General features: G+C 41.4%; 3 protein-coding genes and 1 pseudogene across 4 annotated transcripts; 2 read left to right on the forward strand and 2 right to left on the reverse strand.

The window, feature by feature from the left end:
• Positions 1-13740: 13740 nt before the first annotated feature.
• On the forward strand, positions 13741-53612 carry LOC147428870 (putative LRR receptor-like serine/threonine-protein kinase At1g67720). 2 transcript variants are annotated; one of them, XM_086494937.1, is made up of 15 exons: positions 13741-13883; positions 14088-14670; positions 14753-15249; positions 15893-16016; positions 16117-16188; positions 16387-16455; positions 16603-16674; positions 49971-50051; positions 50198-50481; positions 51262-51455; positions 51653-51776; positions 51870-51938; positions 52106-52295; positions 52501-52633; positions 53108-53612. In XM_086494937.1, the coding sequence occupies exons 1-15, from the start codon at positions 13796-13798 to the stop codon at positions 53348-53350; spliced, it is 2823 nt and encodes a 940-aa protein (XP_086351063.1). In that variant the 5' UTR covers positions 13741-13795; the 3' UTR covers positions 53351-53612. The 2 variants fall into 2 exon arrangements, with proteins under 2 accessions (XP_086351063.1, XP_086351064.1); XM_086494938.1 differs by having other exon boundaries at positions 53183-53612.
• A 7908-nt stretch (positions 53613-61520) lies between these two features.
• Positions 61521-65886, reverse strand: LOC147428871 (uncharacterized). The gene is made up of 6 exons (XM_086495604.1): positions 65556-65886; positions 63695-63765; positions 63524-63615; positions 62088-62109; positions 61805-62001; positions 61521-61720 (listed from the first exon to the last, which is right to left on the reverse strand). The coding sequence occupies exons 1-6, from the start codon at positions 65884-65886 to the stop codon at positions 61534-61536; spliced, it is 900 nt and encodes a 299-aa protein (XP_086351730.1). The 3' UTR covers positions 61521-61533.
• On the reverse strand, positions 62620-63046 carry LOC147428872 (uncharacterized). Its single transcript, XM_086495605.1, has 2 exons — positions 62788-63046; positions 62620-62693 (listed from the first exon to the last, which is right to left on the reverse strand). The coding sequence occupies exons 1-2, from the start codon at positions 63044-63046 to the stop codon at positions 62620-62622; spliced, it is 333 nt and encodes a 110-aa protein (XP_086351731.1).
• A 204-nt stretch (positions 65887-66090) lies between the features above and the next one.
• Positions 66091-68198, forward strand: LOC147428873 (uncharacterized; annotated as a pseudogene).
• The last annotated feature ends 75981 nt before the right edge of the window (positions 68199-144179 follow it).

Here is a 144179-nt window from a genome sequence, read left to right on the forward strand (position 1 = left end):
TTCTTGGATTTGGCAGAAAAAATTGAGGCTCCTACTTTGTGCTTGCTTTTTTCATTATGGTTATATCTATACCCATTAGAAATAGTAAATGTCATGATGCAGATTTTAGGTGCATGGGCATAAGGATTGCAAGGCTAACATTGTCTTTTTACTCTGGGAATAGATACACTAAGTCATGGTGTCTTTCATTAATTTGACTATAGTTGCTTGAATAGAAAGTGATTTCTCTTGGAATGGACTATACATAAATTTTTTTAAAAGTTTATGATACCATTGGCTCACTCAAAGATCAATACATTCAAAAGTGCAAAATATCTTACAAAATGATTGGTATGAAGACACTGTTGAAATTAGGGTTGTAGGAAAACACACTCATCTTGGAGAAGATGAAGGAAGCTCAAGGCACACAACAGAGAGTATATTACATAGTGTACAATGGAAAGATTAGTTAGTCCTGATGTTGGAATTAGGGTTGCACACAGCTTGGAGAAGATGGAGGAAGCTATTGGCACACAACAGAGAGTATATTACGTAGTGTGAAATGGAAAGATTAGTCAGCCCTACAGTGATGGGCATATATACAATGAACGGGGGAGAAAAACTCCTAGTGAGGGATTAAATGCCCCGCCGGTCCAAAGTGTGTTCACACACATCACTACCACATGTATATGGTAACAAATCCCCCGTGGGAGTGATGCGGTGAACGAGAGCTGGCACCTACAATATAGGGAAGTGCCATGCCCTAAGGACATGATCAGTCCACCAAGGGGAGTAAGCCCAAATATTTGCAAGAAGCTTCAAACCTCTCAAGAGAATGCCTTTGTGAAAACATCTGCAAGGTTGTCTTGTGTTGGGACATCAGCCAAGCTGATCACTCCTCTTGAGAGCCTCTCCTTGCATAGTGGTAATGCACCTCAATGTGCTTTGTGCGAGCATGAAAAACTGGGTTTCTCACATCTACCAATGCACTCTAACTATCAATGTAGATAGTGTTGGCGATGCACTGTCCAATACCCAAATCATCCATAAGCCGTCTGAGCCATACACACTCAACCGTAGCTGTGAAGACTTCCATGTACTCAGCTTCACAACTAGAAGTGGCCAGAGTAGGTTGCTTCTTGCTCAACCATGATATGAATGAGTTGCCAAGCATGAAACAAAAACCACTTGTGGACACTCGTGTGTCAAAACAACCAGCCCAATCTGAGACCAAAGAAGCATGTAAATTTGGCAGCAATGATCCCCCCTTGAGATAAAACAAGCCAAGATGTAAAGTGCCAGTCAAGTAGTGGAAAATCTTTTTGACAGACTACCAATGCTTAGACCCTAGGCTATGCATAAATCTACTGACCTGTGAGACTGCGAACTAAATATCCAGCCTCGTGTTGCATACATAAATGAGGCAACCAACATCAGTTTGGTGAAGAGTGGCATCAGCAGGATCACCAGCATCATGGAGACTCAAATTCAAACCTTTTTCCATGGGAGTGGCAATAAGTTTGCAATCCTCAAGTCCAAAATTACATAGCAATGTCTCTATGTAACTTTTCTGACACAAGGCAGTACCACCATCACACTGCTTAAACTGTATACCCAAGTAATGATGCAACAACCCTAAATCCCTAAATCTTTCATCTTGAAAGTAGCATTTAAATGAGCCTTAAATTCAGCAATATGTCTCTCATTTGGTCAATGATCAGCAAATCATCCACATAAATAACCACAATGAGAAGTACATCACCCTCACCCTTTACATACAATGTGCTTTCTATTGGACTGTTACAAAAGCCTTGTTTGACCAAATGAGTGTCAGCTTTCTCATACCAAGCATGAGGAGACTGCTTCAATCCATACAAAGCTTTCTTACATCTGCACACTTTATCCTCTCCCTTCTTGACAAAACCGTGAGGATGCATTACATAAACTTCCTCAAATATGTCACCATTCAAGAAAGCAGTAACTGATGTAGATCCCAACCAAAAAGAAATGCCAATGTACATAGAAAACGCACAGTATTCATATGATAAGTGGCAGAAAAAGTCTTTTCATAATCTATGTCTTTTTGTTGTGCATAACAGTTTGCAAACAAGTCGAGTCTTATAGCGATCAATCTCACCATCTGGCTCGCGTTTCAACTTGTAAACCCACTTTGTACCAATGGCCTTTTTTCCAGGAGGCAAATTGCATAATGTCCATGTGTCATTTTCTAGAAGTGCATCATATTCAAATTGCATGGCCATACATCGTGCCATTTTTGTAAGTGACCTATTTTTCCTCTCAGCAACACCATTTTGTTGAGGCGTATAAGGAGCTGTAGATTGATGTTTTATCCCATGACTAGCTAGAAATGCATTAAATTCATGAGACATATACTCCCCCCCCCCCCCCCCCCCTTCTTGATCGGAATGGAGGATGCCCATAGTACATTTTGAGACATTTTTAGCCATAGCCAAAAAATTCTTGAAGCACAAAAACACTTCGGACTTAGCTTTAAGTGGATATACCGATGCATGCCTGGAGTAATCATCAATGAAAGTCACGAAGTACAGGTAATTGCCCAAGAACGAACTTTGCATGGGCCCACAAACATCACTATACACAAGTTGCAACCTGCATGTGGCCCTAACTAAACCATCCTTTCGAAACTTAGAGCGCTACATCTTACCCAAAATACAACCTTCACAAACATGTTTGATAGGTGCTTCAAGAGGCTGCAAAGAAGCAACCGTATTATATTTTTGCAAATGCAACAAGTTGGCAAAACTTAGATGGCCAAAATGTGCATGCCAAAGTTTTGCATATGTAATAGCCTTAGAATCTATAATTGCATTTGCAAAATTTTGCCCACACTTGTCATACAAAGTGAGATTATATAGCCCAAGGCATAAAATGCCAGATTCAACAATTTCATCACCAAAATTGAGATCATGTAGTGTACATCTGTCATCCACAAATTTGACTACAAGACCAAGTCTAGCAAGTGCAGATACAGACAAAATATTCTTCTTGATCCCAGGTATATACAATGCATCAACAAGTGTGAAAGAACAGCTGTTTGCAGCAATACGCACAATCTTTCCAACTCCCTTGATCGGATAAGAGGCATTTTTGGCACAAGTGATTGAATTCCCATGAGGGACATCCTTGAGAGAGGAAAACAAGTTACAATGAGAGGTAATGTGCTCTGTAGCACCACTATCAAAGTACCACACTTTAGCATCTGTAGCAATTGATAAACATGCATCATGGACATTAAGATCATAAGTGCACTCTAAGTGCACTCTGCACTAAAAGCCCATCTGCATCAACATCAGCATCACAGTCTTCTTTCACAAAAGACTCAACAATAGCTGCATTTGTAGTGTAACCAGCATAAGTAGTAGAACTAGCCTCTTTTTTCTTAGCCTCTTTGGCCTTCAATTTAGGACACTGCTCGATCAAATGATCATTAGCTTTACCATAATGGCAATGCATCTTATTTTTGCCCTTATCACCAAAATTCCTAGACAAATTACTGCCAGCAAAAGCATTAGGAACAAGTGATTTATCACTTGTAGAAGAACCATGAGAAGTGGCTACATTGCTGTTACCATCTTTTCTTTGAGCAGCACTAAAGGCATGTTCAACTGCACACTGTCGAGTCCTATTTTTTCTCGAAATTGACTCTTGCAATAGCAATATGCATAATGCATCAAACTTGACAACTTCAGGATTTCCTTGGGTCATAATAAGTCTCCAAGTACTAGCAAAAGTCTGGTAAGAATCTGGTAAGGCATCAAGAACATTCTGCACAAGGGAACTGTTTAAAATGACTTAACTTGCAGAAATAAGTTTCTCATTGATATTCTTAACACTAGCAAGGAAAGTTTCCTTGTCATATTTCTCATGCATAATCTTCGACTCCAGCTCTCTTTACGTAGCAATGCAATTTTTTCCTCATTTTGTGACTTGCATAAAGACCAACCAGAATATCCCAAGCTTGTTTTTCATTTCATTGAACGAATGTAGGGAGTAATAGTGCGCTTCATAGACATTCCAATCAATGCATGAGCTTATTCTGCCGTAGGGAAAACAACTCTAACGTCGGCATTCCTTGCAGCAAGACCTGCAACATCCTCAACATCACCTGTATCCTCAGAACGAGGACGTACATCAATGCCCTGCACAATGTTCCAAACGCCCTTTGACACAAGGACATGTTGCATCATGTAAGCCCACATAGGGTAATTGTCGCCATCTAATGTATCATCAGCAACAAACATCTTGAACACATCTGTGTTGTTGTCAGCCATGGCGAGTGTTGCACCTAATGTGAAAATTGACCAAAAAGAGGAGAAACAAAGTGGGAACAACACGTGTTATATAGCACAAACCATAGAAGACTGTACGAGACCTACTATGCAAAGAATGGCACTGACAAAATTTTGTACAAAATGACGAAATAGCCTGTGTAGTAATGTCTGCAGTGGAAACGAAGGCCGAAATGAGCCCGAATCAAAAATATGAGCAGACAAAGCTCTACAAGTGATCCCAGAATATTTGTCGACCTTCGAACGCTCACCAAAGCTCACGGAAATTGGAGAAAGTGAGCAGTCATGTGCTAGAGATACTGACGACTAAGCCCAGGAGGACGCAACCTACTCTAATACCCATTATTGGAATTAGGGTTGCAGGAAAACACACATAGCTTGGAGAAGACGAAGGAAGATCAAGGCACATAACAAAGAGTATATTACTTAGTATGCAATGGAAATATTAGTTAGCCCTAGAGTGATGGGCATATATACAATGCATGGGGGGGAAAACCTCCTAGTGAGGGAAAAAATGCCCCGATGGTCCTAAGTGTGTTCACACACATCACTACCACATGTATATGGTATCAGATACAAAATGATTTGTGGGAAAAGCTGGGAGTAAAATAGTTGGACTAAAATAGGTTGTGGCCTTCTGATCAAAATTCTAAGTATTGAAATAGCTATTTAAAAGTGTTTTTAAAAAAATTGGGGTAAACAATAACCTTATCTATAACCTACAAAAATTCACTTGTATCTTAAAGGAGTGATGACCTTTTTTATTACAAGTTTAAAATGCACACAAAGTTATACTTTGCAAAACAAGAATACAAGATTGGTTTGGACAATGGTTTTAAAGTTAAAAAGGTTGTAAGACTGACATGGATAACAATTGATAAAGTCCATTGACACCTGTAAAAGGCATTCAAGGCTAACATATCTATTGTCTTGTTTACATGGATGCAGGTGAGGACTCTATCCTTTCTTGGATTTTTTTTGGCTTAGTTGTTGTCTATCACTGATGTACCAGACTCTTTCCACTTTTAGAACAATCAGTACAAATTACCCCATGTATATAAATACTAAAATGAGACCTCATTCTTATATCTATGTACAAAAATAATTCAAAGACTGAGTTGTTTTTGTGCTACCCCTTGTCACTTGTCTAAAGCCAATTCTCTTTTGAACTTTTATGTTCTTTTGTGTATATATATTGATTTAAAATAGCAACACACATATCCTACACACAGGGCTTTTCAAATTTTTGGGAGAACCGGACGCTGGCTTTAGAGATTTTGTTGGAATATAGAGCTAAGTCGGACCCACTATCTATAATTCCTGTTTCGGTTGGCTGGTGTTAGGTAGTCCCTCTTAGACTATAGTTCACTATTCCTACGCACGGCTATCGTAGTCTTTTGACTTTGCCGGTTTTAGGGTTGCAAGTATATCCACCTATATTAACCTTCATTTTATATAATCTTTTAGAAACACACTCAGTATAAAATGAGTACTTGCATGAGAGGGATCCAGTACCCGGAGAAGTATGCAAGGATTTTAGAACAGATTAGACTTCACCTAAAGGACCATCCCTTGCTTTGCCCCTAGAACTAGGTCCTTTCTTGCCCGAAAGGCCAAAACCATTGTAATATCTTACCCTAAATAGTATTTTCCTAACTCATCAAAAAGTTTATTACAGGCCTTATCACTCTCCCATGGTTTGTTACTTCCAAACCTCTTTCTGTGGCAACCTCCCTTGTCCTGAGATGTATAAGCAGCTTGGAAGCATCACAACTTGTGTATGAATTTTCCCTTGCTTTTGACAAAACATCTTCTATTTTACACATGCTCTCTTTTAATGAATGGGTCAAAATCTTGGCTACCTTAAAAAAGGATAGTAAGGATGGTGTAGCTATGATCTCCCAATTCATTGCCCAATTGCATGGACTTACTTTGTAATACAACCAAGAATTGGCTTAGTCCTCTTCTTCTAGGGCAGAGCTGTCCAACTTTCTCAATAAATTATGCGGCCTCAATCCCACTTTTATTAGTACCCCTACTACTCCTTCTATCCCACAAACTAGCAGTATCTTCTGTAGAGACAGTGCTACTTTAGAAGCTGTCAAAGAATTTCAAAACAAACTTTGCTCCCTCAGTGACTCTAACTTGTTAGAGATGGTTCCCAAAGTTTCCAAAGTCTTCCCTTTTCTGCTAGTCAAAAAAATAGAAGTTGAATCCTTTGGAGTTAACCATCAGCTTTGGGTCCTTCCCAACAGGGGAATCCCAAACTCCGAGCAAGTTTTTTCGAGCTAATATAAATCCGAGCGACATCTGGCAAAGCACTAAACTGTCATTACCTTCTCATCTCTTATTGGGCCATGTGTATTGAAAGATGTCATTACCTTCTCATCCCTTATTGGGCCATATGTATTAAAAGATGATGGAAAAAATCCTCATTAAAGTAATAAAGAAGTTAGTAGTGCACCTATGTTGATTTTGACATAGTTGCAAAAATTTCTACATAGTTCTACCATGCGCATGGCTACACTGGTTTATGACCTTTTTTTTTTAATAATAACTGAAGAAACTATACATGGTGTGACTCTTACGGTAGTTTTCTAATAGAGTACCCTCATGATCAAGAGGGATGTTTCAATTGATTGAAGGAATAACTTCTCCCCCAAATTTAAGTAGCATGCCTTAATGCTATCATTTTACAAATAGTAAAAGCATTTGCATAATTGGTTGAGCTATTATCTATAAAAGTTGATTTTGTCCCCCAATAACATGGAGCCTTCAACGTAATGAGAGTGAAGGAATCTAGCAGCTTCCACATTATTTGGCTTCACAAATTACTTGCTACAACTCTTCGTGCCTCATCTTTGCACCATCATGTGCTTGAACATCTCCCAATAAAATTGTAGGTTTTTGATTTCATACTGCAATAGAATCTGATCCATGGAGGAAATTTTATGTTGTACTAGATTCATACATTTCCCTAATGAATGCTATTTGGTTTATCAATTTGTGTTGTATCATTGGCTGGTCCAATAAACTTACTTCATTTTGCAACTACCATATCGCGTTTCGCCGAAGCCAGAGTTCTCTCCCTCCCCGCTAATGCTTTGTATGAAAGTCAGAGACACAATGTATAGGTGCTCCATTTTTGTCACCCAAATGCACCACGAATTGAGGTGGGTGGCCCTCTGATCTGACTTCTCTCTCTCTCTCTCTCTCTCTCTCTCTCTCTCTCTCTCTCTCTCTCTCTCTCTCTCTCTCTCTCTCTCTCTCTCTCTCTCTCTCTCTCTCTCTCTCTCTCTCTCTCTCTCTCTCTCTCTCTCTCTCTCTCTCTCTCTCTCTCTCTCTCTCTCTCTCTCTCTCTCTCTCTCTCTCTCTCTCTCTACTGTGCATACGCACACGAAGCTCGAAAATCTTCCCCCTTTTTCACGCATAGGCCTTTGTCCGCCTTTGTTACAGATGCCCACAGACATTGCAACCAACAGTACGTAGCAAAGCTGCTTGATTTTTATATAAAGACCAATATTCGACATAGCTATCATGCATGCTTGACTGCCTTTTTGCACTATCGTTTAAACCAATGCATCAATCAGTGAGACCGATGCTAACAGGTGCTCGAAATTTAGAGCACTCTCAGGACGTCAATGCATTAACATTGTTGTAGGGGCAAGAGTGTGGATGGGGCAAATTACTAGTCAAAGGACATGGTGATCAGCAACGAGCTTTTGCAATATCTAAGCAAAACTTGGCTCTCAGTATACAAGAAACCCTACCTAGCAAGGGTAGCGACCTCATTAGATTCATGGTGGTCGAGAGGGTAGGATGGCATTGAGAAGCTCAACAAATTGGAGAGGGGGCCTTTTGCACAATAAGCTCACGGATCAGAGGTCTCCCATCAGAAACCTACCTGTAGCCTTCCACAGCGGCGCGTCAAATTGGAGAGAGTAAATCCTTGGACCTTTCAAGGTAGGATCGTTTAATCAACTCACAAATCAAAGCAAGCTTCCCACGAGGAACCAACCTCTAGCCATCCACGCCCGCGCGGATGGCTATAGGTAGGGAAAATTACACCCCTTGTCATGCGTACTGGACCTCAATACATGCACCAAAATTGGATTCCCTAGATATCACAAAAAGTAGGTGAGCTAGAGAATAGTGGAGATACTCAAGCCTTCTCACATCTAAACCAACCAACGAGTCTATCACACTTGCACATTGCTCTAGATGCCTTCACATGTTTCACAGTTCAAGGCCGCTAGGCATCGTTGTTGCCTTTTATACAAGGAATGTTTGATGTTTCCATCTACTAATTTTGAAGGAGAAGGTCACCTTGTGCGACAAATACCCGAAAATATAAGCATAGCACGTGATGTCAAAATACGAAGATTTTATTAGGCAATAAGTTCAAGAATTAACAAAAGTACATTTACAAAAGGGGCAATGTATGATCCAAAGAGACCTGTGACCACACTCTTATGGTAGTTTGTTAATAGAATATCCTAATGATCAAGAGCCCAGATATTTTAATTGATCGAAGGAATTATTTTTCCTCCAAATAGAAGGTATTTTGAAGCTAGGCACTAACACTAGAGGAAAACTGTATAGTCTAATAAAGGGTTAATACAAGAGTAGATTCAAGTCATTGCTAGGCTAAAGTGGCGTGGGATCCCTTGTAGTGTTTAAAAGGTTGAGTTCTCAGCTCCATGCTGATGAGCAAGACCCTTAACGTGTATTTTTTTATGGAGTTCCCTATGCAAAAGATACACCGGGGCTGTTTGTAGCTTTTTTTAAGATTGATGCAATTCAATCTCAATTGAGCATTTTAATTATTTATTTTTGAGCTCTCTAATATGTCCTCTCTCTCTCTCTCTCTCTCTCTCTCTCTCTCTCTCTCTCTCTCTCTCTCTCTCTCTCTCTCTCTCTCTCTCTCTCTCATGTTTGGCCATAAGACAATAGTATCTATAAGTGTGACAAAAAGAATGGTTTGAGAATTGTGAACTTCTTACATAGTGGCATGGACGCACCCCTCAACACTATCATTATAAATACTAAAAGAATTTTGATAATTGATTGGGCTAGTATATTTAAAAGTTGACTTCATCCACCAACAACATGGAGCCTTCAATCTCGCAAGAGTGAAGGCATCTAGCAGCTTCCACCATATTTGGCTTCACAAATTACTTGCTACAACTCTTCGTGCCTCATCTTTGCACCATCATGTGCTTGAATATCTCTCAATAGAATCATAGGTTTTTAATTTCTTACTGCAATAAAATTTGATCCATGAAGGTGATTTTGTGTTGTACTAGATGCTTACATTTCCCTAATGAATGCTAGTTGGTTTCTCAGTTGTATTTTTTGCTCCCCCCCCCCCCCCCTCCCTTCTCTCTCTCTCTCTCTCTCTCTCTCTCTCTCTCTCTCTCTCTCTCTCTCTCTCCAACCAATAGATTGCTCATTTTTTTCCTTGCTCGAAAAATATTCATACAAAAGGAAATATGGAGTCCGCTAAGAGCAATCCAGAATTCTACACTGAGTTTATTTGGAACGTTTTTTGACCACGCTGAAATTGTGCTTGCAAGTTTCTGGACCCTAAAGCCTCATGTGATTCCAACATTATGTGGTTTGACCATGCAATTTTGTTTATTCTCAATCACTTAGAACAACTCTTCCCTGACTTATTTGTTCACGGTTGGGCAGGCAAGACAAACCACTGGTTATTTCTCAAATTTCTTTTAACATCTTTCACGGCTTGATGCTTGATATTCTTAAAGAGCCAAAATTAGATGAACCCTCGATGAACTGAGCACTTATCTCAGCACCTATGCCAACTACAAAGGAGTTGAAATCATTACTAGATTGTTCAAGCCTTGCATTGAAGATGATGATTCCCCCTCACTAAAACGACCTAACTCTTTAAACACCCTTAATAACTCTTTTACATATTTTCTAACACCTAGTACTTCTTTGGAAAGTCTTGTAGCTTTACTAGAGGAAGAGGAAGAAACACACCCATGCGTCACCTCCTTGACTTGTAATCCTTTTTACCTTGCAGGTGATTTTTGGCCCTTGTGAGAGGAAGCATCTCTCAAAAAAGACTTCTACAAAAAATCTTATCTATATACACTGTTTGTACAAGAATGAACTCTTGGATTGGTTTTCGCCCAAAGTAATCTTTTGTGAGTTTTTTTAATCTACTTTTTACTAACCATAAATTGCTAGATAAAGTCTTAATTGGTTGGACATATCATCAGCCTTTTAAAAGTTTAGTCTAAAGCAATGACTTTCTATGTCATAATACTATCCCTGATTGTCCTTTTGATAAGTTTGTGCTTTTTGTAAAGATTTTGGTGATTCAGGCAGGCATGTCCGCACTTGTGATCTCAAGGTAATTGATGATCCTAGAGTCCAAAAAATCATGGCTTAAGGATTGAATCACATTCCAATTTTTCCAAAAAAAAACCTACATTGTCCTATCAACTTTACTTAGCTGCTTGACTGACATACCTAGTACTCTCGGACTAGAGAAGACAGTCCTATTGGACTTATCCGAATTGGTTCAACAATGTTTGTTTTCAAAAAGCACCTCTTTTACCACATAAATGTCTGCAAATAGCACTTGGATCACACCCGGCCTTAGCTTAAAATGTCAAAAAGTACCTCTTTTACCACATAAATGGTTGTCTGCAAATAGCACTTGGATCACACCCGACCTTAGCTTAAAATTTCAAAAACTTGCACAAAGTTGGTTTGTAGTTGGTCTTGATAAAGCCACCAATTTCCCTACTCTTATTTGAAAAAACCTCACATGGAAAGCTACTCACTTATGTCTATCCAGGGTAGTGTTTACTTTACTTAACTTATCTCCTATTGAGGTCACTGATATTAATGTAAATCATTATAATGATCTCGGATATTCTCTCAAGATAGTCAAATTACCTATATTATTTCCCACCTATAAACATCACAAACACAAGTTCCATTGGATATATGTGCCTTCAACGGATCTTTACCAACATTACTAAAGACATTACTTTATGCCTTGACCTTATACTAACTGAGTTTGAATCAGTGTGTGCGACGAAACAAAAAGCATGTTTGGATTTTCTCAAAATCCATTATAACCCCTTTTGGCTTGTTCAGAATTTCACTGAGGTCACTCTTAGCCTCCCCATTCAAACTTTTCAGCTCTTTTCTGCTGACATCACTCAATGTTACAAAAACATTCCCCTTAATGGTGATGCATGACTGAAGAATGTTCTGAAAAAATGGCTAAGATTTCATTTAGCCATGCTCGGCTAAGAGGTCTTTCCCACACCTTTGTCGTCAATAAACTAGATGGATTAAAAAATCTAACTAGTCACATACCACCCACTTCAACGAGAATAAGCTTAATGGCATCACTACATGGATTCTGGATAATTGTTTAGTTCAGTTTGGTGGCCATTGCTATAACCAAAGCCTTGGTATTCCAATGGGCTTTTCATGCTGACCCCTTATGTGAAACTTATACTTTGCCCTTTTTGAATATAAATGGTTTCTTGAGACCATGAAGAATACAAATACCATTCATAAACTCTCTATGTTTAATTATACCTATAGATACATGGACGATATCCTTAGCATCAATAAGAGAACCTTCCTTGATGAAAGTAGTCTAATTGACCCTGACTGCCTTAAGATTGAGCCAACTTTCATAATTGGGTTTAATACATCTTTGGGGTTTTTTTCCACCTCTATACAATTCCTTAACTTCTCAATTCTACTACACAATCCCTATAATGGTAACTTTGACTACCGCTTCATTTGGAAAAGAGACAATCTTAAAATCTCTTCCACAGAATTTATCAAGAAGATGAATAACTGACCACATAAAGCAGCACTAAACACATGTATAACTCTTCTTTACATAATCCTATATTCTTCTTTGAACTGCTTCGCGACATGGGAAGACATCAAGTATCTCATTCACAAATTCTGCCTCAATGGATACAAAAGAAACAACCTAATTAATACTATCACTAAGGCTATTTCAATCGCACTAATCTCATTTCTTTAATTAAGCAATAGGCCCATACACAATGGTTAGTTTGTATGGTTATCTCGGGCCCATACACAATGGTTATCTTGTATGGTCTCTCTGTCTCTCTCTCTCTCTCTCACACACACACACACACACACACACACACACAGACATACATACTTTTCTCATATAGATGCTCTCACAAAGAGTCTAGCCTCAGAGTGGTTTGCACATCACATTGAGATGATGGGTGTAGGGTGAAGCCAATGGAATGCTTCACGGTTGTACAAGTTCTACATACATAGGCCACCTGGGCCACATTGACCTTCAAGTGGGAGATTGTTTGGGTTCATATCAACTGGTCGGATGCCTGTTACTAACCCATTTCTACTCCTTCACTTATTCTTTACTTGATATAGAATAGGAGTGTGAAAGGTATCTCTCATATTGAGCTCTACCTATGTCGTGTGTATGTTTCTCTCCCCCCTCGCACTCTACACGCATAGCGTACTCTTCACTTTTTACATCTCTCTCTCTCTCTCTCTCTCTCTCTCTCTCATACACACACACACACACATATACATACATACATACATACTTTTCTCTCTATCTCTCTCTCTCTCACTCTCTCTCTCTCTCTCTCACACACACACACACAGAGGAAAAGATGGATACAATGATACGGGATGTAAGTGCAATAAGAAACGTATTCAAGCCATGGATTGATGTATGTCAAGGTAATGCACTTGTTGATTCATTTATAATGCAAGTTATTGTCAAAGCAAAGAACTTGTAGAATGAGGATGCAAAAGACTTGAAAGAAAGAGAAAAATGACCCAAGAACATTACTATCTACGGGATTGTTGAAGAAGAGTTGGAAACACCTCCATCTCTTGTAAGGAGAGCAAAGAACTCGTCGTTGAGGAGACAGGCCTATTGTAAGCACTATGATTAATGAAACAAAATGAAAGATTATCCTTGACGAAATTTAAAATTGGCCATTTTGAAACCATATGCATCCAAGGTGGCGGACATTATTGAGAAGATGTCCAAGAGGGTAGGTACCTACCATTTTGAAAAAAATCAAAATCCTACAATAATCATATCAAACCTTAGAAGACAAGAATCATTTGCCACCTTAGAGAGAAGAATGGTCTAATTGGTGAGAAGTCAACCGCTTTCTAATACAATAGTTTTGAGTTTTTTCTCTAAAATTTTCCTCAGAAAATTCATAAGGTAATAGACCTTAGGCTTATATATTAGTATCTACTAATTATTGAGCGTATCCGTTCAAAGAAGTCAAAATGAGAAAACGAGCTGGAACGCGTCAACCGTCTTGACTCTTGCCTGCTCTCAAAAGCGGCTTGCCATGTCGCAAGTTGCAGAGCCCCCCCCCCCCCCCCCCCCCCCCCTTCTCAGACAAGAAGATAACCCAAGGCTCTGCAGAACGTCACATAGCAGGGCGCGCATGGAGTCATCATCCTGCCGTCCTCTCTTTACCTGCATTGCTCTGCAGGCCATACTTCTCTGGTCCCTTGTACGATCGCAACAACCTGGTAATCTCTGCTGCGAGTACAGCCTAACAGAACCACCACCATTTCTTCGGCTTGGTTCATTTTTGCATGCATTTCTGATGCCCCCACAAGCCTGCTACACTCCAGATTTCTTATACCTGCATAGCTTACAAGAATGTGGCATCGGATTTGAGCTCCGCTCTTTTGATATGGCATTGACTTTTGGTTGATGCATGCTATATGCAGGCTTTCTGAGTATCGACTGTGGTTCTGATTCGGCATCCATCTACACCGATGGCAATGGGATAGAGTGGGTATCTGATTCAAATCTGATGAATGAGGGGACGTCAAGACCTGTGACTGGGGGGAGCGACCCTTTGTTGGCTAACATGCGCTTGTTTGATGGCAATCAAAGCAAATACTGCTACAGCTTGACCAACAGTCTTGTGGAAGCAGGAGCCTTCTTCCTCGTTCGAGTTGGAATTTGGGGCGGGGTAACCCCACCTTATACACCCAAAGACTCAGATGGAATCTTTCGATTCAAGATGATCGTTGATGCAACTGAGTGGCGGAATGTGAATGTCACCTATGGATCGACAGATTGGTGGACTTTTGATATGTATACACGTGCTCAACGCAACAGCATTGATTTTTGCTTGGCCCGCATCACCTCCGATGGGGATGCCCCTTTTCTTTCTACACTCGAGCTTCGGCCTCTGCCATCAACTCTTACCGCAACGATGGCCATGAATCTCACCAATGGCATCGCCGACTGTCTTGGGCATAATGATTATGGGGTACCGGCGGACTCAGATGTCTCCTTTACCAGGTACGTCTAGCTTTCTGCTCTTAAGCTTAGTACATTATAATAAGTCAGGAAGCAACAAAACAGGGAATTTTTTTGAATCTAGGTACAACTTTGATGCATTGGATCGGATATGGATTTCGAGAAAGGCATCGGCCACAGATGAGGTGAATACGACGACCTTGGCAATTGATGTGAGCCAAAGGGATGAGCTGCCCAGTAGGATTTTGCAAACCACCCTCATGGGTGGTCCGTATATCTCGAGGCGGTACTCAAACTTAGAACTGGAACCGGAACCCAATTCTGCGCACATTGCTGAATTCTACTTTGCAGAGATTGACCCAGCAATTACTACCTCCGGTGAGCGTACGTTCAACATATATGCAAATGAGGAACTAAAGAACACTGAAGGAGAGATAGATGTGTTTGCAAGCGTGGGAGCAAATACTGCTTATGGATATCCCGTGGTTTTTATTCCTAACACAGCGGGTGAAATTACCTTCAATTTCACTCCCACTGCCACTTCTGTCTACCCACCTTTCCTTGCGGCTATCGAGGTCTTCAAAATAAAAATAATGACAAATCTCACCTCTGCCAGTACTGGTCAGTCAATCAGCCTTCTAATATCACCCTACTTTCTATTTTGTGTTTGCCATTGTTAAATGTGTGGAATGGGCTGCACAACAATGAGGAGTTAGTCTGGGAGGTGTGTGTGTGTGTGCCCATTCATATTAAGTGCACAAGAGTTTCTCTTTCATCGGACATGATTGACGTTCCAGTCCATTCTAATAGCATCATGCATGCTTTAGTGAAATTATCTTAAGCGCTACAAAGAGTAATGCTTTGTTTTAGGTGATAGAAATGAAAGTGCCTTCAATATTGAGCAAGTATAAGGGCCTGAACAAGCATGGAAGGTGTTTATGACGCTCTTATATCGTCCATGAAATCGCTATGATAATTGTTGGTTTCATGAAGGCACTACATTTCTTCACTGTTGTTATTCAAGATACACTAGATTCTACAATCAATCTATGGTGCATGGTCATGTGCAAATGTTTGGCAGCATTGTAATGTAAACTTATTTTTTTGCTTAATAACGTAAACAAGGTCCATTTTCACAATGATACAAACATGAAAATACATGTTTGAAAATCATATACGTCAAAGTGACGTGAACACGTTTTGTTATTAATTTGAGATGGTATGTCCAAGCAAGGAGCTTTATTGCAATTTTTTTTGTGAGCAGTGAGTGCAATTGAGGACATAAAAGCTAGTCTCGGCCTATCTAGCTCCACTGGCGATCCATGCCTTCCAGTTGGCTATGGATACCCTTGGTTGAATTGTTCAGGGGATTCTGGAATCACAACATTGTAAGGGTACATGAGACTCATTTTGGTTTGGAACTCGCAATGGTGAGGCTATAACTTACTTAAATTACACCATGTATATCTTTTGGTTTGTGTCTTCAAGAATGTTATCAAAGTATGGTACGGGTGGTGAAATTCCTGCAGCTATCAACGCACTTCCTACACTCACTGAAATGTGAATACTCTAACACATACTTTTTTATTCTTGTTTTTGAAGAGTAATTAAGAGGCCTTGGAATGTGAATTATATTATACTACTAAATGAAAACAACCCGATTTTTCTTTGCAAACTTTTCTTTATTGTCCATATCTGCAGTTCTTCATGGTAATAACATCAATAGTCTTTGTTGTACTGTATATCTTTGTCTTGCAGATATCTGGACGGGAATAATTTACAAGGAGAAATTCCCGATCTGAGTTCTCTACTTTTCCTTGAAACTCTGTACGTTGGCTACTTTCTTGTGGAGAATTGGGTACTTGAAATAGAGTTTAGGATTGCTATGGACTCTTGGAAAGTTGCGTTGAACGTTAGTTTGTAGTCGTTTTTGAAATTTTGTGACTCTTACTATCTTCTTTTCCAAGCTTGCAGGGATCTGAGCAACAACAAACTCACTGGTGTTATTCCTGATTCCTTGGCATCACTAAAGAATCTAAAAGTCTTGTAAGTTTCAAAACTAAGCAAGCTTTTGACTCTCTTATTTTTGAACCTTAAGGATTTTCAATGTCCAAAAAAATAGACCTCTCTCTCTCTCTCTCTTTCTCTCTCTCTCTCTCTCTCTCTCTCTCTCTCTCTCACACACACACACACACACACACACACACACAAAAGGTCATTATAGGGGCCTTGGGAGCTACAAGAGTTGTGGCTGCAACACTTCCCACAATAATATCTTACATATGTGGCTTGTGGTCATTGTTGTGCTAGGTTTTCCCTTGAGTCATCTCAACAGGCAAGATTTCAGATATTGGGACATTTGTTGGTGATGCAAAATGTATTGAATAGTCAAACTCTTCGTCAAAGTGAGGAGGGTTACTCTCCTACTCACCCCCAATAGTGTTTGTTGTAAGAGGCACTTGCGAGACTGATTCGGTGTAATAGATAATGGGTGGAACACACACCCTAAACGTTCTCAAACAAAGTTTGGGATGGGTTCGGCTCTGGGAATGGATCACCATTCCGAAATGGGGTGTAATCGGAATGGTGGTCCGGAACGGGGTGTAATTAGAGCGGTGGGCCGGAACGGGGGGAAATGGAGCTGAATAGGAAAATATGGCTTTTTGGGGGTGGATTTGGGGCTGATATGGGGGCGAATTTGGGAGCTATTCAAGCATTTCTTAATGATGGTCGGAAAAGGGGGGGGAGGGGAGGGGGACCTGGGTGGAACGGGGTCCAGAACAGCGGAACGGGAAAATGGGGCTGTCTAGGGGCATATTCAAGTGCAAATTTGGGGTTGTTTGAGGGTAGGTAAGGGGGCATATTTGTAGGAAGTTTTGGGGTTGTAAACTATTCAATCATTTCTTTAGTTAGCCAATCCCTCCCCCCCCCGCCCCTCTCCTCTCCTCCCCCCATTCTCGTCCGGTCCAGATCCTCTCGTTCCCATTCCAGATAACTTTGACTGGATCTCCAAGGAATCCAAAGGCTGTTGAATTGTTCTGTCTTGGCACACCTCAGGCGTTGCCTCCGACTATCGATCCCCTTGATTTGTTTGTTTGTCTAGCTATATTGGATCCTCGTGCTCTGTTTGTTTATCTACATTGGAATATACTCTCGATTTTGATATAGTAATCTCTCCTCAGGAGGTCTGTCCAGGGATTGCTTTTCCTCATCCAACCTCTCTCTCACTACCTATCTTTAAACAAGGATAGGTTGTGCTTGGCCCCATCTACGTGCCTATCTCTGTCTTTGTCTTTGTGTCTGATCAACATGGTGTTGTTGTTGCACACTCTGTTGTTGACTTTGACTTCTCTAATCTCTATCATGTTGCCTCACAAGGTCTTGTTGCTGTGTAGATGTGTGTTGGGGTGGCCGTGGCTGTGAGAGTTGTCCCTCCCTACGACCAGTCTATCTCTGTTGTCATCTTTTAGGAATATTTTGGCAAAATTCCCCATCTCATGACATCTAAGGCACTAGTTCGGTTAAACCGTAACCACGATCCTCTTCAAGTGCAACACTCCTTTCCACTCAACGTGATGGAATCTAAAAACTCTGTGGAAGGGGTAGTAGAAGCCTTTATAAATGGCATAAATGTCTTGGTCTTTGTCCTGAGCACCTAAATGGTATGCCAAAAATACTCATTTGCCTCAATATGTCTAGCAACCAAATTCTCTCCCTCGGACCTCAAGGCTCCAAGCCTTCATTGAAGTTCAAGCCTCAAGGTGCAAGCTCCATCCCTCCCTCAAGACTCAATCTTGAGTCTTAAGCTCCATTTGGCATCCCTCCCTTGTGTAAGCCTTAAGCATTATGGAAAAGCATGTCTAAATAGGATTCTACTTGGACTAATGGGTGCATGTGTGTGGCTCTCTACTAACATATAGATTGAATCCAGCTTAATTTAACCATATTTTAGGTTTACCATTCTGGCCTCCATCCCCCTCCCCCCCAAGTTCCCGTTCCCATTCCATGTAACTTTGCCTAAGTATATGTTGTCTCTTTTAATGGTTCATTAAAAGTAGAAAGTGATTTCTATTCATTTCTAAATAAACATGCCGACCTTTTTATCGATGACATGCCAAGAGACTGACCTCCTTAAAGGGGGGACGATCATAGGATTGAGCTCATACCAGGAAGCTCTCCTCCTAACAAACCTCCTTATTGAGTCTCACCGGCTCAACAAGAGGAGATTATGTTACAAGTCAATGAACTTGTGAAAAAGGGAACAATAAGACCTAGCTCTTGCCAAAAAAAATTCTCCCGTCTTATTAGTACACAAAAAGGATGATACATACAGAATATTGTGGTGTGTGGGTCTTGTAGGTGTGTCCGACCACCTAGTGTGGGAGGACACTAGTAGGTTCTTGGCATATGTAACCAACCTCTCTTGCTATAAGAGAGATGACGGATTAATGAAAAGGAGGTCTAGTTTTGGTCTAGTCTTTCTCCTGTAACAGTACCTTACATTGGTGGAGGCGGCGGGCAATTAGGAGCTTCCTGATTTTCTTGCTTCATTTCTTGCTTTACTGAGCCATGGTGCTGTGTTTGGATCCCGGCTAGCAAGACTACCCAGTCAACTTGCTATCTCTGCTTTCATTAGCTCCATAGCAAGGCTCTCATATTGTCCAGCGTCGCTTATCTCCATCAATATCATTCGGGCGCCCCACGCGGGCCTTTCTCTTGCAGCCACACACGCTTTTGACTGTCTGTTTTCAGCCACCTACGGGCCTTGCATGCCTGCGCAAGAGGAGGCTGCTGTATGAGAGGGGATCCCAAACATTATGGCCATCAGCGGCAAAGTCTTTCCCGCAGGAGACGACGAGGTGAATCTAAATCTGCATCAGTGGAGGAGGGTCCACATGCTCAGATTTACAGCAAGCAGATTCTTTTAGAGGACGAGACTGCTCATTTCAAGGGACCTTGTTGCACGAGCCTTGGCTTGCAATATACCCTTTAAATTTTCTCTTGACGTTGTCCTTCATATGCTGCTTAATAGCTCTGTCTTCTTGCTCTTCTCACACCCAACTGGAGGACCTGCCAGAGATCCTGTCGTAACTGAAGCGTCATCCATTGCTACCGATTTTCCTTGCTACCCGCCACCCTATCTTCTACATGCTGTCGACGTGGCAGTTGATCTTCCTAAATCAGATTTTCCTAGTGAGCTAACGGTGCTAGTGAAGATACTATTGAGGGGCGCAGTTCAAGGTGCTACCCGAGCCTTAATGGCATGCGCGATCAGGCCATTGACAATCGCTCTCAAGTCTTGCTCTTGCTCTCAAATGTTAGTCATTGGCATTTGCTTCATCCTCAATGGTGTTTGCTCACACATGTCGAGTTCTAGAAGAAGTACAAAATTAAGAATCATATTCAGGGGTTGTTCACAGACGTAGGAGTTGCTGCATCATTGTTGCAGAGGTGCCTTTCTTGCCGATAGAAGCTGCCTCATGTGAATAATAAGTCATAGTGTTTCCACATTCTGTTATTTGCATCAAGATTTTTGTAGTCTTATCCCCAAGAAAAAAGTCTTTCTAGTTCAATAACTCACAATCACACCAAGCCCTTTTGGAATGGATGAATGTCGCAAAAATTTCGCACCCAATCTTTAGTTAATCCTTCCTCGTCTTGTCCATTTCATTGGGATAGCGACCAAATGTTTGCACAAGCGAGATGTATGAGTTCCATGCCTTGATGATGATTGGCATGATGTCGAGTCTAGTCCCCCAAGCTCAGTTTCTTAGCCCCTAAGCCGTTGTATGATCACTCCCCCCGGATGAGGCGTTGGAGTTGATCCCTTCCTGTCGAGTCCCTTCCCAGTCCAAACTTGTAAAAAGATGTCCATCTTTTTCTCCCTAAGGGGGGAGGTGTGGTGTGTGGGTCTTGTAGGTGTGTCCGACCACCTAGTGTGGGAGGACACTAGTAGGTTCTTGGCATATGTAACCAACCTCTCTTGCTATAAGAGAGATGACGGATTAATGAAAAGGAGGTCTAGTTTTGGTCTAGTCTTTCTCCTGTAACAGTACCTTACAATATGTGTAGAGTATCATGCACTAAACAATTTGACAGTAAAGAATGGATTTCTAGTCCCAAGGATTGAGGATTTGTTTGATAATCTGCAAAGATCTACCTACTTTAGTAGAATAGACCTTAAAAGAATCTATCATTAAATACAAATTGTACCGGAGGATAGTCACAAGACAGCCTTTAGAACAACCTTTGTCTTGTACAAATATCTTGTCATGCCTTTGGGATCGATGAATACTCCAACTACATTCAATCAAATGATGAAAAGAATATTCCATGTACATAGGACTTACACCGGAGTATTCTTTGATGATATCATAGTCTACTATAAGTCCTTAGAAGAACACAAAGAGCATCTCAAAGCAGTGTTTCAAGCATTGCAAGTGAATAAGGTATTCATTAATCACAAAACGATTGAAATCTTCTTAGAAAAGATTCAATATTCGGGTCATATTATCTCAAAACATGGTATTGGTATGGATCCACAAAAGCTTGAGGTGATAAATGAATGGCCTAAACCAAAAAATCTACATTAGCTATGAAGCTTTATTTGAATGTGCTCATACTATAGAAGATTCATTGCAAAATTCTCTGCAATGTATGGACTAAAAAGGAGAGAAAAGATTTTACCAAGCTTAAAGACTCACGTCTCAACGTGTCTTAGTGTTAGCAAACCTCTCAAAATAATTTGAGGTCCATTGTGATGCTAGTGGTGATTGCCTTGGAGGAGTACTACTTCAATAAGGGCATGCCATAGCATATGAGAGTCCTGGATTTCACTTTGATGAGATGATTCTTAGCATCTATGAAAAATAACTTCTAGTTGTCTTACATAACTTGGATACGTGGAAGCATTACTTTCTTGGGATGCCCTTCTCAAGTACTTCAAGACACGAACCAAGCGTTCTGACAAACAAATGAGGTGGAAAAATTTCCCTTCACAATTTCATTTTCACATTGCTTATATTCCTGGCAAGCACAATCAAGTAGCCGATGCACTCTCACATAGACCTTGATGCAATGTTGTGTCAATAGCCTTTCACAATGATCTAACTTCTATGGTAGATGAGTATGCTATTGAACCAGATTTTCAAGATTTTTTTGTGTTCCATGGTACTAGGGAAGACACAAGAATCATACGTGGTTCAAGACGGCTTTCGTCTCTATGGATCTCGCCTTTGTGTGATAAAGGTTTCAGGTCATGTATGGATCACATGCTCCATATTATGTTGGGCGACCATGGGCAGCAACTTGGTTTGCTCGAGCCACTCCCAATTCCTGATTCTCCTAGGGAGAGTATCGCCATGCTTATTGAAGTCTATCCATGGGAATAGAGGAATATGTACCATAGTAGATAGGTTTAGTAAGCAAGCTCATTTTATACTTGCAAAAAAGACTATTAAGACTCCATATATTGCACAACTATTTATCTCAAATATTATACTATCTTGGTTTGCCAGTGAATATTGTTTTTGATAGAGATCCCACAATGACCATCAATTTTTGGAGGGGACTCTTCGAGAATCTTGAAACAAAACTCAATTTTCTCTTCAGTCTATCATTGGAGGGAAAAATGAAACATTGTGCTTGATTTACAAAAAGCCTATGTAACAAGGTAGACCAAGGCAACCAATGGAAGAAGTATCTACCTCTAGTAGAATATGCATACAAAAATACTGTGCATTCTTCTACAAGTAAAGCACCTTTTGAGGTGATCGAAGGAGGGTCAAAAGTTCTCCCATTTTGAAAATGCATGGGAAGATCTTTTCCGCTGATGAGTATAGTTGTGACTTATGCCTTGCTTTTGCTAAGGTCAAAGAAGGTATCTCTATCACACAACAAAAGCACAAGGCTGCTACTGACAAACATAGAAGAACTCTCAATAAAGAGAATGACTGGGCCCTCTTAAAGTTTCCCAAACCTTGCTGAAGCCACACTATGAGCAAAAGTTGTCATGGAGAAGTCACGAGTCATTAAAAGTACCATGCAAAATTAACACGCAGGTATTATGGACCATTTTAGATTCTACGATCAATCAATGAAATGGCTTATCAACTTAAGCTACCCTCTTATTGGCCAATCCATAATGCATTCCATGTAAGTCTATTAAAGGATCCAGTAGCAGAAGATCTTGCAGAATTTGAAGGGATTGAAGAGATATTGCAACCTTAGCATATCTTCAGTGAAGGTGCTACGCTAGGGTAAGGTATTGCGTAAGTGTCTCATTAAATTTAAAAACTACCCTTATGAAGATGCTAAATGGATGCAAGAGCCACAATCGAAGGATAGTATGTTCATTGTAGACACCTACAATGAATTGCACACAAAGCAATAGTGTTTTTACATTGATGTATTCAATGAAAATGCAATGAAGAAGAATATGATTCCCTCGTTTGAACTCTGTTGTCTCAAGTTCTTCATTTATGCTTAAATGTAATTTGTATGCATACCAAATGTGGCACACTCATGACAGAGTTTCTCCCAAGTAGACCTGCAATCTACTGCAGAAAGGTGCTAGTGCTAAGTGGGTAGACATACTTGCAGTAGATTTTCTCCCAAGTACCAAGTAGATTGTTCATCAACTTTGGAATGATGTCCAATCTGCTAAAAGCGTATCTTGAGCAAAAGGTCAATGGACCAAAGATACCTCTCTTGAATAGAAGCATAGTCAATGATTTCAAGGGTGGGATAATGTCACCATTTTTTTTTTGGTTTATGTAAATGAATTTTCTCTCTCTAGAATTAGCCATTCTACTGAGAGAAAATATAGAATAGTAGAAGGGCCAATTAGATACAATGTATAGATGAATGTGTTCATGAACTAAAGAGTTCCAAAATTTGAATGCATTTTTCAGAAGTGTCATCAGAATTTAATAAGGATTGAACGGGGATTTTATGGGATGAAATGGAATATTCGCGTGTAATACTCAGATAAAAATTTGAAACTCGATAGAGATTGTAATTAGAGTTTTCACTTAAAACACCTCATTGAACTCGATTCCAAAGCCTTAAACACCTCGCAGGTGATAGGATCTATGGGATTAAGCAAGAATGAGGTTGGAAAAAAGATATGTAAGCATTAAGTAGTAACATGTATAATTAATTATGCATAAGCTTGAACAACCATAGCTATGGAGACTTGTATAGGAGAGAGAGAGAATTTGATGAGCTTTGGGAAGAGCATGGTGAACTTTCTTTTGGACTCTGAGCATTGCATGGAGCTTCAAGAGCCAAGAGGGCATAAGTACACCTTCTCTCTCCAATGCAGTCCCGTAGAAAAACGAAGAAATTTTTCTGAAATCAAAAAACTTTGAACATGAAAGTTGTTCATCTCGCTATTTCACAAGGTCCATGTTTTAAGAAATCCTTTTTTGAATTATTATAAAAATACTCACACTAATCCTTTAGAGGCAATTTTGCATTCTAAAACAACTCCTTTTACCTTCTTTGTTACATGAAAGGCTTGTGGCCCACATCGCATAACTTTAAAGTTGGCATATGTGTTTCTAGCGTAAGTGTGAAGCCTCTAGTGGCTTTGAAGAGTGCTTTGCTTTTGAAACTTTGGGTGAGTTCCGTCTGTCTCACAGTGAGAAGGGCCTCTTAAAGGAAATTACAAAGGAAATACTTTTTCAAAACAATTTAGTGAGTTTGGTTTCTACTAGAGAACTTGAGATGCTCGCAAGCCTCTTAGTGCTCACTTTACAGTCGAGACCAATTGGCTCTTAATGCATTACTTTGATAAGAAAACGTGAAAACGGTTCATGTAAGATACTATAATTATGCAAATGGTGAGACCTAAGCGAAGCACCTTTTGCTAAAATTAAACAAAAGATGAACATCTCCCTACAATTAATGAAATGGGTCTAACATACTCGAATTCTCAATTCTCGGCTATGCTCTTAAGATTTTAGTGAAATTAAAGTGGTAGTGTGTTTATATTAAAGTCCCACCACATTTTTGAAAATGTGGAAACAAAGTTTTTGTCTAAATACAAGTAAGGGAGACCGTGGGCTCTTTCACTTTTCTTCAAATAGAAAAGGGAGCACACCTAGAATGTGGGAGAGCTTTTAGTTCTTAATTCTCATTGGTTGATCATCTTGTAATTGCTTAATGCAAAGGAAATTGGAATTATTAGTATCACCACTATTTTCTAGGGTGTTGTCCCCTTCATTTTACTAATATTAAAATTTTATTGCATGACCATAATATTGCAAATATTATTAAAACCCACTAATGCCCTTGATTGTGAGATCAATTTTTGCAAAGATAAAAAAAATTTGTAGCGTTTCATAAGAAGACTGATTGTCTATCAATATAAGATGCTAAAACTAGAATTTGAGCTGGTTATGCACGATTTGGAGATGAGTTGCTTCATTATTTTTTGACATAATTGCCTCTTGTTCAATTCCCACTCCCAAACTTAACTTCTCTAATCAATAAAGGAAAAGTTTTTGTGTGTGTGCGGATGCGATGCGCGTGCGCAGAGCGTGCAAAGGGGAGAGAGGGAGAGAGAGAGCAGGACACGGGATGTGGGGTGGAGCTCCCAAATCTCACTATGTGAGCACCATGTGAGAGTGTGAGTGAGAGTATGTATAAATAATAAAGAGATAAACGTGGGCGGTTGGACACTGGCCGGTAGACACGGGCAAAGTACAGTGAGGCACATCGTCTTTACCTAACATTCTCGCACTAAAGGTTGTGTGCCGATAAGTGGCGAGAAGATTAGCCTACAACTAGTATATACAAGAGGTGAGAGAAGACGGCTCTCAACCTATGCCCACTGGCTCACTCCAAACATACTCTAGTGTAGATGCAACATGCATACCACTAGGATTAGAGCCACGATGACACTCCTCATGCAGCAGGTATCCAGTGATGACCTGCATGGCGTTGAAGGAGAGGAGCCGGGAGCACAGCCGAAGAGGAAGAGAAAATGCACGCACACACTCACACACTCAACACCATAGCCACGTCACACACAGGTTGAAAGGGGAGAGCCAACACGTACTGTGTGCCCCCTTTCTTTCTTCTCTTCCTTATTCAGTAAGGCACAATACACATTGTACTTAGTGTTGGTGGCTCACACAAGTGTATAGCTGTACACTTAGGGTTAGTAGCAGTTAGTGATGAGCGGTTGGCCACATGGCCATTAAACCTAACAGTTTTCGCCTATAGGGTGTTCTCGTGCGTCTCACCATGCTCATCTCCTTCGTTTGGCTTGCTTTGCCCACGCGAGAAGCATAGAAGCCAATGCATCCCCTTCACTTACAGAGTGCTTCCACCCCCCTCGTCATGCCTCTCCTTGAATAAACTCCCACTAGGCTGACTCGCGCGTGAGACTAATCTGGATCATCTGCAGTGGGAGATGTCCCCTACCTCACATGTCTCCTGGTGTTGCTCCATCTGCATCTGCGATGCGCCTTGCGACCTACCCATTTTCCACTCTGATTTTCAAGAAGACGCCTCCACCCGAGCCCTCCCATGGACACGAGCATCCCGACAAGCATAGCCTGTGCATGTGGTAGAGAGAGAGAGAGAGAGAGAGAGAGAGAGAGAGAGAGAGACTATCGAGACTCTACCTCCGCCCGAGCGATGCCCTACAGATGAGCACTAGACAAGCATGGGTTGCGCATCAACAAAGAGAGATTGCACGAAGTCATTGCCTAGCCCCTCCCCCCCTCGTCACCTTATCAGCTTTATAAGAAGACCTGTAGACCAATGCATGAGAGGGAGAGAGAGTGCCTCTGTGGATGACCAAGAAATAGGCCCTTCACTGACCGATCTCCCTCTCTTCGCCAAGCACTATAAAATGGATCTAAATTCTCAAAAAGGAGTTTAAAGATTACAAAATCTGGAACAGTCCAACCTAAATAGATACATAGGTATTTTGAGAAATTTTCAAAATTTTAAGGTTCCACAAATTAGAGGGGTATTTTGGACATCCCCCCCCCCCCACCCCCAAAAAAAAAAACCAGGGCTTTGGCTACCCACCTCTCCACGCGTCGACTTCATTGTCCAAGCCTTGTCCTACCCCTACCACGCGAAATTGCCTCCCTCTTGTTCCCCTTTTCTCTTTAAACAAATCAATAAAGGAAAAGTTTTTCTTTTTCTTTTCTCTTTCTCTTAGCCGAAGGATCTTTCAAGATTCCTATTAAAGAGACATGGGTGCAGACGTACTGCCACCAATGCATTGTGGGCATCGGCTTTTAGTTTTCAAGGGAACTCTTGAAAAAAAGGACTATTCATTTTAAGGGGCTAGGGCTAGATGCCCGTAATATATTGGAGTTTCTATGCGTGACCATAATATTACAGTATTTATTAAATATCATCAATCACTAATACCACTAATACATAGTGGGAGTGGGCTTGTAGTTTGCAGAGTGCAAGTGTGCCGAAAACTGAGAAATCATTGTTGGCCTTTTTTTTTTGAAAAGGTAGAACTTTTAAATTACTGAAGGGAATAAAGGAAAATACTCAGGGAGGGGGAGGGTCACCCCAGCTAGGAAAGCCACAAGAAGAAGTGGCTGATTTTACTGCAGACTATAGAGCGGACGGGATGTTGACAGTTGTGGGCCCTTGCTGAATATGGGGTTTGATGACACGTGAGACTGGCTGATTGGATACCCTTCTAATGCTTGAGGCTGGTTTGAAGATAGCGCCAAAAGACGGGCTGTGCTTTCGTGAGCAGATCATGCTTGATCGAGTTGTGCTGCTGAAAATGGCTCCTGTGGGTGTGCTGCAGGGATTGGTGAGAGGGCAAGCTTGGGGCAGGTGACGACCTCATGCAAGGCCGGTACGGCCAAGGTATTGGCGGTGCAGCAAATGCCATGTCCCGCGTGCCAGGCGGGTGGGGTCCGGTGTGGTTGACTACTCAACATTGCAAGTGTGTCCTCAGCTGACGACGGGGTTGGGGCTGACTGAGCACATAGGCAGCTGGGAGAGCGGTGAGCAGCAAACTATGACTTCAAGGCATCGCTCGCAGATTGTATGCACGCAGAACCTGTAGCTCAAATTTGGCAAAGGTTTTTTGATGACAAAGTGCGCTAGTGGCTTTTGAGGATTGCCTAAAACGGTGCGGTCAATTGATGTGCAGTAACCAGAAATTAGTAGAATATTTCCCTCCCGAGATTGACATGCCATATGTTGCTTCTACCTTTCTCTTCAAAAGATCATAGCTCAAGGCTTGAGTGCATGCAAAGAGTGTACAAGCAATGCTTGATTTGAGCAATGGATGACTCTATCAAAAGCTCTTGGAGAGAGTATTTTGCACACACTTTCATAATTAAGCAATGGCAAAGCAAGAGCTTTCAATTTGTTGATGCAAATAAAATAAATATATTCAATCAATTGCACACAAGAGTGAAGTCTAGTGCAATGATCTACACATGCATGCACACACACAAACACTAATCGTGCTTAATTTCTAAGTGAAGAAATCCTAACCACAATTGTAATGCATCTCAACTAGTCTTTACTTCATTTAATGAGGATAGTGGCTTGAATTAAGGAACTTATCCGCAATTAAATGAACCAAAAGTTCTAATTAAGATGTAGTCTGTACTAAGAACCCTACTAACCGAGCTTTGATACCAGTTGTAGGATCAAGTCGGATGCAAAAGTATAGCATTCATGGGTGTGTGTGTGTGTGTGTGTGTGTGTGTGTGTACTCTTACCCTTGTGCAACAACCCCAACCTTGGACTCTCATGATTTCCTCACTGTGTCAGCATGTTACCACTTCCGCCTTTGGTCACTAGCAGAGATGTCACTTTGGGAGACTGTGTTTGGCAAGATGATCGGTCATATTCCTGGTTTTTCGCTTACCTCTACTTTACTTGCTGCTTGGAAAGTTGTTACGGCTCATCTTTAATGGAATGGCAGACAACCACAAGATGGGAGTTTGTTGCACCTGGAAAGTATTCAGTGGAACCAAGCTTTTGCTCTTACTCTTGTAGATCAGTCGCCACGCCAGGCTTACTTCCTTTCTTGTCATTGCGTGCACACAGTGGATGATGTGGTCGACATGTATGGAAATTTGATTTGTTATCTTCAGGCGGCTGAACACTTCGGTTTGGGCTTGTATTATTGTCAGCTTTGGGGTGAGCTTGAGTGCATGTTGAGTGACTTCCTATCTCTTCCGCCATTGGTAGCTGGATGCCGCTTGTTGGATTGGACTTTATGGAACACACCTTTTGTTGAAATTTCTACCCGCAAGGTTTATGCTTCTCTCTTGCCTCGGTCTTGGCTGGCTGACCACTGTAATACATTATGGTCTTCATATCAATGGTGGAGAAATGCTCTTACTACAATTTGGAAGAGTCATTTGCCTCTCAAGGAACGTATGTTTTTATGGTGCTGCTTGTTGGGAGTGCTCCCTGTTGGCACTTTCCTTAGTTCGCATCACATCATCTCTTCTCGCTGTGCTAGATATTCAGCCTCTGACGAGACAATCAGACACTTGCTTTGGGATTGTCGCTTTACCATTGTAATGCAAATGGCGTATGAACTTTGAGAATAGCGGAATTAAGAGAAGTAGAGTGAGCATTTTTGTGAGATTACTTTGAGAACTTGGAGGGTGAACTTAATTGATGGTAGTAACATAAACATAGTACTTAATTAACTTGGCATGAACAATACTTTTGTAAGAGAGAGAATATTAGAGAACATGACAATAGATGAGGACCAGATTTACTTGGAGCCGGTCCTCCCTTCAAAAGGCATTTGTATTATAGATTCTCCCATCAAGAGAGACTTTGTTACAATACAATCTTTGTGTTCTTTGTGACCTTGGTGATGCTATGAAGATGCAAAGATTCATGCATCACGAGCTTAACATAAAATTTGCAATAGCATTAACTATCCAAAGGCCTCAAACACCTTCGAAGGTGGAGAGAGCTAGCGGGGAATGAGGGCAGGGAAGAGGAAGAAGAAACATTCCATACGAGTAAGAAATAGTTCCTCACTTATCATCACTCTTCTTGCTTAGTATAACATAATAGCATAGTAATGAAGATGAAGAAGATGGAAAGCTTAAGCATTAAAGCATGGCTCTTGGTTGGATTTACATTCCATAGCCAAGAGTGTTGGTGTAGGCTCTCCACTTCTCTACAAACTTGGAGAAGGAGGTGGAGCTCTTGCATTTTGCAATCCACACAATGAGAGAATGTGTGTGTGTGGGAGAGTATACCCCCCCCCCCCCCCCCCCCCCCCCCCCTCTCATGCTTGGTCCACACCTCTCTCTCTCTCTCTCTCTCTCTCTCTCTCCCTCCCCTCTTGTATTATTTTATTATTTCCTTTGGACATGTGTACTCTTTTTTCTCTTTTGAGAGAAAGAACTTAATTATTTATTTTTATGTATCTAAATTCTCATTGGACCCCTTTGAAACCTAACCAATAGCATTCAAGCACATCATGAGGGCCACATGTGGAGGATCATTTGAACATGTGTCTTTTATGCTTATTAAGTCATTTGGTGAATGGAATACTTGAAGGACTTATTCAATCAAGTAAGCATGTGTCTTTTATGCTTATTAAGTCATTTGGTTGAATGGGATACTTCAAGGACTTATTCAATCAAGCACGGACGTTCACTTATCTTTGAATTTAACATTTCAAAAACCTTAATCATTTAAGCATAAAAACCACCTCAAGCTTTAGACAAGGTTCCCACCTTCACTTTAAGCGTCTTAGCACCTCATGTTTGGGTACGATTCCCACCTCGAGGTTAGCTATAGCTTGCGTAAGGTCAAAGGACTTTTTAACACTAACTTTTGGAGGTCTTTAACGAAGTTAACCCTAAGGTCTTTTAAGCTCCATTAGGTTGCCTTGGTCTTTGACAGACCATCTATTATGTGGACCCCTTTACCATTGGCCCCATGTTGAGATAGATCCGTAAGCACATGTCTATATTATAACCCTTGTTCCTGTTTATTATCCCACATGAAATGATCAATTTAATATGAAAAAATCATTTGGGTTGGTTAGATATTAGATTTTATGACATTACCTCTCTATTGAAATCATAGTTGTCCTCGACTATGAGGTAAAAGAAATAAATCCATGGTCATTAGTCAATTTGTCTTAGCGGGTAGAGGATCCATTTTTACCCTACGACATCATTCCAAGATGGATGACTAATCCATTTGGTGCTTGGGAGACATAGCTTCCGCAATCATGTCTGCTCTTTAGTCCATTTCAACCTCCCAAGTAGAGTGACAAGTTCTACATGGTGTTTGAGAGACGTCATCATCACAAACATGATTCTTAGTATGCATAGTACTTAAGTTTGTGCACAAGAATTAGTCTTATAAGATAAAAACATTGATCATTTAAAAGAAACATGTACATTTGCTTACTCTAATATAGCATTGTAATCGTTGACAAGGTTCATACTATCCTTAAGCTGGATTCCTTGCATACATCTAACATCTTCAAAAGGATAATTTTTGAACTTAATAAGATACCTTTGGATAATCTTACCATGTCGTAGTACCTTGTCTTCATGTCGAAGGATAGCTTCGGGTTGTAGCACCTCTTCTTGGTCTTCGATTTCGGGAGGGTCTTCAATAATTGGTTCATTTGGAGGCTCTCCTTTGTAGGGCTTAAGTAAGCCCACATGAAAAACATTGTGTATGAGCCAATGGTTAGGCAACTTGAGTTGATAAGCCACCTTATTGATTGGCTTCAAAATTTGAAAAGGACCATAGTATCTTTTTGCTAGTTTAGCATAATACCCTTTTGATGGCCCTTAGGATTTTTGCCTATCGTTTGTCTCAATCGAGCCTTAGGAAACTTAAGTAAGACCCAATCATTTTCTTTGAACGTTAAGACCCTTTTGTGCTTGTCAGCAACAGCTTTTTGCCTTAGTTGAGAGATGGATATAGCCTCCTTAATCTTTAAAAAGATGCTTGTAGGTCATGGCTATACTCATCAGCAGCAAAGATCTTCCCATGTAATTTAAGTAGCAAGGGACTTTAATGGTCTTCCCTCTATGATTTCAAAAGGTGTTTTTCTCGTAGAAGTATGCATAGTATTATTTTACGCATACTCTACAAGAGGTAAGTACTTTTCCCATTGTGAGCGTTGATCTACTTCTGTAACATAGGTCTTTAGTAGATCAAGAATCGTAAGATTGGCTATCTGACTTTGGCCATCTGTTTGTGGGTGATAGGCCGAAGAGAAATTAAATCTTGTACCTAGATTTTGGAAGAGACCTTTCCAGAAATTATTGGTCATTCTAGGATCTCTATCTGATACGATGGATGTTGGCAATCCATGGTGTTTGAAAATCTGGGATATAAAGAGAGTTTCCATTTGGTATGCCTTAATAGTCTTCTTGACAAGGATAAAGTGTGCTTGCTTGCTAAACCTGTCGACTATTGTCTATATTCCCGAATTCCCATGGATAGACTTGGATAATCCAAAGATAAAATCCATGGATATACTCTCCCATGGTGAATTAGGGATTGGCAATGGCTGGAGTAATCCAGGTTGCTTTCCTCTATCATAGTTGGTCTTTTGGCATACCACACATTTTGAAACATACTCTCATATGTCCACTTTCATGGCAGGCTAATAAAAGTACGTCTCTACTCCTCGAAGAGTAGGTTGAATGCCTCTCTGCCCCGCATAGGGAGGAGCATGGGATTCATACATGAATTTCTCACGAAGGGAGTGGGTAACACATAGCCTATTGCCATGGAGAAGATAACCATCCTGCAAGGTGAATGGTTCCTCTTTCTTCCCCAAAGCAAGGACGGACATTATGTCTTTAAAGTCAGGGTCATTAGCATACTCATTTATCGTAGAAGATAGATCATTGTGAGTTGGTATAGACACAACATTCACTTTTGGTCGTCGTGAGAGTGCATCAGCCACTTGATTATGCTTACCAGCAATGTGAGCAATGTGGAAATTAAATTGCGAAAGAAAATTTGCCCACCTCATTTTTTTGTCGGAAAGCTTTGTTTGCGTCATGAAGTACTTGAGACTTTGATGGTCTGTTTGTAAAATGAATGGAGACCCCAATAAACAGTGCTTCTATGTATCTAGGGCATGTAGAACAGCTAAAAGCTCTTTCTCATAAATGCCCAAGACCTGTTCATCTGTATTGAGCCTTCGCTCTCATATGCTGTGGCATTCCCTTCTTGAAGAAATACTGCTCCAAGGCAATCACCACAAGCATCACGTTGGACCTCAAATGGCTTTGAGAGATCCGGAAGCATGAGGACTGGTTGAGAGGTAAGCTTCTCTTTGAGCTTGTCAAAAGATTTTCGCTCTTTAGCAGTCCATGAATACTTAACGTTCTTCTTTGTTAAGTCATGTAATGGTCCTGCTATTTGAGAAAATTTTGCTATGAAGCGTTTATAGTATGCACACATACCAATAAAGCTTCTTAGCTCATGTAGATTCCTTGGATTAGGCCATGCTTTTATTACCTCTAACTTTGATGGATCCATACGGATACCATCTTGAGAGATAATATGACCCAAGTATTGAATCTCTTGAAGGAAAAATTCGCTTTTCTTTTGGTTGAGAAAAACCTAGTTCTCCCTCAATTATTGAAAAATCACTTGGAGATGTTGCTTGTGTTCCTCCAAGGACTTGGAGTAGATGATGATATCATCAAAGAACACTCCAGTGAACTTGCGGTAGGGTCTAAATATTTTCTCCATCAAACGATTGAATTTGGCAGGTGCATTGGTCAAGCCAAAAGGCATGACTAGATATTCATAAAGACCAAACGTGGTACAAAACGCGGTCTTTAGGATATCTTCCTCCACTATCCTTATTTGATGATAGCCACTTTTAAGGTCAATCCTACCGAAGTAGGTAGAGCCTTGTAGCTTATCAAACAGATCTTCTACCCGAGGTACGGGAAATCTGTTTTTGATAGTGATATGGTTTAGTGCACGATAGTCCACACATATGCGGTATGTACCATCTTTCTTTTGCACTAAAAGGACTGGAGAACAAAAGGAAGAGGAGCTAGGCCTCACCATCCCTTTGTCTACCAATTCTTGTACTTGCCTCATAATCTCCTCTTGTTGAGCTTGGGAAACTCGATAAGGAGGCTTGTTAGGCGGTGAGCTTCCTGATAGGAGCTCAATTCGATGGTCATCATCCCCTCGTTTTGGAGGCAAGTCCATAGGGATATCATCGCTGAACACATCTTGGAATCCTTTTAGAAAGTTAGACAAGTCTAACTCTTCTTGATTCCTACCATTTTCACTTGATAAACCATTAGCATCATTAGTGGATTCTTTGACAAAAATCATGTACGCAAAAATTGAGCTTTTCATTGACTTATCAAAAGCTGGTGGATTTACAAGTGGTATAGTACAACCAGATTCATTAGCATCTATATACATGTTCTTTCCCCTGTAGGTGAAGTAGATTCTCCTTTTAGGGAACTTCATGTTGGCAGCCATGCAATCAAACCATGGCGCCCCTAGGATAACATCCTCATGTTGGACAGGAGAGGAGAAGAAGTCTTCTTTGTCGACATAGCTTTGGACATGAAGCCTCAACTTCCCAATCAAGGGAGTAACGGAGGCTTGCTGCCCCTTGAAAGCTGCGTCAGTCGTTACAATATCTCCCATCTCGAAAGCTTGAATGCCCAACTTGGTGGCCAACTCCATTGATATAAAGTTGAGAGTAGAGCCAGGGTCAAACAAGATGAAGGCATCATGCTCCCTTACCTTTCCCCAAGCATAGGAGAGAGGTGATCCTTTGCAATGAGCACCCTCTTTTGGAGCTTCGATAGTGGAAGCTCTAGGAGTCTCATTGCAAGCATTTCTTTTGGGACAAGAACGATAACCATGTCCTTGCTCCCCACACTTAAAACATTTGTGATCCTTGCGAAAATTTTTAAGCTCTTCAGGAGAGAATTTATTTTGACCTTTGTAAACTCCTTTCTCCTTGGACCGATTGTTGTTGGAATGGCTTTGGGAAATTTTCCCTTTGCATCAGTTTTGTCTTTATTTTCCATGGGCTTGACATTCCGTCTAGCCCCTTGTTGGAAATTTATGCACGAAGAAACTATGGTATGGTGGATTACTTTGCTGATAGAACTAGGTCGTTGAGAGTTGACATACTCGGCCATCTCTGCAGGTAATCCCGCATAGGATTGTTGCTTTTGCTCGGCAAAGTCTATCTTTTGAAAGATAGTAGCCTTGAGATGTAAATCCCAAAACTTGTCCACATATTTGTGCATAAACTCATGAGAGAGAAGCCTCAAACTCCGCCATTCGGTGAGCACTTTGTCCTTTGCATCGCTTGCAAGGAATTACATCATGATGGAGACTCGTAGAGTTGACATACTCGGCCATCTCTTCAGGTAATCCTGCACAGGATTGTTGCTTTTGCTCGGCAAAGTCTATCTTTTGAAAGACAGTAGCCTTGAGATGTAAATCCCAAAATTTGTCCACATATTTGTGCATAAACTCATGAGATAGAAGCCTCAAACTCCGCCATTCGGTGAGAACTTTGTCTTTTGCATCGCTTGCAAGGAATTACGTCATGATAGAGACTCGTAGAGTTTTCCATGTCTTTGGGGCTTCGCCGTTTCCATGAAGGCTTGCCCACCATTGACGAGCCGATTGTTGGACGTGCATAGCTACATGGCGTAGCTTGGAGGACTCCGTGAAGAACTCATCTCCAAAGGCCGCATCAAATTGTTGGATGAAGGCCAATACTTTGTCGGTAGCACCAAAGGTGCCATCATAGGTGAGAAAAGAGATACTATTTCCTCCCTCTTTGAACTTCTTTAGCTTTTGTGAACTTCGCCATGCAGGGTAAGATTTGCAATGTCCTTCCCTCTTGTATTCTCTAGGAGAATAGCCATAGCTTTCATCGGTAGAGGAGGAAGGTGAAGAAGAAGGAGAAGAGGGTGACTTATTTCTTGCCCTTTTCTTCCTTTGTTTCCTCTCTTCCCTTTTGGAGTGACGAGGAGAAGGACTATGGGTTAACCATTTCCTCTTGGGAGGAGTTGCCGATCATTTAGTCTGCCTTCTTCGTGGAGCCACATCTTCGGATGAACTTAGGGATTCATTACTTTCTTGATCTTTGGATTCCTCCTCTCGTATGGGAGAGAGTCTTCTTTTGAGGGTCTCATCAAGAGGCCTCCTAAGCTCTCTCTCCTCTTGGAGAGGAAAGGAAATCCCATAAGCACAAAGTTGTTGAGTAACTTCGGCTTGCAAAGCGGGGTTGCCCATAGCTTGTTGCAACCTAGTAACAAGATAATTAACAAACATGGGGGCATCATCATTAGCACCTTCATGTGAAAAATCAAAGTTATCAATGTTCATTCTACTCTCTTGGTTATTGTCAGCCATGTTAATTAAATTTATGTTTTTACTTAGTGTATGCTTTGGGAATTCAAAACCTTAGTTGCTACTCCTCTTAGCCTTTGAAAATAGGCACTTAAGTATCTACACCCACGGCTCGAATTGGTAAATTATAGAGAGTAGTGGAGTGGGTCTAACATAGCGAAGTTGCCGAGGGATAGCTCCTTTCGGACTTCTTATGGCTCAATAATGGTAAAGCCGTAGACAAGTCTAAGAAGACTCCATTATTAAGACCAAAGCTCCCAAGGTGTGCACCATATCCCATATAGTGGGCTCAACAAAACCGATAATAGATCCCATTCCCACTTACCCTAATATAATTAACAAAATCAACCATTAATAGGCTACTTAAGGACCTCTCTTCTTAAGCAAGAAAAGAGAAACCAAATGCTCTGATACCAATGTAATGCAAATGGCCTATGAACTTTGAGAATAGCGGAATTAAGAGAATTAGAGTGAGCATTTTTGTGAAATTACTTTGAGAACTTGGAGGGTGAACTTAATTGATGGTAGCAACATAAACATAGTACTTAATTAACTTGTCATGAATAATACTTTTGTAAGAGAGAGGATATTAGAGAACATGACAATAGATGAGGACCGGATTTACTCGGAGCCGATCCCCCCTCCAAAAGGCGTTTGTATTATAGATTCTCCCATCAAGAGAGACTTTGTTACAACACAATCTTTGTGTTCTTTGTGACCTTGGTGATGCTAGGAAGATGGAAAGATTCATGCATCATGAGCTTGACATAAACTTTTCAAAAAGCATTAACTATCCCAAGCCTCAATCCCAAGGCCTCAAACACCTTCGAAGGTGGAGAGAGCTAGCAGGGAATGAGGGTAGGGAAGAGGAAGAAGAAACATTCCATGCGAGAAAGAAATAGGTCCTCACTTATCATCACTCTTCTTGCCTAGCATAGCATAGTAGCATAGTAATGAAAATGAAGAATATGGCAAGCTTAAGCATTGAAGCATGGCTCTTGGTTGGATTTGCATTCCATAGCCAAGAGTGTTGGTGTAGGCTCTCCACTTCTCAACAAACTTGGAGAAGGAGATGGAGCTCTTGCATTTTGCAATCCACACAATGAGAGAATGTGTGTGTGTGTGTGGGAGAGTATACCCCCCCCCCCATGCTTGGTCCCCACCCCTCTCTCTCTCTCTCTCTCTCTCCCCCTCTCTTGTATTATTTTATTATTTCCTTTGCACATGTGTCCTCTTTTTCCTCTTTTAAGAGAAAGAACTTAATTATTTATTTTTATGTATCTAAATTCTCATTGGACCCCTTTGAGACCTAACCAATAGCATTTAAGGACATCATGAGGGCCACATGTGGAGGATCATTTGAACATGTGTCTTTTATGCTTATTAAGTCATTTGGTTGAATGGAATACTTCAAGGAATTATTCAATCAAGCAAGCATGTGTCTTTTATGCTTATTAAGTCATTTGGTTGAATATGATACTTCAAAGACTTATTCAATCAAGCATGGACGTTCACTTATCTTTGAATTTAACATTTCAAAACCTTAATCATTTAAGCATAAAAATCACCTCAAGCTTTAGGCAAGGTTCCCACATTCACTTTAAGCGTATTAGCACCTCATGCTTGGGTACGATTCCCACCTTGAGGTTAGCCCTAGCTTGCGTAAGGTCAAAGGACTTTTTAACACTAACTTTTGGAGGTCTTTAATGAAGCTAACCCTAAGGTCTTTTAAGCTCCATTATGTTGCATTGCTCTTTGACAGACCATCTCTCATTTGGACCCCTTTACCATTGGCCCCGTGTTGAGATAGATCCGTAAGCACATGTCTATATTCTAACCCTTGTTCTTGTTTATTATTTCACATTAAATGATCAGTTTAATATGAGAAAATCATTTGGGTTGGTTAGATATTAGATTTTATGACAACCATGGCCTTCCTGGACTGTATATCCACCTGTATGCGTCTCAGTTTTCCATCGGCCGTTTTTGGCTCTTCGGCATCCTGTCAGATTCCCTACAACGTTTTGCTGTCTTCCTCACTTGGGTCAGGTTTTGGTCACTATGGTCCTTATGGTACCAACAAAACCTTTGCCTATTCCATCAGCAAGATGTGGATCCCTTTCCTCTGTTTCAGCTTTCTTTTGGGCAATCCTTACATTTTGCCCTTGAGATTGGGGAGGTATCCTTGGATATCCTACAACTTTACTATGTGTGCTTTTAACCCCTATCCCTTTCTAAACACCTATGTGTTCTTCTTTGTGTGTGATCTTGCTTATGGGTTTTCCTCACATTGAGGTTTCCCATTTGTAAATTAATCTAAGATTTACAAAAAAAAGTGTGTGTGTACAAACTGCTGACATATCAAGCCATTGAAGAATGGAGCCACCTATAGATCGTGGCCAAGGGGTCTGAACCCTAGAAGAAGAAGCAGAAGAATTTTTACCAACTTGGAAAGTCGTGCAGCCTATTACTAAAGAGGAGTTCTCGCCAACTTATGGGACCCCGTCCGATGGGGCCCAAGTGACTAAAGACGTTTAAACCAATCAGGACACACACTGAGAAGAATGTCCAGCCACCTGATGACGCGGCAACTACTAACGTGGTAGACTTGTACGGATTTTTGGATTTTATGCGGAGTGTTGACGTGGCACATGTACGGATTTCCGCGTTTTACGTTGACTGTTGATGTGATAGAACAGATTTCCATAGTTTGCGCTGACAGCTTTTGGGCAAGATGCTTTTTGGGACCAAATGCTTTTGAGTTTGAAGTTTTTCATATAACTGCTTTTCAAGGCCAAGGGCTTTTAAATATGTTCAGAGGGCTCATTCTATGGTACTCTTCTGGGTGATGGTGCAGAGCGTGAGTACCGACATTATATCAAGTTCAAGTAATATAAAGAAATATTGAAAGGGGCACCAAGGTTTGGGGCCAGTACTCTCTTGGGTGGAATTCCGCCACTCCGTTTCGCATGTGCTCTCTCTCTCTCTTTCAGTTTAGTTGTTATGAAGTGTTGGAAGTTTGTTCAGTCTATTCTTTTCTATTGGCACGTGGTGCCCGTCTTGTGACAGTGGTATCAGAGCTTTAGGTGTGTGCTTTTCTGAAAGCATACCGGTCCTACCAAAGAGCAGACAGAGCAAACCGGCGCTTCCAAAGTCTAATGGAATTTTATTTGAAGAATCTTTGTGCCGTGATTCCTCCATTATTAGCCACTCCACCCTTACTTCATCACGCATCGGGAGCTCTCCCGTCTTTATAGCTCTGTCTTACAGGGAATAAGCCATAAAGATCACTTGCAAGAGAAGGATCAAAGAATTTTCAAGCCCTTGTTTTTCTCAAAGGCAGTACCATGTAGTGGTGGATGTCTATAGCTACCAAGCCGCACACTCCAAGGACTTTGCAAGCTTTCAAGAAATTTTTTGCTCGAAGTTACATGTCTTTAGACATCTTCCTTTGAATTGCAACTTCTTTTTGCAGAGTGGGGTATCTTGAAAGGTTTTCCACACGGAAAACCTAGCAGATTACAACCTTAAATTTTTCGACATCTCTTAGCATGTGTCTCTTCTCGAGCTGATAACCTTGGAGTTCCAATGTGATTGGTATATCTAGGGGCTACCATTACCGCCACAGGAACACTATCTGTCGAGGCTTGTTTCGACTATTCAAGAGTCTATGGACCATGCTACGGTCGGCTACAACCTTATGGAAGAAATCTAACCCTAATTTTGGTGCAGGTTTCAGGGTGGAAAAGTAGTCGTCGTTTTGAGCTCAACTGATGTCGAGAATGCTTTCAGTTTTTTGAACTTTGTTTGAGAACTTGTTTGGTGATCCTGTTTGGAATTTTTTTGTGAAGTGAATGGTATTTGTTTTGAACCTGTCTTGGTGCCAATTTGAATTGTTTGACTCTGGTTTTAATACTAGTTTCAATGATTGGTAATTTTAGTCCTAGGTGGAGAAGTGATAAATGTTGTTTAGCTCAACTGATGTCGAGAATGCTTGCAGTTTTTTGAACTTTGTTTGAGAACTTGTTTGGAATTTTTTTTGTGAAATGAATAGTATCTGTTTTGAACCTGTCTTGGTGCCAATTTGAATTGTTTTACTCTGGCTTTAATATTGGTTTCAATGATTGGTAATTTTACTCCCGGGTGGAGTAGTGAGAAATGTTGTTTTGGTATTGTCTGAACCTTTGAACATCATAGACAGGATGTCTTGGGAGCCTTTCGTTGTATGCTAGAAAAGATTGGAACAATGCAGACGGGATGTCTGCGGAGCGTTTCGTTGTATGCTTAAACTATTAGGTAAAGGCGGTGTGCTTCACCGTGCTTTTCCTGTGTCCGCCGGCTAGTGTCCGGTCACCCATATTTATCTCCTTATTCTTTATACATACGAAGAATAAGGAGCTCTCGCTCATTCTCACACAGTGCTCATACAGTGAGATTTGGGAACTCCACCCACATCTTGTGTACTCTCTCTCTCTCTCTTCCCTTCTCACTCTCCGCACACGCACCGCATTCACAATTGGTATCTGAGCTTTGGCGATGCGTGTGACGGCTTCCCTACGAGACAGAGACGACGGAGCTTGGCTATGGCGGCTTGAGCTCGACAGAGGTGGATACAACTCGATGGTGTTAGATCTCACCTTTTTAGGTTATGCGTGATGGGAATGGAATCGTGCTAGCTAGGGTGGATGAAAGAGAAACATGCTGCACACAAGTGAGTGTGTGATGCACCTGATAGAAGCCATGTGACTGAAACCATGATGTCATCTGCCCATACCAACATGGTGTGTCCTCCTGTAGCGCTAGCTGTCGGGATGAATCAAGGGCTATCCGAGCATATCTGTCACTACGGAGGTCCCATAAATTATGCATGAAGGAAACTGATCTAGTAAGGGCCTCAACTACGAGAGTGGGGACAACTAGCTCGGCTTGAATAATCTCATATGGAACTGAAGCCTTAGCCCAAATCAATTGAGAGATCATAGAGACTAGAGGCCTCTCCATACATCTCCATCCATCATTGCTACCAGATCTGCCATGGTGGTCCATTGAGGGTCCCCAAATCCGAACCCCATAAAGCATAGCTGAAGCCACTAGAGTGTCAGAAAGCCACAACTTCGTTCAAGGTTCCTGAAACTGAACGTGCGAACACATCTTTGGATACCCCAATCTAATGCAGTTTGCGCATCAATCTAGCTCTAGGCACTGTATCGAATGTTTTGCGGAAATCCTTAAAGCAACAATAGAGCTATCTCCCATGTGATCTCCCCTCCTCAATAATGTCTCTAAGTGTCAGAATATGATCAAGAGGAAAGAAACCTCTCCTGAAACCCGCCTATCCTGCTATCTGTACACCCTCTCTCTTTGCCCATCTACTCAATTGCTGCTCAAGGATAGATGCATACAACCGTGCCAATGTGTGTACAATCATGATAGTGAAGTAGTTCCAAGGCTCCATGGGTTCCCTTGACTTGAAGATAGGTACGATAGTGGACAAACTCCAAGTATCAGGTAGGCCCTCGTACATGGCATGATTGAACATTACTGCTAGAAGCTCTGTCAGAAGATCTCTAGCATGTATAAAATGCTCTCCTACTAGGCCATCGTGATCATATGCTCTCCTTGTCTTCATCTTGTCAATGGATTTTTTTTTTCCGAGAAAAAGATCCTTCTATTAGTTACTGAAACTGCCCATAGGGCTATAACCACCTCTTCAAGAGAGGGCTACAACAACCATGGTGGGAGACTCTCCCAATGAAAAAAGCAGCATATGTACAATGGGGCTAAATCAAGAAATGGGGGGAGGGAAAAGCCACACAGGTGGTCGGTAGTGCCATCGAAGTACACCCTGGACCATGGTGTAGAAAGGCCCAGGATGCTAGAGTCGAAGGAAAGCCTCTCGGCGCTCCCGCATGTGGTCGGAGCTGCCCTGTATTCCCTCCAACTTTCTGCTGAGAGTGTGGATCAACTCTAGCCAAAAATCGCGAACAGTCTTTGCTGGAGGCACATGGCGAGCCTCAAAGATGCGGAAGCAACAGGCCCGCCAGATGAACCAGAGTGTCAGGCCACTAATGAGCTCCCAACACTCCTCTCTCTCACTACACCACTCCTGTGGAGTAAGCTCCGTAAGCAGGCTAGAGTGTAGGTCGCCCCTCCTGCATCACTATCATCCTACTAGCGGAAGATATCTCAAACTGAAGTGCCGGGCCCGTGAGGGTGGACCAAGCCGCTGCTCCCCAAGTGTACTGTCAAGCTGTGGAGAGTTCAGGCATCAGCCGAAGAGCTCGAAGCCACACCTGCTGGGCTGAAGGACAGTCCCAAAGACAGTGACGTTGACTCTCCACACGATGGTCACAAGCTGCACATGCGGCCGAGAGACCACTATACACTAGCCAGCTCCCAACTGCTGTAGCTCTGTGTGCGACTAGCCACTGAAACAGGTGACTCGCCTCGGCTGTCTGGAGTCCCACAACCTCTGAATTCAGCTGTGAGACCCTCCTCCTGCCAATGAGCTGTTGCAGCAGGACGGGCCTCTCTCTGTGCTGCTAGTATATGACGTCCGAGTCGAACAGTGTACTGAAAGAACGGGACGCCTGGGTGGTCTGTAGAAGAGAAAGGGTCCCTCCAGAGCCACTCACCAGGATCCCACTGTACTCGTGCCACTGGACAGCACTCCCAAGCCCATAGCCTCCAGTGTCCAGTCTCAAGAGCTGCTAGGTTAGGATCGATGACACTAGTCCTCCCACAGATGCCCACTACTCGGATCCTCTGCCACTTGCGGGGCCGCTACTGCAACTCGCTGTAAGCGACCCCCACCCTGAAGCTCCAAGAAAAGGGATGGAACAGTCTCTGAGCAGGCCCTGACTGAGATGAGAACCTCCAGTCGTGTGAAGGCTCCCATCCACCTGGGTGCTACTGGTTCAAGAGGCGTGAGCCACTCAGCTGGAACTTCCTCTGAGATGTCCTGGCACATGCTTTGCACCTCTCTCATGCCTTGTAGCTTGGAAACTCTGCACGTCCTCTGACAAGCCTGTAAACTCTAACCAGTCACCTAAAGAGCGCGCTGGACCCGCTGCCATGGGACCCCAGGAAACATGAGGCCAACTACCAACCAAGTGGCCTCTCTGAGTGCTAACCATGGGGGTTCTAGACAAGGGGTTGCCATAGGCTCTCCTCCGTGCAAGTAGGCTGTCTCTGCTCCAAGCCTCGCCGCAAGAGCTCCCAAGATCGAAGCAAGCTCACAGCGAAGCGATCCTCCAGTCTCTTGCTCAAACCAACTCTGTGCATCTCTGTGAAGATCTATTTGGTCGAAGGTCGCCAGGGGCCTCCAGCCTAAGGCACCCTAGCACGAAGCCGCTGTAGCAAGAACTCCTTCTAGGGCTCCTCACCTGGAAGAAGTCCTCTGACTATGAACTTCCCAAGAAGGGCTCTGCTCTACTGTGCTGGGTCAATGATCCCAAACCCTCCCTGTGAACAAGGAAGAGTGATGATCTGCCAAGCCACTTTGGCTTGAGCTATCTGAGTGTCACGTCCTGACCAAAGGAAGTTCTTGATCAGCCTCTCAACATGGCTGATACAAGAACTCGAGAAGATCCAACAAGGAGTGATATATCACATAGTCGCCAACAACACCTGGTTGGCCACTACTACTCTGCCAGCCAAAGAAAGTCGTGTTGAGCTCCAATGTAGCAACTTCCTCCTCATAGACAGGAGGAGGGGAGCAATCTGCTGCTCGGGAGACAAGTCCAAACCAACCTGACAGCCCAAGTACCGAACTGTAGTCCCTGAGGGAATCCACCTAAAACCCTCTCCTGGCATCCAATCGGGTACAGGAGCACTACCAACCGAGAAAGCCATTGTCTTTCTCCAGTTGATCAGTGTGCCCGATGCACAACAGAAGGTCTCCAGAGCCTGCTCACACTTGTGAAGGTTGGCCTCCTCGCCATCTAAGTACAAGGCTAAGTCGTCGGCAAACTGAGCGTCCAATAGCTCATCTCCCCGAATAGGGAGTGCTAAGCCCCGTAGACCAACCTCATGCGACACCAAAAACCTGCCCATCGCCTCCGCATAGAACAGAAAGAGGAAGAGGGCAAGAGGATAGCCCTATCTAACGGAACGTGTGAGCATGAAGCGATCACGTCTACCTCCTGCCAAAAGTACCTGACCGTGAGCCTGTCTGTACAAAGCTGACACCCCTCTAATCCAAGCATCTGAGAAGCCCATCCTGCTAGAGTGCCCTCTAGAAAGTCCCAGTCAACTCTGTCGTATGCCTTCTCAAAATCGACAAGAAGAATCACTAGGTCCTCACCATGGAGCCGTGCTAGGACAGAAGCCTCCCAAAAAGTAAAGATGTTGTCAAGGATACTGCGTTCCTTGACAAAACTTGTCAGAGTTCCGTGTACAAGGCTCTCTAGAAGTGGCTGAATCCTCAAAATCAGAGCCTTGGCAAGAATTATGTAGGCTGAGTTGAGGATGGTGATGGGGTGTCACTGTCGAATCTCATCCAAGGAGCCATCCTTCTTGGGAATGAAGTAGATCAAGCCCTCACTCATGTTGTCAGGCATTACTCCTATGTGCAAAATGTACTGAAAAGCACTACAGAAATATGGGCCAAGCAGGTCCCAGTACTCTAAGAAAAAACTGGGAGTCAGCCCTAAGAGCCGTGTGCAGCTCCTCAAGCTGAAGTGGCAACTCAAACCTCTGATGCATCTCCTCAGTAACAAGACAAGGCATCTGTGGCCAAACCTGCTCCCTGCATGCATCATGACGCTCTGATTGGGGCTCCGCAGACAGTAGCTCACGGTAAAAGTCAATAGAAACTGCACGCATATCCTCGGGCTCTGAAGCAACTGACCCTTCGGGCCTCCGCAACTGACTGACCTTGGCATGCGAATGCCGAGGTCCCACTGCCTCAAAGAAAGCACTAGTCACTTTGTCGCCCACCTGTATCCACTGAGATGCCTGTCGGTGGAAAGCAAACTCATGTCACCTCTCCTCTATGCTAATAAGCTCCTGTCGAGCCTGCTGTAGCTGCTCCTCCAACCAAGGACTGTCTGGATGCTGCTCCTGCATCCTCTGTAACGAAGCAATGCCCCGTCTGAGACGCTGCTCCTCCTCTCTCGCTGCTGCAACCCGGCGAGCCAAAGACTCCTGGAGAAAGAAACGGCTAATCTGAGCTAGTCCTGCGGCGGCCACTCTGTCAGCAGGAGAAACCTGCCTGTCCAAGCTCTCTATCCAGAGAGCCTCTACTCGCTCTCTGAGTGCCGAGTCCAACAAGACCCTCTCTAGGATGCGAAGCATCATGCTCCCTCTCCTCTGCCTGTCTGCCACTGTGAGGATCACTGGTGCATGGTCCGAGAAGGAGGTCCTTGTCAGAATGCCAACTGTCCCTCCCAAGTCACTGAAATGGTCACTAGTGTAGAAGCGATAGATGCACTCCTCCCACTCTGCAGTCCGAACGAGAGAAGGCAAGGCTGTCTCGGGGCCTCACAAAACTAGAGTGCTGCCAAACATCAGAGACCCTCAGAGTCATACGAAACCTCTCCCAAGCTTCCATCTCAACTCCATGTACAGTAACATGGCTACCACCAATCCTGTCAGAAGGGTCCTCCAACATGTTGAAGTCCTCTCCTATGCACAATGTGTTTTGCCTGCGGCAGAGACTCAACTATCTGTGACCAAAACTCTCCTCGAGCACTCGCCACATTGGGCGCATAGATGTTCAGGAACCCCCCAAGGCAACCTTGAACCTGCATAGTAATCCAGTGAGCCCTGCGTGGGACAATAATCCCTCTGCCCACAATGGCTTGCTGCAAAGAGTCCACAATAGTCATACATACCTCACCCTAGATGCCTCCAGGTCCAAAAGCAGCTGACCAAAAAGTATCATATCGTCCACGCAAGAGCTGACCACAACGTCTAATGCGGCTCTCACACAGATGGTGCTCCTGAAGCATAAGGAGAATCTCTCCTCCCACAAGGCAGCGCTGAAGCTCCTGATGCTGTCGGCCCCGTTGACGTTGAAAATGGGGCCCACCTAGTTCTTGCACTTCCATGAGACGATCCTCATGGGGAGTGAGAGAGAACAGATGCTGCCGTAGCAGCTAGACAAGCTATCTTCGAGGCTGGCTTGGATGGGCAGTAATCCGCATCCGAGCGTCCTCTAGATACGCGTGACTGCAATGAGTGTTTGGCCCAAGCCCAAGCAGAGTGATCCGTACGTAAAGTAACCTACTCTCTCCAGGAGTCCTCATGAATGTGTACATAGCATGGCAAGCATTGTGTATCGGCAAATAAGTAAACCACAATGTGTCTACATCCTACTGTATTTGGAGGTGTCACCGCAAACTTGGCCAATCGTCACAAAGTCTGAAGCATGTCTGTAACTCCTAGTTCTCCCATGTGGTGAGAGAACTCTAGGACCTGTGTATGCAACCATCCCAACACTGAGTCGAAAGTCCACTCAGTCTGGTCCCTGCCGCAAAGGGGAAAGAAGAAGCCAACTGCTGCTGAGTCTAAGGCCTCTGTCCCTCTAGCTGCAAGGAACAGAACATGGACCCTGAAGCAGGCTGCCTCATGGTCTTCTGAGGGGTCACCGAGAAAACGAGTAAAGTCGTAGTCAAAGATGTTCCATCGGCACCGGATGTCGATGATCGTCAGATCGTGAGGGATAGCTGCAAGGGGAGACGTCTGTACCTGTAGAGGGGGTCGCAAGAAAGGCTGTCCCTCTCTCACCAAGTGACTCGTGGCAAAGGCGCTGCCAAGAGATCTCCTAGCAGCCGGAGAAGGCCTTGCCCTTGGGTCGACTGTGGAATTGAAGCGAGAGGGGGGGAGTAGGAGCAGGGGGGAGCGGTGGAGAAGAGGGGTGGGGGGGAACGACAGAGGTAGAGTGGCGGGGGGAAAAGGCACCGGGAGCAGGAGGCGGGGGAGAGGATGATGACGAGGGGGGGAACTCCGAGGGGGGAGGGGCTGTCGAGGGTGAAGCTGGGGTGGGGGCGGGAGAAGGGACCTCATCCTGCTCAAGAGGACTAAACCGGTTCCCCGTGGAAACCCACTGCTGCTGAGTAGGCGCCTGAGGATCACTCTGAGTGCCAGGCTGTCGCTGTGGCCCCTGTCATTGTCGACCACGGGTCGCTGCCATCCCTCCTTCGCTGGAGCCCCACGCTCAGAGTGTGGCTGTGCATGTGTGCGCTGTGTCTCTGGTTGTGGCTGCTGACCAGCCCTTGCAGGCTGGAGTTGAGTCTGTGGTGTAGCTCGAGGCCTCCTCCGTGGACAGGCCTTCGCAAGATGGCCCATCTGTCGACAAATGAAGCACTGGTTCGGGAGGCCCGAATACTCCACACTCTGTCTAAACCACCCCCTACTCACCCGAGACAGAAGAACGACCTTCGGGAGCGTGTGAGTGTCTCTGACCAAAACGCGAACTTAGGGAATGCCGGCCGCCGTGGCAGCTACTGAGGCTGCCGTGCGAGGTGTCTCCAGGACAGTCCGAATGGCTGAGCCTATCCTGGACAAAAGTCGTAAGTACTCCCTCCGCAAACCCGGAAAGCTGATGGAGATGGGGATGTCTGCCTCCTCTACAATAATATCCGAAGTAGGGTCGAAACCATGCCTCCACTGTCGAAAGTGGGTTGTGCTGCTCGGATGGTCAATGGACTCATGGCGATGACCTTGGACACCATCTCGGAGATCGCAAACTCGATCTGATAGTAACCTCGTCCGAGAATCTGTACGTCCAAGATCTTGCCCACCTCTGCGAGAAGGTGGGCTTGGAGAAGGTCACGCAGCTCTCCTTTGCTAGGTCGGGTGCCGAGAATATTGTAGATGACAGAAGTCGCCTGCAAGTGTTCTACCTTTGCAGCTAGGCTCGCTTGCTCTGTCGGTGAAAGAGCAAGTCGAATGGTGGGCTCAGCGGGGTCGGGCGAGGGGGCTTCTGACGAGTCCCTTTGTGGCGGACCTGGAGCCTCCATCTGTGTCTACTGCTGTGGCGAAGAAGTGGACGGAGAAAGGACTCTGCAACCGAGCGCGCCGAGCACTGTCCAAAGAAAATGCCCCAGAGCCAATTGCAGGGTGACTTCGGGAACGAGGAGGGGGGGGGGGGGGGGGAGTGGATAATGCGGGCAAGGGGGCGCAAGCTCAAAAGGCAGCGGGCAGGGGTGGGGCGGCGTGAGAGGGGGCAGCCGGCGGGAGTGCAGCGCGTAGCAGGGGGGAGGGGGGCGGGCTAAGCTGCCGCGTGCGAGGACAGGCGGGGGTGGGGGGAAGCGCGAGGGAGGGGGAGGGGAGCGCGAAAGCAGTAGCAAGCCCGTTGCTGTCTCTCTAGATGTTATCTCTCAATTTTATGATAAGACATCATCATCACCAAGGACCTGTCAATGGCTTTCTTTACCATCTCAGCGGTAAAGAAAGCACGTGTGTGGCCATGGCTCTGGCGGATCTGGAAGAGGTGGCTGTCCCCAGAACGTGTAGAGGGATGATGCATACTGACCCCATACCTCTGTAGAAGTGATGACTGGTGAGAGAGAGTGCTCATGGAGGAGTCGCCATGCCTCGCCTGAATCCTGGCTCAAAAACAACTGATATAAATCCTGCGCTAGTCGAGCTAGAAAGGCCCTCATCTTCCGGCGTACCAAAATTATATGTTAGAATGCGAGCTTCTTATATAGGTTTCATAGAGGGTGACATCATAGCTACATTGTGGGATTGAACATCATTATATACATCATCATCCTCAGTGGAAAACTACACATGCTATCATGTGGACCACCACAGAGAGAGTATGTCTGGTTTTACAAAGATAGGTTCTTTATCTGTAGGGGTTGATGTTTCTCCTGGATGTAGCAAGACAATGGGTTCTTTGTTCTGTGTGTGGTATAGGAGGAGTACCTAATGGATTTGATGTGGGTGGTCGCGACTTTGTGAGCCTCTCTACCATCTACTTCTCCCAACAAGTACTTTTCCTACATGGACTGGAGTTTGAGAGGGAAATGGAGAGAGATATGCCTTTGTAGGATCCTCATTGCAGCAGGATCAGGCAATTGCTCGAGCTTCCTTATTAGAGCAAAGAGAACCTATCCAGTTCTTTGGAGTTACGGAGTGGACAGCGAGGATTGTTCATCTTTGTGATTGTCACAAGACACATCTATTATGTTGGCTTCTGACATTGTGAGCATCGATATGGGACGTACCCTCTACATCTGACTTGCTTCTAGCTTGCCATTGGTGGACATGATTGTCTATTTAGAGCATTGCTAGGTTTACTTTGAGTAGTGCTACTAATGGACTTGTCAGATGCCTGCATTCTCTACTATGGCCGTGGTTCATGGATTCGTCATGCACTCTGGGGTCAGGACCTGAGAGAGGGTATTAAGATTTTGGAGGGTCATCTTCTAGGTATATTTCTAGATCAGGAAGTGAAGGCTCCTTGTTTCTGTGACCAGTCTTCTGTGGCTAGTCTCTTTTGATTGGGTCTAGGACTGAGTGGGTGATTGGGTGAGTGTGATCCATTGAAGGTATGCCATATTCAGTTAGCGGTGCCTTTACTGTAAAACAGGCTCTAACACCTATCTACTCATTCTTGACCACCATCCCAAGCTCTTGTGGAGTACAGGGTAAAATCATCTCGAGAGTTCTCAGAAAGAGAGGGAGAGAAAGAGAGAGTAGAGGGAGAAGCACGAGCAATATAAGGAACCTTTGCAGCTCTTTCTTCTTTGGTGTTTTCTTTGCCTTTGTTGTCGTAAGGTTCTTTGGATTCGTCTCTATTTGATAAAAAATCGACTTCTTGGAGGGATCGTGTTTCACAAAACGTTCTCTTGAGGATGAACATCCTCTGTCAAAATCACATGCAAGACAGAGACACATTTGCCTTGTCCTGTTTCATGCGACCATGATCTGCATTGTCTATGTCGAATGTTTCATATGCAACCAGGGTTAACATTGTTTGTCTTCAAATTTGGTTTCAGGTACTTGCAGAACAATAATTTGTCAGGGGAGATACCAGCTGCTCTACTACAACGCCAACAGGCATCACTGTTAACGTTTGAGTGCGTCTTTGATCAGCTAAAAATTCAATTAAAGAGAAAGGGAGTGCTTTCTAGGCTTGCTTGTGCTTGAGAAGACTTGTTCTGAAGGGGTTTTTGATGTTTCATATTATGCACATCTTGTGACATGAGTTTTTTGGTCTATCTAGATATTCAGGAAACCCTTTGTGTGAGAGCAACAGTGCAGATTGTGTCCCTTCACCAGGGTCCCCGTCAGGACCCAATGGCAGTCCCCCTTCCCTCCCATCAAAAAAGAGCAGCACTGGAGCAATTGTAGGAGGGGCTATAGCTGGAATTCTGGTGGTGGCCATTGCTATTTGTATTGCTGTCTACTGCTGTTGTTTCAAGAAGAAACCCCCTGTACAGAAGGATCCCAAAGTCGATGTTCCTCGAGAAGGAGGAGTTGAAATAAATCAAATATATGAACACTCAGGTACATAATTCAGCTCTCAACTGAGACTCTCTCCAGTGCATGTTTCTCAAAAGGGCAGATGCAATGCGCAGCTCACTAAAGGCACTCTCTGAATAACAAAGGGATGCTGCCAGTAAATCTTAAAGCATGTTTCTTTGTTTTGTTTCTCAAAAAGGCAGATGCAATCCACAGCTCACTAAAGGTACTCTCTGAATAACAAAGGGATGCTGCCAATCCTTAAAGAGTCATTTGGGTCATGTTTTTGTTTCTTGGCTTAGCAAGAAACAACCAACAATAGAAGGAAAGCCTTACCAAAACAGATATTCACAGCCTCTGTTTTCCCGAGCTTTAACCGTCTATCGTAGCTTTCTGCTATGACATCTCAAAGGTTATCATGTCTTTGAAGTCCCTGCTCTGTATCAAGCAATCAAAACTACATTTTCAGCATTAAGGTTAAGGTGGTTAGAGTTTCTACATGTAGATTCCACAACCCTTCCTAGTGTACCTCACGAGGGCGTAAAGGACAATTGCCACTTCAAAAAAGAAACACTGGTCTTGTTGATTTTAGCAGAGATGATTGCAATCAGACGGAAATTCCAACCAAAGTCTCTTTACTTACTGAGTTTAGATTAGTTAAGGACATGTGTGATGAACAATGTGGATGATTTTGAGTGATGGTGCAAAGCAGAGTTAAAAGTACTCGTGGGTGAGCTTCTTGTTCTTCTTTTCAATTCAGGAGCTTGCTGGGGGTGACCACTCACTTGGCTTTTTTCTTCTTCTTTTTCTTTTCATGGATGCCAGTTCCCATGCCGAAGCTCGCCGTTCAAGAGTTCTCCTTTGAAGAAATCAAAATCATCACAAATAATTTCCGAACCAAGCTTGGTCAAGGGGGATTTGGTCCAGTGTACAAAGGCTGCCTTCAAGATGGTCGCTTTGTTGCTATCAAAGTCGCCTCAAATACTGCAAACCAAGGAACAAAGGAATTTGTAAACGAGGTAACTAGCACAAGCTGTATTTGTTACTTGCTCAAATATGAGTTTGATTGTTTTGTGAGTCCTTGTGCATACACAATTTGATTGTTTTGTGAGTCCTTGTGCATACACAATTTCACTTTTTTTATTCTCTTATGGTCGTTCTAATCCACCAAACCATTAAAAAATAATTGCACTTCTAATCTGACATTTCTTTGCAGGTTGATCTTCTATCACGGATACACCATAAAAATCTTGTGGGGCTCCTTGGTTTTTGTAATGAACAAAAGCTGGTACTTGTTTATGAGTTCATGTCAAGTGGGTCCTTGTTTGATTGTCTTCATGGTGAGTTCACAAAAGGTCTACTTGCAACAATGGGAATTTGTGAGTGCAGCATGGTAGAGTTGAAATGCTCTAACTTGTTTCCTTTCTATGAAGGCCCATATGCAACGGCTTCCCCCTTACCATGGCGCACACGTTTGAGGATCATGGTCGATGCTGCACAAGGTAATTCATTTGAATAGACTGGTTTTTTGCTTGCATGTACGCACACGTTTTTGCATACCATGGTAGTCTGCTTGCACATGTGTCTATGTCTGTGTCTACATTGCATGATGCTAGTGCTGTGCACATTGCGAAGTTTCTCCTTTTAGACATGAGATATGAAAATGCAGGCTTTGATTACTTGCACAATGGATGCAACCCTCGAATCATTCATAGAGATATCAAGAGCAGTAACATTCTACTGAATGATAAGATGGAAGCTAAGATATCAGATTTTGGAATCTCAAGGGACTACATTAGGAGTGAAACTGGAGCCCCGCCGACGACTTTGATGGGTAGCATGGGGTACATGGATCCTGAGTAAGTACAACTTCGCTGACACTGCCTTGTTTCGTTCTCATCTTTTTGTCTTCCCATTTTCACCTCACCCTTCAAAGAATATGGTTATGGTGATAAGTTTCTCTCTTTGAGCATTCATCTTGTTGCTGCTGGGTAGCAAATGTCCTTCTTTGCAGCAGCTCATTACGTTGTTTGGAAAATAACATGAACATCATCAATGTTACAGGTACATGTCCAGTATGAAATTGACAGAGAAAGTCGACGTATATAGCTTTGGAGTGCTGCTTTTTGAGGTTGTAAGTGGCCAGACAGCTATTTTCAAAGACAATTCTCACCAGCCGACCAATATTGTGGAGTGGGTAATGTTGTCAGACTTTCTCCTTTATCATCTGATATATATATTTTGAAACTCAATATATTTATTTTAAGCTTTATTTTGGGAAATTCATGTGTTGAAACACAGCATCCGACGCTTATTACAAATAGACATGGAAAAAGAAGTACGAAACAAATTTCTCCTTTTTATTTAGAAATAAGGCCTCATACTCATCCCTTCCACTTAAGGATAAAACATTATCTGCAGTTAGCCTTCATTTACCGATACAGTTGTTCATTATCGTCCTTTTACTCCCGTAGTAGTCACAACTTTGTTCTATTATTATTATGGAATAATAAGATTTTCCTCATTGCATTCACAGTCAACACAAATGCCCAGGATTGTCTTCAACAAGCATGTAGCGTCAATATTGTCACTCTTGCTCTGTCAACCCAAAATGTGGTTTTTTGAATATCTTATTGTCTAAACAAAATCTCCCATGATTTTGCATGAACAGGCAAGAGCCTCCATTAACCGTGGGGTGATTGATGACATTGTGGACCTGTCTCTACATGGTCAATTCGATGTCCAGTCAGTTTGGAAAGTAGCAGAGGTTGCATTGGCATGTGTCGAGATTCCGAGCTCCAAGAGGCCCAAGATGAGTGAGGTTTATAATGAACTAAGAGAAGCTGATAGAATGGAACTTGAAAGTGAAGAAAGGCAGGCTATTGACCAACCTTCAGTGGAAATTCACAGGTAATAGCAACTATAGCACTCTGTCCTACACACATGTCAGTGCAAGGTAAGGTTTATTCACCAATAACTCTGTAATTGCCATGATCACCTTAGAGGACTAAGCAGTTCTAAAGAAAAAGCCCATTGATAGTGGAGTTATACAAAAGGACAAGGTGATTATTTCATGGATTGTACTTTCCTTCTGGCATTAGCATGTACTTAACCTATGTGATTTGAGTGCTTATATCTCCCTGCTTAGCTTATTCCAAATTCAATTGTGTTGTGTATCTAGACTTATTTTCAAGCTAATATAAATTTTATCCCAAAATTATTGTCTTCAAATCAAGGAAGACCCACAAAGAACATGGCAAAGAAACATATAGTGACCATTAATTAATAGACAACAGCAAGCACCCCTTGAATCGTAAGTTGCACGAATGACTTTTTCGTGTGGCCATCCACCCACACACACACACACGTTTTTGTTAATCTTCGAGATTAATTTACAAGTGGGAAACCTCAAGGCGAGGCAACCCCACAAAAAAGAGCAGATACAAAAATGTGAACACAAAAGTGTTCATCTACGAAAAAGGGCTAACAACATTCATAGGAAAGTTGATGCATGTATGAAGTGATATCACCTACTTCCCAAGCAAAGCGTAAAGATTGCCTAAGGGAAAGCTTGAAAAATTGAAAGGGTTCTGCATCAGCGTGAGAGAACATGCAACTGTTGCATCAATGCCATAGGGTCCAATAAGCCCAAAATCTAACCCACAAAGAAAATTGTAAATCGTTATGAGGAAGGCGAGAGAATGCCGAAAGCCCAAAACCTTAAGTGGAAAACCATTGAAAAGAATTGGAGCTGCATGCCAATTGCTATACTACGAAGAAATTCTCTAGTAATGCAACAATCCCAAAGGAGATGACCTAACAGTCTTCTTCACAGCCGAGCAACAAACACAATGGGAGAGGTAGATATGACGTGCACTGAGAAAAGAATCCACTAAAAGAACTCCAATCCACAACTTATCTCAACATGGAGAGCTTGGTTTCTAGGTCCACCACTTGTCCAAGTTAATATAAAAGTGATTCAAGGTTTACAACTTGTGAAAGCAAGGATCCATTGAGGAATACAATCCACTTGGCTATTTTTCCTTAATTTATTGCATGTGACATTCAAGCAAGGTCCACTTCTAATCTAGAACTTCTTAATTTGAGGCATGGGGCATACATAAAATATGCAACATATGCTCTATTGCCTCATAGGAAGGTTGGTTTCAAGGTGCACTTATCCAAGCTAGCCTATCTTGGAGAAATGATGGAGCTTTCTTCTCTCCTTGTTTCAATGGAGACTAGCTTGGACAAGTGGTGGACCTTTGCTTCTCTCTATGTTTCAATAGAGTTAGCTTGGACAAGTGGTGACCTTGGAACAAAACCCCCATGTAAAACATATCATGGGTATTCCAAGTGATTAGAAAGATTACCATTTAAGATATAACCTTATAGGTTGGACAATTGGAGCCTAACTTGGAGAAATGGTGGAGCTTTGATTCTCTCCATGTTTCAATGGAGCCTATCTTGGAGAAATGGTGGAGCTTGCTTCTGTCCATGTTTCAATGGAGCCTAGCTTGGACAATTGGTGGACCTTTTCTTCTCTCTATGTTTCAATAGAGTTAGCTTAGACACGTGGTGGATCTTCAAACTAAACCAACTACTATTAATGTTTCCTAGCTTGGACAAGTGGTGGAGTGTTTCTTCTCTCCATGTTTCAATGAAGCTTAGCTTGGACAAGTGTTGGACCTTAAAACAAAACCCCTATGTACAACATAGCATGGATTTTCTAGATTTCAATGGAGTCTAGCTTTAACAAATGGTGGAGCTTGCCTTCATCCATTTTTCAATGAAATTAGCTTGGGCAAGTGGTGTACCTTGTAACAAACCCCCCAATGTACAACATATCATTGGTTTTCTAAGTGATGGGAAGGAATACCATTCAAGATATAAACTTATAGCTTGAATAAGTAGTTGACCTTAAAACCAAATTCATCATAATACAATGAAATACAGGTCAGCCAATTCCTAAATCTTGAGACCAAACCTCCCATGCTATTAGAGATCATATATTGGATAAGTGGTGGATCTTCTATTATTTTCCCATGCCTACTTTAGACAACCGGTACACTTTGCATCTATAAAGGTTTGACGAGTGGTGGAGCCTTGTTTCTATCCATGTTTTAATGGATCCTAGCTTGGACAAGTGGCGGACCTTGGGAAAAAGCTTCTATGTACAACATATATGAGATTTTTCATGTTTTAGTGGAACCTATCTTCGACAAATGGTGAAGCTTGCTTCTCTCCATGTTGATTTTGGAACTACCTTAGACAAGTGGTGGAGCTTTGCTTTTCTACTCTTCATAATACAATGAAGTATAGGTTGGTTACATGGTGAATCTTAAGTCCAAACCTCCGATTTTACTAGAGATGATAGGTTGGACAAGTGGATCAACCTTCTATCATGTCTCCATGACTATATTAGACAATTAGTAGACCTAGCATCTCTCTATGTTGTCTAAAGATGAGCTTGGACAAGTGATGGGCCCTGCTTCTCTCTTCCCTTGGTTTACTAGTTTGAAGACTCAGTATATATACTTTCTTAGATCTAGCTTGAACAAGTGGTGGACCTTGTATCCACAATCTTAATCCATTACAAAAAAGTATATAAAAAAATAACATAGGAATCTTGGTTTGAAGGTCAAGCAATTAGGTTCCAAATGCACATAATAATATATTTTTCACCCATAAGAAAAGAAAGTTAAATATGTTATTTCATACCAAATTGACAAAGGTAACGTCTAAGAATTCTAGCTTTGCATCTTGTTAGATCTAAACCTTCATCAAGGCGACATGCATGTATACATCAACTTTCAAGCCATTCAAGAATACATGCACTTAGATTCCATAGTTTTCTTTTAAAAGTCTTTTAGGTTCTAAAACTCTTTCACATAAAGGATGTAATGATAAAATTCTTGAAGCAAACATTTGTGCTTAAGAAAAAGATCCCTCTCATATATTTAAAGTCCATGAATTCTCTGATTCACACTTACAAGTTTTATTTTGACATCAAACATCAATTCTCTCCTAGTTACAAATAAATGCAACCTCGATATGAATTGACAAAAAATGAATTTCTTTTACTATATGATCCAACATAGGCCCCAATCAAATAAAAAATGAGTCCCCAAAAATATGGGTGCACTCTAGCAATACATCAGAGTCCCCTTACAATAGGATGCACTCTAATAGTACATTGAAGTCCCCTTAGAGTAGGGTGCACTCCATTGAAGTGTTCATAAAATTGACACACCTTTGTTTTTTTTTAAAAAAGACTATATCAAATTATACAAATGTTGAAAGATACACACTAGAATAAAAAAAGCATCTTATGGCCATATTTATTCAATGATTTCGTGTTGACAAGTACACACCAAGGACATAATTTGTCTCAAAATCACTGTACTGGTTTACAATTGTGTTGTATGTATAGACTCTCTTATCTTTTTCATACAACCATCCTACCAACCATGGAATTATGGTTCTCTGCAAGAAGTTTTGAAGTTGCTCGGAATTTTGCCTCCACATCTTTGGAAATATAAGATATGTCCTTGGCATGTTCCACATCACCCTATGTGGAGCGTCATAAAAAATTAAGGTATTGTTTGCATCCAAATCCTCAAATATCTTCCAAATATCACTCAAATTTTTGTGATAAACCCTTGTAAATCGTAACATGATATTTGGATTTTGGCAATTTTTGTTACTCATAAATACCTTGAACTTGGTATACTGCTCAGGAAAACATTTTTGTGTGATGCGTTGCACCCTTGTTAAGTTATAGCAACTCCATATCCATAGCTCAAAGTATTCAGCACAAAAATCCAAAAAACTTTGTGCGTCTGGTCGCACCACATGATAAACTTCATCTTTATCCTCCACAAGTCGTATGTGTTGAGCCCAAGCTGGCATAGAATCTCCATGTTTCATTTCAATTGTCTTGAGAAGTAACCTCTCTAGATCCAAGATAAGTACTCTTTTGATGTCCTTGAAAGCAAGTGGTAGGTGATAAGGAGGTGGTTGATTCCTTGGACAAGGTCTTGGAGGAGGTTGGATGGGTAATTAAATAGTTTTCTTCAATTTATGCCAACATATAGCCAATCCATTTATCTGTAATTATTCTGAAATTAAAGAACAAGAATACTTAATGCAAACACAATAATAGACATGAGTTTTACATTGTCTACCCTAAGGTTTTATTAGATACCAAAATCCATCTATGATCTACTCATTAATAGAAAGAAAGTCAAATTAAAATCCTGACTCTTTTTTATGCTACACTCTCTCTTAGTCTCAATACCATGGAGTTCAACTAGACTTAAGTCAAGTAATAACTACTACTTGTTGTTAAAGGTATGCTTGAAGTGCATAAGGCTTAACCAATGCTCTAGTGTGGAATGGGTATTTATGTCTCAAGGTCTACCACTTATCCAAGAAAAGATCCATTTAGATATCATTTAGATATGGAAACCCAATTTTTATTAATATAATAATATAGAGTGGACAAGTGGTGAATCCTGAGACCAAACCACTCATGCTACTAGGGATAATAGGTTGAACAAGTGGTGGATCTTGAATGTAAACCCCCCATGTACAAAGTATCATGGGTTTAGGGTATTTCAATGGACCCTAGCATCTTGGAGACATGGTGGAGCTTACTTCTCTCCATGTTTCAATGGATCCTATCTTGGATAAATGGTGGAGCATCATTCTCTCCATGTTTTAATGGAGCCTAGCTTGGACAAGTGGTGGACCTTTGTTTCTCTCTATGTTTGAAGAGATTTAGCTTGGACAAGTGGTGGACCTTGGAACAAAACCCCCATGTAAAACATATCATGGAAATTACAAGTGGTGAGAAAAAATACCATTCAATATATAACCTTATAGGATGGACAAGTGATGGACCTTAACACCCAATTATTCTTAATATAATGACATAGAGTGGACAAGTGGTGAATCTTGCGACCAAACCTATTAGGAAAAGTCGGTTGGACAAGTAGTGGACCTTGAATGCAAACCCCCCATGTACAAAATATCACTCATGCTACTAGGAATAATTTGGTATTAAGGTCCATGTTTCAATGGAGCCTAGCTTGGACAAGTGGTGGACCTTTGTTTCTCTCTATGTTTCAATAGTTTAGCTTGGACAAGTGGTGAACCTTGGAACAAAACCCCGATGTAAAGCATGTCATGGGCATTACAAGTGGTGAGAAAAAATACCATTCAAGGTATAACCTTATAGGCTGGACAAGTGGTAGACCTTAACACCCAATTCCTCTTAATATAATGACATAGAGTGGAAAAGTGGTGAATCGTGAGACCAAACCTACTAGGGATAATAGGTTGGACAAGTGGTTGATCTTGAATGTAAATCCCCCATGTACAAAATATTATGGGTTTTGTGTATTTCATGGAGCCTTGCATCTTGAAGACATGGTGGACCTTACTTCTCTCAATGTTTTAATGGAGCCTATCTAGGAGAAATAGTGGAGGTTCCGTCTCTCCATGTTTCAATGGAGCCTAGCTTGGACAAATCGTGGACCTCTGTTTCTCTCTATGTTTGAATATGGTTAGCTTGGACAAGTGGTGGATCTTGGAATGAAACTTCCATGTAAAAAATATCATGGGCATTTCAAGTGGCGAGAAAGGATACCATTTAAGATATAACCTTATAGGTTGGACAAGTGGTGGACCTTAACACATTGTTCTTCTTAATATAATGACATAGAGTGTACAAGTGGTGAATCTTGAAACCAAACCACTCATGCTACTAGGGATAATAGGTTAAACAAGTGGTGGGCCTTGAAATAAAACCCCCTAGAGTGTTTCAATGGAGCCTAGCTCGGAAACATGGTAAAGCTTGCTCCTCTGCATGTTTCAATGGAGCCTATCTTGGATAAATGGTGGAGCATCATTCTCTCCATGTTTCAATGGAGCCTAGCTTGGACAAGTGGTGGACCTTTGTTTCTCTCTATGTTTGAATAGAGTTATCTTGGAAAAGTGGTGGACCTTGGAACAAAACCCCCATGTAAAACATATCATGGGCATTACAAGTGGTGAGAAAAAATACCATTCAATATATAACCTTATAAGTTGGTCAAGTGGTGGACCTTAACACCCAATTATTCTTAATATAATGACATAGAGTGGAAAAGTGGTGAACTTGGGACCAAACCTACTAGGGAAAATAGGTTGGACAAGTGGTGGACCTTCAATGTAAACCCCCCATGTAAAAAATATCACTCATGCTACTTTGAATAATTTGGTATTAAGGTCCATGTTTCAATGGATCATAGCTTGAAAAAGTTGTGGACCTTTGTTTCTCTCTATGTTTCAATAGAGTTAGCTTGGACAAGTGGTGGACCTTGGAACAAAACCCCCATGTAAATCATGTCATGGACATTACAGGTGGTGAGAAAAAATACCATTCAAGCTATAACATTATAGGTTGGACAAGTGGTGGACCTTAACACCCAATTCCTCTTGATATAATGACATAGAGTGGACAAGTGGTGAATCATGAGACCAAACCTACTAGGGATAATAGGTTGGAAAAGTGGTGGACCTTGAATGTAAACCCCCCCATGTAAAAAATATCATGGGTATTCGGTATTTCAATGTATCTTAGCATCTTGGAGACATGGTAGAGCTTACTTCTCTCCATGTTTCAATGGAGCCTATCTAGGAGAAACGGTGGAGGTTCCTTCTCTCCATGTTTCAATGAGCCTAGCTTGGACAAGTGGTGGACCTTTCTTTCTCTATATGTTTTAATAGAGTTAGCTTGGACAAGTGGTGGACCTTGGAATGAAACCCCCATGTAAAACATATCATGGGCATTTCAAGTGGTGAGAAAGGATACCATTTAAGATATAACCTTATAGGTTGGACAAGTGGTGGATTTTAACACATAGTTCTTCTTAATATAATGACATAGAGTGTACAAGTGGTGAATCTTGAGACCAAACCACTCATGCTACTAGGGATAATAGGTTGGACAAGTGGTGGACCTTGAATGTAAAACCCTCATGTACAAAATATTATGGGTTCAGGGTATTTCAATGGAGCCTAGTTTGGAGACATGATGGAGATTTCTTCTCTCAATGTTTCAATGGAACCAATCTTGGAGAAATGGTGGAGCATCCTTCTCTCCATGTTTCAATGGAGCCTATCTGGGACAAGTGGTGGAACTTTGCTTCTCTCTATGTTTCAATATAGTTAGCTTGGACAAGTCGTGGATCTTGGAACAAAACCCCTTTGTAAAACATAGCATGGGCATTACAAGTGATGAGAAAAAATATCATTCAAGATATAACCTTATAGGTTGGAAAAGTGGTGATGGACCTTGACAAGTGGTGAAGGATACCATTTAAGATATAACCTTATAGGTTGGACAAGTGGTGGACCTTAACACCCAGTTCTTCTTAATATAATGACATAGACTGGATAAGTGGTGAAGCTTGAGACCAAACCACTCATGCTACTAGGTATAATAGGTTAGACAAGTGGTAGACCTTGAATGTAAACACCCCATGTACAAAATATCATGGTTTTAGGGTGTTTCAATGGAGCCTAGCATCTTGGAGACATGGTAGATCTTGATTCTCTCCATGTTTGAATGGAGTGCTTTTTTTTTGCGAGCTTTTCAATTCGAGCTTTTTTATGAAATGTAAAACTATTTTGAACTTTTTGATTTATTTAAAGCATTTTTCCATTTTGTTTCAACATCTTTTACATTCTTGCAATTCACCTAGAAACATCACCTCACATTGAATAATTAAATGCCCAAACTTACTCTCTTTAAATATGCTAGTCGAGAGAGAGAGAGAGAGAGAGAGAGAGAGAGAGAGAGAGAGAGAGAGAGAGAGAGAGAGAGAGAGAGCATTCAAAGAAATCTGTATTCAAAACAAAGCTTAACAAGGTATCTATATTAGTGTTTCATATGGATGTTAGAAAGAGTAGATAGTTCACAAAAGCAATGCAATTTAAATTACTTCAAGAACATGCACAATAAAACCCTAGATGTCCTATGTCAACATTCTTGAAACAAAAAATAGAGTGTGTGTTCAATAATTGTTTCAAAAAACTATGGATGTGATACTAAACTCTCTTTTCCACATATGGACCACAAACCACCTTTTTGAGACACTCCTCATAGACTATGTCATCCCCCTCCAAGCACAAACAATATCGATAAACCTCACCACATGCCTTGCCAAGACCTCCACATCCTGAAAACACATCTAGTACATAATCTGAGTCATCCGTGAAGGTTGCCAGGAGCCATCTACACATGAAAATTTAAAATATGTAAGTCATTTTTCAACTATAAATTAAAGCTCAATTTACATTAAAATGATTATCTTCTCACCTGTAGAAGTCGGGTGACCTCTCTGGTCCACCTCTGATAGGTATATCAAGAACAATGGTGCGTTCTAGATGCTCCTCCATTAAAAAGCTTTGTGATGCAGGAAACATGCGAGGAGAGACTTTCTCTCCTGCCTCCCTATTGTATGTGGGTGTAGCAACATCCGCTCGACAAAAAACTCCCATCGTGAGATCAATTACCTACATATAAGCATACATTGTACACACTTAAATCAAAATCAAGTTAATAATGCAATCTTTCACAACAACATGGTATTTTGATTCACCTCCTCTAGGGTATCTGGGTGTCTATATCCCCCATTACACATGAGAGTCCATGTGCGATGAAGTCATAACCCAGTCTTTATAGCATGGGTAATAATCTCTCCAATATGTTGTGCAAGACATAGAGTCACGAAAAAGCCTTCATCTGCCAAGAAAGGTTCTGCTACATCCATCACACCTTGCACAAGAGAAGGCAAAAATATATTCCATTGTGGAATTTTTTGCTTAATCCACCTTTGAAAAGATGTTTAGAATGAGTTTCTCAAGTGATATGGATCAAAACAAAAAGCATAAACAAAAACTTTGAGTAACCTGCTCGAATTGGGCCTAAACCATCCACCAACAAAGAAGTATGGAAATCGGCAAAGATAAAACGAAACACCTCACGACAAGGTGCTTCACAATGGTGATACAAGACAAGACTTTGAGTGCTCAGAAATTATTAATGCTACACACAAAACGTTTGTTGCTTAGTACACCATCCACCTTGAACATTCTATTGATGTTGATAACACAAGCCACAAAACCTTTCTTTTACCTTTGAATGGCAAAATCATCATTAGCCATATCAACTAGAAGAGCATCTACCACAGTCAAAAATTGAAAGCCTACAGTTATTCATTAAAAATTTATCTTAATTACAAGTAATATAGAATTGTTTTGCACTATCAAAAAATAAATATTTAAATAGTAGAAACTTACCGGTATTCCATGAGGTTGGTTGCCTTGATGAAGTTGATCGCTCCAAGATTGACTCAACCACTATTGAAATGCTTTTTTCATTGCTTTCTTTAGGCATGTCAATCTTTAGCCCTCCTAATGGATAAGTTGTTTTGTTGTGTTCACCCATGTTTGACCCACTCACATGATTATGGTGCTCTCTTTGAAGAGGTAGTGAGTGATTTCTTTCTTGTGTTCTTTGTGAGCCCCCATCCACGGCCAAGTCATGATTGTGATCCATGTCTTCTAAGTGCTCTAAAGAAGCAGATTGGTTTTTATCTTTGTCTTTATTCTCTTCGACAAACTCTACCACAAGAAAATTTTAATGATATAATGAAAATTAATTTAGCATTTACAAACTCAAGTCATTTATAAAAAACTAGAACATACTTTCTTGTGCATTTTTTCATGCATGAGAGAGAGAGAGAGAGAGAGAGAGAGAGAGAGAGAGAGAGAGATCAAATGCTAACGAGTTCAAGAATGGTGGACTTGAATGATAATAGGAAAATTGAATATTATAATAGAAGAATGTAATAATATGAGAATAAAGAAATTGAATATGAGAATAAACTTGATGTAAAAAGAAAAAGTGTTATACTTACTTGCATGTAAGTCTAGTTCTTGCTTTGGGATCACCCCCAAAGGGTAGTCTAACCACCATGGGCAAATTCTACACTCCCACATAGAAATACCCTTCTCTACCATAGAACCGGGATACATGGTATTTTCATCCTCTAGCTTTGACCAATCTTCAGTAACCATAGGCATAGTAGCAAGTGTACCGTTTAAAACACATTCACACATCCATCTACACCATAACAACATTTAATCTCTTGAGCAAAATAATTTCAATAAGAGCCAAAGACATTGTTGGTTCATGAAATTTCACCCATAAAATTCTTTGACAAGGCTCTTGTAGCTCAAGCATTTTGGAGGAGTCCCCTGCACTTTTAATATCTCCTAAAAGTTGAGGAAAATCTTGCAAGCCATGATTTCTTAATTGCACCTATGGTAGTCATTCAAATCATAAAACAATGCAATAAAATCCACGTTTATTAGAAAAAAGTGACCGGTTTAGAAAACAACCTTGAAAAAAGCTTCAAATCCATCTGGCAATTTGAACTCTTCAACCTCCAACCTTCTTATTATCAACAAAGCTTCATCATGCATGTGAGCCCAATAAACTTCTTTTCTAATGTAAGCCCTAAAGTGCTTCACATCACCAAAGTGGGAAAAGACTTGATCATTGGCCTTTGTAAGACTCATAATCTCCAATATATATTTTTTCCTTCATTAAAGACCAAAATATATCAAAAACATAAACACCATCTTATATAAGTATATTCATATACCATTCATGTAGAAATTTTTCACTATGAGAAATTTAACTCTCTTTTAATGTCACTATTTTCATTAGAATCTTAAAACATAAACAAAAAACTAGTAAAAAAGTATTGAAAAGTGTGATACCTTTCAGAAGGTAGTTTTGAGGAGCACAAAGAATTTAACTTGTCTCGTGTGATTTTTACCATGGATGGATCATCCCACTTCACATCAAAGAGCAACTCAAAAAATTCCTCTCCATGAACTGGATTGGCAATTGTCAAAAATGTATAACCTCTATCCTTCAATCGAGCTTCTTCTTGTTTAGTTGCCTTTTGCAATCGCCTTTCAAACTCCACCTTATCTAATCCAAGAGATTTCAATTTTGCAGTTTCCTTTGAAATAAATGCATTAAAATCATCCTACATAACCACAACTACATTCAATGAATGAATCGTAAAAAATCTTTAAAAATGTATATAGTTAATACTCAATTCAACAATTCACCTTCCAAACTGGTTGAGAAATCAACACACAAGGAGAATTATACCAAGGAGGAACTCCTTGATATAATCTACTCTCAACTGCCATCTCTATCTCAGCCCACTTTCTGTCCTCTTGAGCGAGACGTGCAAGAATGCTCTCTTTATTGGCGATACCAAATTTTTGGAACGTGTATATCTCGTGCCCAAGATTTGGTTTCACTGTTGATCGCGAAATGCTACAATAAATATAAAAAAAAATGAAAAAAAATAGTTCAAAGCGAGATTAATTTAGAAATACAAAAAGACCACAAATTTACAACTTACACATTAGTGGTGTCAAGAGCAAGTAATAGTTCGGCCTCTTTTTTTTTTCTACTTCCAAAAATTGGCATCTCACACTCACATGATATTCCTCATTATCATGCCATACTTGACAAAAGAACACCAAATTAGCCAAAAAAGAAGGTACAACTAAATCTAACAAACAATTAGTGCATCGATGTTAATTCTTACCTTCTTTTATGCGTCACATCCATGTTTTCAGCCGATGGTTGCCATCCCATACCAAAAACAGACGCCCTCGAAGCTCTTGCCACTCCTTACTGAGATGATTATCAAATGAAACACTCTTAGCTTGCCAAATAGGATCCCAAATACCTTCCACAAGAGGAGTGATAGGCATGTAAGAGCCAAAGTAATCTTTCACTGACACCAAAAAAGATCCCATTGTATCCAAGTAAGCAACATTGTCAAAACTAGGAATCAACCAAGATGCAGAATCTGTAGCCACTCGAACAGCCTCATGAGCAACCAAACGACATAGAGGTATAAGTGGAGGGTTGCTTCTTCGTTTTAAGTAAAATTTACTTAACACATCCTTCATAATCCCCAACGGGATTTTTTTTCCCAAGTGTCGAGAATGTTGGGCCACATCATCCTCACCTATACCATCAGACTCTGTTAAATCTTCATCTTCAACATCCTCACCTGTTTCAACCTCCACTGTCAGCTCTCGAGACTCGTCTCCTTTTACATCATCCCCACTCTCCAAATGGTTAGAACCTTCCTCCACGGCAGCTTCATCATCAACAAAGAAGCATTTTCTATGTCTCTTTCCCCCTCGTTTGAAATGAGGACTACGAGTAGCAACTGCATGAGAAGATGCCTCTTGATCGATTGGATGCCTTCTCTTGGAAGGACCAGATCTCAAGGTCATGCATGGAGAATCAAACGTTCTCTTGATTGACTTGCTGCCTCGTCTTTTGGGAGCCATAAATGTCTACATCAATAAAGATTTGAAAAAGCATTATACATCACGATCATTCAAACAATGGCTACAATTTGCACCACTTGTTAATGCCGCTACATTTCATGCCAAACACCATAATAACACGCATTTAATTGAACTTCCATTGCATTTGAAAATCTCTGGCCTAAATTTGTGTGAACTTGATAGAGTGTACCAAATTTGCTCCAGATGCCGATCTCCAAATTTGCTGCCCGCTCGTCGGATTTGTCCGCTGTAGTGATCAATGTTGTATCCTCTAGCTGCAACCGCAAGTGAGGACGCTCCGGCTATGAATCAAGTCCAAATTGCTAATATTATTACACAAAAAACCAACAACGTCGGACATGACCAATAGCGAAGAAGGAGAAAGCAATAATCAGAATAACAAGCCTTCAAACTGCTAATGTCATAGTTGTGATAACATTAGCCTTACTAGGTTTGGATTCTCAGATGCTTATTTTAATGAGAGGGTTCATGGTAATGTGATTTGTAGGTTGCCATGCAAGATAGGGATTTGATAAAGGCAGGAATCCTAGGTGCAAATGAACAGGATGCAAAGCAACTAGGAGGAAGGCCAAGATTCATCAGACCTCAGAATAATATGAACATCGATAACACAAACAACACTAGCTTAAGCAATACCAATACAAACAACACCAACACTAATCCCAATAACAATCAGCAGTCATGCCATCAACTTGCATGTGCGGAGCAAAGCCATGTGGTTCATGTGGATGGCATCAGTGTTCGGGAAAAATCATTTTCACAAACATACAAAAATCCCTCCAAGACAAATCTGAACTGGTAATTTTACATTACTAGCCAGTGTTTTTGCAAAATTACACTATTTTCCATGCATTTCAAGCGGAAGTTTCTCCTTCTTGCACTCCCCTCAACCGGCTACTTTGATTTTGCAACCGGCTCAAGGCTAAGCTGAGGCACACTTTTCCCCAACACTGGATGGCAACGACATGAGGGCTTTGTACGTGCACAGCTACATGGCGACAAGACAGAGCCACCCATAAGGCTTCAATCTGAATGAGGTGGCGCCCGAGGAGCAAGGATATAGCCACAAAACAGTTCACAAAGCAGGGATTTAGCCACAAAGGGATCTAGCCACAAAGGGATTTAGCCACAAAACAGAGCCGCCCATTAGGCTTCAATTTGAATGAGGTGGCCCCCGAGGAGGATTCCGACAAAGAGGGGGATGAACAACCTGTGTTTAGTAGTGTTAACTTTGGTGATTCAGATGGGGATGGGAGGGTGGAAGTAAGCTACTGTGGGCCGTTGCTAAACATTTTGGAGAGACCATTAGAGAGTTTTTTGGTGAGACCATTTACAAAGTTTTTGGCTCGTCGACGAGTAGGTAGCATGATATGAAAACAACGATTTTTTTTTTTTACTTTGGTTCTCTTGGATGAGCATCCTCTCATCAGAGTTGTCAATTGGCAAGGATAAGAAGGGCTCCCACCAAGAGCTGCCGGAGATATTGGACAAAGGGGGGCGCATTGAGGAATGTGCCGGTTGGCGGGGGATGCAGGAAAAACAAGAAGATTACAAGCAGGCAAAGAGTAGGGGGTCCATCGGATTTGATATCCTCTTCCTCTTCTACTAGCTTTCTTTCTCATCCCCACCGTGATCACCACCCTTCTCCCTTCTCTCCTTTTGGTGATCATGCCCTTAATACAAGGCCCCCTCCTCCCTTGAGCCTTCTGCAGAATCATCCTCATGATCATCACCCTCCTCCCCATAACCTTCTCTATTTTAACCTACCCCCCAATGACCCCCTAATGAAAGATAACCCCCTCCTCAACTAGTCCCTTCTTCCCCCTCCTCCCATGCCTCATGGCCATCACGAGATTCACCCCCCTCCCCATGGAGCTGCGGCAGGCCTGTTCAGTAGGCAGCTAGCCTCTTACCTCCCCTCCTCCATAGCCTCCCAGTTCTTATCCAATGTGCTCTCTCTCCCTTTACACCATTTGCAGCAAGGATTAGCCAGAAAAGAGTTCACAATTTTTTCATACAAACGCACTTGCAAGGAGAGAAAGGTGGCTGAAAATCCAGCCCACAAAACGATCCTAGAACGTAGCACATCTCTTTCAACAGCTCAGAAAAATTGCATAGGTTTTTGTAGCACATCGCTTTCAACAGCTCAAAAAAGTTGCACTCAACTTACCCTGTCATCTTGCGCGCTGTCCAGGCCGTATGCCAACGCTGATATGGAACGCACGCTTGTCAAATGCTTGTCAAATGCCTCCTTTTCTGAGCATAAATCTTCCCGCTGCATAGAAAATTGACACCATAACTCAGAAAAAAGAAAAACCTGAAGCTCCTCAACTGTCAGTGCGCTCGCTTACGATTGAGGAGCTCACGTAGGATTAGTTTGTGGTCATTTGATTTTCCTCCTCCTCCCCCGCACCCATGCTCCCACAGCTCGATAACCATTAGCGCGCACACTCACGGTTACCGAGCTATGGGAGCATGGGTGCGGGGGAGGACGAGGAGAGTGTACCTTGCTTCACGGCTTCACACAGGAGATGCAGCAAGTCCACCGAGCAGAAGAGGCAAGCAAAGCAGGGCACACAAAAGTTGCCCTAAGTTAAAAATTACATCTATTATCCGGGCTAGAAAAATACATTACATCTAATCAGTGTTCGGGAAAAATCATTTTCACAAAAAACATACAAAATTCCCTCCAAGACAAATCTGAACCGGTAATTTTACATTACTAGCCAGTGTTTTTGCAAAATTACATTATTTTCCATGTATTTCAAGCGGAATTTTCTCCTTCTTGCACTCCCCTCAACCGGCTACTTTGATTTTGCAACCGGCTCAAGGCTAAGCTTAGGCACACTTTTCCCGAACACTGCACCTAATCGGTGAAAATAAGGGCAAATCATCGACATTTTAAAATCTAAAATTTTCGGTGTTCAAAATCCAAGGGGGATTTTTACAATTTCATACGCTTAAAATACACTGTCTTTTCACCTACTCACAGTGTTCGGGAAAAATCATTTTCGCAAACATACAAAATTCCCTCCAAGACAAATCTGAACCGGTAATTTTAGAGTACTAGCCAGTGTTTTTGCAATACACTATTTTCCATGTATTTCAAGCGGTAATTTCTCCTTTTTGCACTCCCCTCAACCGGCTACTTTGATTTTGCAACTGGCTCAAGGCTAAGCTGAGGCACACTTTTCCCGAACACTGCACCTAATCGGTGAAAATAAGGGCAAATCATCGACATTTTAAAATCTAAAATTTTTGGTGTTCAAAATCCAAGGGGGATTTTTACAATTTCATACGCTTAAAATACACTATCTTTTCACCTACTCACAGTGTTCGGGAAAAATCATTTTCACAAACATACAAAAATCCCTCCAAGACAAATCTGAACCGGTAATTTTACAGTACTAGCCAGTGTTTTTGCAAAATTACACTATTTTCCATGTATTTCAAGTGGAAATTTCTCCTTCTTGCACTTCCCTCAACCGGCTACTTTGATTTTGCAACCGGATCAAGGCTAAGCTGAGGCACACTTTTCCCGAACACTGCCTACTCATAAGAAGATGAACTCATTAACTAAAAAAATTGAGATTTGTGCCAAATATTATCGAAAATTGTGATTTCTTTATACACCACTCATAAGGAGGTTAGCTCTGTAACCACCGCTTAACAATCTCGACTGTGGGTTTTTTTTGCCCACATATAAAAGGAAAAATATATTGAAATGTTAATGTTTTTTTTAAATAAAAAAATATAATAATGAACAATTATGCCACTTGCATAAAAACTTACTTAAAAACCATTTGTCCACGTCTCTCTCCATATATTGACCTCCTTACTAACTGCTTATTTCTCTCTGTCTTCTCCACGTTGTTAGCATGGATGAAAGAGCATTCATCATCACCTGGACAATAGGTGATCAAGAACTTGAACGAGAGGTTCAACTTAGAGATGAAAAGCTCCTCCTTAGTGCATATTTCTTGCAAAGTTTACTACCACCTCACAAACAATTTCAAACATTGAATGCACTAATACAATTTGGATCTGAAGTCACCCTTGTTGAAACACCATCTCACTTTGATATGGAGGGCCATCAGCATTTCATTCTTGATGCTTCTTTATCAAAAAGATATGCTATGGTGCATACAGAGAAGGAAACCAATGATGTGGAAGACTCAGAGGATACAAACTTACTGAATACAAGCGCTTTATATGTTGAAGCTATCAAGCTACTAACCCAAGGAGACTTGCACACAAATTTGAAAAAACAGCAGGAGAATTATATTGTCCTTGATAGCAGCAGCGGTGATGAGAAACTATCAAAAAAGGAAAAAATTATGGTGGATTGGATATTATCCTTTTCAACATCTCAGCGATTGAAAGACCTAATGAAACAATCTCATGGGCCTGTGAAAGTGGAAGAACTACCTAGAGAATACAACGGGAATGTTGTGTTTGAACTTCCATCAACTTTTGGCAAATGTAAGTCAATGAGTGGCATGGAGCAGAAATTTGATGGACATACATGGACGCGCCCCCAAACAACCAATATGTCCATTGGGTGTCCAGTTTGGATGAGTTATTGTTTGGGCTCCTTGGAATGTCATAGAAATGTTTGTCAGTACCATTTAAACAATAAAGAATTCAATAATGCATATTTTCATGGATATTTAGATAAACCAAAAGGAAAAGGTTACCTTGCTCAGGAAGACAAGACAAAGATTACATGTCATTATTGCGGCAAGGTTGTCACTTGTCAAGCTATATGTCCATGCATAATTTACTACGTTTTGCCAGGGGATTGCAACATGTCAAGATTGGTAGTGCATGTAGGCGCACCATGAGCATGATGTGCAGAAAGGTACATCTTGTGCTGCCATAGAAAAAATCCAAGGATTAGTCCAAACAGTGTTGAAGATTGATAGATCTAGTGGTCCTCAAAAAATTCAAATGCTTGTGGCTCGTCAAATTCTGATGGATTCACTCATTCTTGACAAGGGACATTCTATGGGAGATGCAAAACTTCAAAACTTTCTAGAAGAGATGATGCCACTTGTGCAAAACCAAAGGTAAGGATACATTATTTTTGTTAATATTTATCAGTATAGTACTTAAATTCTTTTTTCTAATGCATAACATATTAAAGAGTATCATTGCTTCAGAAAAACAACAAGGGTCAGTGGTAGTGGGCGATGGATTTGACAATATTCTCTTACTGAAGAAAAAATGTTTGTTCCCATTTTTTCATGGGAGTCGTTTTCCTGGCCAAGGAGGACTTCATGATAAATGTTTTGTTTTTAAGATGTCCACCAAAGGTTCTAGTTCAGGAGTTGATTTAATAAGACACATGGATCGTGCTGGTCAAGAAGATCTGCAAAATGCTTGGGTCCATTTTGACTATACGCATCGTGTTGAAGGATGGTCAACCATGTCATGCTCAGTTTACGACCCAAGGAGATAAATTTCTAGATGTATATAAAAGTGATAATTTAATCATTGACTAATACGTCTTACCATGCATACTTTTTGCCTCAGCATGAAGAGCTTGATGCTTATTGCAATATGTGAGACTAAGGAGGAAGATACACAGTCACAAATATTATTTTGGAAAAGTCTCAATTCTGTTATGGTTGAGAATGGATATTCAATTGAAAATTTCATTGGGTTTATGGCAGATGAGGCAGGTGCCAATTGGAATGCTATTCGAGTAGTCTACAATGGAGGAGCAAACAATGTAATGGACGGTCGTGAAAGATCATGCTTGTTCCATTGGGAGAAAAGTCTCCAAAAGAAAACAAGAGCACTCATTCCAAATGAAAAACAAATGGAGCATATTTCTTTGTGCGAAAAATGGCAAACAAGTAACACTTTGTTGGAAGCACAAATGCAAGCTAGGTCAATAAGGAGATGGTGGTATGATAATGGTCTTCCAATAGAGAATCCGGTGCCTTTGAAAAATTGGTTCTCCTGGTGGGAAGATAGAATCTCACATTGGGGGGGCATTTCCATAATTTGTGAGTTTTTTTTGGGTATAAATCTCACAATTATGTAGTAAATATTGTGAGCTAATGTTGTGAACTAATGTTGTGAACTAATGTTTCTAATCTTTCAGGATGACTTGAGCCCATGGGATCGTGCTGCTATCCCTACTACAAACTTATCGTAGAGTATACATGCAAGCTGGCTTTTTGGAGAGGGAGGAAAAAAAAAGATCACATTGTATGATGCTTGTGTTACAGATGTCATCAACTCCTATCTTCAATGTGTAAAGCAGTTGGGATACTTGACTGGACGATACATAGGTACTGGACCAGACATACACTCTCTCTTGAATAGAGCACAATCAAGGTTGACTCCAACCCCGACTACGGTGACTCATGTGCCGCATGGAATGAATGATAACGAAAATAACTTCCAAGATTCAATTTTACATGGTGACAAAGAATCGGTGCAAAGAAAGAAGAGTTCAAACCTTGGCAATAGCTCACACCGACCAGGGTATATCATGGAGTCACGAGATCGCTGCCAACGCAGACGACCACGAAAAATTAACTTCACAAATATGAACAATGTGACTGTGGATAACTCAGCTAGATTGTAGGAAACTTTTATCAAAGAAGAAGGACCAACTTACAATGAAAGTACAAAATATCATAGCATTGGTAGTAAAGATGGTGATGGTGGTGGTGTGGACAGTGCAACTCAAATTTTGGAAGAGGATATACACAGGTCAATGTGGGCCCTTAGGCGCATGCCAATTCATTGTCGTAGAAAATGCTTTGGAAGAGAAAAAGGAAAAAAAATGTATGAATGTAATTGAGAGTCGAAGTCCTGGGTTGGTCGCACCATCATTTTGGTCAGAGCGCACATACGATGGAAAAACATTTGCTCAATGGATGTGGTTTTGTAACCACAATGTTGAACACACTTGGAATGTTGACAAACAAGTCAATCACAAGCCAGATACACCTACAACATGGCCAATTCAACTTGGTACCATGATTTCAAAGGAGGAGTATGCAGGCCTTTCAAAGGAAGGTTTTCAACTACGGTGTGTAATAGTGCCAAGAGAGGGTGAATGTATAACCACTCCTTCATCATGTAAGAGGAGTAAAAAATGGAGGCATGGAATCTCAAAAGAAGCGGGAAAACGCTTGGCTGCAGAGCCGAGAGTCTAAGTGCAACATTGATAGAGGAAAAAGAAATGGTGGCACACAATCATGTGGTTTTTCGTCTTCTTACTAGTGAATGCTATGATGTCCATATACGAGAAGATCCTACATGCACTTGTTTAGATTTTCAAAAGAGGGAGAAACATAAGAAGGCCTTTCTAGCCTGTAAACATATTTACTATGTTTATATATACGTCCTGGGTTTGGAGCGCAATCAACACATGGCAATGCATCAACCACTGCTCTCTAAGCAAGATTTAGCCTTCATACTTGCTCAGCCTCGTCTTCTAAGTCCAGTTTCAAGATAGTGAATAGCTATGCGATCTCAAACAGATACTCAAACTTATCCATCGAAAAGTATTTTGGCAACTTGGATTCCCCTACTAATTACCAAACTGCATTGTAAATTCTATTTTGTTGTAACTTTTTTGTGAAACCCATTATGGTATCCGGTGAGAATTTAACAAGAAAGATTATTTTGAGCTCTATCTTTCTAGGAGAAATGAAGTATTAAATTAAGGTACCGTGTCCACATTGGCAAGTCCATGTGTTGGGCACATGGTTTAGTGGTGGTTTATTTCACTACAAAGTATTTTGGAATTTTAGTTTGTCTCTACTAATTATTAGATCACATTTATAAAGCATGTTTTATTCTTATTACTAATTAAACTAATTTTAATAAATGTATTGAAGGATTCTTTGTATTTGTGGGCTTACTAGCAACAACGGTTCTATCTTGAGCCATTAATGTTGGGTATTATATCCATATTTTGTGGTTAGTTTTTTTAAAAATAGATTACACTAAGTGGTGAAAAGCTCATTATATATGATGAAATATGCAAAAGATCTAACTAGGAATTATAAGGCTCGAAATCAAAAGCTCGCAAGTTTATAACTTCCGTTTGAATGGCACCTATCTTGGAAAAATGATGGAGGCTACTTCTCTCCATGTTTCAACGGAGCCTAGCTTTGACAAGTGGTGAACCTTTGCTTCTCTTTATGTTTGAATAGAGTTAGCTTGGACAAGTGGTGGACCTTGGAATGAAACCTCCATGTAAAACATATCATGTGCATTTCAAGTGGTGAGAAAGGATACCATTTAAGATATAACCTTATAGGTTGGACAAGTGGTGGACCTTAACACGTAGTTCTTCTTAATATAATGACATAGAGTGTACAAGTGGTGTATCTTGAGACCAAACCACTCGTGCTACTAGGGATAATAGGTTAGACAAATGGTGGGCCTTGAAATAAAACCCCCCATGTACAAAATAAAATGGGTTTAGGGTATTTAAATGGATCCTAGCTTGGAGACATGGTGGAGCTTGCTTCTCTCCATGTTTCAATGAAGCCTATCTTGGAGAAATGGTGGAGAATCCTTCTCTCCATGTTTCAATATAGCCTAGATTGGATAAGTGGTGGACCTTTGGTTCTCTCTATGTTTCAATAGAGTCAGCTTGGACAAGTGGCGTACATTGAAACAAAACCCACATGTAAAACATATCATGGGTAGTTCAAGTTGTGAGAAAAAATACCATTTAAAATATAACCTTATAGGTTGGACAAGTGGACCTTAACACCCAATCCTTTTTAATACAATGACATAGAGTGGACAAGTGGTGAATCTTGAGACCAAACCTATCAAGCTACTAGGGATACTAGGTTGGACAAGTGGTGGACCTTGAATGTACATCCCCTATGTACAAAATATCATGGGTTTAGGGTGTTTCAATGGAGTCTAGCATATTGGAGACATGGTGGAGCTTGCTTCTCTCCTTGTTTCAAGTGGTGGACCTTCAATTATTTTCCCATACCTAGTTTCTAGACAACCCATACACTTTGCAACTCTAAAGGTTGGACGAGTGGTGGAGCTTTGTTTATTTCCATGTTTTAATGGATCCTAGCTTGGACAAGTGGTGGACATTGGAAAAAAGTCCTTCCTTTACAACATAGCTGAGTTTGTTCATGTTTTAATGGAAGAGAGCTTCGATAAATGGTGGAGCTTCCTTATCTCCATGTGGATTTTAGAACTAGCTTGGACAAGTGGTGGAGCTTTGCTTTTCTACTCTTCATAATACAATGATGTATAGGTTGGTTACATGGTGAATCTTAAGGCCAAACCTCCCATCTTATTAGAGATGATAGGTTGGACAAGTGGTCAACATTCTATCATTTCTCCATGCCTATAATTAGACAACTAGTAGAACTAGTATATTTCTATGTTGTCTAGAGCTGAGCTTGGACAAGTAGTGGACCTTGCTACTCTCTTCCCTTGGTTTATTAGTTTTAAGACTCATTATATATACTTGATTAGATCTATATACTTACTCATTAGTTAGGTTACAAGTAGGTATGTAATTTGTTAGCCTCAAGGGACTTTGAATATTGAATAGTAAGAAAGTCAAGTGCTGGTTTGAAGATCTTTTGCTTATTTAAACTAGACTCTAACTCAATAATAAGTTTCTTAAGTTCCACGAATTGTCCTATCTAGGCTCCAAAAGAGTCTTAATTGGTTTGTGCTAGATTCTAACTTCCTTGATGGGGTAGAATCCTAGAAAAATGAGGCACTATAAGTTTTACCTTAGCTCAAATGGATTTTCACTTAAACTAAACTACAATTTGGCACTCTAGTATCTTCGTCTCGATGGAGTTTAACACTAGATACATAGTAGTGATATTTAAGCTTCGTGTCTCTCCACATGATCGAGATATGAGACCATACTTTCAAGGTCACCACTTGTCTTACCTAAAGACCAATGTGAGACATGGGAGCAAGAAAGCCATCCGATATTGTTTTAAGGACTATTACATAGACAATCAATAACTTAGGTAAAGAAAAAAGACTTGGATCTTTCACAATTAATAACTTAAGTAAAGCCAAAAAGACTTGGATCTTTGACATTTTTTTTCAAACTACAAAATCACAATCTAATGCTAACAAAACTATAAATCACAATTGAAAGTTTTGAACAAGAAAAAGATCAGCAATCTTAATAATACGGATACTTTTCATTTCATTTGATGATTAAAAATTAAAAGAAAGTCTCTCAAGAAATTGATAAACAAAAAATTGTAGGTGATTGCTTGATTAGTTTGAACAAAAATATCAAAATCTCTATTGATTGAGCTCCATCTAGTAGTATCCTTTGTAAGATCCTGTAGGAAGGAATAAAAAGAAATATTTGTTAGATACCATGCACATGAGTGTTCAAGCATGTGTATCAAGAATATATGACATGTCACTAGTACCTTAGGGTTGGTTTCTATCCAACCTTAGAAGATTGTTCTCAGCTTTCACCTTATTTATATAAGCCTTTGCTGTGGCTGCCTTCAAACTCCTTTTGTGTTACAACCCAATTGCCTAGCTAAAGTGGTCAATTGTGATGCCTTCATGCTTTCAATGGGTGTACGCTCCTTTGCCAAGATATCTTGTATTTGGACTCTTCTCATTTCATTGTGGTAGCTTGTGTCACTTGCGTCTTCAATGATAGTTTCATCTCTGTCACCTTTTGCAGGTGGTATTCTTCTTGTAAAGAACACCTTAGCTAACCAAACATCATTTTTCTGCTTCCAATACTCCATGATTTGTTTGTATTCACTATCATTTGTCACTATAGGTTGTCCATAACGATTAGAAGCAATTAAAACACGCACATCCCTTCTCTCATGAAGCTGAAACAAGTATGGTAGTAGCTCCTCCAAGAGCATATTGTCAACCATCTTCTCAACATCAAATTGGGGTGGAAAAATACAATTGTTTGTTGGATAAATACATCCCTTGTAAGGAGAGTCATCAATAAGCACTGTTCTTTGTGGATCACATTCAAACCCCATGGCAATTTTGGCTAGAGGCTTGAACATTGCCTCAACGTTTGGATTGTCGGGTCTAAACGATTTTTGAGTTTGAGCGGTGTAGTAAACATCTTGCGACCAAATTGCAAAGAAAGGCAATGTATCCTCAGCTAAGTTGTTTAGTGCTGCAAGGATTTGATACACATTATTCCTAGTAGCTGTAGACCAAATTGCAACATTAAACCTCTGTAAAATAGTCTTCAAGAATTGGATGCAACCTGGCCTTAGTATAATATATCTTTTTGAATCCATTTGCACTGAGTTGTGGTGTGAGGATGGTTAAGGGGAACGTTTCAACAATAGGCCATTTAAATCCAATATAATTGTAAGCATGGATTTCTCAACATCTACACTACTTGAAGTAGTAGCAATTGGCAATAGCTTGTGAGTGGACTTTTCAGTCTCTTTTGATGTTGTTGCATTTTTGAAGCATCGATTTCTTGGTTCTCATTATTGCAAGCTTGCTCAAGTTGCACAACACTAGACTCTAGTATAGAAATATCATCCATCTTGGGCACTTCAGAAACCATAGAATCTATGGATTCTATAGTTGTTGGCTGAAACATAGGAGCATTATCCATCCCAGTTTGTGAATCTAAGAAAACACACACACAAATGGTATCTCAAAACCACTAGAATTTTATTCACCATATTTACATGTAGAACTCCTAGTAAGAAATTTATTTAAGGTAAAGTCGTTGTTAGAATCCTTGCAACCATTTCCAGAATTCGTACACAAAACACCACTTGTTTAAAATACAATCTACTAACTCAACATTTTCCATCCTACACTTTATTAAAGATGAGTACTTAAAGTGAAAACTAAAAGCCACAACTTATTGAAGAAACATGGATACAAGGTCTACCAAATGTCCAACCTAAACTACAAGCAAACAATTAGAGATTTGGCTTAGATTTGGATTCAAAGGCCACCACTTATTCAAGTAAGATAACTCCACTTGTTTAAAACCGTAATGTTTGAAGCCCCACCACTTGTCCAACCTAGACATTGATTAAATTTTGGTAAGATTTATCACAAATCTAGAGTAGAATCAAGATTCTATGGCCAAGGTAATCAAATAAGTTACACAACACACAAAGCATAAGAGCACTCTAGATTCTCGTTGAGCATAAACTAAACATAATCAAATGTTATATTCACTTGAGATTTCATCCATGAAAAATGAAAATGATGCATGTACTTGAGATTTCCATCCATGTACAGTACTTTACAATGTCACGTAAAGTCATAGTCAGCAAACAACTCTTCTCGTGCTTCAACTTGACAAATAGCCTCAATGCATACATGGCCATATTCTTTTGACTTGATGTGTGAAGAGGTGCATTTATGCCAAGGTGGAAAATTTGGATCAAATGTATAGTGTACGTTGGGAGAGACATTTGTACTGTGAGAACTATTTATATAGCCCGACACGTTTTCTTCTTCTACACAACCAATAATGCATGATTGATCTTCCTCTTCTTCTATGTTTGGATCCTCTAGAAGAGAATATTTATAAGCTCTTGGAAATATTTTTCATATATTTTTCCAGTCTTGAAATCTATACTTATGCCCTCCATAGTTTAGAATAGTCACACCATTTTCCAGGGTAGTATGCACAAATAGCCCATAACCAGCTCCTTGAATACATGAAAGTCGTACTTCAAAATCCACACCATTAATATGGAAAATTACATCTTTGGGAATAGGAAAAGTTGGTGTTCCAAAAGGATCTTCATGCCAATCATAGTGTGAAATACATCTCGTTTTTATATCACTTAACTCCTTTGTGTCTGCAAAAAGAAGAAAATATTATGCATAAAATAATGATAAGATCAAAGAAAGATATCATTATTTTATAGTCCAATAGGTCCATTGTATGGAAGACTTAGAGTGCCTCTTACATGGTGCCTCCAAGGTTTCCAAAAAATAAAAGCATTGAAAAAAAAGGCCACTGTGTCTCCAATCTATTGCCCATTTGAAGCATAGAGAGAACCAAGGTCCACCACTTGTCCAAGCTAGACATGGAGCATTGACACAAGATCCAACACTTATCCAAGAACCCTATAGTATATGTGGTAACATGGGATGCGTTGATGCAACAAAATTAGTCTAGCCTCCTCATCCATCTCTTTTTCCTTGTAGCCTAGAGTGATTAGTTTCAAGGTCTATCACTAGTCAAAAACTACACATAGAACATTGATACAAGGTTCCACCACATGTGAAACCTATCATCTCTAGTAGCATGGATGGTTTGATATCAAGGCTCACCAAGTGTCCTACCTATACTCTATTGTAGCATAGAGATTCTAGTTTGGTGTTACTACACTTGTCGAAACATGGCTTGTTGTTGATATCTGGAGGTAATCAAGGGTCCTCCACTTGTCGAAGTTAGGTATATAAAACAATTGCAAGGTCCACCAGGTGTACAACATATGATTGATTATAGCATGCATGGTCTTATTTCATGGGAAACCATCTTCTCTCCAACACCTGTCCAACCTTGGCTCCATTGAAGCATGGAGAGAAGCAAGGTCCACCACTTATCAAAGCTATTATTTTCTCCCAGTGCTTTCAAAACCCATGATACGTTGTATAGCGGGGGGGGGGGGGGGGGGGGGGGGGGTGTTTCTTGTTGCAAGGTCCACCACTTGGCTAAGATTGGATCCATTGAAACATGAAGAAAAGAAAGCTCTACCATTTGTCCAAGCTAGGTGATATTGAAACATGAAAAACCCATAATATGTTGTATACGGGGGGTGCTTTTTAAGGTCCACCACTTGTCTAAGCTATGGTCGATTGGAACATGGAGAGAAGCAAAGCTCCACCACTTTTCTAAGCTAGGATCCATTGAAACATGGAGAGAAGCAAGATCCATTGTTTGTCTAAGCTAGGCTCCATTGGAACATGGAGAAAACAAGCTCCACCAGTTGCCTATTATTGCATAGAGATATTGGTTTGAAGGTCCACCACTTGTCCAACCTTGCCTTCATGTATGGAGATAATCAAGGGTGCAATGCTTCTCTAAGCTAGGGACATAAAAGAGTTTCAAGGTCCACTACATATAGGATCTATGATGGTTTGTAGCATGGGAGGTTTCATTTTAAGGTTGACCACTTCTCCAGCTCCGCTTGTCCAACCTCAGATCCATAGAAGCATGGAGACGATAGGTCTACCAACTCTCCAAAATAGGCAAGAAAATCTTTATAAAACCCATGAATTGTTAATATATGCTATGATGTGGAATTTTGTTTGAAGGTCCACTCCTTATCCAAGCTAGAATCCATTGAAGCATGGAAATAAGTAAGATATATCTCTAGTCCAAGATAGGATCCATTGAAACATAGAGAGAATCAAGGTCCACCACTTGTCCAAGCTATGCATGGGTAATTGATATAAGGACCACTATGTTTCACCTACACTATGCTCTATCATGGATGGTTTCATATCCCACCAATTTTCCAACCTATTTAATATGTTTTATTATGGGGGTTTGGTTTCAAGATACTTCACTTGTCTAAGGTGGGTTCCATTGAAGCATGGAGAGAAACAATGTCTACCACTTGTCCAAAATATGCTCCTTTGAAACATAAAAGCAAGGTCCACCACTTGTCCAAGCTAATGTTTCTCTCCATTGAAGCATGGAGAGAAACAAGGTCTACCACCTGTCCAAAATATGCTCTAGTGAAACATAAAATCAAGATCCACCACTTGTCCAAGCTAATGTAACAAATGGGTGTTGGTTACAAGGTGTACCACACTTGTCTAAACTAGTCTCCATGCAAGGTCCACCACATGTCCAAGCTATATGAGCTTGGTTTGAAGGTCTACCACACCTCTTGAAATTAGGATCCATGTAAGGTCCACCTTTTGTCAAGCTATGCCTTAATCTATGCTCTAATTGATTACTTATGCTAGTTCTCAAAGTCCAAACATAAGCTTCCTTCTAGCAAGGTTAGTTTAAATTTAGGCTCCAGCACCTGTTTAAGCTAGGTTCAATTTATGAAGCATCACCATTTAACCATGCTAGGATCTAATGTATCATATCAAGGGGGTATTGATAAAAGGTCCAAAACTTATTGAGTTCAAGCTCTTAATTAATTAAGCCTTCGTGAGTATTAAATGTTATAGTTTTAGTCTAAAGATCCACCGTTCAAAAACTTAAGTAATTTACTATTTACATTCAAACCTTGAATGCTTGAGATAAAAAATACAAACTCAATCAATACTATATAAAGCAAAATCTAACATTAAGAGTATCAAATCAGCAACAAAAAACACTAACATGCACAAGAAACTCAAAACATACGTGTCTCCATTTCCAAAAAGTCCTCCATTGACAGAGGATGTTGTTGTTTTTCTTCTTCTTCTCTTCGTGGAGATCACTCCTTTGTAATTGGCACATTGTCATCTGATTGCAAAGTGGATTGTTGAAGTCCAACCCATTTTTCTATATCTTCATGAGACTTAACAAAGTCTAGCAGCATGGTCTCCACGTCTTTTGCCTCCTCCACATTGTCAACTAAGCATATAACTTATTTTTTCTGTTGTATTCCTTCTTATGCAACCAAGGAGCCATCACCACAAACATCAACAAGCTTGTGGTCTTCAAAACAATATGTATGAATGTAGTGCTTGACCAAAGCTCTTTTTTTGGCCTCCAAATATTGCAAATCTGACATATCTTTATCTGATACTTGAAGAAGAGAACAATAAATTGGCATGGGATGTTCCTCTGATCTTCTTCTCAGGTCTTCAAATGCATTGCCTTGTCCCAAGAAGGCAATAACTATTAGGAATTGAATTTCTACTTTGCAAGGAGCTGATGGGAAGTGATGCAATGCACCACAACAATGGTAGCTCAGATTATCTTCCATGGCGTGAAAGGCACATTGCAATTTTGTGAAGTTAGTGAACTCCACAAATGCAAGAAAGAAAAATCCACGATCTGTTGACCCTCCAGCAATAGCCAAGATCCCATGCAAAGCATTGTTAAATGTCTCCTCACTCCACTTCAAATTGCCTCCAACGTGTTTTGTCATATCTAAAACACATAAGCCAATAGGCACTTTATTATTGAAGTGGCGCATCAAGTAGAGATTGCCTTCCATTTGTAGGCTCACCACATAGATTTGAAGGAGTACGAGCAGAAGTGCGACGCGAGAGAGAGTGCGAGAAGAAGAGCACGACGATATGGTGAACTCGCTCTACTGTAATGTGTAGAGCATAGTGAGTTCTTATTAGGTTTTTACAAAAAGAATATGTGTACATACTTGGCGGCCTGCCCACTTACCTGGGCAACCACATTGGGCTTTATACCCCAACAAACTCCCACTTAAAGTCCAATGTGGTACTTTAAGTGTGAGAGAAGCTACTATACAAGCTAATATACAAGAGATGTAGAGAAGTGATGTACTACCCTACACCTAACTACTTGCGAAAATGCGCAAAGCTCTCTGAGGGAAGTCCTTTTGTAAGTAGATCAGCAGGATTTTCTGTGGTGTGAACTTTGACAAGCTGAAGTTGCTTATCCTCGAGCATTTCCCTGATGAAATGATACTTCACATCCACATGCTTTGTCTTTGAGTGATAAACTGGATTGCGAGCCAATTGTATAGCACTTTGACTATCACAATATAACACAGGCATCTCTTCTTTGATTCCCAAATCTGTTACTAGTCGATTAAGCCAAATTGATTCTTTGCATGCCTCTGATGTTGCAACATATTCAGCCTCTGTAGTAGAGTGAGTAACACAATCTTGTAATCTAGAACGCCATGATACTGCTCCACCAGCCAATGTAAAGACATACCCTGACGTAGACCTTCGGTTGTCTAAGTCACCTGCATAATCTGAGTCTGTAAAACCCTTTACACTTAGCTCCTGACTCCCATAGCATATACGCATACTCTTTGTAGCTTTCAGGTATCTCAATATTCCTTTCACTGCCTCCCAATGTTTCTTGCCTGGGTTTGACATGTATCGACTTACTACTCCCACTGCAAATGCAATGTCTGGGCGAGTAGCAATCATTGCATACATCAAACTACCCACTGCAGACGCATATGGAATCTTATCCATTTCAGCCTGTTCTTCCTCAGACACAGGACAATCTTGTTTGCTAAGTTTCACATATGGTGGCAATGGAACACTCAATGCCTTTCCCTTCTCCATATTGAAACGTTGCAAAACCTTGTCAATATACTCTGTTTGAGATAACCAAATCAACTTCTTTGATCTGTCTCTCTCAATGCGCATACCAAGTATATGACTTGCCTCACCCATGTCTTTCATGTCAAACGATTTTGCCATCTTTGACTTCAAAGCTGAAATTTCTTCCAAGTGCTTGCCAGCAATCAACATGTCATCCACATACAAAATAAGGATCAGCCAACTGCCATCCTTAGCCTTCTTTGTATATAGACAGTGATCGAACTCACTACGTTTGTAGCCTTGAGAAAGCATAAACTTGTGGAATTTATGGTACCATGCCCTCGGTGATTGTTTTAAGCCATAAAGACTCTTTAACAACTGGCATACCCAATCTTCCTTGCCTTTCTCAACAAACCCTTCTGGCTGCTGCATGTAAATTTCCACATCTAAATCACCATGCAAGAACGCTGTCTTGACATCCATTTGGTGCAACACCAAATCTAATATGGCAACCAATGCAAGAAAGCATCTCAATGTAGTCATCTTGACCACCGGAGAGAAGACTTCATCAAAGTCAATGCCTTGTTCTTGCTTAAAGCCCTTGGCAACAAGCCTTGCTTTGTACTTTGGCTGACTATCATGAGCGGTGATCTTATACCTGTAAACCCATTTACAGGTAGAGCCTTTTTGCCCCGTGGTAATTTAACTAGCTTCCATGTCTGGTTTTTATGCAGAGCTGTCATCTCTGACTGCATGGCCAATTGCCAATTCCCGGAGTCCTTCATTTGCACTGCTTCCTTGTAACATGAAGGCTCATTGCAATCAGTCAACATGACATAGTTCATAGATGGAACAAACCTATCAGGAGGTCGCGTGACACGTCCAGATCTACGCACAATAGGTGGCTCAGGCTCAGCCACAACCTGTGGTTCCACTCTATCCTCTCCTTGCTCCTCTTGAGCCCTGACATTTTGTCTTGCACGTGCAGGTCCATCTTCTTGGAAGACAACTCTTCTAATCTCCTCAACCCTCTCTGGATTAGAATGATATTTGGATTCATTAAAGTGAACATCATTGCTGCGGACAACCTTTCTGGATTCGGGATCCCAAAGTCTGTACCCCATCTCACCAGAATTACCATAGCATAGAAAGATGCACTTTTTACTCTTTGGCTCAAGTTTGTTCCTAAATTCCTTTGGAACGTGAGTATATGCCTCACAGCCAAAGACTCTAAGATACTTGTATGAGGGCATTTTGCCTGAATATACCATCTCTGGCACTGAATCCTTCTGCAAAACCTTTCTAGGAGATCTATTTACAAGATGAACAGTTGTTGATACAGCTTCAGCCCAAAACCCATTTGGCAGCTGTGCATTAGACAACATACTTCTGACCTTCTCTTGTATGGTCCTATTCATCCTCTCAGCAACAGCATTTTGAGGAGGATTGTAAGGAGCAGTAAGTTCACGTTTTATACCTTTTGACTCACAGGCCTTTGAAACATACTCTCCACCATTGTCAGTGCGTAAGCATTTAAGCTTCTTGCCACTCTGATTCTCCACAAGTGTCACAAACATTTTGAAAACACTAAACGCTTCATCCTTGTGCTTGAGAAAGTAAACCCATACTTTCCTCGAGTAATCATCTATAAATGTCATAAAGTAAGAAGCTCCCCGTAGAGATAGGTTAGGCATAGGTCCACACAAATCACTATGAACAAGTGCCAACTGTGTATCTCTTCTACTGCTTCTATACTTATGTGGCTTCTGTGTTTGCTTACCATACAGACAATGTTCACAGAATTCAAAATCATTAAATGAAAAGCTAGGCAAATAACCAGAACGAGACAAGATTTCCATTCCCTTCTTGGACATATGTCCTAACCGGCTATGCCACAAAGAAACGTTCGGCTACTCGGTTACATTGATTACATTTTTAGAGACATTTGATACATAAATCATGTAAAGTCCTCCAGACTTTACTCCATGTGCTACTGTCATAGAACCCTTGGATATCTTCACCACATGTTCTGTCCAAAAGTGGTGACATAGCCAGCATCATCAAGTAAGCCTGTGGTGATCAAGCTCTTTGTAATTGCGGGAACATGTCTCACATTCTTCAGCGTGAAAGAAGAGCCATTCTGAAACTTCAATTGAACATCTCCAACACCTAAGATCTCACATGTCTGCCCATTGCCTAGCCGAACATGATCTTTAGTGGTCACATAAGAAGTAAACCACTCCTTGTTTGGAGACACATGAAGTGATGCCCCTGAGTCTATAATCCAGTCACTCAGTGCATTTCCATCAGATGCTGTAAGAAGAGCTGAGTCCATTGTATTCTTCAAGAAGTAGATGTCTCCTGACACTAGACTGTCATCCTCTGCAACAGTGTTTGTCACATTTATTTCTTGAATCTTCACTGAGGACTTGTTCTTCTCACCATGGTCTTCAGCTTTCTCTTTGCCTTTTTCTGCTTTCCATTCTCTGCAGTCTCTTTTCATGTGACCCTTCTTGCCACAATGGTAGCATTCTATGTCACTCTTGCCTTTAGCACTGCGGGACTTGCTACGAGACTGATTCCTCTTTCCACCTTTGTACTTTTCTTTGGTCCTTCCCCTGACAACTAAGGCTGTTCCTTTGCCTTTGTCCATTGTCTTTCTATTGGTTTCTTCAGTAAGCAGACTTCCTTCTACACCTGCTATGTTCAAACCATCTGGAGGTGCAGAATTACTCAAAGCTGTGCGAAAAGTGTCCCAACTTTTTGGCAATGTGATCAACAGGAACATAGCTCTAACAGGTTCATCAAACTTGACACCTTGAGCTGACAACTGACTGTAGATTGTGTTGAATTCATTCAGATGATTGGACATAGGTGTCCCTTGTTTCATCTTCAAGTCAACAAGATTCTTAAGCCAGTATACCTGTGAAGCTGCACTCTGCTTCTCATAAAGATCACTCAGCTTTAACCATGCTTGATAAGCCGACATCTCGTCTGCTACATTGAAGTAAACGCTTTCTGCCAAAGTCAGCATAATGGTAGAAAGTGCCAATTCATCCATTTCGCTCCATTCATCTTCGTCCATATCTTCTGGTTTTATCCCCTTGAGCTTTATAGGTTTTATCTGCTTCTTTTGTACCAACACGTGTCAAATCTGCTTCTTCCACAATGGGAAATTGGTTCCATCCAGCTTCTTGAAATTGTAAAGAGCAGTGTCCTGTGATCCAGCCATAGCTATGCTTCACAATAGTTTACTTTCCTGGGAAAAATTCGACAGAGTCTCCCCTGTAAACTGACCTCTGAACCAATATCAACGTGTCAAATGAACCAAGAAAGCTTCAGATTCTGCATAAATTTCGGCAGAGTCTCCTTTGTAAAATGGCTCTGGTGTACTAAAAACAGACCAAAAAACAGCTCAAAAAACACTGTCTCTCTGACACTGTAAGCTGTGGGTAAACCTGTCCTGCACCTGTAAGCATAGACTGCGACAATGCCTCAACGGCAGTAAAGCAAAGATGCAATCCCAACTATCTAAATCACAGTCAATACATCCTAACTGCCTATCTAAGGGTGCTCAAGGGATCGCTCCAAGACCTATATCACTGAAAGGATCTCAACATTCGAGAATCCCCTAGCTCAATAAAACCTCACTCGACCCTCAACAAAGGCTGCAGTAAATCTGACAGTACATAGACTTCCCACAAAGTCATACATCCACAAATTTCCCACTGTATGCTGTAACCGCTGCGGCGATTGTTTGCTGCGTGACTCACAGCCAGCAAACCCTCAACAAACATACATCATCTTTGACAATACATCCCATGTGGAAGTACCTGCAATGTCAGGATGAAATCTGGAATATCAAGCAGCAAACACAAGCTACCTAATGAACTAGTGGATGTCGCCTACAGTCTGTGTGTAGATGCGCCCGTGTCGTATGTGACACGCCTCCAAGAACTGTGAGCCGTCCTTCGATATGTAGACAGCCACAAATCAACACTCTGGGAGTGTCGATATCCTCAGCACCTGCAGTCGTAGGTCGGAAACCTTAAATTTGCAGATTCGGATCTCCACCCGCCAAGACCACGTAGTCGAAAATGGCTTGCGCAGACCTTTGTCGAAGCCGAATGGTGGCCGAGATGACCTCAGAATGAAATTCTGAGCACACCAAGCCCTACGGGTTTTCCCACAAGATTTGGGGCCTTGTCTTCGCCTGTCAAATTTCACTCCAATCTGAGCTGGTGACTCTAGCCTCCTGCAGTGCTGCCCCGAGCCTCGATCTGAGCTCTGATACCAGTTCAAGGAGTACGAGCGGAAGTGCGATGCGAGAGAGAGTGCGAGAAGAAGAGCACGACGATATGGTGAACTCGCTCTACTGTAATGTGTAGAACATAGTGAGTTCTTATTAGGTTTTTACAAAAGAATATGTGTACATACCTGGCGGCCCGCCTACTTACCTGGGCAACCACATTGGGCTTTATACCCCAACAAATTCAAGAAAGCGTGTGCTAGCAATTGCGGGCATAGTACTGTTGCGGCCTTATTTTCTGCCGAGTTTTCTTCTGTGCGGTGCCTGTTACACATTGTGGCACACTTTTGGCACGTGGGCAACACAACTCGCATTATGTTTCGACATGCGATGGTCATACAAGGGCAATGCAGATACCAATTTTTTGTCCCTAGCGCAGGTGCAACAAGTTTGGTTGCGAAGCAGATGCTCAAGCCATAGAGGACGATGGCGCAGCACTCGTGAGGTCACCCAGACACGCAACAAATCCGCATGGTGCGGAGATCCATGAGAAGCATACAAGGAATTGAAGCAGAGAATATGGGTTGAGTATAGGTGACTCAATGAAGCAGAGGAGGAAGGGATAGATCTCAGGCATCTCAAAGTGCAACCAAGAAGCAAAACCATAGTAGAGGATGGCCGGTTGAGGGTCACATGAAGCAAGCAGAGAAGGTGTTGAGCGAGGGTTTGATTAATATAGTCCATGAAAATCCAGAGCGAGCCTCAAGGACGTGTGATGATCTTGCATCACAGGAGGAGCAGAAGCGCAACAGCTTGAGCCTTTGAGATCTACAAGATTCTTCAAGGGCAACAAGGCAAGATTCAAATGAAGGGGAGGATTATATGCAGAGAAGTGAAAGCGACTCAAGGTCTAACGCCTAAAGGTGAAGCAGTCTGAGATGCGACAACTGATGCACTGATGCAGAGAAGCCAAGCAAGGGTACTTTATCCAAGTGGCAGCAGATGGGCAAGTGATGTGTTCCGGATCTGGAAATTACACCACCAAAGTACACCTGCAGTGCGGTTCACTCACAAGTCACAACATACTGTCTATAGGGTGTGCGGGCTAGAACACTAGGAAAGAACTGCATGCCTTTGATGCCTGTTTTGCGGGCAATATCGTGACAACATTGGGTAAATATCTACTGTGTGCGGTGGCCGCTTGTGTGGTGCCAGATCAACACTATAAATCATCAAAAATATCATAGTTTCCTTTTCATACACACTTCACTATTAAGAAGGGATTTACACATTTCTAGATGCGGCAATTACATAAGCATTTCGCTTCGTAAATAAAACATGTGCGCATGTCGATGGAAAAATGTGGAACAATGCGGCAAGGGGTTCGCAAAGTTTGCGGCCAATTACGGAAAAAAATTTACCGAGTCCGAGATGAGGGTAGATGAAGATGGTTGGTCCAGAAGCAAAGAGCCAAAGAGCCACGAAGCGGCCTCGACGATCATACTTGCATCACACTTCTCGAATTTCACAAGGACCAATCAAGGGATGCACTTGAGGGTTCTCATAGTCCACCGTGCGTGCCAAGTGTATGTGCCCGAAATGTACCGCACATGATCACATTGGGAGTGTCGAGCATGCCTCGTGTACCTTCATGTGGGAATGCACTCTTATTAGAGGGGATCTCAAAAGGTGTAACTGAAGGGGCATTCGGGATTTCAAAGGGTGTTCCTATTTTCCCATAAAATGGAGGAGTCCTTGTACGCATCATGGGATGTTCAATCATTAACAAAGAACATGTCTTGGGATATCTCGTTATCACTTCTCTCTCTATCTCTCTCTCTTGCTGTCTTTATCTCTCAGTAGTTCTTCTTTATGAACAACTTAAGGGTGTGTGGATGATGCTCTTAACAGTCCACCACTTGTCCGACCTATAAGGCTATATCTTAAATGGAATTATTTCCCATCACTTGGAATGCACATGATAGGTTTTACATGGGGGTTTGATTCCAAGGTCCACCACTTGTCCAAGCTAACTCTATTGAAACATAGAGAGAAGCAAAGGTCCACCACTTGTCCAAGCTAGGATCCATTGAAACATGGAGAGAAGGATGCTCCACCATTTGTCCAAGATAGGCTCCTTTGAAACATGAAGAGAAGCAAGATGCACCATGTCTCCAAGATGCTAGGCAATATCAAAATACCTTAAACCCACGATATTTCGTACATGGGGGGTTTACATTCAAGGTCCACCACTTGTCCAACCTATTATTGCTAGTAGCATGAGTGGTTTGGTCTCAAGATTCACAACTTTTCCACTCTATGTCATTATATTAAGAATATCTGGGTGTTAAAGTCCACCACTTGTCCAACCTATAAGGCTATATCTTAAAGGGTATTCTTTCTCGCCACTTGGACTGACCATGATAGGTTTTACATGGGGGTTTGGTTCCATGGTCCACCACTTGTCCAAGCTAACTCTATTGAAACATAGAGAGAAGCAAAGGTCCATCACTTGTCCAAGCTAGGGTTCATTGAAAAATGGAGAGAAGAATGCTCCACTATATGTCCAAGATAGGCTCCATTGAAACATGAAGAGAAGCAAGATGCACCATGTCTCCAAGATGCTAGGGTCCATTGAAATACCTTAAACCCACGATATTTCGTACGTAGAGGGTTTACATTCAAGGTCCACCACTTGTCCAACCTATTATCACTAGTAGCATGAGTGGTTTGGTCTGAAGATTCACCACTTTCCACTCTATATCATCATATTAAGAAGATATGGGTGTTAAGGTCCACCACTTGTCCAACCTATCAGGCTATTTCTGAAAGGGTATTCTTTCTCGCCACTTGGAGTGACCATGATGGGTTTTACATGGGGGTTTTGTTCCAAGGTCCACCACTTGTGCAAGATAACTCTATTGAAACATAGAGAGAAGCAAAGGTCCACCACTTGTCCAAGCTAGGGTCCATTGAAACATGGAGAGAAGGATGTTCCACCATTTGTCCAAGATAAGCTCCATTGAAGCATGAAGAGAAGCAAGATGCACCATGTCTCCAAGATGCTAGTCTCCATCGAAATACCTTAAACCCACGATATTTCGTACATGGGGGGTTTACATTCAAGGTCCACCACTTGTCCAACCTATTATCACTAGTAGCATAAGTGGTTTGGTCTCAAGATTCGCCACTTTTCCACTCTATGTCATCATATTAAGAAGATATGGTCGTTAAGGTCCACCACTTGTCCAACCTATAAGGCTATATCTTAAAGGATATTCTTTCTCGCCACTTGGAGTGACCATTATAGGTTTTACATGGGGGTTTTGTTTCATGGTCCACCACTTGTCCAAGCTAACTCTATTGAAATATAGAGAGAAGAGAACGTCCATCACTTGTCCAAGATAGGGTCCATTGAAACATGGAGAGAAGGATGCTCCACCATTTGTCCAAGATAGGCTCCATTGAAACATGAAGAGAAGCAAGATGCACCATGTATTCAAGATGCTAGGCTCCATCGAAATACCTTAAATACACAATATTTCGTACATGGGGGGTTTACATTCAAGGTCCACCACTTGTCCAACCTATTATCGCTAGTAGCATAAGTGGTTTGGTCTCAAGATTCACCACTTTTCCACTCTATGTCATTATATTAAGAAGATCTGGGTGTTAAGGTCCACCACTTGTCCAACCTATAAGGCTATATCTTAAATGGAATTATTTCCCACCACTTGGAATGCACATGATAGGTTTTCCATGGGGCTTTGGTTAGAAGGTCCACCACTTGTCCAAGCTAACTCTATTGAAACATAGAGAGAAGCAAAGGTCTGCCACTTGTCCAAGCTAAGGTCGATGGAAACATGGAAAGAAGGATGCTCCACCATTTGTCCAAGATAGGATTCATTCAACCATGAAGAGAAGCAAGATGCACCATGTCTCCAAGATGCTAGGCTCCATCGAAATACCTTAAACCCACGATATTTCATACATGGAGGGTGTACATTCAAGGTCCACCACTTGTCCAACCTATTACCGCTAGTAGCATGAGTGGTTTGGTCTCAAGATTCACCACTTTTCCACTCTATGTCATTATATTAAGAATATCTGGGTGTGAAGGTCCACCACTTGTCCAACCTATAAGGCTATATCTTAAAGGGTATTCTTTCTCTCCACTTGGAGTGACCATGATAGGTTTTACATGGGGGTTTGGTTCCATGGTCAACCACTTGTCCAAGCTAACTCTATTGGAACATAGAGAGAAGCTAAGGTCCATCACTTGTCCAAGCTAGGGTCCATTGAAACATGGAGAGAAGGATGCTCCACCATTTTTCCAAGATAGGCTCCATTGAAACATGAAGAGAAGCAAGATGCACCATGTCTCCGAGATGCTAGGCTCCATTGAAATACATTAAATCCACGATATTTGATACGAAGGGGGTTTTGCATTCAAGGTCCACCACTTGTCCAACCTATTATGACTAGTAGCATGAGTGGTTGGTCTCAAGATTCACCACGTTTCCACTCTATGTCATCATATTAACAAGATATGGGTGTTAAGGTCCACCACTTGTCCAACCTATAAGGCTATATCTGAAAGGGTATTCTTTCTTGCCACTTGGAGTGACCATGATGGGTTTTACATGGGGATTTTGTTCCAAGGTGCACCACGTGTGCAAGCTAACTCTATTGAAACATAGAGAGAAGTAGAGGTCCACCACTTGATCAAGCTAGGGTCCATTGAAACATTGAGAGCAGGATGCTCCACCAAGATGGGCGCCATTCAAACATGAAGAGAAGCAAGATGCACCATGTCTCCAAGATGCTAGGCTCCATCGAAATACCTTAAACCCACGATATTTCGTACATGGGGGGTTTACATTCATTGTCCACCACTTGTCCAACCTATTATCGCTAGTAGCATAAGTGGTTTGGTCTCAAGATTCACCACTTTTCCACTCTATGTCATCATATTAAGAAGATATGGGTGTTAAGGTCCACCACTTGTCCAACCTATAAGGCTATATCTTAAATGGAATTATTTCCCACCACTTGGAATGCACATGATAGGTTTTACATGGGGTTTTGGTTCCATGGTCAACCAGTTGTCCAAGCTAACTCTATTGAAACATAGAGAGAAGCAAAGGTCCACCACTTTTCCAGCCTAGGGTCCATTGAAACATGGAGAGAAGGATGCTCCACCATTTGTCCAAGATAGGATTCATTGAAACATGAAGAGAAGCAAGATGCACCATGTCTCCAAGATGCTAGGCTCCATCGAAATACCTTAAACCCACAATATTTTGTATATGTGGGGTTTAAATTCAAGGTCCACCACTTGTTAAACCTATTATCCCTAGTAGCATGAGTGGTTTGGTCTCAAGATTCACCACTTTTCCACTCTAAGTCATTATATTAATAAGATCTGGGTGTAAAGGTCCACCACTTGTCCAACCTATAAGGCTATATCTTAAATGGAATTATTTTCCACCACTTGGAATGCACATGATAGGTTTTCCATGGGCCTTTGGTTCCAAGGTCCACCACTTGTCGAAGCTAACTCTATTGAAGCATAGAGAGAAGCAAAGGTCCACCACTTGTCCAAGCTAGGGTCCATGGAAACATGGAAAGAAGGATGCTCCACCATTTGTCCAAGATATGATCCATTGAACCATGAAGAGAAGCAAGATGAACCATGTCTCCAAGGTGCTGAGCTTCATCGAAATACCTTAAACCCACAATATTTCATACATGGGGGTTTTACATTCAAGGTCCACCACTTGTCCAACCTGTTATCGCTAGTACCATGAGTCGTTTTGTCTCAAGATTCACCACTTGTCCACTCTATGTCATTATATTAAGAAGATCTGGGTGTTAAGGTCTACCACTTGTCCAACCTATAAGGCTATATCTTAAATGGAATTATTTCCCACCACTTGGAATGCACATGATAGGTTTTACATGGGGCTTTGGTTCCATGGTCCACCAGTTGTCCAAGCTAACTCTATTGAAACATAGAGAGAAGCAAAGGTCCACCACTTTTCCAGCCTAAGGTCCATTGAAACATGGAGAGAAGGATGCTCCACCATTTGTCCAAGATAGGATTCATTGAAACATGAAGAGAAGCAAGATGCACCATGTCTCCAAGATGCTAGGCTCCATCGAAATACCTTAAACCCACAATATTTTGTATATGCGGGGTTTAAATTCAAGGTCCACCACTTCTCCAACCTATTATCCCTAGTAGCATGAGTGGTTTGGTCTCAAGATTCACCACTTTTCCACTCTATGTCATCATAATAAGAAGATATGGGTGTTAAGGTCCACCACTTGTCTAACCTTTAAGGCTATATCTTAAAAGGTATTCTTTCTCGCCACTTGAAGTGACCATGATAGGTTTTACATGGGGGTTTGGTTCCATGGTCCACCACTTGTCCAACCTATTATCCCTAGTAGCATGAGTGGTTTTGTACATGATGGGTTTTACATGGGATTTTGTTCCAAGGTCCACCACTTGTGCAAGCTAACTCTATTGAAACATAGAGAGAAGTAGAGGTCCACCACTTGTCCAAGCTAGGATCCATTGAAACATGGAGAGAAGGATGCTCCACTATTTGTCCAAGATAGGCGCCATTCAAACATGAAGAGAACCAAGATGCACCATGTCTCAAAAATGCTAGGGTCCATCGAAATACCTTAAACCCACGATATTTCGTACATGGGGGGTTTACATTCAAGATGCACCACTTGTCCAACCTATTATCCCTAGTAGCATAAGTGGTTTGGTCTCAAGATTCACCACTTTTCCACTCTATGTCATCATCTTAAGAAGATATGGGTGTTAAGGTCCACCACTTGTCTAACCTATAAGGCTATATCTTAAAGGGTATTCTTTCTCGCCACTTCAAGTGACCATGATAGGTTTTACATGGGGGTTTGGTTCCATGGTCCACCACTTGTCCAAGCTAACTCTATTGAAACATAGAGAGAAGCAAAGGTCCATCACATGTCCAAGCTAGGGTCCATTGAAACATGGAGAGAAGGATGCTCCACCATTTGTCCAAGATAGGCTCCATTCAAACATGAAGAGAAGAAAGATGCACCATGTCTCCACGATGCAAGCCTCCATCGAAATACCTTAAACCCACAATATTTTGGATATGTGGGGTTTAAATTCAATGTCCACCACTTGTCCAACCTATTATCCCTAGTAGCATGAGTGGTTTGGTCTCAAGATTCACCACTTTTTCACTCTATGTCATTATATTAAGAAGATTTGGGTGTTAAGGTCCATCACTTGTCCAACCTATAAGGCTATATCTTAAATGGAATTATTTCCCACCACTTGGAATGCACATGATAGGTTTAACATATGGGTTTTGTTCCAAGGTCCACCACCTGGCCAAGATAACTCTATTGAAAGATAGAGAGAAGCAAAGGTCCACCACTTGTCCAAGCTAGGGTCCATTGAAACATGGAGAGAAGGATGCTCCACCATTTGTCCAAGATAAGCGCCATTGAAACATGAAGAGAAGCAAGATGCACCATGTCTCCAAGATGCTAGGCTCCATCGAATACCTTAAACCCACGATATTTCATACATGGGGGGTTTACATTCAAGGTCCACCACTTGTCCAACCTATTATCGCAAGTACCATGAGTGGTTTGGTCTCAAGATTCACCACTTTTCCACTCTATGTCATTATATTAAGAAGATCTAGGTGTTACGGTCCACCACTTGTCTAACCTATAAGGCTATATCTTAAATGGAATTATTTCCCACCACTTGGAATGCACATGATAGGTTTTCCATGGGGCTTTGGTTCCAAGGTCCACCACTTGTCCAAGCTAACTCTATTGAAACATAGAGAGAAGCAAAGGTCCACCACTTGTCCAAGCTAGGCTCCATGGAAACATGGAAAAAAGGATGCTCCACCATTTGTCCAAGATAGGATCCATTGAACCATGAAGAGAAGCAAGATGCACCATGTCTCCAAGATGCTAGGCTCCATCGAAATACCTTAAACCCACGATATTTCATACATGGGGGGTTACATTCAAGGTCCACCACTTTTCCAACCTGTTATCGCTAGTAGCATGAGTCGTTTGGTCTCAATATTCACCACTTTTTCACTCTATGTCATTATATTAAGAAGATCTGGGTGTTAAGGTCCACCACTTGTCCAACCTATAAGGCTATATCTTAAATGGAATTATTTCCCACCACTTGGAATGCACATGATACGTTTTACATGGGGCTTTGGTTCCAAGGTCCACCACTTGTCGAAGCTAACTCTATTGAAGCATAGAGAGAAGCAAAGGTCCACCACTTGTCCAAGCTAGGGTCCATGGAAACATGGAAAGAAGGATGCTCCACCATTTGTCAAAGACAGGATTCATTAAAACATGAAGAGAAGCACGATGCACCATGTCTCCAGGATGCTAGGCTTCATCGAAATACCTTAAACCCACGATATTTTGTATATGTGGGGTTTAAATTCAAGGTCCACCACTTGTCCAACCTATTATCCCTAGTAGCATGAGTGGTTTGGTCTCAAGATTCACCACTTTTTCACTCTATGTCATTATATTAAGAAGATTTGGGTGTTAAGGTCCACCACTTGTCCAACCTATAAGGCTATATCTTAAATGGAATTATTTCCCACCACTTGGAATGCACATGATAGGTTTTACATGGGGGTTTTGTTCCAAGGTCCACCACTTGTCCAAGCTAACTCTATTGAAACATAGAGAGAAGCAAAGGTCCATCACTTTTCCAAGCTAGGGTCCATTGAAACATGGAGAGAAGGATGCTCTACCATTTGTCGAAGATAGGATCCATTGAAACATGAAGAGAAGCAAGATGCACCATGTCTCCAAGATGCTAGTCTCCATCAAATACCTTAAACCCAGGATATTTTAATTTGTATATGTGGGGTTTAAATTCAAGGTCCACCACTTTTCCAACCTATTATCCCTAGTAGCATGAGTGGTTTGGTCTCAAGATTCACCACTTTTTCACCCTATGTCATTATATTAAGAAGATTTGGGTATTATGGTCCACCACTTGTCCAACCTATAAGGCTATATCTTAAATGGAATTATTTCCCACCACTTGAAATGCACATGATAGTGAGGCGGTCCGGGGCGGGCAACAAGAAGAGCAACCTCTAGACACCCTTCAAGGCTCCCGTGCTACTCAATGGGGCTGGGGCACAACACAACAACACAAACCAAAATAACAAACCCACAGCCAAATCCCAACTACATGAGGGGCACCACCTAGTTGAAGAGCGAACTAGGATGCAAAAGAGGAGAATCGTTAGAGCAACCCACCAACAAGCAATGAATTTACACTAACCCTAACACCAATGGAACACTCTCACACACTAAAACACGAGAGAGAGAGAGAGAGAGAGAGAGAGAGAGAGAGAGAGAGAGAGAGAGAGAGAGAGAGAGAGAGAGAGAGAGAGAGAGATAGTGCTTGGGCTGCTTTGAAACGTATCGGCAATGATCAAGCAAACACAACTATATATTTAAGAAAGAGAGAAAGGGGGAGGGGGTGCTTGTTGCATTAATACCTTCTTACAAATCTGTCATGACAAATCAAAGTGAGATTAGTATTTGTTCAACATAGCTTGCGTAAATTTCACCATAACACATCACAAAAAAAGCCACCCCAATCACTGTTTTAAAGCCAGGGGAGTCCTCTCCACCCTGTCGCCCTCTTATAGTATGTGGGATTTATGGCTAGATTGATGACAACACCAGAGACAAGCTATCAAGAACTTAACAAAAAACACCAAGACACTTACGCATCATTGTTGTCCATTACTTCACATTGGAAGGGAGACAAAGTATCCAAGCTTAGTCCAAATCCACCCTCCTTGATTCAGCAAATGTTGGGCTTACACTAGTAGGAGAAATGATAGATTTCCTACTCTCAATTGAATGATCACTCTCTCTCTTATAATGGCATAGAGTTCCCTTGCTAATCTCTTATTACAACACATGCACATGCATAAGACAATGAGCTTCCACTCAAGAGCTCCTTCTAGAGAGGTTGAGCTTGGCTTCTCAAGCTATAGCATAGTGCTCTTGCTTATGGCTCCCCCCTTTTATGCTAGCTACACCCTCCTTTTATAGCAATTTTGAAGGCTAGGGTTACTCCTCTAACCATGGTTGGGTTAGATTTTCAGCAATTTATCTAATTTCTTTTGCTTGGAATTATCAAGAAGTTGGTGGGGAAAGAGAGAGGAGAGAAATGGAGGTGGTAGGACTTTTCATAGTGGGTTAGTGTTAGTAGAGTTAGTATTAATTTACAAATGGAATTGGATATTTACAATGGGAGTATCCATGTAGGATACAAATAAGGAAGAAAAACTCTTAAGAGGTAAGAAAAGGTGGATTTCTTACAAGGTTGATGCTCCAAGTGTCTTGAGTAGGGCCAATTTTGACGCTTGTTGACGGTCCACTAGCTTTGACGGTACATTTTTTCTCCACTCTTGACCTTCCTTGAGAGACAAGGTAATTGAAGCTGAGTAATCAACCACCATGATGCTGTCTTTTAAGAGAAGAGGCTGAATTTTGTGGTTTTTTGATAGATATGGGTAATTTGGAGGAGGAAAAATGAGACTAGGTGGTCAATTTTGGAATGGAATTGTGTGTGGGAGGTATGAGTTCACCATGGTTTCTCTTATTCTTCAAGGTTGAGGAGAAGGTGAGTAGTGTGCAGAGAGGAGTGGTGAGAGAGATGGGGATGATGAGTGGAGAAGTGTGTGTGAAAGAGGAAAATGATAAAGTGGAAGAGAGAGTGTGGTTGCATAGCATGGGAAAACTAGGGTCCACTAATAAAATCATAGCTCACAGCTCATAGATCAAAAAAATATGAGAAAATTGGAGGCAAAAGTTCAGCCCACGAGCTACAACTTTTGTTTGTATCACCTTTTCAAATTCGGAGAGCAAGTGAACTTTAAAAATTCAGCAAAACTGATCGTGTTTTTCCACTGCACAAGGTCCTTGTGGGGTCCTTCTTTGGATGATTCTTTTGAATACCTCCAAGAGTGAGCCCTCCATAGTGCATGTATGCATGCCACCTACCCTTGACCTTATTTGGTAGGTCTAATATTGAAGATATTGTTGAGATTATGATATAAGTGAATAGTACAACTAAGAAAATCAAATATTGAGGGGTCTAAAAAATATGTACATGTCAAATATAAATAATATAAGTGGAAAAAATATAAAGGGGTCAAAAGAAATCTCTCTCATTATGAGGCTACCATAAAAAGATAAATATTTTTGGTGTTCTGATTTTTTAGAAAAAAAAACAAAATAGATGTAGGAAGGGAAAATCACAATAGTGAAAAAATATACACATAAATAAAACTAGTTTTTTTGGATTTTTGTTGGGGTGGAGTTACACCAAATATAAGAGAAGCTTACATGAAAATATTTCTATATGGAATAAAGAGTATGAAAAATGTTAAGAAAAATTGTGGTAATGGTGAGGCAATGTACAGAGCATAAATAACACACACCTAGGTAGAAATATTTAAATAAATACCAAAATAATTATGAAAAAATCTTTTATCTAGGCCCTATATACAAAGAAATATTTACATATACATGGGCCATAATATACTTATATTTTTTATTTTATTTTATTTTTTTGGCTCAACTAGCCCAATGACTAGCTAATTGAGGGTTTTTTAAGAAGATATGGGAAAAGTCCCGTGACTCACGCACGCCTATGTACAATGAAATGGTAGGGATAGCCACAGTGTTTGGGTGATTTTGGTAGGGTGAGGTAACTCACTGTGGCAATTTCAAAGAGCCGAAAAATGGCTATCAATAGGTTTTACATGGGGGTTTCGTTCCAAGGTCAACCACTTGGCCAAGCTAACTCTATTGAAACATAGAGAGAAGCAAAGGTCCACCACTTGTCCAAGCTAGGGTCCATTGAAACATGGAGAGAAGGATGCTTCACCATTTGTCCAAGATAGGCGCCATTGAAACATGAAGAGAATCAAGATGCACCATGTCTCCAAGATGTTAGGCTCCATCGAAATACCTTAAACCCACGATATTTCATACATGGGGGGTTTACATTCAAGGTCCACCACTTGTCCAATCTGTTATCGCAAGTACCATGAGTGGTTTGGTCTCAATATTCAACACTTTTCCACTCTATGTCATTATATTAAGAAGATCTGGGTGTTAACGTCCACCACTTGTCTAACCTATAAGGCTATATCTTAAATGGAATTATTTCCCACCACTTGGAATGCACATGATACGTTTTACATGGGGCTTTGGTTCCAAGGTCCACCACTTGTCCAAGCTAACTCTATTGAAACATAGAGAGAAGCAAAGGTCCATCACATGTCCAAGCTAGGGTCCATTGAAACATGGAGAGAAGGATGCTCCACCATTTGTCCAAGATAGGCTCCATTCAAACATGAAGAGAAGAAAGATGCACCATGTCTCCAAGATGCAAGCCTCCATCGAAATACCTTAAACCCACAATATTTTGTATATGTGGGGTTTAAATTCAATGTCCACCACTTGTCCAACCTATTATCCCTAGTAGCATGAGTGGTTTGGTCTCAAGATTCACCACTTTTCCACTCTATGTCATTATATTAAGAAGATCTGGGGGTGAAGTTCTACCACTTGTCCAACCTATAAGGCTATATCTTAAATGGAATTATTTCCCACCACTTGGAATGCACATGATAGGTTTTACATGGGGGTTTGGTTCCAAGGTCCACCACTTGTCCAAGCTAACTCTATTGAAACATAGAGAGAAGCAAAGGTCCACCAGTTGTCCAAGCTAGGGTCTAGTGAAACATGGAGAGAAGGATGCTCCACCATTTGTCCAAGATAGGATCCATTGAAACATGTAGAGAAGCAAGATGCACCATGTCTCCAAGATGCTAAGCTCCATCGAAATACCTTAAACCCACAATATTTTGTATATGTGGTATTTAAATTCAAGGTCCACCACTTGTCCAACCTATGATCCCTAGTAGCATGAGTGGTTTGATCTCAAGCAGCTGTGGCCATGTAATCTTCGGTCCTTGCTCTGCCACATCCAATGTTAGATCATAGGGCTTAGAACTTTCCCCTACCTGGAAGTCGGTGATGCCCAATTTCCGTCGTGGCCTGGATGGCCTCTTGCTAGTTTCTCCTCTCATGCTTCTCTCATCATCTGATTGTGTAGCTTTCTCCCTCCTAGCTCTTTTCACAGGCATGGCTTCAAGTGGTTCTAAAAAGGCTACCTTCTCCTTATCCTTGTCCCTCTCCTTTGCTCTGGGTGGATCCACTACTATGGCTTTTCCTTTCTCTTCTAGCCTTATGATGTTTACAGGGCGATCAGGTGGTGGGGCTGGTGGAGGAGGTGGGATGGATGCTTGTAGTGGTGTCTGGGGTGGACGTAGAATTTGTGTTGGTTGGGGTGGTGCTCGGGGTGGGGGAATTCTTTCTCTAGGGGGTGACAATTGGTTCCTCCTACCTCCTCTATTATAGTTTTGTCGTGGTTTGGGACAGTAGTACATACCATGACCGTCTTCTCCGCAGTTGTAGCAATGATACTCCCTGTTTTGTCGTCGTGCTCTTCCAGGGTCTTGATCTCTTTCTTGACTCCTCCCTTGTTGTATTAAGTGGACATACAAATTCTGCAGTTGGTCAGTAATATGGGCCAACATATCTTGTTGGTCATCTCTTATCCCAAGAGCCGGTGGTGGTGGTGGAATGGTGGTTGTCGTAGTTGCTGGTCGACGCAATGTTCCTGATTGTGTTGACTCGGTTTCTTTGGCTTTCATTCGTAGCTTCTTGTCTTTAAGGCGAGCAATCTCAACGGCTAACTCGTACGTAGCCGGGAATCTACCTTTCACCTTCTCCTTGAGAAGCGGCCATAAGCCATGCGTGAACCGATCTTTTTTTAGAAAATCGGGTGCAGCTTCCCCCCTAGCCAGTGACTCAACCCACCATTCCCACAAATCCACAAATTTGGACTCATAGGTGGCATATTCTAAAAGACCCAATGCTTCCGTTATCTGTGCTGCAGCATCAGGTGCGACTTGAAAACTGACTCTTATAATTACCTCGGTGACTTGAGTTACCTGATTCTCAAAGTAGAATAGTGTTGATTCTCTATTGTGTAGAGCTCCTTCCATTTTGTTGTTGTGGGTTGGTTGTAGGTTGCGGACATGGTTTCGACCTTCTCCTTCTTCTTCTTTGCACTTGGCCTATGTATATCCACTGGGTTTGGCGTGTTGGTTGCCTCTCCCACTACAAATCGATTACCGTTACGCCTGGCACTCGAGCTTCGATGGAGATGCGGAGTTCGTCTAGTTGTGCTTGGAGCCCTTCTTCTTCTGTCGTCTAATTAGCAAATCCTGCTAGCCATTCATCCATTCACAATAGTTTAAGGGTTTCAGTCTTGTAAACTGAAGGGTTTCATGAAAAGATCCTCAATGGGGGCACCAAATGACGGGAGCAAAGCGAACCCCGAACCCCGACGACCTCTAAAACACCGAGGACCGAATGGCGCGCCTCGAGCCTGTCATGGTAAAGCAAACAGGGGGCACCACCTAGCTTCAGCGGCTGGGACGCAAACAACACACCACCATAACAAAGTTTTCATCCAAGAGAGATGGATGCTTGGGAGTAATGATGAAAAGGAAAGGGAATGAGATCAAGTGAGAGAGAGAGAGAGAGTGAGGGAGGGGGTATAGCGGCTTAGTACTTAGGCATCACAAAAGGATGGCGAATCCGCACACCCTTCCCACATACACAAGCTCACTCCAAAACACAAGACTAGGTGGCGATTCCGCACACCTCACATGGGCAAAACATTGCAAGAAAACATACTCACAAACCTCAAGCTTTATTTAGAGAATTAGGCGATGAAATGGGGAGCATAGGGTAGGGGAATGAGAAGGGAGAGAGTGGTAGAGCACATGGAGGATAGCTGGGAGTTGATGGCGAAGACTCGCACGAGGATTATGGCCATCATCCTTCATTTAGTTGCCCTTCATCTTCCATAGCCAAGGGTGTAGAGGTCATGCTCAAGACAAGCATGGTGATTGCGGTGATGGTGATGGTGTGGGTGTGTGTGTGTGCACTAGGCACACACAGTGCATAGTGTGTTCTTTGGTGATGTTGTGTGTTTTTGTGTGATGGTGACCCCTCTTTATATAGGGGAGGAGGGGGGGAGAAATTCTAGAATTTAGAAATGAAGAAATCATTATCTACATAGGCCATGTGACTGTGGGCCCCACTTGTCTGGCTGTGTGTATATGTGCCAGAACAGCAGTCTCATGAGAGAGACTAAGAGAGAGAGATGGGTTGATGAAAAAAAAGTGAGAGGTGACATGGAGAATAAAGTAATTACAAGAGGGGAGAGAGGGGAGTGTGTTTAGAGGTGAATCTGTGTGCAGATGTGTGTGAACACAAGAAAAATCAGGTAACCACCGGGTGGGGATGGGTCTGTGGGCACCTTTTTTCAGTGAAACTGAGTGTGTGTGAGTGTGGGGGAGGTTATTTAGCTACAAGACAAGAGACATGGCGCCCTTTAGAGAGAGAGAGAGGGGGGTATTTGGGTCATGGGATATGATAGGAGAGAGAAAGAGGGGGTGGGGTATAATATTTTGGAAGATAGGGTAAGTTGCATGTGAGTTAGGGTGCATTATTGGTGAGTTATAATGCATTATTGGTGAGAGGTGGGGTAGCTTGAGGGGAGAGAGAAAGGAGAAAGGACAAAGGGAAGAGAGAGGGGGTTGACCTTTTGAGTGGAGGAGAGGAAAAGGGACACCCGACGGGACAACAGTGAAGAAAAAGGAGGCAAGGTGGGGATGGGCTACCCTGCAGGCATGAGGTGGCCTATTTTACCTTTCTTATATATTTACATAATCATAATTTATTTTTTCTTACTTTTTCCAATGCCTTTTATCACTCCCTCCATAAGAGGGGGTTTTCCTGGGGTGGGGACGAGAGAAGAGGGGTATGGGAGCTTGGCTTGTGAAAAGCCCCCATCAGTACCATGAGTCGTTTGGTCTCAAGATTCACCACTTTTCCACTCTATGTCATTATATTAAGAAGATCTGGGTGTTAAGGTCCACCACTTGTCCAACCTATAAGGCTATATCTTAAATGGAATTATTTCCCACCACTTGAAATGCACATGATACGTTTTACATGGGGCTTTGGTTCCAACGTCCACCACTTGTCCAAGCTAACTCTATTGAAACATAGAGAGAAGCAAAGGTCCACCACTTTTCCAGCCTAGGGTCCATTGAAACATGGAGAGAAGGATGCTCCACCATTTGTCCAAGATAGGATTCATTGAAACATGAAGAGAAGCAAGATGCACCATGTCTCCAAGATGCTAGGCTCCATCGCAATACCTTAAACCCACGATATTTTGTATATGTGGGGTTTAAATTCAAGGTCCACCACTTGTCCAACCTATTATCCCTAGTAGCATGAGTGGTTTGGTCTCAAGATTCACCACTTTTCTACTCTATGTCATTATATTAAGAAGATCTGGGTGGTGAGTTCTACCACTTGTGAAACCTATAAGGCTATATCTTAAATGGAATTATTTCCCACCACTTGGAATGCACATGATAGGTTTTACATGGGGCTTTGATTCCAAGGTCCACCACTTGGCCAAGCTAACTCTATTGAAACATAGAGAGAAGCAAAGGTCCACCACTTGTCCAAGCTAGGGTCTAGTGAAACATGGAGAGAAGGATGCTTCACCATTTGTCCAAGATAGGATCCATTGAACCATGAAGAGAAGCAAGATGCACCATGTCTCCAAGATGCTAGGCTCCATCGAAATACCTTAAACCCACGATATTTCATACATGGGGGGTTTAGATTCAAGGTCCACCACTTGTCCAACCTATTATCGCTAGTGGCATGAGTGGTTTGGTTTCAAGATTCTCCACTTTTCCACTCTATGTAATTATATTAAGAAGATCTGGGTGTTAAGGTCCACCACTTGTCCAACCTATAAGGCTATATCTTAATTGATATTTTTTCTCACCACTTGGAATGTGCATGATATGTTTTACATGGGGTTTTTTTCCAAGGTCCACCACTTGTCCAAGCTGGATTCAACTAGCACCTATGAACTAGCATACATACAATATTCAACTAGATTCCCTACCTATCATGTCTAGTAGCATGGATGCTCTGGCTTTAAGGTCCACCACTTGTCCAACCTATACTCTCTTATGTAAGGGAGATCGTGCTATAATTTCAAAACCTTCCCGCCTAAATTTAAAATTCAAAATATTATCGCCTAAATTTAAATTATCCCTCCCAGATTTTAAATATCCCGCCTAAATATTAAAATATCCTGACCAAATTTTAAAATTCAAACTTTTTTATAAAATTTAAATTTTACCGCTTAAATTTAAAATATTCCATGCGAAATTGATTTTAAAGTCAAGTTTACCACAAAAAGATGTGATTATCCCACCTAAATTCAAATATGCAAACCTCAAATCATTATATTGTACATAAATTGAAACAAATTCAAATTAACAAGCCTAAACTGATATTAATTTGCATAGATATAAATTTATCACACCGAAATTATGTCACCATGTTAGAGAGAGTAGTTAGAGAATTTGAACAAGGTCCACCACTTGTCCAACCTAGATACCAAGAAGGATTGAGTGTACAAGGTATTGTTTGGAGGTCCTTATAGTCCACTGGTCTCAAGGTCCACCACTTGTCGTAAGGGTCACCAAAAAGTGTATAAATTCATCCAAGGAAATACACGTATTTTTGGTCTACATATCCTAGTTTCAACCATTTATGTCCATTAGGTGTATCACTAAACAACACTACTGTTGTTGAGAAATAGAAGTTACAATCATATCTACAAATGGATTAGAGGAAAATCAGGTCAGCATACATCTAGAACTCGCTACAAGAATCGACTTTAACAAATCACTCAAGTAAGTCTTCCATTCAAGTTTACTAGTATTACAATGTGTTAGTTATCTGTGATATTTATGTATGTATATATACTATGTGTGCATATCGTAATTAAGTGTAATTGTGTATCTACATTATGTATGAGTATTACAAATATACATAGATACACATAGATAACACAAACGCACACATACATGAGCATGTATTTTCAAGAGAGAGATAGCCAGATACAAAGATAGATAGATAGATAGAGATAGATAGATAGATAGAGAGAGAGAGAGAGAGAGAGAGAGAGAGAGAGAGAGAGAGAAATACCTATTTTCTAGAGAGAGGAGAGAGAGAAAGATAACAGATTTCATCGTGTTTATGTATGTGGAAGAGAGGAAGACGATGTATGGGAATATGTGCATGTATTTTCAAGAGAGAGACAACAAGATAACAGATTTCACTGTGGTTATGTATGTGGAAGAGAGGAAGACGATGTGTGGAAATATGTGCATGTATTTTCAAGAGAGAGACAGCAAGATAACAGATTTCACTGTGGTTATGTATGTGGAAGAGAGGAAGACGATGTGTGGGAATATGTGTATGTGTGCGGGAATACTTTTAAACTATGTATCTCTGTCTTTTGACGAGAGAGTGTGTGTGCAAGAAAGAGTTACAGAGAACCATCTTCTCTATATGGAGAAAGACAGAGAGTGAGAGAGAGAGAAATACCTGTTTTTCCTCTATTCGTGAGGTGTGCAATGTCTCCTGAGAAGAAGCTATGCCCGATCCTGCCCTTCTGGAAAGCGTTGCGTACGATGCTGTTTCTTTATCTTGTGCGTGAACTGTCAATCCTGTGCGCTCCACCTGTGCATTGTGTACGATGCTAGGTTTGCTCCTCTATGCGCGCGTATTTCCAACTGTGTGCGATCCGCGTATGCTTTCTGTGTGTTTGCTGCTCGCTTTCTTTCTCTGTGTGCGTTGCTCGTGCGCTCTCTCTGTGCCTAATCTTGATAGGGTTTATTAGAATGCCACGTAGGCTATAAGTCCACGTTTTATCATAGGATTAAAAAAAAACAAAAGCAATATAAAACATTAACCAATTCATGGTTGAAAATATGCAAACCATGTGTAACTCTATACTAGAACTTCACTTTATAAAAAAAAATCTATGGGCTACCGCCCCTTGACCTCACCCGGGGTGATGCCCCGGACCTTGCCCGGAACAATATCCCAAAATCAGCCCCCCAAGCCCCGCCATTGAGAGCACTATATTCCACATCCCCATCAAGAGCAATACCCCCAAACCTCACGTGGAAGCGCTGCCTCGTCGGATGCACCCCATTGTGGCATTGCCCTAAGACCCCGCATCTGGAGTGCTAAATGGGAACATTCTTCATTAGTGAAATTTTGAACATAAATTATATTTAGCATATACTTAAATATAATACAAATATTTAACATATTAACTATACTACTAATTTACTATAGCACTTCTAAATTATGTCCCATACTATATTTAAGGTGCCAAAGGTTTGGCCTTATGGTCCTAGATTTAGCCAAGTGGTCAACACATATAGGACCAAGTGCACATTGTGCCAAAAAACTTGGCCATCACTTCACTTACCAAAGTTTACCACAGTGAAGTGATGCACACTATGCAGCGCCCCTGGTGGGGTCAATGTTCCTATTATGTCATAAGAGACAACAATTCTTTTTTGTCACCTTTTGCCTCGTGGAAAACCTAGGCTTGTTTTCACATACTCAGGCACTTCAAGCCATAATAAATTTTCATTACTCTTCGGCAACCCTTTTGTTCAAGTCTTTGAAAAAACGTTGTTTAAGGCCATCCTAAACCATTTTCATTTAGGGGTGTCTAAAACTAGCTTTTGGCAATTCGGGAAGAAAATGGTCAAAGTTTTATACTTAGTTTTAACCACTTGACCAATTCAAATATTAGAAAGCAGGGTCTTGTAATACTTTCCTTTGGACATCACACATTAAAACTAGGTCCCTCACTTGTCCAAGTTATGCTCTAATACAATAAAGGGATTTTGGTTTCAAGATGCCCCACTTTCCCAACCTTGATTCCATTAAAGAAGCTAGCTCTACTTAGACATTTAATAGCAAGGTCCTGTAGCAATTCACATTGAACATTTTCCATGACAGCTAGGTCCACCACTTGTCTAAGCTATGCTCTAATAGAGCAAGGGGGGTTTGGTTTCAAGATCCACCACTTGTCCAAACTTTATTTGGGAAGCAAGGTCCTATAATAGTTTTCTTTGGACATTCACCATTACGACTAAGTCCACCACTTATCCAAGCTATGTTCTAATACACTACGGAGGTTCTAGTTTCAAGGAGAATCACTTGTATGGCTTTGTTTTTGGAAATAAGGTCTTTACATAGTTCACATTGGACCTTGGACATTGGATACTAAAACTAAGCCCACCACTTGTCCAAGCTATCCTCTATATATAGCCAAAGGGTTTGGGTTTCAAGATTCACCACTTTTCCAAACTTGCTTCCATTAAAGAAAGGAGGGGCATTATAACTAGGTCCACCACTTGTCCAAGCTATGCTCTTATATAGAAAGGGGATTTTGTTTTCAAGAATCCACCACGTGTTCAACCTTGCAAGACTCAAGGGATACTTGGACATTGGAAAGAACAGTCCTATAGTAGTTGATAGGTGGAAGTGGGTATTACAACTAGGTCCAATCTATGCTCTCATATAGCAAAGAGGCTTTGGTTTCAAGGTCCACCAATTGTCCAACCTTGCTTCCATTAAAGAAATGAGGGGCTACGTAAACATTGGCAAGCAAGGTAGCTAGGTCCTAAGGTATTTCACCTTGGATATTGGGCATTATAACTAGGTCCACCACTTGTCCAAGCTATGCTCTGATATAGAAAGGGGATTTTTTTTTCAAGATCCACCACGTGTTCAACCTTGCAAGACTCAAGGGATACTTGGACATTGGAAAGCATAGTCCTATAGTAGTTGATAGGTGGCAGTGGGTATTACAACTAGGTCCAACCTATGCTCTAATATAGCAAAGAGACTTTGGTTTCAAGGTCCACCACTTGTCCAACCTTGCTTCCATTAAAGAAATGAGGGGCTACGTAAACATTGGCAAGCAAGGTAGCAAGGTCCTAAGGTGTTTCACCTTGGATATTGGGCATTATAACTAGGTCCACCACTTGTCCAAGCTATGCTCTGATATAGAAAGGGGATTTTAGTTACAAGATCCACTACATGTTCAACCTTGCAAAACAAGGGATAATTGGACATTGGAAAGCATAGTCCTATAGTAGTTGATAGGTGGCAGTGGGTATTACAACTAGGTCCACCACTTGTCCAACCTATGCTCTAATATAGCAAGGATGCTTTGGTTTCAAGATCCACCATAATTTCCAACCTTGCTTCCATTAATATAGCAAGGAGGATTTGGTCTCAAGGTTCACCACTTGTCCAACCTATGCAAAACTTTTTCATGTTGTAGCATGATTTTTTGTTTGAAGAGTATTTTACTATAACTATGGATTTAACAATGTAATCTTTTTCACTTACAGGATGGACTTCGAATCTGGGGAGAAAGTACATATGATACTTGACAATGAAATTGTTGGTATTGGTTGTGTGTGTAGAACGGATCCAGATTCCACTTGTGGTGGTACAAAGATAGGGCAAGGAAATGTCTCCATACTAGTGGAGGAATGCTTGAAGGATGTGGTCCTACCTTTTCGTACAATGGATACTTCATCTCTCCAAGGCTCATTATGAAGTGTTGTTCGATGGTCAAAGCTTCTTTTGCGATCTTTTATATTAAATGGGAACTTAATTCATCCATAGGAAAGCTACAATGGTGATGAAGAACATGATCATTCTGATCCTCTGATTACAGATGCAATACCTATGACAAGCCCAAAATTTGAAGCAGTGATTCGAGAGTCTTGGAGAAATCAGAGGGTCCTTTTAAAAGATGACACAATGATGCAAACCATGAATGAAGGGACCATCTTATATGTATTTCCACATGATTATGTCAACTTTCAGGAACTTGGTCATGATTGTGTGGGTGTGGGTATTGAAAGAGCAAATGCAAGCATTGATGATGTGGTTGAAGTGGGTAGCATCACTTTGCTAAAGTGGCCCATCAAGCAGACAACAATGTTGAATGGGAGCCCATTACAATGTTTTGTTCCTGTTAATGGCATGCATGCTACATATGAGGATGTATCCAATGATGACAATGTTGGAAAAAAACTTGATGGGAGTAATGTTGTCCAGTTGTCAAGGAAGAGACAATACACTTTCATGAATAGGACTCAGAAATCAAAAGCAGCACCAGCTTCCACTTTTTACCTTTCAAACAAATCAATTCAAAGGGTATCATGCATTGATTGTTGTGCACAAAAATGTTGCTAGTTTGCAGATCGTGATATGGTGACAAGGTTACGACAAAATTTTTGGGGAGAGTCTCAAAAATCACCCACTAATTATGTTTATGATGTTCTTTCTATATGTTATCAGAAAGATGAGAAGTCACGATCCCAATTCAGGCTAAATGGCTCTATTGTTTGTTGTAGAGCATGGTATGAGTTGTATGGAATACCAAAGACATCATTTTATCGATACAAGGAGAACTTTGAAAATGGTGTGCGCCAATATGTACATGGGAACACATGTACATTGAGAAGGGGACTTCAACATACTAGTTTAGCAAGAGCACTACTAAATGAGTTTGTGGAAAACAACTCTGAGAAGATGCCACATAGAAGTAGAACACTGCTAGATGGCTCAAGAGAGACTCAATTGGTGATTCCATCAACATACAAACAAGTGGATATTTTATGTGAAATCAACACGACACTTGACCAAATGGGCTATGAAAAGAAGCTATCCCAATCTTCTTTTGGTAGAATTTGGAACAAAGAGTACCCACATGTCACTTTAACAAAGGCGAGTGAGTTCTCTAAGTGCAATATTTGTAGCTCAATCAAGGCAAGGTTAGAAGCTAAACCTTCTCTTGAAGAGAGAGCTCTTCTCTTGAGGGAGAGAGAAGTTCACATGGCACAACAAAAAAGTTGCAGAAGCCTATATTATGCATGGCGCACGTATTCAGAAACTCAACCACAAAAATATGTATGCATAATCCATGATAAGATGGATCAAAAGAAGACTGTCATTCCTAGATTACGCATTGTTCCTAAGGGTGTGGATTCAAGATATAATCTGCAGGTGGCATTGATTGGCATGATCACTCATGGACATGGAGAAGGTCATTACAAACACTTTGTCTTGAATGGTTTGTGGCCAGCTGATCCAAATCTTACAATTGGCTCAATTGCTAATTGTTTACATAACATAGAGAGGATAGATAAGCATACTCTTGGTGATCTAGTAACAAATGGACTTCCAAGGAGCAATATTTCACTACTACATGCTTTGAACTCAAGGGATGCTTTGGACTACCATAACTTGAGTGATGGAAAAGAGCCCATTGTGCAGCCATCAAAAATTGCAGAAGAGGAATTGGGGTCAACATTTCGCAGGTTGCCAGAGAACTTGTTGCTACAATTGGATAATTGTGCAGGGGAAAACAAAAATCGATACTTATTTGGCTATTTGTCAATGCTTGTTGCAAGGGGTGTTTTCAAAACCATCCAGCTAGGATTTTTAATGGTTGGGCATACACATGAGGACATAGACGCCAGGTTTAGTAGGTTTTCAGAGAAGTTGAGAGTTACACAAACCTATACTTTTCCACATTTGATGGATACATTATGAAACAACTCATCTTCATCTCCAGCTCCATTTTTTCTCACAAAGATCCCCGATTTCAAGCAATATTGTGATGGCTATCTTTGTGATGGACAAGACATACTTGTTGGAAATTCCAAACCGCTTCAGTTCAGGTTCTTTATGCAGGATGAGACACCAATGATGCAATATAAGTCACATGTAGGTGTATCAAGTTGGAGTGGAAGTATTCGCCTTTGGAAAACAGACACGGAAGGCAAGCCAATGTTACCACATGGAGATCCACCTCTAGTACCAATGGCGGAGTATGTCAACGCCCACGAAGAAGTCATTTTGGGGCTAAATAACTATCCGTGGGCTGACGACGTGAGGTAAGCAGGTGCGTCAGATGGCATCTAGGGACGTCAAGAGGTCGAATGGGGTCAATATTTGCACGTGGATGAGTACGGACATAGCGTGGTTGTTTTCTTCTGATAAGTATGCACAAAGGTAATCATGAAGACCATATTTTGGGGCCACTTCACGTGGTGGAGGGATGCATTGAGTGCCAGGTGTGCGGATGGATGAAGCAGGGTGACAACTATGCACTGCGCGATCAGTTTTTCGCCTATTCGGAGTCCGTTCGAGGTCAACTAAAAGACCAAAGGGTGCCCAAGTGATAAAGCTAAGTGTGGGAACTGAAAAACTAGAGAGAAGACCAGAAAAAACGTGGAGAGAAGAGGAGGAACAACTGCAACTGTGTTTTTGTTGTTTTTGGAGCTTGTTTTGGCCGTAAACTGCTCATCCGAGGTCGGATTTGAGCACTTTGACATTGTAGACTGGGGTTTTGGGCCGTTCCGGACGCGATGGCACTGTCTATTTTGCCAAATGCCTCACTCTTTTTCTATTGTTTTGGCTGTGTAAGTTTCTCCTTTGAGCGAAGCTTCTGCTCTCGTTTGTGATTGTATCTGGCTTATTTTACCCATACTGTGTGAGCTATTTTCCCCCTTAGTGTTGGCCCAAGCTCAATTGTATCTAAAAATCAGAAATAGTCCTCTTTTGAGCTGATTTGTGTGTGTGTGTGTTTCTCTCTGTGTGTAGTGGGTAAATGGGTAGTATCTCTCCTCTCACTCCATAGGTGTGTTCCCTGTCTCGGCCAGGTGGGTTGTGTAAGCCGAGTGGTGCCCTGATAGCGGGAAAAAGAGCAGTGCAATCGGGTGGCCTCTGTACTCATGCACACTCCACAAACCACGCCTCATGCAAACAAGCAAAGAACAAAACAAAGGGGGCACCACCCTAAATTAAGAGGTTTAGGGACGTCACACATAGTGCACATAGGCAAGTGAGACTTCTGGCATTATGATGGCATCAAAACATATGGAAAAACACATAGAAATGAAGCTTAGGGACCTTATGTAGCATATATATACACAAGACATCAGCTTAACAATACAACGGCATCTGATCATACATAACAAGGATATAGAGAAGCAAGCCAAGGATGGCATAATCCCTTGTCAAAAACAATCAACCCAGCAAGTAGGTATGATCCTACTAGCAACACATCAATACCTTAGAGAATGATGGCGAGGATGGTGGCCATGGAGCATGAGAGAAGACTCCTTATTTAGGTTTTAGGGCTAGTAATGTAGCATACTAGAGGGAGAGAGAGAGAGGGAGAGAGAGTAGAGCTCCATCCATAGCTCCTCGTTGTGAGCAATGTCGTCATAGCTTCGTTGCTTGGTGAAGTGGGTGAAGTGTTGGTTTTGAGTGAGAGAAGGCCTCCTTATATAGGTTTCTGAGAGGGTTTAGGATTAGGGATAAACATGCTTAAATCCACTGATTGGGGTTACTTTTTGCTTAGGGTGGTCAACAGATTGAGGTCACCTGATATGTCACCATCAAGATATTCTCTAGAGTGATGTGAGAGGGGAGGGTAAATGCTGATTTTTCTGATTGTGACACATGGGGATAAGGCCTTGACCAGCATTTAAGAGCAGGTAAGGTGGCTGTTGAAACTGGAGGTTCTGCACATGTCAGGGGGGGACCTGCGGGGGGGGGGGTGGCAGCTGGGTCCTCCTGAATATCAAATTCTCAAAAAATCCTCAACCATGGCTTCTTTTGACATGCGTTCTTTGAAAAAATCAGCATGTCTCTTTTCAACTCAAAAGTCTTTATCCCTGTTGACTCACCTTTACCATAAGATTTTTCCTTTTTCTCCTCCTGTAACTGCATTGTTGATGCCCAATCACTGCTTCTAGTAACAGTGAACTGTTACCTACCAAATACTTATGGTGCAACAAAAAATATTTACCATGTGTAAAAAAAGTTAGTGTAGGTAAAAAGTGATTTGTATTTACCATGTAGGTGAAAAATATTTACTGTAGGTAAAAAATATTTATTATGGTAAAAAATATTTACTGTCGATAAAAAAGTGAAAACGGAGTATGCTGTGCTATGAGTCCGCATGAACATCCTCGTGTAAATTTCACTAGAAATTCACACCTAGAATGGGCTATTCTGTAAGATATAGGTTGTAGGCATGCATAAGAGCTCGTTCCCACGTATCTTCTGTCCATGGCACTTTTTACTCTTTGGTGCTTGTGAAGTAGATTTTTCTTCTCTTTCGAGATCCCTTGGACTAGAGTATCCTCATCTCCCCAAAAACTGACTGTGCCTTTATTGCATCTTCAGAAGGGGTCCTAAAAACCATGCATCATATAGCCCTCCCCCTTAAGCTAGAGGTATTTGATGCCTCTAGCTGTAGGTTGTGCTACAATAGGGTTCTCTTGAATACTTACCCACCTGGTACCAATTGAATTTGCCATGTTACTGCTTTCTTGGCTTATGCACCCTGTTTAGTCCTTTCTGATGAATAATTGTATCCATCCATGACTAACAATTGGTCTCCTAGACCCTTGAAAGCCATACCCCATCCATTGTCAATATCCGCTTTCACTGGTAGCATTCTCTTTTTTTCTTTTTTTCTTCTCTTTTTTTCCTTTTTTTTTTTTTTTGAAACGACTATGTACATGATTGTTATCTTAGTTGGAGCTCGAATATGATGAGCTCTCCTCTGAACCATCCTTAGCATTGATTTCACCAGCATATGGCTGTGAAAGACGACATTGGTAGGCCTTCAATCGCCAACCATTTACCGGGGTCTGATGTACCTTACCATCTAGGTCACCTAGTTGGTAACTACCATTTGAGAACCTCTGTATCACTACAAAAGGGCCTTCCCACTTAAGCAAGAACTTACCATCCTTCCTGCGATCAAAGCGATTGTCGTATCTGAGCACTAAAGAACCTTCCTTGATACCTTTCTTGACAAGGTTGCGATTGAACTTATTTCGTTTCTTCTCTGCCTGGGTTGCATAGTACTTCATTGCTGACTCTCGATCTAGCCCTAACCTCTCCAAATCGATGATTCTTCCTTCCACCTGCTTCTCTTGACTATCCTCTTGATGTGCTTTTAGAACTCGGAGGCTCGCTAGCTCCACTTCTATAGGCAATAGTGCCTCTTGCCCGTAAACCAAGTGAAAAGGTGTATACCCCAAGGATGTTTTAAAGAATGTTCTGTAGGCCCAAAGTGCTGCATCTAGGTGTTTGTCCCATGCCTTAGGATGTAAATGCACTTGCTTAGTGATGATTTTACATATAAGACCATTTACCTTTTCCACAAGACCATTGCACTGAGGGTAGTATGGTGTAGAGTGCCTGCGCTTGATTTTTAACTTGCTCATCAATTGCCCGACTAAATCAGCTCGAAATCCCGGTCCCCTATCCGAGAGAATTTCCAAAGGTGTGCCAAAATGGCAACAAAGGCATTCAAAAATGAAATCACTCATGTCCTTGGCTGTGATGCGCTTTGTGGGACGAGCTTCTGCCCATCTGGTCATGTACTCCACCCCCATAATGATGTATTCCTTCCCTGATTGAGTGCAAGGTAGTGGCCCTATTGCATCTATCCCCCATTTTTCAAATGGCCCATAGGTTTTGATTGGATGCTGATTTTCATGGGTAAGACGCCTTGGTCCAGCTTTTTGGCAAACCTCACATGTGCGGCACCAATGTTGTACATCTCGATGGAGGCTTGGCCACGTGAACCCTGCTTGTAAAATCTTTCTGCTAGTAATCTCTTGTGCAAAGTGGCCACCACACACACCTTCATGACAACTAAACAAAATATCCTTTATCTCTTGGGATGCAGGAACTCTCCTTAAGACAACATCTTTCCCTCTACAATACAAGTCCTCATTCACTAAGCTATAGCTGGTAGCCTTTTTTTCCAACCACCTACGTTCACTTTTACTCATACCAGAGGGTGCTTTACAATGCTCAAGAAAGTAAAGTAAATCATGCAGCTCCTCCTTTCCCTGGTATAAAGGACTTTTCACAAGGATAGCACCTACTATGAGAGTTTGTAGTTCTTCACCTGCTAAGGCATCTGCTTCTCGATTTTGATCTCTAGGTACAAAGTGCACTCGAACTTCTTTAAAACCCTTCAACAAGGCCTTTGCTTCCCTCATCTTAACAGACAATTTGTCATTTTTACAGGCCCATACACCAACCATTTGCTTAACAATCAACATGGAGTCACCAAAAACATTTAGCTTTGTGATGCCCTGAGAAAGACAACATTGCAACCCTAAAACAAGGGCATGGTACTCTGCTTCATTGTTAGAATGAACCTCTTTTAGATGAAACCCTTTTGCAAAGATCTTCTCCTTCTCTGGACCTAATATTACTATGCCTGCTGATGCCTTGTCTTTGGTCCTCTTGTAAGCCCCATCAAAATACAGACTGTGTGCTCCCAGTAGAACTTCAGGCTCCGGGATAGGCAGTACCTTACTAGGTGCCTCTTTCTTGGCCTTCTCATAACACCTTTGTGTGAGGACATCTGCCAAACAAGCACGGGTGGAATCCTCTACTTGTAGTGTGTAGTCAAACTCTTGAAGCTGCACCACCCACTTTGCTATTCTTTGAGACAATTCCATGTGTTGTAAGGCATATGGAAAAACCTCCTCAGTTGTGATCACCACAAATTGTCTCGGAAGTAAGTAAGCCCGAAACTTCTCCACTGCAAACTTAAGAGCTAGCATCAATTGCTCAGTTGCGCTGAAAAGGGTTTCAGTTGCGCTGAAACCCTTTTCAGCAGTTGTCATCACTCTACTAGAGAAGTAGACTGGTCTCATGAGAGATGTCTTTGGGTCTTTTTGCATCAAAACAGCTCCTAGAGCTTCTGGACCTACACTAGGATTTACATAGAATAATTCACCCCATGTGGGTTGTAGGACGACAGGCAATGAGCTCAAAATGGTTTTAACTTCTTGAAAGCACCTTTCACCCTCCTCACTCCATGTCAATGTAGTGTGTTTAGTGAGCTACTGCAAAGGGTAGATTGCTTGAGAAAGGAGATGTATGAATCGTCCCATGTAGCAAACCTTTTGAATGAAGGAGACTAGTTGCTTCACGTTTGAAGGAGTAGGTAAAGCTAACAATGTCTTTACCTTTTCAGGGTCAGCCTCAATACCATCTTGAGACACAACATGGCCTAGTAGAGTGACCTTGCTCTCACCTATGTGGCACTTGTCTTTATTCAATTGCCCACCCAATTGGGCCAGACGGGTGAAACCTTCATCAACCTTGGACAGATGTACTTCCCTAGAGCTGTAAATGCAAAAATCATCAATGAAGACTCGTATGGACTTACCAAAGTAAGGTTGAAACACCAAGTTCATAAACCTCTGGAAAGTAGCTGGGGCATTAGTTAAACCAAAAGGCATAACTCTATAAGAAAAACACCCCCAAGGTGTTATGAAGGTAGTCTTTCTTTGGTCTTCATCTGCAATTCTGATTTGGAAGTAGCCTGAGTACCCATCACACACTGTGTCCCTTTCCTGACTAGCCACTTCATTTAGTATTTCATCTTGAAAAGGCAAAGGAAAATGGTCCCTTTTTGTGGCTGCGTTTAGAGGCTTGTAATCCACACATACCCTCCACTTCCCATTTTTCTTTGGTGCTACCACAACTGGAGACACCCACTTAGAATCTTCCACTGGGTAGATAAATCCTGCCTTGAGTAATCTTTTTACTTCTTTTAAGAGTGCATCTTGTTGCACTAGCCCTAATCTCCTTAGCCTTTGCACCACTGTTTTGGCACCTTCCTTTAATTGGATATGGTGTTGGGTTACCATCACTCCTTTAATGTGCTCGTAATGAGTTATAAAGAGGCCAGCATGCTTCTTTAGTACCTGCAAATAGGGTTCTCTCTCTTCTTCTAGTAGGTCCTTAGCTAGCATCTCCTCTAAGCCTGTGGCTTCTTCCTTGTTTAGAGAGTCTTGACCACCTTCTCCTTCTAGGTTTCATAGTATTATACCCATGACTTCCAAAGAGCTAGCATCCTCCTCAGATGACTCATCCTCAGATGAAGAGCAGCTGCTTATGCTCCATTCATCCATAGAAGTCTCCATCTCTAGGTCTTGTTGTCTACCCTGCTTCATGTCATACACAATTTTTTGTTGCTTGCCACCTACCTTATGATTTGGTCGCAACTCAAGGGAACCTGTCTCCCAATCTTGCCTAGCTTTCATAGCCATAAGCCAAGGTCTTCCAAGGATTAGCGGATAGCCCTCCCCCTTAGTTGGGATCACATAAGCATCAATTGAGATTGCCACACCAAAAGCTGAAACCTTCACTCCATTAAACTTTCCCACACAAGCCACCCTTACATTATTTGCCATCTTAGCTTGTAAGGAAGTTTGCTCGTTTACTTCCAAACCCAACCTCTGCATTAATTTCTCTGTCATAACACAAATCTCGGCTCCACCATCTACGTACACATTGGAGACTCGCTGACTCTTAATCTCTGCATCAATGACTGGCACGATATCCTTCATGCCTCTTGCACTAATAGACCCAACTGACTTTGCCTTAGCCCTCCTGGTGCTGACCATCTTAGACCAGGTTCTACGCATCTTTGGGGAAAGGTGGAGGAGTTGCTGCCATGAAATCTTTGGTCCTTGCTTACTCACATCTGCTACCAGGTCGTAAGGTATGGATCCTACCCCAAGTGGAAAGTCTTCTACTCCTATGTGCCTCCTTGACCTACTCTTCCTTTTCTTGTCTCCTATCACTTGGGAGGAACCCTCATTCCCTTTATCCGGCTCTGAAGCTTCCATTTCATCAGTTCTTTGTCTCCTAACTCTCTTTATTGGCATGGCAGCAGCTTCCTCCATTTTTTCTTTCCCTTTATCCTTACCATTGTCAAGACTTATGACAGAGACAGCCCTGTCTTCCCCTCCCGATGGTAGTGGAGGGATCTCTGCTGGTGCTTGTGGTGGTGGAGGAGGGGGTCTCAATATTTGGATTGGTGGAGCCACGTGTGCATTTTGTCCATTTAGTGGCCTAGCTCGAGGAGGAGTGACTTGCTGGCGAGGAGGCCGTCTTTGATTACCATTTCCTTGATAGCGTCGTGGATGGGGGCAATAATACATGCTGTGACCTACCTCTCCACAGTTGTAGCAAATGTACTCACGTGCTTGCCTTTGTCCTTCTTGTCTATTTCGTTCATTTCCTGGCTGGGGAGCCCTTACACCTTGAACCAGATTGATGGACAGGCTCTATAGTTGATTGGTGATTTGTAGAAGTAATTCTTGTTGAGAGGACTCTTGGTCTGTTGCTCCTGTCCCTACTACCCTTGCCGTAGGTTGAGCTAGCGGTGGAGGCTCCATTCCCCCTTGTAGTTGAGCTTGGAATTTTAACTTCCTATCCTTCTCCCTTGCATAAGTCATAGCTTTATCAAAGGTATCTGGGAATTTACGTTTTACCTTTTCTCGAATGATGGGGTAAAGCCGTGCCAGGAAACAGTCCTTCTTTAGGCATTCTAGCGCCCTTTCTCCTTCACCTAGTGATGCACACCATTTCTCCCACAGGTTGGAAAACTTTCCTTCATAGCTTCTATAGTCAGTGGGTGATGTTTGGCGTAGCTCTAAGAGCTGTCTCCATATCTCCTCTGGAGGCTCATGGCGGCGAAATTATTCGATGAAGGCCATCTTTAAGGACTCCCAGTCTCTTCTTTCTTCAGGTGCCAAAGTTTGATACCATAATTTTGCACCTTCCCTCAAGACCAAAGGAAAGGCCCTTAACTTAGTAGCTTCGTCATCCCTTCCCGATACCAGAAATTCCATTTCCAAATTATCCAAAAAGTCTGGAGCAACCTCCCCAGGCTTACCATAAAAATTAGGGAAGGCCATAAGTGAGAGAGTGAAAAATTACACAAACAGCTCCAATTTATTTTAAAATAGAGTATGGTAATTACAATTTGGAGGTTTAGCACAACTTAGCTCAAAATAGGATGAAGATCGACACATCAAAGGAATGGTAATAGTCTAGTAAGGGTAGAATGACAGGATGAGGAGAGCGCAAGATTTCCCCAAGTCTCTCGGCTCCAAACACCAGGGCTATTCTTTGCTGATAAAAGATTTTTCTATCAATACAAATATTCACACGGATATGACGCACAAAATGGAAAGGAAACATGCGGGGATTATCATTCTCATTATTGGTATCCATACTTACACACAAGAGCCTAGCTTAGTTGCACCACCTTGGGACAAATGAGCCTGATCAGCCACAGAAGGTCAGCACCTCGGATCACTTTGACTCTTCCTGATGCATCTGTGAAGACGTAAGGCGTGATGGCAACACTTTGTACAATGCTGAGCCTTTTAGCAAGCAACAATTGGATGCTATTACCATAATCAGCATGACGAATGAAAGTGACACCATTAATGTGAAGCACATCATCAACTAAGATAGTTTCCTTAGATTGAGATAACTTCTTGAAAATTAGCAGCAAAGGTAGGGCAGGGAGGCTTTTCACCCGGTCTCCAAAGCACTTTGGACAATATCCAAAGTGACACGGACAAGAGGTTGGCTTGGGATTGGTGGTGTCTGGATTCACAAAGTGCACTGGGAGCACTCGCAGACGGGCGACAATCTTGTAGGCAAGCCTTCGCCTCTTTGCTTCAGGAGGATTTAGGGGTGAGAGTCGTGGTTGCAAGTTGGAGGTTGAAGTTGGTTGCTCACTAGCCTTTTTCTTGCATGTAGTGGTCATCTAATCCCTTATTAATGAGATTAAGCCAAATGTTACCTTACGCTTGAGCACGCGTTGCGGCCTTGGGCCACTTAGGTGTAGAGGTGATCTTCCTCCTCTTAGTCGGCTCCTCAGGAAAGAGAGGTCTGGTGATGCTTTCTCTTCCCTTAATGTGTGTCACAGTACCTTCATGTATGTTGATGTAGAATATTTCAAGATTGTGTGCGTTGGAGGTTTGTGGAGCACTCATAGGTTGAGAGGAGAGGTATATCAAGCTCTTCTTCTCACTCTCCTTCGTTGGCGACGATCACAAACAAGGCATATAGAAGAACTTACTTCTTGAATTTCAATGACACTGCAACTTGGTAACAAGACCTCGATGAAATCTTTTAAGGCCTCTAAAGCCTCCTCCCCTTCTGTTCTCCAATTTGCAAACTCCTCACGCCATTCGTCCATGTTGTAGATTGCACATCTTCATTGCTTGTGGACTGAAGGTCTGTGTAGCCCTCCTCTGTGGGGGCACCAAAATGATAGCGGGAAAAAGAGCAGTGCAATCGGGTGGCCTCTGTACTCATGCACACTCCACAAACCACGCCTCATGCAAACAAGCAAAGAACAAAACAAAGGGGGCACCACCCTAAATTAAGAGGTTTAGGGACCTCACACATAGTGCACATAGGCGAGTGAGACTTCTGGCATTATGATGGCATCAAAACATATGGCAAAACACATAGAAATGAAGCTTAGGGACCTTATGTAGCATATATATACACAAGACATCAGCTTAACAATACAACGGCATCTGATCATACATAACAAGGATATAGAGAAGCAAGCCAAGGATGGCATAATCCCTTGTCAAAAACAATCAACCCAGCAAGTAGGTATGATCCTACTAGCAACACATCAATACCTTAGAGAATGATGGCGAGGATGGTGGCCATGGAGCATGAGAGAAGACTCCTTATTTAGGTTTTAGGGCTAGTAATGTAGCATACTAGAGGGAGAGAGAGAGAGGGAGAGAGAGTAGAGCTCCATCCATAGCTCCTCGTTGTGAGCAATGTCGTCATAGCTTCGTTGCTTGGTGAAGTGGGTGAAGTGTTGGTTTTGAGTGAGAGAAGGCCTCCTTATATAGGTTTCTGAGAGGGTTTAGGATTAGGGATAAACATGCTTAAATCCACTGATTGGGGTTACTTTTTGCTTAGGGTGGTCAACAGATTGAGGTCACCTGATATGTCACCATCAAGATATTCTCTAGAGTGATGTGAGAGGGGAGGGTAAATGCTGATTTTTCTGATTGTGACACATGGGGATAAGGCCTTGACCAGCATTTAAGAGCAGGTAAGGTGGCTGTTGAAACTGGAGGTTCTGCACATGTCAGGGGGGGACCTGCGGGGGGGGGGTGGCAGCTGGGTCCTCCTGAATATCAAATTCTCAAAAAATCCTCAACCATGGCTTCTTTTGACATGCGTTCTTTGAAAAAATCAGCATGTCTCTTTTCAACTCAAAAGTCTTTATCCCTGTTGACTCACCTTTACCATAAGATTTTTCCTTTTTCTCCTCCTGTAACTGCATTGTTGATGCCCAATCACTGCTTCTAGTAACAGTGAACTGTTACCTACCAAATACTTATGGTGCAACAAAAAATATTTACCATGTGTAAAAAAAGTTAGTGTAGGTAAAAAGTGATTTGTATTTACCATGTAGGTGAAAAATATTTACTGTAGGTAAAAAATATTTATTATGGTAAAAAATATTTACTGTCGATAAAAAAGTGAAAACGGAGTATGCTGTGCTATGAGTCCGCATGAACATCCTCGTGTAAATTTCACTAGAAATTCACACCTAGAATGGGCTATTCTGTAAGATATAGGTTGTAGGCATGCATAAGAGCTCGTTCCCACGTATCTTCTGTCCATGGCACTTTTTACTCTTTGGTGCTTGTGAAGTAGATTTTTCTTCTCTTTCGAGATCCCTTGGACTAGAGTATCCTCATCTCCCCAAAAACTGACTGTGCCTTTATTGCATCTTCAGAAGGGGTCCTAAAAACCATGCATCATATAGCCCTCCCCCTTAAGCTAGAGGTATTTGATGCCTCTAGCTGTAGGTTGTGCTACAATAGGGTTCTCTTGAATACTTACCCACCTGGTACCAATTGAATTTGCCATGTTACTGCTTTCTTGGCTTATGCACCCTGTTTAGTCCTTTCTGATGAATAATTGTATCCATCCATGACTAACAACTGGTCTCCTAGACCCTTGAAAGCCATACCCCATCCATTGTCAATATCCGCTTTCACTGGTAGCATTCTCTTTTTTTCTTTTTTTCTTCTCTTTTTTTCCTTTTTTTTTTTTTTTGAAACGACTATGTACATGATTGTTATCTTAGTTGGAGCTCGAATATGATGAGCTCTCCTCTGAACCATCCTTAGCATTGATTTCACCAGCATATGGCTGTGAAAGACGACATTGGTAGGCCTTCAATCGCCAACCATTTACCGGGGTCTGATGTACCTTACCATCTAGGTCACCTAGTTGGTAACTACCATTTGAGAACCTCTGTATCACTACAAAAGGGCCTTCCCACTTAAGCAAGAACTTACCATCCTTCCTGCGATCAAAGCGATTGTCGTATCTGAGCACTAAAGAACCTTCCTTGATACCTTTCTTGACAAGGTTGCGATTGAACTTATTTCGTTTCTTCTCTGCCTGGGTGAAAAATATTTACCGTGGTAAAAAATATTTACTGTGGTAAAAAATATTTACTGTCGGTAAAAAAGTGAAAACGGAGTATGCTGTGCTGTGAGTCCACATGAACATTCTCGTGTAAATTTCACTAGAAATTCACACCTAGAATGGGCTATTCTGTAAGATATAGGCTGTAGGCATGCATAAGAGCTCGTTCCCATGTATCTTCTGTCCATGGCGCTTTTTACTCTTTGGTGCTTGTGAAGTAGATTTTTCTTCTCTTTCGATATCCCTTGGACTAGAGTATCCTCATCTCCCCAACAACTGACTGTGCCTTTATTGCATCTTCAGAAGGGGTCCTAAAAACCATGCATCATGCCCCATAGTGTGTGTGTTTGTGTGTATCATCCCAAGAGTGTGTGTCGGGTCATTATAGAGGCGTTCTGTGTGTTTCCATCCCGCTCACATTCTTTTGGCGCCCCACGAAGGATCTTCTTCGAGTACCTTCTGCTTCAAGCTTCAAGCTTCGAGATTCGGGATTACAGGTTGCAGATTACAGATCACAGGTTATAGGTTACAGGGAGAGGTACAGGTAAAGGTGATTCACATAGGTACAGGTAGTTGGAGTAAAGTGATGTACTAGTAATGGAGTCACTTGCAGTTGTCGTGGGTATGCATCATTTAGCGCCTGCTTGAGCGCATTTTCTGTTGGTATTGTATGTTACTTGTGGAAACTGCCATTGTACGCCTTTGTGGAGCCATACTCGGTTTTATTTGGCAGTCCCAGCCATTTATGAGACTTGGTCTGAAAGATAGTCATTTCTGAAACTTGACTATACGAGATTTGCATAAGCCTTCGTGAAAGGGTCGATAGCGTGAGGTTTTATTGAGCTGGGGGATTCTCAAATGTGAGATCCTTTTGGTGATACAGGTAGCTGGAACACCCTTTTCGTGACCTCACCATAGGCTATGTAGTAGTGATTTCTAATTGATGCTCGGGTTCTATTGTTGGCAGTTTATGCATACATATACAGTCTATATTTTGTGTTCTCACTGCTCTACTTCTGGGAAAACTCTGTCAAAATTTATTAAAGTTATGATGGCTGGTTTTTTGGTCTTTTGAGCCATTTATACTGTTATGCTGCTGAAATTTTGGCAAAATCAGAGGATAATACAGGTGTGCTTTCTTGGGAGTTGCATGGTTGACTTTAATGGATGATCAAAACGGACCTCAATTCACTCCTTTTCATTTAACTCAAAGAATCCAGATAAATGTTCATGTGTCCAGGAATATTTTTTTCCAGCAGCACATAGTCTTTATGTTCGGGCCAAGAAGATTAAGAGAGATAATGGAATGCCCTTTGATTGTTGTAATTACGATGATTAACTATGAAAACTCATTTGATGTGCATGTGTTTGTCCTTATCTAAAGTTGAGCTCCATTGAAGTTTCTGGGAATTGAGTCAGTAAAAAGTTTTGGGTTCTTGCACGTGTGTTCGAAGGGGTTCTCAAAGCATCGTAACTTGGGTATCCATGGCTTTCTCTTATCCGGATTTTCATGGAAGAAGTGATGAAGATGTAGAAGTTTTTTTGGAAAAGATGGAGGTTGCCTGCATTAGAAACTAAATTCATGACCCGGCGCCGATGCTACGTCTTCTCCAGATTTGTTTGAAGAGTGATGCACGGGTTTGGTCCAAAGCATTTGAAGAAGAGTTGCGTGTGGCTAATCCACCTGTAAGATTGAGTTGGGACAATCTAAGGCATGGATTGGAAGTGGAGTTTGTGAAGACAGAAGGTCTTGACAAAGTGTGGCAAGAAGTACAAGGTTTGGTACAGAAGGAAGGTGAGCCAATAGATGCATACATACGTAAGTTTCCATTGGCATGGGAGCGGATGTGCAAGGCTTTAGCACCACAAGTACCCTCATCTGACATGATGAAGAAGGACAAGTTCTTGGCTGGTCTTTGGGAGAATATACGTTAGAGAGTGGAGCTACAGAAACCTAGTGATAGCCGTTTTTCGGCTCTTTGTAATTGCCACAGTGAGTTACCTCACCCTACCAAAATCACCCAAACACTGTGGCTATCCCTACCATTTCACTGTACATAGGCGTGCGTGAGTCACGGGTCTTTTTCCATATCTTCTTAAAAAACCCTCAATTAGCTAGCCATTGGGCTAGTTGAGCCAAAAATAAATAAAATATAAGTATATTATGGCCCATGCGTATGTAAATATTTCTTTGTATATAGGGCCTAAATAAAAGATTTTTTCATAATTATTTTGGTATTTATTTTAATATTTCTACCTAGGTGTGTGATATTTATGCTCTGTACATTGCCTCACCATTACCACAATTTTTCTTACCATTTTTTATATTCTTTATTCCATATAGAAATATTTTCATGTAAGCTTCTCTTATATTTGGTGTAACTCCACCCCAACAAAAATCCAAAAAAAACTAGTTTTATTTATGTGTATATTTTTTCACTATTGTGATTTTTCCCTTCCTACATCTATTTTGTCTTTTTTTCTAAAAAATTAGAACACCAAAAATATTTATCTTTTTATGGTAGCCTCATAAGGAGAGAGATTTCTTTTGACCCCTTTATATTTTTTCCACTTATATTATTTATATTTGACATGTACATATTTTTTAGACCCCTCAATATTTGATTTTCTTAGTTGTACTATTCACTTATATCATAATCTCAACAATATCTTCAATTATAGACCTACCAAATAAGGTCAAGGGTAGGTGGTATGCATACATGCACTATGGAGGGCTCACTCTTGGAGGTATTCAAAAGAATCATCCAAAGAAGGACCCCACAAGGACCTTGTGCAGTGAAAAAAAACGGTCGTTTTTGCTGCATTTTTAAAGTTCACTTGCTCTCCGAATTGGAAAAGGTGATACAAACAAAAGTTGTAGCTCATGGGCTGAACTTTAGCCTCAAATTTTTTCATATTTTTTTGAGCTACGAGCTGTGAGCTATGATTTTATTAGTGGACCCTAGTTTTCCCATGCTATGCAGCCACACTCTCTCTTCCACTTTATCATTTTCCTCTTTCACACACACTTCTCCACTCATCATCCCCACCTCTCTCACCACTCCTCTCTGCACCCTACTCACCTTCTCCTCAACCTTGAAGAATAAGAGAAACCATGGTGAACTCATACCTCCCACACACAATTCCATTCCAAAATTGACCACCTAGTCTCATTTTTCCTCCTCCAAATTACCCATATCTATCAAAAAAACCACAAAATTCAGCCTCTTCTCTTAAAAGACAGCATCATGGTGGTTGATTACTCAGCTTCAATTACCTTGTCTCTCAAAGAAGGTCAAGAGTGGAGAAAAAATGTACCGTTAAAGCTAGTGGACCGTCAACAAGCGTCAAAATTGGCCCTACTCAAGACACTTGGAGCATCAACCTTGTAAGAAATCCACCTTTTCTTACCTCTTAAGAGTTTTTCTTCCTTATTTGTATCCTACATGGATACTCCCATTGTAAATATCCAATTCCATTTGTAAATTAATACTAACTCTTCTAACACTAACCCACTATGAAAAGTCCTACCACCTCCATTTCTCTCCTCTCTCTTTCCCCACCAACTTCTTGATAATTCTAAGCAAAAGAAATTAGATAAATTGCTGAAAATCTAACCCAACCATGGTTAGAGGAGTAACCCTAGCCTTCAAAATTGCTATAAAAGGAGGGTGTAGCTAGCACAAAAGGGGGGAGCCATAAGCAAGAGCACTATGCTATAGCTTGAGAAGCCAAGCTCAACCTCTCTAGAAGGAGCTCTTGAGTGGAAGCTCATTGTCTTATGCATGTGCATGTGTTGTAATAGGGGATTAGCAAGGGAACTCTATGCCATTGTAAGAGAGAGAGTGATCATTCAATTGAGAGTAGGAAATCTATCATTTCTCTTACTAGTGTAAGCCCAACAATTGCTGAATCAAGGAGGGTGGATTTGGACTAAGCTTGGATACTTTGTCTCCCTTCCAACGTGAAGTAATGGACAACAATGATGCGTAAGTGTCTTGGTGTTTTTTGTTAAGTTCTTGATAGCTTGTCTCTGGTGTTGTCATCAATCTAGCCATAAATCCCACATACTGTAAGAGGGCGACAGGGTGGAGAGGACTCCCCTGGCCTTAAGAAAGTGATTGGGGTGGCTTTTCTTGTGATGTGTTGTGGTGAAATTTACGCAAGCTATGTTGAACAAATACTAATCTCACTTGATTTGTCATGACAGATTTGTAAGAAGGTATTAATGCAACAAGCACCCCCTCCCCCTTTCTCTCTCTTTCTTACATATATAATTGTGTTTGCTTGATCATTGCCGGTACGTTTCAAAGCAGCCCGAGCTCTCTCTCTCTCTCTCTCTCTCTCTCTCTCTCTCTCTCTCTCTCTCTCTCTCTCTCTCTCTCTCTCTCTCTCTCTCTCTCTACGCGTCCTAGTTCGCATCCAAAACTAGGTGATGCCCCAAATTTGTGTAGGGTTAGGTTGCGGGTTTGTGTGTGTGTTTGTTGTTTTTTCCAACCCCAACCCAATTGAGCAGTACGGGAGCCTTGAAGGGTGTCTAGAGGTTGCTCTTCTTGTTGCCCGCCCCGGACCGCCTCACTAGGACATATGAAGATGCATTAGAGGTGGCAAGGAACAAAGAGTGGAAGCTGAGGAAAATGAGCCAGTTAGGGGTGGAGTCTTTGCCCATGAGGTCTGAATTTCAGCCTATAAACTCTTGCAAGGTCGCATGCCAGGGGTTCATCATGAACGAGTGGTTCGTGTTGCTCCTCAGGTTATGCCAGCAGTAGTCACTACAGTAGTGCAAGATGATGGGCTAAGGCAAGACATGAGGCAAGTGGCAGATTTAATGAAGAATCTCAGCCTAAACATGCTAGGTCAAGTGGGAAATAATCGAGGTCGAGAGAGGTTTGAAAATCAGGCAGGAGGTGAAGAAAGACCTAGGAATAGTGTTGGACAAAGCAATGGTAGGTTTTGGAGGTAGACGCCTACATGTTATAATTGTGGAGAGTTGGGCCACATCAACCCACAATGTGATAAGCCACTAACGATGGGGGGAGACATGTATCCATTGCCAAGACAGGTGCTAACTACGTCAAATGATTATGGCATCGAAATTAAGGAAGAAGAAGGAACCAGTGGATTAAAAGACAAAAGTGATAAGTGTAATCACCTTGGAGAAGGCACCAAAGCTAGAGGATACATTAGTGATTCCTATTGGGAAGAGGACCACAGAGGACAAGGAAGAAAGAAGTGCCCAAGGTTCCAGTAAGAAGAACGGAAAGATCTATGAAGGCGAGGATGTCAAGGCCAAGAGGAAAAGGAGAGCTGGTCGCAAGTTTCATGTTTCAGATTTTCCACTAGGGGATGGGCAATTAAGCTATGACTTGAAGGAGGATCTGAAAACCAGGAAGGCAGATGTTACTTTTGGGAAGCTTATAGAGATGGTGCCTAAGCTAAAGCGATAGTGGAAGAGGATGGTTAGCCCAATGGAGAAAGAACTAGAGAGAGGTGCAATGAAGGTGTTGGCGATGGATGAGCTACCATACATTTGTCCGATAGTAGATGTGTGGCATAAAAGAAAAAATCTAGGACAAGGTTATGTTGATGGTGGAGTCCAAATATGTGTCATAACACACTCATGAATTGAGAGATGGGTCTTACAATGATTGGGGTGTTAGGCTTCCGGATGAGATTGGCAAACCATCAAAAAGTAAAATGTTTGGGTATTGTAAGGAACTTAGAAGTGGAGGCGTATGATGCAAAGGCAGTGGTTGATTTTCATGTGATGCCAGCAGGGTTGAGAGAATATCCTATTATACTGGGTAGACCATGGTTACGTGCAGTGGGAGATGTTCACGATTGGAGATGTGGTACAATTAGTCTCTATGGAAAGACAGGTGCCAAGAAGCTATATAACATGGACACAAGGAAACGATTGGAGGAGCTTTATGAAGATGAGGATGAGTCTAGTGATGAAGATTATTCCACAGTGTCTGACGAGGACAATGATAGTACTACCAGCAGCGATGAGGATGTTGATGTTGCATTTCTTTTGATGGAAAAAGAAATCCATGAGTCTGGTTTAGTCGCATTTGCGAATGAGATTGAAGATGAAAGTGAAGGTTCTTATGAAGTGATTGAAGGGTTGATGCAAACCAAGGTTGAATTGTCAAAGAAGCAGGAATTGATGACACAAATGATCAGTGGAGACCTCTCAGCTATGGAGAAGGAGATATAATTGCACATGCTGGCTAGTTTTGCTGATTTGTTCATTATCTCATATGAAGATATCAAAGGGTTCAAAGGAGAAGAGATGCATATAGAGCTGAAAGAAGGTGCTAAGACAGTGTGAAAAAGGCTAAGAAGGATGGGTCAAGAGCAAATGGAAGCCTTGAGGGAAGAGGTGGACAAGTTATTGAAGGCAGGGTTCATAGTCTCTGTGGAAACCACAGAATGGGTGAGTCGAGTAGTAGTCAGTCCAAAAGAAGGATGGAAAGTGGAGGATTTGTGTAGATTTTAAACCCTTAAATGCAGCCACTAAGAAGAACCCATATCCTCTTCCATTCATTGATCAGATATTGGATTCAGTGGCTGGCTATGAGAGGTACATTGTGTGTGATGGTTTTTCAGGTTATTTTCAATTGAAAATTACTGTTAAAGATCGCACAAAGACAACTTTTAGTACGCCATGGGGCTGCTATTGCTACACGGTATTTCCATTTGGGTTGTCAAATGGACCATCTTTCTATCAAGAGAGAGCAAATTGGGTATTGGAACCATTCATTGGTAGTTGTGTTAAAGCTTTTATGGATGACTTCTGTGTCTACAGCAGTAGGGTTGAACATTATGAGAAGCTGCAGATGGTATTGGCTCGATATGATGAATGTGGAGGACAACTAAATCCAAAGAAACGTCATCTAGCACAGTCAAGGGTGAAGTTATTGGGCCACATGGTGTCAAAAAATGGCATTGAGGCTGATTCGGACAAGGTTAAGTCTATTATTCTTCTTCTATCACCTACGAGTACGAAGCATCTGGCAACCTTTATACACAAAGTGAAGTATATGGCGCGGTTTATTCCATTGTCTTCGTAGCTTCTTTATCCATTACAACAAGTGGCAAAGCATGATCCATTGCAATGGGATGACAAGTGTCAAGAAGTGTTTCAAGAGGTGTTAGGGGGGTTGTCAGCCATGCAGGCTCCTGATTGGGAGCAAGTGTTTTATGTAAATCCATCAGTAGGGGATGATGCCATTGGAGCCATGCTATTGCAAAAGGGGAAGGGCAGCCATTATATGAGGCCAGTGTATTGTGCAAGCCGAGTGAAGTTGGTAGCAGAGAGAAAGTTCTCGGAAGTAGAGCTAGTGATGGCCAGTGTAATATTTGCTTGTCGACGATTTCGTTATTACTTGCTATCACGACCTTTTGTTTTCTTGACGAGTTATGCCTTTTTGTCGCAGTTAATTAATGGCACTAACATGTCAAATGTGGTTAAGAAATGGGTAATTGAGCTGCAAGAGTTTGAGTTCTCTTTTTTAGCGGAAGACAATACAATAGCTACCCTAGCCGATTTGTTATCTTACAAGGAGAATCCCCTTCTTGTTAAGGAAGAGGTGGTGAGAAAGGTAGTTGAAGAAGTGCCATAGATCAGCAATGCACATGTGTTTTTCTTTGATGGCTCATACAAAAAGAGCCATGATGCAGCTTCAGGGAATATAGCACTTTATGATCCAGAGGGGAAGCTAGTATGTAAGAGAGGGTTCAAATTGGATGCACATAGTAATAATGAGGCTGAATATGCAACTTTGAAATCTGGATTACACATTTCTTTGAAGCATGGGATTAGAAGGTTGAGCATAAAAGGTGATGCCTTGTTAGTTTGTGAAGCAAGTGATGGGTGTGTGGAAGAGCAAGAACACCTCATTGAAGGAAACATGTTTGAGAATTAAAGGCCTGTTAAAAAAGTTCGAAGCATGGAGCATCAGACACACTGAACGTGCTCTAAATGGAGAGGCACATGAAGCGGCTCAAAGCATGATTGGGGAGCTATTTGTGCTGAGGACCAATTTACCTCTTTACCATGGCCGAGAAAGTTTGGCTCACGAAGAGGAGTTTTTGCTAACAGGAATCATTCCGAAGGACATTCAGAAGTCTAAGAAGTATGGTTTTGTGCGTAGAGCATACATGTACAAATTGATTGGTGATGTCTTATACATGAAAGGGGTTGATCTCGTGTTGAGACGTGTACCTTGGCGGGAGTAGATTTATAGAGTGTTGGAAGAGAATCATGAAGGTGCATGTGGAAGACATTTTGCTCTAAAGATCACCTTGCATAAGATCTTGCAAGAGGGGTATGTATGGCCTAGTTTGCACAAGGATGTTCACCATTGGTGTAGGTCTTGTAATAGGTGTCAGGCATTTGGGAAGAGAGTATTGAAGCCAGAGCTACGAAAAACCATTATGGAATTTGATGTGTTTGAAAAGTAGGGAATTGATGCAATAGGCCCGTTACCTATCACAAGCAGGGGCAAAAGCTATATTTTGACTGCAGTGGACTATCTCTCTAGATGGATAGAGACTATAGCAGTAAAACAAATCATTGCAAAGGATGTGGCAAAATTTGTGTACGATGAAATATATTGCAAGTTTGGGGTGCCATTGGGGCTACTTTCAGATAAGGGGCCAGGAGTTAGAGCTAAACTGCTAGACTTTTTATACAAAAATATGAAGATTAGGCACCAGCATATCACTCCTTATTACCCGCAGTGTAATGGCTTAAATGAAAGGTTCAATGGTGAGTTGGTACAAATTCTTTCGAAAGTGACAGAGCACCAAGGAAAGAAGTGGGATTTGGAATTGCCTAGTGCATTATGGGCTTACCGTACTTCGGTGAAGACAGGTACAGGGTTTACTCCATTTCATTTGGTATATGGAAAGGAAGCACTATTGCCTGTGGAAGCAGAGTTACTTGCAGTAAAGATACTAGAGAAGTTTCTTGGGACGCCTAGTGATGCATTCAAAGAGAGGCTCTTGCAGTTGCAGTAAAGATACTAGAGAAGTTTCTTGGGACGCCTAGTGATGCATTCAAAGAGAGGCTCTTGCAGTTACAAGAGGCTATTGTTTACATGTGGGGTTTAACGTCAAGGTCAGTCACTTTTCCAAGCTATTATCCCTAGTAGCACTAGTGGTTGGGTCTCAAGATTTACCACTTTTTCACTCTATGTCGTTATATTATGAAGATCTAGGTTCTAAGGTCGACCACTTGTCCAACCTATAAGGCTAGATCTTAAAGGGTATTATTTCTCACCACTTGGAATGACCATGATATGTTTTACATGGGGGTTTGGTTTCAAGGTCCACCACTTGTCCAAGCTAACTCTATGGAAACATAGAGAGAAGCAAAGGTCCACCACTTGTCCAAGCTAGGCTCCACTGAGACATTTAGAGAAGGATGATCCCCCATTGGTGGAAGATAGGCTTCATTGAAACATGAAAAGAAGCAAGTTGCACCATGTCTCCAAGATTCTAGGATCCATTGAAATACCTTAAACCCACGATATTGTTTACATGTGGGGTTTAACGTCAAGGTCAGTCACTTTTCCAAGCTATTATCCCTAGTAGCATGAGTGGTTTGGTCTCAAGATTCACCACTTTTCCACTCTATGTCATTATATAAAGAAGATCTAGGTGTTAAGGTCAACCACTTGACCAACCTATAAGCGTATATCTTAAAGGGTATTCTTTCTCACCACTTGAAATGTCCATGATATGTTTTACATAGGGGTTTAGTTCCAAGGTCCACCACTTATCCAAGCTAACTTTATTCTTCTCATAGAGAGAAGCAAAAGGTCCACCACTTGTCCAAGCTAGGCTCCATTGAAACATGGAGAGAAGGATGCTCCACCATTTGTCGAAGCTAACTCTATTGAAACATGGAAGGTTTACATTCAAGGTCCACCAGTTGTCCAACCTATTAACGCTAGTAGCATGAGGGGTTTGGTCTCAAGATTCACCACTTTTTCACTCTGTGTTATTATATTAAGAATATTTGGGTATTAAGGTCCACCACTTGTCCAACCTATAAGACTATATCTTAATGGTTATTCTTTCTGACCACTTGGAGTGACCATGAAAGGTTTTACATGGGGGGTTGGTTCCAAGGTCCACCACTTGTCCAAGCTAACTCTATTCAAACATAGAGAGAAGCAAAGGTCCACCACTTGTCTAAGCTAGGGTCTATTGAAACATGGAGAGAAGGATGCTCCACCATTTGTCCAAGATAGACTCCATTGAAACATGAAGAGAAGCAAGCTGCACCATATCTCCAAGATTCTAGACTCCATCGAAATACCTTAAACCCACGTTATTTTGTACATGGGGACTTTACATTCAAGATCAACAATTTGTCCAACCTATTATCGCTAGTAGCATGAGTGGTTTGGTCTCAAGATTCACCACTTTTCCACTCTCTATCATTATATTAAGAATATTTGGGTGTTAAGGTCCAACACTTGTCCAACCTATAAGACTATATCTTAATGGTTATTCTTTCTCACCTCTTGAAAGACTATATCTTAATGGTTATCCCTAGCTATTATTGCTAGTAGCGTGAGTGGTTTGGTCTCAAGATTCACCACTTTTATTAAGAATATGTGGGTGTTAAGGTCCACCACTTGTCCAACCTATAAGGCTACATCTTAAAGGTTATTCTTTCTTACTACTTGGAGTGACCATGATAGGTTTTACATGGGGGTTTGGTTCCAAGGTCCACCACTTGTCCAAGCTAACTCTATTGAAACATAGAGAGAAGCAAAGGTCCACCCCTTGTCTAAGCTAGGGTCCATTGAAACATGGAGAGAAGGATGCTCCACCATTTGTCCAAGGTAGGCTCCATTGAAACATGAGGAGAATCAAGGTGCACCATGACTCCAAGATGCTAGGCTCCATCGAAAAACATTAAACCCATGATATGTCGTAGATGAGGGGTTTACATTCAAGGTCCAACACTTGTCCAAGCTATTATTGGTAGTAGCCTGAGTGGTTTGGTCTCAAGATTCACCACTTTTCCACTCTATGTCATTATATTAAGAATATGCGCGTGTTAAGGTCCACCACTTGTCCAACCTATAAGGCTACATCTTAAAGGTTATTCTTTATTACCACTTGGAGTGACCATGATAGGTTTTACATGGGGGTTTGGTTCCAAGGTCCACCACTTGTCCAAGCTAACTCTATTGAAACATAGAGAGAAACAAAGGTCCACCACTTGTCCAAGCTAGGGTCCATTGAAACATGGAGAGAAGGATGCTCCACCATTTCTCCAAGATAGGCTCCATTGAAACATGACGAGAAGCAAGCTGCACCATGTCTCCAAGATGCTAGGCTCCATCGAAATACATTAAACCCACGATATTTCGTAGATGAGGGGTTTACATTCAAGGTCCACCACTTGTCCAAGCTATTATTGCTAGTAGCGTGAGTGGTTTGGTCTCAAGATTCACCACTTTTATTAAGAATATGTGGGTGTTAAGGTCCACCACTTGTCCAACCTATAAGGCTACATCTTAAAGGTTATTCTTTCTTACTACTTGGAGTGACCATGATAGGTTTTACATGGGGGTTTGGTTCCAAGGTCCACCACTTGTCCAAGCTAACTCTATTGAAACATAGAGAGAAGCAAAGGTCCACCCCTTGTCTAAGCTAGGGTCCATTGAAACATGGAGAGAAGGATGCTCCACCATTTGTCCAAGGTAGGCTCCATTCAAACATGAGGAGAAGCAAGGTGCACCATGTCTCCAAGATGCTAGGCTCCATCGAAAAACATTAAACCCACGATATGTCGTAGATGAGGGGTTTACATTCAAGATCCACACTTGTCCAAGCTATTATTGCTAGTAGCCTGAGTGGTTTGGTCTCAAGATTCACCACTTTTCCACTCTATGTCATTATATTAAGAATATGCGCGTGTTAAGGTCCACCACTTGTCCAACCTATAAGGCTACATCTTAAAGGTTATTCTCTATTACCACTTGGAGTGACCATGATAGGTTTTACATGGGGGTTTGGTTCCAAGGTCCACCACTTGTCCAAGCTAACTCTATTGAAACATAGAGAGAAACAAAGGTCCACCACTTGTCCAAGCTAGGGTCCATTGAAACATGGAGAGAAGGATGCTCCACCATTTGTCCAAGATAGGCTCCATTGAAACATGACGAGAAGCAAGCTGCACCATGTCTCCAAGATGCTAGGCTCCATCGAAATACATTAAACCCACGATATTTCGTAGATGAGGGGTTTACATTCAAGGTCCACCACTTGTCCAAGCTATTATTGCTAGTAGCGTGAGTGGTTTGGTCTCAAGATTCACCACTTTTATTAAGAATATGTGGGTGTTAAGGTCCACCACTTGTCCAACCTATAAGGCTACATCTTAAAGGTTATTCTTTCTTACTACTTGGAGTGACCATGATAGGTTTTACATGGGGGTTTGGTTCCAAGGTCCACCACTTGTCCAAGCTAACTCTATTGAAACATAGAGAGAAGCAAAGGTCCACCCCTTGTCTAAGCTAGGGTCCATTGAAACATGGAGAGAAGGATGCTCCACCATTTGTCCAAGGTAGGCTCCATTCAAACATGAGGAGAAGCAAGGTGCACCATGTCTCCAAGATGCTAGGCTCCATCGAAAAACATTAAACCCACGATATGTCGTAGATGAGGGGTTTACATTCAAGATCCACACTTGTCCAAGCTATTATTGCTAGTAGCCTGAGTGGTTTGGTCTCAAGATTCACCACTTTTCCACTCTATGTCATTATATTAAGAATATGCGCGTGTTAAGGTCCACCACTTGTCCAACCTATAAGGCTACATCTTAAAGGTTATTCTCTATTACCACTTGGAGTGACCATGATAGGTTTTACATGGGGGTTTGGTTCCAAGGTCCACCACTTGTCCAAGCTAACTCTATTGAAACATAGAGAGAAGCAAAGGTCCACCCCTTGTCTAAGCTAGGGTCCATTGAAACATGGAGAGAAGGATGCTCCACCATTTGTCCAAGGTAGGCTCCATTCAAACATGAGGAGAAGCAAGGTGCACCATGTCTCCAAGATGCTAGGCTCCATCGAAAAACATTAAACCCACGATATGTCGTAGATGAGGGGTTTACATTCAAGATCCACACTTGTCCAAGCTATTATTGCTAGTAGCCTGAGTGGTTTGGTCTCAAGATTCACCACTTTTCCACTCTATGTCATTATATTAAGAATATGCGCGTGTTAAGGTCCACCACTTGTCCAACCTATAAGGCTACATCTTAAAGGTTATTCTCTATTACCACTTGGAGTGACCATGATAGGTTTTACATGGGGGTTTGGTTCCAAGGTCCACCACTTGTCCAAGCTAACTCTATTGAAACATAGAGAGAAACAAAGGTCCACCACTTGTCCAAGCTAGGGTCCATTGAAACATGGAGAGAAGGATGCTCCACCATTTGTCCAAGATAGGCTCCATTGAAACATGACGAGAAGCAAGCTGCACCATGTCTCCAAGATGCTAGGCTCCATCGAAATACATTAAACCCACGATATTTCGTAGATGAGGGGTTTACATTCAAGGTCCACCACTTGTCCAAGCTATTATCGCTAGTAGCATGGTTTGGTCTCAAGATTCACCAGTTTTCCACGCTATGTCATTATATGAAGAATATCTGGGTGTTAAGGTCCACCACTTGTCCAACCTATAAGGCTATATTCTAAATGATATTTTTTTTGACCACTTGGAATGTGCATGATATGTTTTACATGGGGTTTTATTCCAAGGTCCACCACTTGTCCAAGCTAGATCTATTACATATATATTATACATACAATATTCAACTAGATTCCCTACCTATCATGTCCAGTAGCATGGATGCTCTAGCTTGAAGGTCCACCACTTGTCCAACCTATACTCTCTTATGTAAGGGAGATCTCGCTATAAATTCAAAACCTTCCCGCCTAAATTTAAAATATCCCTCCCAAATCTTAAATATCCCGCCTAAATTTTAAACTATCCCGCCCAAATTTTAAAATTCAAACTTTTTTATAAAAATTTAAATTTTACTACTTAAATTTAAAATATTCCACGCAAAATTGATTTTAAATTCAAGTTTACCACAAAAAGATATCATTATACCACCTAAATTCAAATATGCAAACCTCAAATCATTATATTGTACATAAATTCAAACAAATTCAAATTAACAAGCCTAAACTGATATTAGTTTGCATAGATATGAATTTATCACACCTAAATTATGTCACCATGTTAGAGAGAGTGGTTAGAGAATTTGAACAAGGTCCACCACTTGTCCAACCTAGATACCAAGAAGGATTGAGTGTACAAGGTATTGTTTGGAGGTCCTTATAGTCCATTGGTCTTAAGGTCCACCACTTGTGGTAAGGGTCACCAAAAAGTGTATATATTCATCCAAAGAAATACACGTATTTTTGGTCTACATGTCCTAGTTTAAACCATTTATGTCCATTAGGTGTATCACTAAACAACACTACTATTTTTGAGAAACAGAAGTTACAATCATATCTACAAATGGATTAGAGGAAAATCAGCTCAGCATACATCCAGAACTCGCTACAAGAATCGACTTTAACAGATCACGCAAGTAAGTCTTCCATTCAATTTTACTAGTATTACAATGTGTTAGTTATTTGTGATATTTATGTATGTATATATACTATGTGTGCATATCGTAATTAAGTGTAATTGTGTATCTGCATTATGTATGAGTATTACAATGAAATAACACAAATATACATACATACACATAGATAACACAGACGCACACATACATGAGCATGTATTTTCAAGAGAGAGATAGCAAATACAGAGATAGATAGATAGAGAGAGAGAGAGAGAGATAAATAACTGTTTTTTAGAGAGAGGAGAGAGAAAGATAACAGATTTCACTGTGTTTATGTATGTGGAAGAGAGGAAGACGATGTATGGGAATATGTGCACGTATTTTCAAGAGAGAGACAACAAGATAACAGATTTCATTGTGGTTATGTATGTGGAAGTGAGGAAGACGATGTGTGGGAATATGTGCATGTATTTTCAAGAGAGAGACAGCAAGATAACAGATTTCACTGTGGTTATGTATGTGGAAGAGAGGAAGACGATGTGTGGGAATATGTGTATGTGTGCGGGGATACGTTTAAACTATGTATCTCTGTCTTTTGACGAGAGAGTGTGTGTGCAAGAAGAGTTACAGAGAACCATCTTCTCTATATGGAGAAAGACAGAGAGTGAGAGAGAGAGAAATACCTGTTTTTTCTCTATTCGTGAGGTGTGCAATGTCTCCTGAGAAGACTGCCCGATCCTGCCCTTCTGGAAAGCGTTGTGTACGCTGCTGTTTCTTTGTCTTGTGCGCGAACTTTCAATCCTATGCACTCCACCTGTGTGTTGTGTACGATGCCGAGCTTGCTCCTCTACGCGCGCGTATACTCCAACTGTGTGCGATCCGTGTGCGCTTTCTGTGTTTTTGCTGCTCGCCTGCTTTCTCTGTGTGCGTTTCTCGTGCGCTCTCTGTGTGCCTAATCTTGATAGGGTTTATTAGAATGCCACGTATGCTACAAGTCCATGTTTTATCATAGGATTAAAAAAAACAAAAGCAATATAAAAAATTAACCAATTCACACGGCCAAAATTAAAGAAATCATGGTTGAAAATATGAAAAACATGCATAACTCTATACTAGGACCCCGCCCAGAACAATATCCCAAAATCAACCTCCCAAGCCCCGCCATCGAGAGCGCTATATTCCACATCCCCATCAAGAGCGCTATCCCCAAACCTCACGTGGAAGCGCTGCCTTGTCACCCCATTGTGGCATTGCCCTAAGACCCCGCATCTGGAGTGCTAAATGGGAACATTCTTCATTAGTGAAATTTTGAACATAAATTATATTAGCACATACTTAAATATAATACAAATATTAGCATATTAGCTATACTACTAATTTACTATAGCAGTTCTAGATTATGTCCCATACTATATTTAAGGTGCCAAAGGTTTGGCCTTATGGTCCTAGATTTAGCCAAGTGGTCAACACATATAGGACCAAGTGCACACTGTGCCACAAAACTTGGCCACCACTTCACTTGCCAAAGTTTAAGCCACATGGTCAATCCTAACTTTCCAATGTTCTTATTATGTCACCTTTTGCCTCGTGGAAAACCTAGGCTTGTTTTCACATACTCAGGCACTTCAAGCCACAATAAATTGTCATTACTCTTCGACAACCCTTTTGTTCAAGTCTTTGAAAAAACATTGTTTAAGGCCACCCTAAACCATTTTCATTTAGGGGTGTCTAAAACTAGCTTTTTGGCAATTCGAGAAGAAAATGGTCAAAGTTTTATACTTAGTTTTAACCACTTGACCAATTCAAATATTGGAAAGCAAGGTCTTGTAATACTTTTCTTTGGACATCACACATTAAAACTAGGTCCCTCACTTGTCCAAGCTATGCTCTAATACAATAAAGGGCTTTTGGTTTCAAGATGCACCACTTTCCCAACCTTGATTCCATTAAAGAAGCTAGCTCTACTTAGACATTTAATAGCAAGGTCTTGCAGCAGTTCAGATTGAACATTTTCCATGGCAGCTAGGTCCACCACTTATCTAAGCTATGCTCTAATAGAGTAAGGGGGTTTTGGTTTCAAGATCCACCACTTGTCCAAACTTGATTTGGGAAGCAAGGTCCTATAATAGTTTGCTTTGGACATTCACCATTACAACTAAGTCCACCACTTCTCCAAGCTATGTTCTAATACACTAAGGAGGTTTTGGTTTCAAGGAGAACCACTTGTACGACTCTGTTTTTGGAAGTAAGGTCTTTACATAGTTCACCTTGGACCTTGGACATTGGATACTACAACTAAGCCCACCACTTGTCCAAGATATCCTCTATATATAGCCAAAGGGTTTGGGTTTCAAGATTCACCACTTTTCCAACCTTTCTTCCATTAAAGAAAGGAGGGGCTTTATAACTAGGTCCACCACTTGTCCAAGCTATGCTCTGATATGGAAAGGGGATTTTGGTTTCAAGGTCCACCACGTGTTCAACCTTGCAAGACTCAAGGGATACTTGGACATTGGAAAGCATAGTCCTATAGTAGTTGATAGGTGGCAGTGGGTATTACAACTAGGTCCAACCTATGCTCTCATATCGCAAAGAGGCTTTGCTTTCAAGGTCCACCACTTGTCCAACCTTGCTTCTATTAAAGAAATGAGGGGCTACGTAAACATTGGCAAGCAAGGTAGCAAGGTTCTAAGGTGTTTCACCTTGGATATTGGGCATTATAACTAGGTCCACCACTTGTCCAAGCTATGCTCTGATAAAGAAAGGGGATTTTCGTTTAAAGGTCCACCATGTGTTCAACCTTTCTAATATAGAAAGGGGATTTTTGTTTCAAGGTCCACCACGTGTTCAACCTTGAAAGACTCAAGGGATACTTGGACATTGGAAAGCATAGTCTTATAGTAGTTGATAGGTGGCAGTGGGTATTAAAACTAGGTCCAACCTATGCTCTTATATAGCAAAGAGGCTTTGGTTTCAAGGTCCACCACTTGTCCAACCTTACTTCCATTAAAGAAATGAGGGGCTACGTAAACATTGGCAAGCAAGGTAGCAAAGTCCTAAGGTATTTCACCTTGGATATTGGGCATTATAACTAGGTCCACCACTTGTCCAAGCTATGCTCTGATAAAGAAAGGGGATTTTTGTTTCAAGGTCCACCATGTGTTCAACCTTTCTAATATAGAAAGGGGATTTTTGTTTCAAGGTCCACCACGTGTTCAACCTTGAAAGACTCAAGGGATACTTGGACATTGGAAAGCATAGTCTTATAGTAGTTGATAGGTGGCAGTGGGTATTAAAACTAGGTCCAACCTATGCTCTTATATAGCAAAGAGGCTTTGGTTTCAAGGTCCACCACTTGTCCAACCTTACTTCCATTAAAGAAATGAGGGGCTACGTAAACATTGGCAAGCAAGGTAGCAAAGTCCTAAGGTATTTCACCTTGGATATTGGGCATTATAACTAGGTCCACCACTTGTCCAAGCTATGCTCTGATAAAGAAAGGGGATTTTCGTTTCAAGGTCCACCATGTGTTCAACCTTTCTAATATAGAAAGGGGATTTTTGTTTCAAGGTCCACCACGTGTTCAACCTTGAAAGACTCAAGGGATACTTGGACATTGGAAAGCATAGTCTTATAGTAGTTGATAGGTGGCAGTGGGTATTAAAACTAGGTCCAACCTATGCTCTTATATAGCAAAGAGGCTTTGGTTTCAAGGTCCACCACTTGTCCAACCTTACTTCCATTAAAGAAATGAGGGGCTACGTAAACATTGGCAAGCAAGGTAGCAAAGTCCTAAGGTATTTCACCTTGGATATTGGGCATTATAACTAGGTCCACCACTTGTCCAAGCTATGCTCTGATATAGAAAGGGGATTTTTGTTTCAAGGTCCACCACGTGTTCAACCTTGAAAGACTCAAGGGATACTTGGACATTGGAAAGCATAGTCCTATAGTAGTTGATAGGTGGCAGTGGGTATTACAACTAGGTCCACCACTTGTCCAACCTATGCTCTCATATAGCAAAGAGGCTTTGGTTTCAAGGTCCACCACTTGTCCAACCTTGCTTCCATTAATATAGCAAGGAGGATTTGGTCTCAAGGTTCACCACTTGTCCAACCTATGCAAACCTTTTTCATGTTGTAGCATGATTTTTGGTTTGAAGAGTATTTTTCTATAACTATGGATTTAACAATGTAATCTTTTTACTTACAGGATGGACTTCGAATCTGGGGAGAAAGTACATATGATACTTGACAATGAAATCGTTGGTATTGGTTGTGTGTGTAGAACAGATCCATATTCCACTTGTGGTGGTACAAAGATAGGGCTGGGAAATGTCTCCATACTAGTGGAGGAATGCTTGAAGGATGTGGTCCTACCTTTTCCTACAATGGATACTTCATCTCTCCAAGGCTCATTATGGAGTGCTGTTCGATGGTCAAAGCTTCTTTTGCAATCTTTTGTATTAAATGGGAACTTAATTGATCCACACGAAAGCTACAATGGTGATGAAGAACATGATCATTCTGATCCTCTAGTTACAGATGCAATACCTATGACAAGCCCAGAATTTGAAGCAATGATTCGAGAGTCTTGGAGAAATCAGAGGGTCCTTTTAAAAGATGACACAATGATGCAAACCATGAATGAAGGGACCATCTTATATGTATTTCCACATGATTATGTCAACTTTCAGGAACTTGGTCCTGATTGTGTGGGTGTGGGTATTGAAAGAGAAAATGCAAGCATTGATGATGTGGTTGAAGTGGGTAGCATCACTTTGCTAAAGTGGCCCATCAAGCAGACAACAATGTTGAATGGGAGCCCATTACAACGCTTTGTTCCTGTTGATGGCATGCATGCTACATATGAGGATGTATCCAACGATGGCAATGTTGGAAAAAAACTTGATGGGAGTAATGTTGTCCAGTTGTCAAGGAAGAGACGATACACTTTCATGAACAGGACTCAAAAATCAAAAGCAGCACCAGCTTCGACTTTTTACCTTTCAAACAAATCAATTCAAAGGGTATCATGCATTGATTGTTGTGCACAAAAATGCTGCCAATTTGCAGATCGTGATATGGTGACAAGGTTACGACAACAATTTTGGGGAGAGTCTCAAAAATCACGCACTAATTATGTTTATGATGTTCTTTCTATATGTTATCAGAAAGATGAGAAGTCACGATACCAATTCAGGCTAAATGGCTCTATTGTTTGTTGTAGAGCATGGTATGAGCTACATGGAATACCAAAGACATCATTTTATCGATACAAGGAGAACTTTGAAAATGGTGTGCGCCAATATGTACATGGGAACACATGTACATTGAGAAGGGGACTTCAACATACTAGTTTAGCAAGAGCACTACTAAACGAGTTTGTGGAAAATAACTCTGAGAAAATGCCACATAGAAGTAGAACACTGCTAGATGGCTCAAGAGAGACTCAATTGGTGATTCCATCAACATACAAACAAGTGGATATTTTATGTGAAATCAACACGACACTTGACCAAATGGGCTATGAGAAGAAGCTATCCCAATCTTCTTTTGGTAGAATTTGGAACAAAGAGTACCCACATGTCACTTTAACAAAGACGAGTGAGTTCTCTAAGTGCAATATTTGTAGTTCAATCAAGGCAAGGTTAGAAGCTAAACCTTCTCTTGAAGAGAGAGCTCTTCTCTTGAGGGAGAGAGAAGTTCACATGGCACAACAAAAGAGTTGCAGAAGCCTATATTATGCATGGCGCACGTATTCAGAAACTCAACCACAAAAATATGTATGCATAATCCATGATAAGATGGATCAAAAGAAGACTGCCATTCCTAGATTACGCATTGTTCCCAAGGGTGTGGATTCAGGATATAATCTGCAGGTGGCATTGATTGGCATGATCACTCATGGACATGGAGAAGGTCATTACGGACACTTTGTCTTGAATGGTTTGTGGCCAGCTGATCCAAATCTTACAATTGGCTCAATTGCTAATTGTTTACATAACCTCGAGAGGATAGATAAGCATCCTCTTGGTGATCTAGTAACAAATGGACTTCCAAGGAGCAATATTTCACTACTACATGCTTTGAACTCAAGGGATGCTTTGGACTACCATAACTTGAGTGATGGAAAAGAGCCCATTGTGCAGTCGTCAGAAATTGCAGAAGAGGAATTGGGGTCAACATTTCGCAGATTGCCAGAGAACTTGTTGCTACAATTGGATAATTGTGCAGGGGAAAACAAAAATCGATACTTATTTGCCTATTTGTCAATGCTTGTTGCAAGGGGTGTTTTCAAAACCATCCAGCTGGGATTTTTAATGGTTGGGCATACACATGAGGACATAGACGCCATGTTTAGTAGGTTTTCAGAGAAGTTGAGAGTTACACAAACCTATACTTTGCCACATTTGATGGATACATTACGAAACAGCTCATCTTCATCTCCAGCTCCATTTTTTCTCACAAAGATCCCTGATTTCAAGCAATATTGTGATGGCTATCTTTGTGATGGACAAGACATACTTGTTGGACATTCCAAACCGCTTCAGTTCAGGTTCTTTATGCAGGATGAGACACCAATGATGCAATATAAGGCACATGTAGGTGTATCAAGTTGGAGTGGAAGTATTCGCCTTTGGAAAACAGACACAGAAGGCAAGCCAATGTTACCACATGGAGATCCACCTCTAGTACAAAT

This window comes from Adiantum capillus-veneris, chromosome 22 (assembly GCF_014529385.1).
Source record: "Adiantum capillus-veneris isolate H3 chromosome 22, ASM1452938v2, whole genome shotgun sequence".
In the NCBI taxonomy this organism is placed as follows: Eukaryota; Viridiplantae; Streptophyta; class Polypodiopsida; order Polypodiales; family Pteridaceae; genus Adiantum; species Adiantum capillus-veneris.

Bases quoted from the DNA above. Each gene is read 5' to 3' on its own strand.
- LOC147428870 (XM_086494937.1), top strand. From the start codon at position 13,796: ATGGAGTCATCATCCTGCCGTCCTCTCTTTACCTGCATTGCTCTGCAG. The intron at 14,671-14,752 runs GTACGTCTAGCT...TTTTGAATCTAG, and splicing joins TCAGATGTCTCCTTTACCAG to GTACAACTTTGATGCATTGG. The intron at 16,189-16,386 runs GTGAATACTCTA...TTTGTCTTGCAG, and splicing joins CTTCCTACACTCACTGAAAT to ATATCTGGACGGGAATAATT.
- LOC147428872 (XM_086495605.1), bottom strand. From the start codon at position 63,046: ATGGATCACAATCATGACTTGGCCGTGGATGGGGGCTCACAAAGAACA. The intron at 62,694-62,787 runs GTAAGTTTCTAC...GAATAACTGTAG, and splicing joins ACCAACCTCATGGAATACCG to GCTTTCAATTTTTGACTGTG.
- LOC147428871 (XM_086495604.1), bottom strand. From the start codon at position 65,886: ATGGCTCCCAAAAGACGAGGCAGCAAGTCAATCAAGAGAACGTTTGAT. The intron at 63,616-63,694 runs GTGAAATTTCAT...TTGTTATGGTGT, and splicing joins CTTGTCAAAGAATTTTATGG to AGATGGATGTGTGAATGTGT. The intron at 61,721-61,804 runs GTGAGAAGATAA...TTTCATGTGTAG, and splicing joins AGGTCACCCGACTTCTACAG to ATGGCTCCTGGCAACCTTCA.